The sequence below is a fragment of the Heteronotia binoei genome, chromosome 8, assembly GCF_032191835.1.
Source record: "Heteronotia binoei isolate CCM8104 ecotype False Entrance Well chromosome 8, APGP_CSIRO_Hbin_v1, whole genome shotgun sequence".
Classification (NCBI taxonomy): Eukaryota; Metazoa; Chordata; class Lepidosauria; order Squamata; family Gekkonidae; genus Heteronotia; species Heteronotia binoei.
In genome coordinates, this window is record NC_083230.1 from 85,469,172 (window position 1) to 85,611,929 (window position 142,758).

General features: G+C 45.2%; 3 protein-coding genes across 3 annotated transcripts; all 3 read left to right on the plus strand.

Moving 5' to 3' along the window:
- The first annotated feature begins 13,953 nt into the window (after positions 1 to 13,953).
- Positions 13,954 to 41,381, plus strand: RAC2 (Rac family small GTPase 2). The gene is made up of 7 exons (XM_060245502.1): positions 13,954 to 14,195; positions 21,871 to 21,942; positions 23,610 to 23,727; positions 27,540 to 27,602; positions 30,604 to 30,763; positions 36,779 to 36,910; positions 40,746 to 41,381. Exons 1-6 carry the CDS (start codon positions 14,161 to 14,163, stop codon positions 36,907 to 36,909), a joined length of 579 nt encoding a protein of 192 aa, XP_060101485.1. The 5' UTR covers positions 13,954 to 14,160; the 3' UTR covers position 36,910; positions 40,746 to 41,381.
- An 8,288-nt stretch (positions 41,382 to 49,669) lies between these two features.
- SSTR3 (somatostatin receptor 3) lies at positions 49,670 to 74,770 on the plus strand. Its single transcript, XM_060245503.1, has 2 exons — positions 49,670 to 50,102; positions 73,155 to 74,770. The coding sequence occupies exon 2, from the start codon at positions 73,198 to 73,200 to the stop codon at positions 74,431 to 74,433; it is 1,236 nt and encodes a 411-aa protein (XP_060101486.1). The 5' UTR covers positions 49,670 to 50,102; positions 73,155 to 73,197; the 3' UTR covers positions 74,434 to 74,770.
- Positions 74,771 to 122,039: 47,269 nt separating this feature from the next.
- Positions 122,040 to 128,538, plus strand: C1QTNF6 (C1q and TNF related 6). The gene is made up of 3 exons (XM_060245504.1): positions 122,040 to 122,212; positions 126,048 to 126,297; positions 127,354 to 128,538. The coding sequence occupies exons 2-3, from the start codon at positions 126,054 to 126,056 to the stop codon at positions 127,899 to 127,901; spliced, it is 792 nt and encodes a 263-aa protein (XP_060101487.1). The 5' UTR covers positions 122,040 to 122,212; positions 126,048 to 126,053; the 3' UTR covers positions 127,902 to 128,538.
- Positions 128,539 to 142,758: the final 14,220 nt, after the last annotated feature.

Here is a 142,758-nt window from a genome sequence, read left to right on the forward strand (position 1 = left end):
GTCATATCTTCTTAAGCCCAGAAGGGTATAACTCTTAAGATTGTACTGTAAACCTTATCCTAAAACTAAGATCATGTGAATTTAGGGCAAGCCATTAAACTACCGGTTTTTTAAACACAGTTAAACCTAAGGGAATGTCTCTAAATTATCACTACAGAAAGCATATCACAACAGAAAGCCTGCTCACACACCACTGCTGGCTGGATCCAGGTTGTCCAGTGAGTGTTGCCAAATCTGACTCAGGAAATATCTGGGGATTTGGGGGGTGGACCCAGGAGACTTTGGAGGTGGAGCTAGGAGCAAGGTTGTGACAAGCATGATTGAACTGCAAAGGGAGTTCTGGCAATTTTATTTTAAAAGACCATGTTCCTTTAAAATTGCTTCCCTACATTGGAAATAATGAAGGATAGGGGCACCTTCTTTTGGGGCTCATAGAACTGGACCCCCTGGTCCAATCTTTTTGAAACTGGGGGTGAGGGAGTGAGGAGAAGCACCAGATGCTACGCTGCAAAAAAAAAGCTCCCCAGAACCCTAGATACCCACAAATTGATTCTTCATTATACCCTATGGGAACTGGTCTCCATAGGGTATAATGGAGTGCCCAGCAGACATTTACTTCCCCCCCCCCACTCTCTGATAACCTTGAAGCAGGGGGAGGGCCTCCAACCAGAGGATCCTCTGCCCCCAACTGGTGTTTGGCAACCCTATGTCCAGTGGTGGCAAGGGTCTAGGAGGCAACACCTGGCACCTGCTGTGCTTCTGGTGCCTGCAAATCAGCAGAATCCCTGCAGTGTGTTGGTGTCATTGTGCTGGCCCAAGCAATAGCATGGTCAGATATATGGCCCTGATCCTAGATATATTATTCATGTACTACTGCTTAGGATTGCAACTTTAGCTGTACAGTTTTATTTAGCATGCTGTGGGAGAAAGAATGGAAAGAACTTGGAATTCCAGAGCATCTTCTTGTTGAGGAGGAGAAGGAAGAAGAGGAGGAGGAGAAGAAATTGGATTTATACCCTGCCCTTCACTCTGAATCTCAGAGTCTCAGGGTGGCTCAAAATCTCCTTTACCTTCCTCCCCCACAACAGACACCCTGTGAGGTAGGTGGGGCTGAAAGAGATCTCACAGAAGCTGTCCCCTTCAAGCACAGCTCTGCAAGAGCTATGGCTGACCCAAGGCTATTCTACCAGCTGCAAGTGGAGGAGTGGGGTATTGGTTCTGCCAGATAAGAGTCTGTGCACCTAACCTCTACACCAAACTGGGGCAAGGGAAATATGGAGGGAACTAGCATGTGGAAGTTCCATTACAATGGAAGGAACACTGAAGGCTCTTGCCATCTAGATGCAGCCATAGATCTCTGCTTCTCCATGTGGCCAGTTAAGCAACTTAGGTCTTGTATGAATGACTCCCCTTTGCTTCTGCAATGTGGCAGGAAACAGGAGGAGGGGCTATGGCCAAAGGATGGTGTGGTTCAGACAGATCCCAAGCTTATGCTGTTCTGACTTCTGTATAGGTGACCACAATGCAATTGTGATAGCAATTGTGGTGTGCTGTTGTGTTGTCTGGCTCTCCCATGGTGGCCCAATCTTGGGAAAAGTGTACATCGATCCCTTGTAATATTTGTGCATATCCGTTAATCTTACTTAGGAAAAGGACATATCACACATTTCTCCAACAGCACACACATTTAGATCCATAGTTACCCAAGCAGGGCCAATCCCAGCTCCCTGATGCATATTCCTGAATGGAACATGAGCACGTAAGGAGTGGCTGCTACCAGCTTTGACAGGTTAGTCAGCTGTGTCTTTCCTGGACAGAAAAGAGCTGACCACTGTGGTGCATGCCCTGGTAACATCAAGTGCTCAGGCATTGCCTTTTCCAACACCCCTTCTCAAGGTCTAGTGTACAAAGCCCACAAGCAGGGCTTTTTTTGAGCAGAACTCACAGGAACACAGTTCCGGCTGGCTTGGTGTCAGGGGGTGGGGCCTAATATGCAAATGATTTCCTGCTGGTTTTTTTTTTGCAAAAAAGCTCTATGTGAAACAATGTGATGTCAGGGACTAATATGCCAATGAGTTCCTGCTGGGTTTTTTCTACAAAAAAGCCCTGCCCACAACATTCATCTTCTTACCTAGACATTCGAACTTTTCTCAAGAAAGTGGCTTGATGAGTACATCTGCAATCATTTCATCACCTGTAGAACAGGATTCCAACTCAGGAAGCCCTTCTTCCTGCATGTTTCTTACTAGGTGATAGTTCACATCCATGTGTTAAGTTCTTGAGTTGATTTTCTCCATCTGTGCAAGTCTAATGCACCCTTGGTTGTCTTCAAAGATTTATACTGGCTTGGATAGTTCAAATCCCGGTGGCTGTTCCATGTTTCCCATCCTATATCTGACAACTCTATGTGTCATGGACAACTCTATGTGTCATGGTCGCACAGGATTACCCAAAGGAATGGGGAGGAGGAATTTAGGAATTTGTAGTCTTTTTAAATTTAGGGGCTGCTCATAACCTGGAGTCCCTAAACTGTATCTTACTTAGCATATGCATAGAATAGGGTTGCCAACCTCCACATGAAGACCAGAGTTCTCTAGGAATTACAACTGGATTCCAGGGATCAGTTCCTTTGGAGAAAATGGCTGCTTTGGAGGTTGGAATCTATGGTGTTATACCCCACTGAGGGTCCTCTTATCCCCACAACCCTTCCTCCCCAGGATCTACCCCAAATCTCCACAAATTTCCCAACCCAGAAGTGACAAACCTATGATTAACCGTTGTCTCTTCCCTGTGCCTGATCCATCACTCCATTTCACCAGAGACCTGAAGTGGTTGTTGAAGTATCTCCTCCCATGGATTTAACAAGCTTTGCCCTTCATTCCACATACCTTAGGTTCTGTCCCTTTCTTCCCCCCTTCTAACCCCAATCCACAACTCCCCTCAAAGTTACACACATCATCAATTTTATTTCCTATGAGTCACAAGGTATGTTCAAGAGTCCTAAAGTGGAACCAGCATCTCAAGAATTCTTTTTTTACTTCCTGTTATTATCTTCCACAAATTGCAGAGGAGAGAAATAGGAAATGCTGAAAATCAGCACCAGTCTTTCTGCCATCTCTATGACACAGGATGGTGGAACCAGAGCAACAGCACCCCCAGGATAACCAGTGGTCATTGTACACAATACATATTTCTTTTTGTTGTTCAGTCACACAATCCAACTCTTCACATCCCTTATGAATATAGTGGAAGTGAAGAATATGTTTAAGGAACTAGAGTTGATAGACAGAGTACCTGAAGAACTATGGACAGAGGTTTGTGACATTGTACAGAAGGCAGCAATCAGCACCATCCCAAAGAAAAAGAAATGCAAGAAAGCAAAGTGGCTGTCTGATGAGGCTTTACAAATAGCTGAGGAAAGAAGGAAAGCGAAAGATTCACTCAACTGAATGTAGATTTCCAGAGAACAGCAAGGAGAGATGCCTTCCTGAAGGAACAATGCAAAGCAATAGAGGAAAATAATAGAATGGGAAGGACAAGAGATCTCTTAAAAGAAAACCCTGGAGAAATCAAGGGAATGTTCCGTGCAAAGATGGCCATGATAAAGGACAAAACCGGTAGGGATCTAACAGAAGCAGATGAGATTAGGAAGAGGTGGCAAGAATACAAGGAAGAATTACACAAGGATCTCAATACATATTTCTAGAGCTGCCCATATTCAATTAACTAATCAATTATCAAAATATTTTAATTAACTAAAAAGATGCCCTAATTAATTATCAGGCAGATTATTTTTTTCAAAAAATAATAATAATATGAGTACAATACCGGAAACCTGTAGATGTCATGCAGACAGGCCCCTTGACAGAGGCACAGTCTCGGTGTGTGAGCCAAGACAGAATGCCTCTTTTCAAATGAAACCTGCTGAAAGTACAGGGCTGCCTAGAAGCCTATAGAAAAATGTCCTGTTCCTTTAACAAGGGCTTAATAGGATGTTACTTTACTGGGTGATGTGATTTCCCCGCCATACCATGGGTAGGTGAAACTACCTGCCCATTTTCACAAGCAGGGTATCTATTAAATGTCAGGATATCTATTTTCCTCAGGTCTCCTGGCAATCCAAATAACTTTGTGTATATTGCATTGTTTTCTTAATTTTTGTAACCCTGTTGTTGTGTTGATTATTGTATGTTCCATATTATTTTTCCTGACATGTTTTTTTTCTGACTTTTGTAATCTGCTTTGACTGGCAAGGAGACAGGCAAATAAATTACTAAATTTGTGCATTTAACTAATTAAAGGTTAAAAATTAAGATTTCATTATTTGAGCAGCTAACATTCTAATTTGCACACTTACTGCAAATAAGTATTATGTGAATGAGATAAATATTATACAAATAGGAAAGTTTTTACTAGCTAAGGAGGCTTCATACTGGCTCCTATCATCAGAGCTTTACTGTCTCTCTACCTTTGCATATTTAGTTCCTGATAAGCAGGAACCATCAGGAAGTCTGTACACCCCCAGTTGCATAATACATGACAGACCAAACCTATCCTTCTCTGACATTCTCCTGCGGGTTTATATGAACTTAAGTTAGAGAGAACAAGCTGATTCTGTTAAAAAAAAGATGTCACAAACTCAGATTTTTCTGATCAGTAATATATGTCATATTTTGATACTGGCATATCTAGAGACAGCTGGCTTAGAGGTATAGGGGCAAGGGGGGGGGAAGTGACCCTCCAGAAACACGTGTTGACACCCCTCAAAATTCCTGACTTTTATTTTAAAAAGTAAGTCTCTATCCCTTTTTGTTGTGGGGAATATAAGGGAATACATGCAAACAGCTTTTGTCTGGAGTTCCTCAAAAGGAAAGTACAAAATGACTGAAGTTGAGTCCATTAGCCCCTTCCTAATCCAATTTATTCTTGTCTGCTGTATTCATGTATCTTATCACCCTATCCCCTTTCCTTGTTTTTCACCTTTTATATACTGTGAGAACACTGATATTGTCTGGGGGTTGACTCCTCTGTTTACAAGGGGAAGTTTGGCTCAAGAGTAGGTAGGGCCATGGAAAGGAGGAAGAGCAGAAAAATGTGCAGTTTCATTCAGCCTGATATCTGTTTTTCATCATTAATTGCAACCACCTTGCTGTAGTTTGCCAGCATGAAATAATATGTGCTTCTGAGCATATGCAGAATACTTTTAACTTATCAATCACTGACACATGATCACTGTCAAGCTCTTGTCTTCACCTCCTCCAAAATCTGCCTAAAGAAGAAGAGTTGGTTTTATATCCTGCCCATAACTATCCGAACAAGTCTTTCTCTCCCCATAACAGACACCCTGTTTAGTAGGTGGGGCTGTGAGGGCTGTGAAAGAGCAGTACCGGATCTACATATTTTTGAGGGGCGGCAAAATTAAAAAATGACGCCCCCTATTGGGCCATTTTGTCTTATGGTCCCATAGAATACAATGGATTCCATGTCCAATTTGGTGCCCCCACCCTCCATCAGTGTCCGGGGCAAGCACGCCCCTCTGCCCGCCCCCCTAGATCCGGCTGCATGTGGAGGAGTGGGAAATCAAACCTGGTTCTTCAGATTACAGTCCACCATTCTTAACTACTACAGTGTGCTAACAGACTGAAGAGGCATAACTTCTTCACTGCAGAGGGTCATAATATCCAGGCATCTTGAAGTCCTACTGTTTCTTACTACAGAAAAAAAAGAGACTGGGGAGGATCTAAATAAAGCTGACCCAAGAATAATCCCTCCTCTAAATACCAGTTTGGTGTAGTGGTTAAGTGTGCGGACTCTTATCTGAGTGGTTTTGATTCTCCACTCCTCCACATGCACCTTCTGGAATGACCTTGGGTCAGCTATAGCTCTTGTAGGAGTTGTCTTTGAAAAGGCAGCTGCTGTAAGAGCTCTCTCAGACCCACCTACTTCACAAGGCGCCTGTTGTGGAGGGGGAGGGTAAAAGGAGATTGTGACAGCTCTGAGTCTCTGAGATTCAGGGTACAGGGTGGGATATAAATCCAATATCATCTTCTTCATCTTCTTACTGAATCTGCAGACACTCTGCACACGTGCTTTCTCATATCAACCTACCTGGTATTAATTTCTAGGTGGGGGATTGATTTGCAGGCAGGTATAGCTCAGGAACCTCTGTAATTAACAGTGTCATCCTAAACAGAGTGACACCCATTAAAGTCAATGGGCTTAGAAGGAGGTTACTCTGCTTGAACTATAGGGTGGGGGCTGGGGACCTCCTGCTATTATAATTGATCACCAGATGACAGAGATCACTTCCCCTGGATAAAATGGCTGCTTTGGAGGGTGGACTCCATGGCATTGTACACAACTAGGGCTGACAGACCTCTGTCGGGGGCAGGAGAATCCCCAAATTTTTGCAGGGTTCTCCACACCCAACTGTCCCAAAAGATGATGTGACGACATCATCCCAAAGTGACATTATCATGTTGCTGATGTTGCATGGCAGTGCTCTAGTTTTGGGCCACAATTCTATTGTAAAACTGGTTACAAACCATAGAGTTTTGCCCAAAGACTAGAGTGTCACCCCCCTGACATCAGTGACATGATGATGTCTCTTCCAGGTAACATCATCACATCACCTTCAGGCCAGGTGGGGGGGGCAGCACCTCATAACAGCAGGGGGTCCCCTCACCCCCATCAGGGATCAGAAAAACCCTAGTTGGGTACAGTGCCATGGAGTCTCCCCTCCAAGGCAGCCATTTTCTCCAGGGGAAATGATCTCTTTAGCTTGGAGATGAACTGTAATTCTGGGGGAGCCCCAGGTCCCACCTGGAGGTTGGCATCACTGGGGTCAGTCACAGTTCTGTCAGAACTCTCTCTGTCCCATCTATCTCACAAGGTGACTGTTGTGAGGAGAGGAAGAGAAGGTGGTTGTAAGCTGCTTTGAGACTCCTTAGGGTAAAGAAAAGCGGGGTATAAAAACCAACTCTTCAAAGCATGTAGAAGGAAGGCCTTTGACCCAGACTTCCAGGCAGAACTAAACAGTATTGCACACTGAAGTGATTAGCTTGCATACAGAAATCCTGCTGAATATCTGCTGAGTTTTCTCAGTTAGTTCCCCAACACTATGGTAGCCCAACAAAATGGAATCAGACAGCAAGGCGCCAGAATAAATTATCAAACAGGAAATGTTTAATGGTTAAGCATACAATACAGAATGTTGAATATAATTCAGTTGAGATTTGGAGCATTTATAATATTTATGAAAGAATGATGGAGGGATTAGGGGTGGATCTTATCATCCCTAATTTCCAGTGCAGATCCCTAATTTCCAATTGCAGATCCCTAATACCTGGGGTTGCCAGTGCCATCTCTGGGTGAGTATCGAGCCTCTGAGAGGGGGAATCTAGGGAGAGGAGGGACCTTGTTAGGGTATGATACCTTGAAGTCTACTTTCCAAAGCAACCGTTTTCTCCAGGAGAAGTAGCCTGGAAATAGCTGTAATTCTGGGAGATCTCCAGTCCCTTTCTGGAGAGTGGCAACTGTACTAATGCCCTCTGAGTGACAAGGTAAGGAAAAGTATGGTGTGATCTCACCCTTCTGTAGCAAGAAGGTCAAAAGGGAGGTGGAGTATGACAAAGATAAATAAGCGGAGGCTAGGGTTGCCAAGTCCCCTGCAGCCTCTGGTGGGGGACTTTTTTCACAATGGTACCATAGAGTTTTCCCTCCCCAATTGCTAGAGCATCTGGGGAAACTATAGAGTTTCCCCAGAAACACCTAGAGCGGCCAGCATGCGGTGGCGCTGGTGCAATGACGTCACTTCCGGGTGATGTCATCACACCAGCGACATTGGGGGAGGTCCCCCCCACTGGCCCAATATGGGCTGGCGGGTTGGGAATCTCCAGGGTGGGAGAACCCCCGCCCGGCCTGGGGGCTTGGCAGCCCTAGTGGAGGCTGAGGGGAAACACCTCATGAGGAGAGACTCAGAGAAAAACTGTAGGTGAAGGATTTTGACAGTTCATTGGAAGACGGATCTGTAGTCAAAGAGCAGATAGATATAACAGTGATATGGGTAATTTAGCAATTACCTTTTGTGCAGTGTAATAATAGTGATTACAGTGCCTTCTTCTGAAAGGTTGAGGATACAGTGGAAAGACGTGTCATCCTCAGAGTGTCTACGGACACTCAACGCTCTGCAGGTGTAAAATTATACCTCCACGTGATTCTGTAGCCAACATCTGCTAGACCTGAAACCCCTGTATTATCTCCCATTGTCTGATAATTAGTTGGTATGATAAGAGGCAATTGTGATAATTAATCATGCAATAATTTAATGCTGGTGGAGCTGAGTAATGAGTAACAGAGTAGTTCTTTGGATTATCAGATGATAGCTGCAATTATCACAAGGATAATTCATTCCTTGTTAAACAGATAGACAGATTTGTTTTTAACAGAGAAAAGAAAAGTGGTTGACTTCAGCCTGGGCACATTACTAAGACCTGTTTTTAAAACAGTGCTGGCAAGGCAAGAGAGCTGACCCATGGGACTTTGCACTCACACAATGTCTCGTTTAAACTGGGCTAGGCCACTTCGTCTGCCACATAGTTGCTTAGCATGGGTAGCAGCCCAGTTTAAACAAGATATTGTGTCCCCATAGGTTACGTCTCTTGCCACAGAAGCACTGTATTTTAACCAGGCCTTATTGCCACATTTCTGGGGTTTGGTTTGGGATATATGTGTGTGCCCCATGCAGAGAGAGGAAATCAGAAAGCTGTGCTTGTCACCTGCAAGTCATAGCATGTGTGTACCTGGATGTCATGGTGACCTCTGATGACTGACCCCTACTGGCGGCATGGAGGGTATTAAGAGAGGTGGCTGAATAAAGCCTGCCCCTGCCTCCATTTCTGGTATTCCAAGGAGGTTTCCAATCCAAGTACTTGTCAGAGTCGACTCTGGTTAGCTTCTGAGATATGACAAGATGAGGCTTGCCTGGGCTATCCTGGTCAGGAGGAGATTAATTAATATATTTATACCCCATTTTTCTATATTGCTCTAAGTAGCTTACAAATCTTAATTAAAAACATTACAATTTAAAAGCAATAGACTAACCCCCACCAATAACTTGGGTGGTGACAGCTGTGGAGAAAGACTTGCAGGGATTCTATCATTTCCTCTAGTCCAATTAATCACTATTAATTATCTGGTGTGTTAGGCTGTAAAATCACAGAGTCCTCCTGCCGGCAAATGATAAAGGGAAGAGTTTTGTTGTTTGTCTTAGTTGTAACGGAGGTGTTTTATTATGGAACGTGTTAATTGAAGGCTGCGCAAAAAGAGTGTGATGGTAGGATTTGCGGATTAGGTGGCATGACTCAGTTTTATATAGTATTTTTCCCCCAAATTTACACCCCATTCCCTCTCCCTGAACAGAATTCAGAGCAGCTAACACCACAAATGTTTTAAATTGTATTTTACTGTATTTTATTGTTTTAAACTTCAATTGTATTGTCTGAATTTGCATGTTAGCCGCCCTGAGTCTGCTTGTGGAGAGGGCGGAATAAAAGTTGAAATAAATAAATAAAATACAAAATACACCAACAAAAACAATACAAAGATACAGGGCTTTTTAAAAAAGAAAAAAGCCCAGCAGGGGCTCAATTGCATATTAGGTCACACCCCCTGATGTCACCAGAAGTGTCATCATCCTGTTTTGACAGAACATATTTGCTATGATCCTTGTGCAGGGGCCATGCTAAATATCAAGCCCTCTGTCAATAATCTGATTCAACATTGCCCTCATTTTGTATTTTGTTTTTTCATTTTGTAATCTTGTTCCTATTTTGTGATGTTTTGGAGGTGTTTTTTTTCATTTTTTGTATTTTTTGGGGGGGAGGGTTGTTTAAAAAATTAATAAAAATATTTTAAAAATATTTGCTATAATCATACTGTTACCTCTTCATCCTCATACAGATGGACTTTTCTTTATTAATTTTACCCTGTAAATCTGAGTTTTGCACTCTTATTTGGTCACTTTAATCTTCTATTCCCCCTTTCTGGAAGGAAGGAAGGAAGGAAGGAAGGAAGGAAGGAAGGAAGGAAGGAAGGAAGGAAGGAAGGGAAGCAGCTTGGAGTGGGGGGAAAAGCAGTTCCCTGGTCTCTCCTCATTTCCAGGTCTCACACAACTAAAACAGAAAAAGACACAGAGAGAGAGTAGAAATAGATGGAGAGAGAGGAAGGGGGGAGAAGAAAGCAAATGCCCAGGGAGAGAAGAGTGAAAGAAAGGAAGAAAAAGAGAGGTTCCCCATATAGCAGGGGTGGCCAAGGGTAGCTCTCCAGATGTTTTTTGCCTACAACTCCCATCAGCCATTGGCCATGCTGGCTGGGGCTGATGGGAGTTGTAGGCAAAAAACATCTGAAGAGCTACCCTTGGCCACCTCTGCTATAGCCTCCCCCAGCACCGACTGCAGATGAAAGCGAGCCCAGTGCTGCCAAAGCAACTTGCTCCGTGTGGCACCTCCCCCCCCCCCAATATAAAATGAACCTCCCCAGCCAGCACTATAGCCCAGGCTACAAGGCAAGGCCTTCCCTGCACAGCAGCCATGCTGCCAGGCTGGGCTGCACGCCTCCTCTACCCCAACCCCAAGCAAGCCCTTGAGGCTGATACCTCAGCCCAGGTGGTGAAGCAAGGCCATCTCCTTCCTTGCAGCCACCCCAGCCCTCATGGGCATGCAGCCAGGCTGAGCTGTGTGCCTCCTCCACCCCCTCCAGCAAACCCCCTTCCCACACCTATCGCAGCCCTCTGTCTTACCTTGCATGGATCAGTTGACTGGCGGTTGCAATGGCTGATTGGCACAGGCAGGCTGGCTCCAGCTCTCCCTTTTATAGTGCTCTCCCACAAGTGTCAGGGGAGGGCTGGTGAGCTGGGCTTCAGGAAGCTGCTGCAGCAGCATGGCTTGGCCCTGGGAGCCCAGCTGGCAAGTATTGCCAGCCTGGGAGTGTGTGGCTGCTGGAGACCTTTTTTTGAGCCAGAGCTCTGGCTAAGCCAACTGAAGCAGTGCTCCAGTGTGATCTGGCTCAAAAAAAATCCTGCAAAGATATAACAAATTATCTTTAAAATATAAAACAGTTAAAAATCTTTCCCCATTAAAATCTATCTACTATATGAACATATGAATCTGCCTTCTGCTGAATCAGACCCTTGGTCCATCAAAGTCAGTATTGTCTACTCAGACTGGCAGTGGCTCTCTAGGGTCTCAAGCTGAGGTTTTTCATGCCTATTTGCCTGGACCCTTTTTAGTTGGAGATGCCAGGGATTGAACCTGGGACCTTCTGCTTACCAAGCAGATGCTTTACCACTGAGCCACCATCCCTCCCTATAAAGCAGGGTAGGTTGTGTGAATGGTGAAAACACAGCTGAAGCATACCAGCTGCATGGTAGATCACAATCACCCAAAGGCCATCTGAAAAAGGGTAGTCTTACATGCCGTGCGGAACCTAGGGAGGTCCTGCAAAGCACACACCTCTTTGGATAGCTGGTTCCACAGAACAGGGGCCCCTACTGAGAATGCCTCTGCCCTTGTTGACACAAGGTGGGCAGTTTGTGGACCAGGAAACTTCAATAAATTCTAATAAGAAAATCAAAAAAGACATGGAGGATTATTCTGGGAGAAGCAGTCACATAGGTATAAGGGTCCCAAGTGGTTTACGTCTATAAAGGTAAGTACCAACACTTTGAATTGGCACCAGAAACTAATTGAGACTCTAGGAGCTTCCAGGAAAACTCTATGGTTTTCACAGATGCTCTAGCAATTTGGGAGGAAAACTCTATGATACCAATTTGGGAGGAAAACTCTATGGCTGGAGGCCGTGGGGGACTTGGCAACCCTAGCCATAGCCTTCCTCTACAGAGTCTTCCCTGGTGGTTTCCCATCCAAAAAACTGATCTTGCTGCTCTTCTGAGTTCTGATGAGAGTGAGCTATACTATATCATTCCACTAGGGTTCCCAACCTCCTGCTGGGGGCAGGGTTCCCTCGATTTCAGGGCCTCCAACCTGCTGGCACAAGCTTTCTTGGCGCCTGACATGCCTGGCATGATGTCGGCACCCAGAAGTGATGTAATCATGCCAGGCACAACACACAGGGATGCTCTAGCATTTTGATATGAAACTCTATGGCACCATAGAGGTTTTTTTAACCTAAATGCTAGAGCACCCTCTGCACGACATTCCTGGTGTGATGGTGCCATTTCTGAGTAATGTCATTGCACCAGACATGCTGGACACCAACAGAGATCTTTGGGGGTGGAGCTCCCCCCACTAGCTAATCCTGTGTCATGGAGTTTTATGCTGGAGGGAAGTCCCCCCACCAGCAGCCAGGTGGGACCTGGCAACCCTACATTCCACATCTCATTGAGAGAGGTAAGGGTGTGCAATTATGAGTTTCCCAGATCATTCAAGTGGAAATGGAGATTGTTCTTTTCTTTAAGAACAGGAATATATGCAGGGCTTTTTTTTTTAGCAGGAAAGCACAGGAACACAGTTCAGGCTGGCTTGGTGTCAGGGGGCGTGTCCTAATATGCAAATGAGTTCCTGATAGTCTTTTTCTACAAAAAAGCCATGTGTGAAACAATGATGACACCAGGGGTGTGGCCTAATATGCAAATGAGTTCCTGCTGGGTTTTTTCCTTTAAGAAAAAGCCCTGCTTATATGGCTTACTTCTACTCCTTTTTGGTCTCCTGTTCATGGGAAATCCTTGTTCAGCAGTGGAAGGAAATGCCTTTTTTGTAAATCTTCATGGTGGCATCAGAGAGGGTACAAAGCCTCTTTAATATCGAAAATATATAAATTATTGTTGAAATGGTCTACAGAAGAAGAAGTAGTAAAATCTCAAATGATTAAATGGGCAATTAATATAAACAAGGAAATACAAATGGATACATGGGAATATCTTTGGAAGAACTCGATGAAAATATCAACATGTCAGAGTATTAAAGAGAACTGTTTCAAGATGATGTATAGGTGGTATATGACTCCGAAAAAACTGGCAAAGATGAGTAAAAAGATGTCAGATAGATGTTGGAAATGTAAGAAACATGAAGGTTCTGTTTACCATATGTGGTGGACTTGTGGAAAAGCGAAAAAGTTTTGGCAGATGATACAAGAAATATCTCAAATTTTGGGATATGATTTTAAGAAAGTAGCAGAGACTTTTCTGTTGGGATTACGAATGGAAAAATTTCCAAAAGAAGATAGAACTTTAATTTGGTATTTGCTCTCAGCTGCTAGGACATTATATGGGCAGTTATGGAAACAAGAAAAAATACCAGAGAAATGGGATTGGATTGTGAAAATTTTATCATGGAATGAGATGGATAAACTAACAAGAACTTTAAGAGACTATGATTTGGAAATGTTTAAAAGGGAATGGAAGAAATTTGGAGGATATATAGAAAAAGAGTGGAATTTGAAAGGACATTGGGCAATTTTTTAACAATGAATTTAAGAAAAGGGAGAAATTGAACCTTGATGGGTTAAGGGTACCTTTATAAATGAACTTAAGTATATAACATAGGCGGAAGTCTAGTAAAAGAGGGAGGGGGATTAGAAAAATATCATATGGGTTAGGGATAGTAATGATATAATTAGATATTGTTACCATATGTTATTAATAAATTGTTTTAAAACACAAAGCCAAAGCCATTCTTCTACCAGGTACTCCCCCCCCCCTCCTCAGCTGAAGTACCAGGGAAGAAGTACCTTCCTTCTGTGTGTCCTCCTCCCCTGCATCTGCTCCTCTTCACGGTGCTTCCTGGGTGGAAGCTGCATAGCAACCTCTTTTCCTAACTGCCCAAGCCCTTGGAGTTACAGAATGTGATGAAAGGAAATGCTGAGCCATCTGGGGCATGCAAAGATAGAAATATCTCTCAAACCACACACTTGCATGCCCCTCCCCTCCAGCAAACAGTCAGGGCTGCCTGGTGGTGGGGGAAGGGACTGGGGAACGGGTTGAGAAACATGCTCTCTTCCCTTTCCTCTCAGCCCACAACCTGCTGTTCAATTCAGCTTCAGTTTTGACACAACTGTACAGCATTTTCCATCATCCACTTTTGTGAGCCGTTATCCCCTCCCCTGAGACTTGCTGGACCCCCTCAGCCCTGCCAGGCCGCAGAGATGCAAGCCATCAAATGTGTGGTGGTGGGAGATGGGTATGTACCACTTGTTTGAGGTCGGGGGGAAGAGGGAACTCTTTCTTACAAGAACTTTTTCTAGACTCTGATATCTCATCCATTGCATGCTTGGAGAGGATGGACAAGTGTGAGAAGGAGCTATGGCTTCTGTCAAGGGTGGGAAAGGGTACTTGAGAAGATAGCATGAAATGGAGCAATTTTCAGCAAGAGAAATTCAAGCCCAGATAGGTTGCTATTTCTGTGTTGCATCTTCTGGTATAGCTATTGATAATAGAGTCTGGGACGAAGTGCAGGAAGAGTGTAGAATTGCCACCTGCTGAATGATAGATGGCATCTTTCCTTAAGCCTTCTTGGGCAAGTTGCTATTTCAGAGATGCAGAATGCTGCCCTGATCCAGAACATTTAACAAAATAGATGCAGTCAATGGGGTTGATGGGTGGCAGAACTGTGCAGCCTTTTTTCAAATTTGTCATGAAGATATTTCTATTCTGCTTGTGATCTCGTTTTGGGTCAGGCTTCCTCTGCATTGATTATCTTGAGGAAAGGAATATGTGTGACTGTTTGCAGGCAGAACTTTGTATGAAAAAAGGTAGGAAAATATTTACTTCCAAAGAGGCCTGGATCTTTTGTGCCACGGAGGTCCAAGTTACCTATGATCTCTGGGATGTAAGAAAAATGATCTTTGTAACCTTGAGTAAATGAGGGATCAGCAGCTGGAGGCTAAATGTGGCCATCAGAGCAACAGCACTTAGCCCCACAGTTGCCAGTTCAGAAGAGAAAAGGGGACATGGAGTGATTTTTTTGGACTTGCCAAGAGATTGCCATGCAGGTGGAAAGGAAGATAAGGGTTTTGGCCCACCATTTACATATCATCCAGCTTGGTGCAGTGGTTAGAGTGTTAGACTAGGACCTGGAACACTCAGGCTTGTATCCCCACTGACGCTATAGAAGCTTGCTGGGTGACCTTGAGCTAGTCACACACTCTCAGACTAACCTACCTCACGGTATAAGGATAGAATGGAGTAGAGGAAAATGATGTAAGTCACTTTGGTTACCATTGGGGAGAAAGTGGGGTATAAATAAATAAATATTTTCTCAAAGTGACTGTCCATTTGCTTCCACAGAAAGATGTCACTCTGGTTTGTTGACCAAAACAAGCAGTACAAAATGGGATATGTCTTTTATTGGAATCGTTTGTGTGGTGGTGAGGAGCAGGCAAACTTCTGCAATTCAAAAGCTCTCCTGCACACACACAAAAACCAATCTGCCCCCTCCTTCTTGATGGAGCGCTGGGTGACTCAAAATAGCAGTTATTTTCCACAAATAGAAATTGGCTTTAGAAAAGCATGCACTGGGCAAGAGTTGTGATCCTTTATGTGTGCTTGCTTGGATATAAGAACTATTGAGTTGGAGAGGGCTCACTTCCTAGTGAGCATCGACAGGATTGCAGACAGTTTCAAGACAGGTTCTACGCATGAATCTGTTGAAAGCATCACTGCCACAGCTTGGAGAAGCAGAGAAGAGAGAAGGCTGATTTTGAGCTCAGCAGCCAGGGCTTAAGCTGGTTCTGCAATGAGGTCACATGGTCAGTTGGTGTCTGAAGCTGATGATGAACTGGCACTGGACTCTCTGAACTCTGCTAGTCCCTTCCTCTTGAAAAGGGGCAGGAAGGAAGTTTGTAAGCATGCATGTGTGAGTATGTGCATACATGCACACCCACCCACAATTCAGATAAGAGGAAGCACAAGGGAGTGTTATTTCAGGCAGGTAGAAATGGGGTTGGGGCAGGAAGGGGAAGAAAACAATGCCTACCCAAACCATTTTCTGTCATTTGCTAGAAAAGTACAATATGTATCTGAATGACAATCCACTGTCATGGCTTCCCACTGTAAATCATCCTGACCTAACTGGCTAGATTCAAGTCCAGTAGCAGCTTAGAGACCAATAAGATTTTCAGGGTATGAACTTTCTGGGGTTCAGTCTCCCTTTGTCAGATCTGACTGGCATGTTTACCCAGAAATAAGTCCAAGTGGGTCTTACTTGTTTAGGAGGATGAAAGCCTTAGAAGACATGAACTGAAACTGGGCTACCAACGCATCAAAAAAAAAAAAAACATCCTAGCCAGCTCTTGTACTCTTTGCAAGCATTTAATGTGCAGAAATCATTAGTTGAAGCTTTCTGTCACCTCCTAAGATTTGCACATCAAACTGGCCCCTGCTGAGAAGATGCTGTTCATAATCTAAAATGGCTTGTGCTTGAAATGTATCCTATCTAATATATTTAAATCCCATGCTTCTTCCAAGGAGCTCATATAACATACTTGGTTCTTCCCTTCTTGGTTGTGTCTTCACAACAATCCTGTGATAGAATGACTGACTTCAGATCACTAAGTAAGGATTTGGATCTGGATCTCCCAGCTCCTTTGTGAGACTCATACTCCACACTGGCTCTCTAAAGGAATCTTACCCTTGTCACTGCCATTCAGTGCATTCCTGCCAGTCACATTGAGCTGTTCTGGTTACTGTTTGCTTCATTTCTCATGATAAAAGTGGGGGGACTAGTTGCCTCTTCAGGACTTGATCAAGCCTATCCTGCATGACTCCTCTTCTCCATGCAGCCACCTTGGCTACCTGCATGCAGAACTAAATTGCTCATTAGATACTTGCAAATTGCTACTGCCCACCTTCCAATAACATCAAAATTAAAGGAGACATGAAGTCTTCTGGCCCTGACTTGAATAGCCCAGGCTAGCCTGTTCTCATCGGATCTTGGAAGCTAAGCAGATCTGGCTAGAATTTGGAGGGAAGACCTCCAAGGAAATCCAGAGCCAGGCAATGGCAAGCCACCTTTGAATCTGTTGCCTTGAAAACCTTATGAGATCACCATGAGTTGGCTGTGACTTGATGGCACTTTCTACCACCACATGAAGTCTTCCCTCCACATTTGCCTTAGATGACAGCATTTACTGAAAGTGCTCCGAGGGATTGAGTTTTTAAAATGTTTTGCTATAGTTTCTTGATAACTGCAGTTATCACATGCCTGGATATGCGCTTAGATGCAGTCTTGCTCTTGAATGCCCTGGTCACATCAGTTTTCAATACCCTGGTCACATCAGTTTTCAATACCTAGCCAGCCTCAGTTGCCCTTTAATAGCAATTTTAGATTAGACACACACTGGAGATGCTCTTAAAAGACAGCCTAGAAGCTACAGTTGGTACAGTTGGTTACCAGTGATGGTAGGATTCTGTGATTTGCAAGGAACACACTTGCTAGTTGGCTCCTTGTCTGGGCCCAGTTAAAGCACAACTGTCATTTTTTGGCCAAAAGCAGGGCATTTCCACTGTTGGCACCGAAGCTACCTCCTTAGACAAGTCCCACCAATCCTTCTAATTGCTCAGGTTTTGTAGCACAGTGAATTTTTCTAGGGATGCCAGCCTCCAAGTGGGAGCTGGGGATCCCCTAACATTACAGTTCATCTCCAGACTACAAAGATCAGCTCCCCTGGAGAAAACGGATGTTAGGAGAACTGTCAAACACATTTGTTACAAGCAGGGGGTTTTTTTGTAACAGGAACTCCTTTGCATTTTAGGGCATACACCCCGAATGTAACCAATCCTCCAAGAGCTTACAGTAGGCCCTGTACTAACAGCCTTGTAAGCTCATGGAGGATTGGCTACATCAGGGGTGTGTGGTGTAATATACAAAGGAGTTCCTGCTACAAAAAAAGGGCCGGATCTGACATTAATGTCATTTTGTCAGGCCAAGCAATGTGCCATAAAATGGCAAGTGACGGGCTATCAGGACCACAGAGGAACTATTACTAGCAGGACAGAAAACCTCTCTACGTGCAAAAATTACAAAGCAACTAGACTAGTATATGTCAACACTCTGTATTTAGTATCAGTTTCAAAATTCAATATAAATAATATGTCCATACAAATCATGAGAAACCATACAAAAAATCACCATCCACCACAAACCACTCTTATTCCTACTGACTCTTTGGTGAATAACATCCACAACAAGGACCAGTTTTTATGAGCGTCGGACTTAAGGACTGGTTTTTATGAACGTCGGACCTCAGCTAAGACTATCAATTGTTGTGGATGTTGTTCACGAAAGAGTCAGTAGGAATAAGAGTGTTGACATATACTGGTCTAGTTGCTTTGTAATTTTTGCAAGGAGAGAAGTTTTCTGTTGTGCTAACAAAATGGCAAGTACCAGAGATATAAACTTGGACTCAGGCAAACATGATTTTTTACCCAAAATACAAACATGCTTAAAACATTAACACTCCTACAGTATTCTGTTTATTTAACAGTCTTTAATAACTGACAGTTCTTTACTCTGAATTATTGCATCAAACTCTGGGGGCAATATCTGTGCTTTAGCAATCTTGAATATGCTGTTCAGGTGTGTAAGCAAACTAACTTATGCAGTAAACTACAGCTGTAATTCCAGTAGCTCATGAAGCAGGATTTTTGATTTATTGACATATATTACAGAAAAGAGCTGTTCACAAACATACATTATCCCAAACTAGACAGAATTTTAGAAACAAAAGCCTTAAGTCAGGGGTAGGCTTGCCAATCCCCAGGTCCCAGTGGGGGTTCTTCCGCTTTCCCAGGCTCCTCCACAGCCACCATGTGACTTTCCACCTCCGGAGGCTTCAGTCTCCTACTGAAAGGCTTCCTCTTGGGATGGTGTGTCTGTGTTACTTCGAAGAAGTTGGCAGCAACTTGTGAGTAGAGATGCCAATCCCTCGCTTCAGAGTTGCCAGAAACGGGGGGGGGGGAAATGTCTGCTGGGCAGTGGGCACTTCATTATTCCCTATGTGGCGATCGATTCTCATAGGGTATAATGAGGAATTGATCTGGAGGTATTGAGGGCTCCGTGGGGGCTATGTTTTGAGGTAGAGGCACCAAATTTTCAGTATAGCATCTAGTGCCTCTCCCCATAATACCCCCCCCCAAGTTTTAAAATGATTGGACCAGGGGGTCCAATTCTATGAGCCCCAAAAGAAGGTGCCCCTATCCTTCATTATTTCCTGTGGAAGGAAGGCATTTAAAAAGGTGTGCAGTCCCTTGAAATGCTTAACTCCCTTGGAGTTCAATTATGCTTGTCACACCCTTGCTCCTGGCTCTGTCCCCAATGTCTCCTGGCTCCACCCCCAAAGTCCCCAGATAGTTCTTTTATTGGACTTGGCAATCCTAATCAGGGGCAATGCAAATCCAAAAATTGGTAAAATTTGCTAATGCTAAGTTTATCCTTCAGTACAGCATCACACTGCTTCCTCACCTACCTGTGATTTGTGGAATCCTTTCATTGGTAGGTGGGGAGCAGTGTGAATGGCCCATTTTGTCCACTGTACTGACTCACTATATGTAATATGCCTTGAGCAGGCCTTCCACTTCAGAGAAGCTTTTCCTCTCCATCCCCTCCCCCATCTCCAACACAAGTAACCCCAGGGGTCCTCTTCCCTCTGAACATACGCTTTCCCATGCAACACTAGATCAGCAACTTTTTCCTCTGTGACCCTGGAAATATTTTTGTGTGTGAATCAGGGTTCCTTCACATTTAGAGAGGTCCACTCCAAAATATACATATATAATATAAGCCCTTCAACGAACTGGAGCCACCACCCTCAATACCTGCTCCATCCTCCACAAAAGTCACAAACCCTCCACAGATTCAGCAGCCACCTGCCAATGACTAGAAGTTCTGAATCAGCCCTTTTCTCCCACCACCTCTGTGTGATTCATCTTCTCCAATCCACTCTCTTCCAGATCTCAAGTCTGTTCCCCACTGACTATTCCTTTCCTTGCACTTCAGTCCCACTTAGATACCTGACCTTCCACAATCCCCCCATGGTGCTGATCTTTGAGCATGGGGCTTAAGAACTGGGAGACCCAGGTCCATAAGCCCCACTCTGCCATGGAAGTTCCTGGGTGACTTTGGGCCAGTCATTCTTTCAGTCTATCATACCCTGCACAGTGATTGTGAGAACAAAAACATAGCTGGGATGAATGATACTTGTAAATCACTTTGGGCCCCTATTTGAGGAGAAAAGCAAGGTGCAGATGCTAGAAAATAAAAATGATACAACAAAGTCTCATTAAGTCTTTAAGGTGACTCAAGACCTTAAAGCTTTTATCTTAGCCTCCAACTACACCCCTGCTCTTGCATGTCACCTGCCCCAAACACAAACACTTAGCACCTTCTCTCACCCCAACAGCTCTATTTCTCCTCCTTTCCCATGGCTTTCCAAGCACAGTTCCCACCATGTACCCCAATGCACCCACTTCAACCCTTACCTTCTGTTCCCCTTCCATCAATATACTGGTGACACCCAAGCTCAAAACTCTATGATAGCTGGGTGAAGGGGCACATATAGATGTTAAATAATATAGGGAAGAGAAGTGCTTCCTGAAGGATCCCACATAGTTAGGGGTGTCTAGAGGACACATTATCTCCCAGCGCCACCCTCTCCCAACCTTGGAGAAATGAGGTAAGCAAATGAAGGCCACCCCACAAACTCCTACATCAGCAAGGCAGTGGGTAAAAGGATCATAATCAACCATGTTGAGTGCTGCCATAAGATTTAATAATAATAGCAGCACCAATCTGCCTCAATCCAGCTGTCTGCAGAGATTATCTGTCAAGGTGATCAACACTGTCTCTGTCACATGGCTGGAATGGAAGCCAGACTGGAATGGATCTAATGCTGATGTGTCATGCAGGAAACCCTGGAGCTGTTCAGCTATCACTCTCTCAATTACCTTACCCAGCAATGATAAGTTTGATACTGAGCAGTAATTGGCGGGATCAGAGAGATCCAAGTTTTGTTTCTTTAAGAGTCATATGACCAAGACCTCCTGAAGACCCTCCAGATAGATCCCTATTTCCAGGGATCGGTTGATGATATCCATCAATGGGCTCCATATCCTCTCATTGCTAGCTTTTACTAGCCATAAGGGACATAGATCTAGAAGGCACGTGGTTGGTCTGACAGCACCGAGGGTCCTGTCAACATCAGCAGGAGAGAGCAGGTTGAAGGTGTCAAAAACTGAATCCAAAGGCAGCCAAGGGGCCTCCAGTCCACATACTGTATCAATGTTGGCAGGCAAGTCATGGTGAAGCAACAGGATTTTATCCACAAAAAAGCTTGCAAATGCCTCACAAGTTTGAGTTTGCTTTAGAAGGTGGAATCTTTCTTTAGAAGGTGGCATCTATGGCATTGTACTGCACAGAGTCCCTGTCCTCCCCAGGCTTCATCCCCAGATCTCCAGGAGTTTCCCATTCTAGATCTGGCAACCCTCCCCCCCAATCTAGTGCTAATGGCCAGGGATGATTTGGAAATCCTGCTTCAAGCCTTCCTAGTTGAAGATTATCAACTGAGCTTTTAAATGCATGTTCAGACAGTGTTACTGTTGTCCAATGGTTTTTTAGGACCTTAATTATTTATGATCCTACTGTTGATGTGTATTTTAAGTAATTTAAGCATTGGTATGATGCTTTGAGCATTTTCTTAGGAAAAGATGACTGATAAATACAGTGAGCAGAAATATAAATTATGCCTTTCCTTGCTCTTCTCCTAGCTTTGGGTAAATAGAATGTGCAGGAGATTCAGTCTCTCCTTACTTTCTGCTGTACCTAATCTGTATCATGTCTCCCCCCCACCCCTTGTCTTCAGAGCTGTGGGTAAAACTTGCCTCCTGATCAGCTACACCACCAATGCCTTCCCAGGAGAATACATCCCCACTGTGTGAGTATGATGCAGTGAACAGTAGAGGATTTTGAGAATAACAAGTTGGGTACTAGGTGACTGAGTTGATTTGGCAACCTATTTTTTTCCAGTCCTAATACCTTTGGTACAAAAGGAAATGCCCAGATCTGGATAGCCCAGGCTAGCCTGATCTCATCAGATCTTGGAACCTAAGTAGGTCAGTTATCTGGATGGGTCCAGGGTCACAACACAGAGGCAGGCAATGGCAAACCTCCTCTGAATATCTCTTGCCTTGAAAACCCTAAAGAGTTGCCATATGTCAGCTGTACATTCTTATATGAATACCAATGTTAAATGCATGGCTTAGCAAGCAGTTTCTACCCATGCTGCAGGCTATGTGCATTGCAATGGTACAGTTGAACATACAACTGTGACTGGGAAATTATTTATTGTAAATTAGGTGCAAACCTGTCCCTAATGTCCTGGCTGGCTACATGCAGAGGGCTTATATGTGTAGGAGAAATAAAAGAATATGAACCACACCAACTGCCCTGTAATATATTACAGCTCAGTATCCGACCACCTCAGTCTGAATTCTGAATAAATGTGTACAACAACTGAGAGATATTTGGTATTGAAGCATAGAGATTATATTGCAGATACTGTAAACTGAGAGACTTCCTGTGAGCAAAGGACGGTTACTTCTGTCTATTTTAGCCAGCAGCCAGTATAGAGATATGACTACAGTCAGATTTGTGGAATTGAAATGGATGAAAAAATTATCAAGTCAATCTCCAAGTCAGAAGCAGTGAGAGACTGTGACCCAGGAACAAACTTAGCTGCTGAGCTTAGACAGGGCCACAATGAAGATGATTGCCCAGTATAATCTCCTCTCACACCACTGCCAACTGGGCTTAAGCTGAGAGTCCCCTGGAAGAATGGCAGAGTTTTTGAGAGTTGGCTAGGGTTGCCAGACCCCCGCTGGGGGCAGGGGAACCCCTGCTTTTGTGGTGCACTTTCCCACACCTAACTGGCCCAAAAGGTGATGGTGATGATATCACCTGGAAGTGACATCATCATGTTGCCAACATCATGCGACAGTGCTCTAATTTTTGGGCAAAACTCTATGATAAAATGAGCTACAAACCATAGAGTTTTGCCCCCAAACTAGAGCATCACCCCCCAACATCAGCGACATGGTGACATCACTTCCATGTGACATCATTGCATTTTGCATGTGTAGCAGAATAGGACCCAGGATCTCCACACTGGCTGCAAGGTAAGACCTGGCAACTCTAGAGTTAGTGGAGCTTGTTATTGGCCACTTTTGTTCCACAAGGCACCTTCATAGTAAGTTTAAGGAGTCAGTCCACCCTGGGCAGAAGCCTTTGCATTTTACTTCCTCCCTCCCTGCATACACATCATTAGCTGTATAATCAAGGCCAAGTACTATTCTGGTATACTGCTTGGGTTGTCAGTATCACTGCAAAGATAATATGCTGAGCCTGAAATGGCATTTCCAGCCCCCTAGGCAATAACTGAGTGAATATGCCCCTTAATGAATGGTTATACGCCATTTAAAGGGCCCTGTATTTATCCTTTCTCCTACTGTGTTTGAGGAGAGCAGTGTGTAAACAGAGAGGCTTCCCTGTAACAGAGAGGCTTCATATTCATATTTAAGGAACTGACACTTACTTGTATTACAGATTTGATAATTATTCTGCCAACGTGATGGTGGACAGCAAACCTGTCAACCTTGGACTGTGGGATACAGCTGGCCAGGAGGATTACGACCGCTTAAGGCCCCTCTCCTATCCTCAAACGGTGGGTCACTTTGTTTGAGAAATTTCTCTCATGCCTGTTTGTATGTGTTTCCCTTGGGATCTGGGCTAATGTTTGCATGTTTAGCCAAACTTTGGTGTGATGTGAGAGCTGTTCACTTTATTTATCCATCTCCAATATACCAATTTAATTCACTTCATAAATTAAATTGGAACACCTTTACTTCCTGAGAAGAACTGTTCTCTTGTCAGGCATTCATGGTCCCTGACTGTGGGGCCTAGAAAGTAGCTGGGATTCAGTTTTATGTAACAGTAGAGGACAGAGAGGAAAAACCACAAGAAGAGAGAAGAGACAAGGATTCCATGATGATTCCCTCATCCCTTTGAACAATGATGGCTGGCAACATTTTTGTGCCCGAGGCAAAGCAAAGGGGTCTTGCCATGATGGTAAAAACATAATACAGTATGTGATAGACTGTTTTCTGCCTTTTTAATGGTACCCCAAACTCTGCCCCCTGAGGCAATCTGCTTCACCAGGCCTAATGGTAGGGCCAGGCCTGCCTTTGAAGAGCAGAACTATCAGGCTGTATGGCCCCAAGGAAGATGTTGATTAAAATGCCTTGGGCTTTTCTGAACATTTTTATTCTGCACGAACAATTCTTATCCAAGAACAGCACAAGTCTTGGCTCATGTTTCTCATATTCAGGGGCTGTCACCTTTCTCCCTCCACAGAGGCAAAGGAGGTCAGAGCTTCTCTGCCTTTAACAATGGAGCAGAAGAGACAATTTCTGTGGGTGTAGGGTTTTTCTTTTCTTTTCTGCATGACAAGCTGCACTAGTTAAAAGTTTCGACTGCTAATGACATAGAGAAAAGGCCAGAAGGAACCAGGGGACAGGGGGGAAAAGGAAGCTGACAGTTCTGCAGACCGAGATTTAACGTTCGGGGGTTTTATGCATACTCAGACATACCAAATGGTTACAGTAAGTGGGGAAACAGAGACATCTTCCATTAGTAAAACGAAGTATCGTTTCTTACAGTGAGTTCAAAATTATCAGAATCTGCAGTTTGGAAAGGAGAAGTAGAAAGTGAAAAGTCTGTATGTTTTTTTAAAAAAAAATACAGAATCACATATACTCAGTATAAATATATGTGTAGAAAATAGCTCTGGTTGCAGCCTTTAAGTACATTGATCAAAGGTTGAAGCTGCTCCTACCTGGTCCTGCCTTAAAGCATACATGGAATTCTGTTCACCAATGTAAGGACAGGACAGAAAAAAGGACTAGGGCAGCTATGGAATGGGAGAGACTTCACCACATTCTTGACTGGGGCATTTCTAGCGGCCTGCACCATTGGAGACTTACCTAGATGGCCACAAGCCACCAACCATGAGCTGCAGTTGTCTACCAGGTGGTTGACAAACTCCACCCCACTAAGTATTTGTAGTTCAAGCCAGGCAGCAAAGCTAGGAAGTTTACTGAGACACTGTTGGGCTACCATATATAGCTGAGGGGCAGCACTCAACTTGATAAGTCACATCTAAATGTAACGGACGTGATGCAGTTTGGCCATCCCTAGGAACAGCTGAAAAGGGGAACCGATAAACTGATGCTAACCGTATGAATCATAGAACTTTCTCAGAGACCTAGGCCAGCTAGTTCAACTCCCTGCTCAATGCAGGAAATCTAGACTAGAGCATTCTGACAACCTGTGCTTCTTCAGTGCAGAATACTGTGGCTGAAATCTGCCCTCCTATAATTTAAGCCAGGGATACCCAACTTTTTTGAGCCTGCTGGCGCCTTTGGAATTCTAACACAGTGGTCTGTCACAAAATGGCTGCTGTAGAAGATGGAGCCAGCCATACAAAATGGCTGCCACAATGTATCTTCCATCACACAGCAAAGATCCTTGTGTTGTGGTGGCAGCGGCTGCAGAAACAGCTTTTTTAAAAAAATCTGCACAGACAATCAGATCTCCAAGGTCCAATCAGAAGCCTTGCTGGGCAAAAGCCCCACCTGTTCCCATCCACTTCCTAGTAAAAAACATTTTATGTGTGCCAGGAAAGATGTCATCAGATACCATGGTAGGGTTGCCAATCCCCAGGTGGGGGCAGGGGATCCCCCGGTTTGGAGGCCTCCCCCCGCTTCAGGGTTGTCAGAAAGCGGGGGGGGGGGGATGCCTGCTGCACACTCCATTATTCCCTATGGAGACCAATTCCCATAGAGTATAATAGAGAATTGATCCACGGGTATCTTGGGCTCTGGGGGGTATCTCCTGGCTCCACCCCCAAAGTCCCTAGATATTTCTTAAATTGGACTTGGCAACCCTATACCATGGTGACAATGAGCACCACACTGGGGACTCCTGACTTAAGCCAGTTAAATCCAGCCTTGTCCTGTGGAGCAGTAGGGAACAAGTCCTTATCCTCTTCTATGCAACAGCTCCTCAGGTATCTCCTTATTCTCTTCTATGCAACAGCTCCTCAGGTATCTGAAAAAAGCAATTATGTCCACCCTCAGTCTACTCTTCTATAGGGTACACAGGTCCAGTGAGAACAGAATGATGATATTAGTGAAGGTGGCTTTTAAGTGTCAAAAGAGACTTATGTGGAACAGCTAGTTGGGAGAACTTGACTCTATCATCCAGAGCTTTAGCCCTTTTCCTCCACACTATTGACTGCATCCTTACATTTTTGCAAAGACTCTAATCCCTTCTTAAATTTGAGCACTCTATTCTTTTGTTGTTGTTGTATTGCTCAATCTATTTAGTATTTCTCTGCAGTCTCTTGTGTTTAATGTATTATGTCTAGTGTTTGCCATCACTAAATAACATGAACTAGAGAGTTAAGCCATTTTAAATTGCCTTAATATCAGTAAAGCGGATTATTTACTTTCCCGTTGAAATCAATGGGAGTGAAAAGTGTTTCACTGGATCATGGTCCAAATTTGAAACCCATGGAAGAATTACTGGGGTATTTCAGTGTGCACTTTGCATTGGGTTTAACAGTCACAAGCATGCAGTGTTTATACTTAAGAAAGCGTTTGTGCTTCTATCCCATTATTACTGGCATTAATAATACTGGCTTCATGCGCAGGGATTTTATCAAGAGGACCTCTGAGCCACAAAGTATGAAGTGCTTTAAGACTTGGGCCAAGCTTTGCATAAATACTACCTGTTGGAATGTCATAAATTCCAGTTCACAATTGTGGAACAGCACCGCCCAACTGTCACGAGCTGGGGCCAGGCCAGGCGAAGTCCAGGGGCAGTCCAAGGTCTGTAACCGGTGAGCAAGAGTGTCCAAGGTGCCAAAGCCAAATCGTTGTCCAGGTATCGTAGGTCAGAGGTTCAGAAGCCGTAGTCAGGGGGTCCAGAAGTCAAGCCAAGGTCAGGAGGTCCAAAGTCAAAAGCCAAAGTGGATGCTAGGACGTCAGGTAGATGACTAGTTGCTTCCACAAAGCCTCCTCCCAAAGCCTACAGCTATATAGCCCTCTGCTGGCTGTTGCCCATTTGGGCTAATTGCTGGCTCAGAGAGGCAGCCAGGATCCTGTTGCAACTCAAGCATCCTTGCTCTTAGAAGGGCCAGAATCCTCTCAAAACTCAGGGCTCAGGGAGCGTCTTGCTTGTGAGCGTGCCGCCCTCCTCCGATCCCTGAGGTCCTGACGGAGGTGGTCACGCACACGCGCCACCCGAGAGGGCGAGGCAGGGGGGCTGGGATCTTCTCCAGCAGGAGGCAGGGGCACTGGTGCAGGTGGCAGGGGCACAGTTTCTGCTGCAGGCTCAACTTCCTCTACAGGGTCCCCAGCACCCATGACACCAACGTTGTGACTTCCAAACATGTTTTTTGTCTTATTCTTGCAGGATGTCTTCCTCATCTGCTTCTCTCTTGTCAGCCCTGCATCTTATGAAAATGTTCGTGCCAAGGTGAGATCATAAGAACATAAGAAGAGTCCTGCTGGATCCATCTAGTCCAGCATCCTGTCTCAAACACTGGCCAATCAGTTGCTCTGGAAGGCCAAAAACAGAGCACGTAGGCCAAGACCTCCCCCTGATGTTACTTCCTGGCCATCACTACTTCCTCTAGCAGCCAATTCCACATTTTAATCACTCTCTGAGTAAAGAAATATTTCATTTTGTCTGCCTTGAACCTACCACCCATCATACCCTTGAGTTCTCGTGTTTTGGAAGAAGGAGAAAACATTTTCTTTGTCATTTTTCTCCATCCCATGTATAATTTTATAAACCTTTATCATGTCCTCCCTTAGTAGTCTTTTTTCTCATAGGGAAGGGGTTCCAACCTGCTAAGAGAGCCAGTTTGGTGTAGTGGTTAAGTGTGTGAACTCTAATCTGGGAGAACTGGGTTTCATTCCCCACTCCTCCACTTGAAGCCAGCTGAGTGACCTTGGATCAGCCACAGTTCTCACAGAGCTGTTCTTCCAGAGCAGTTCTCTCAGAGCTCTCTCAGCCCCACCTACCTCACAAGGTGTCTGTCGGGGGAGAGGAAGGGAAGGAGATTGTAAACCTCTCTGAATGAAGGGCAGGGTATAAATCCAATCTCTTCTTCTTTAGGCAGATTCTGGAGGAGGTGAAGACAAGAGTTTCTCTTCCTCCTCCTCCTCCTCCTCCTCCTGGTTGTTCTCTTCTGTAATTTTTCCAGTTCTGCAATATCCCTTTTGAGATATGGTGACCAGAAATGTACACGTATTCCAAATGAGGCCACACCATATATCTCTACAGGAACATTACAAACAATGGCCATTTTATTCTCCATCCCCTTCTTAATAATCCCCAGCATAGATTTTGCCTTTTTCACCAATGCAGCACACTGGGATGACACTTTCATTGAGCTATCCACTATGACCCCAAAATCTTTTTCCCTTTCAGTCTCAGCAAGTTCAGAATCCATTAGCCTAAACTTTTTTTGTCCCCATGTGCATCACCTTATATTTACCAACACTGAACTTCATTTGCTATTGTCATCCACTCATCCAGTTTGTGGAGGTCCTCTTGAATGTCTTTATGGTCAGCCTTGGTTTTCAAGGCCTGAATATTTTTGTGTCATCTGCAGACTTGGCCACTATGCTACTCAGCCCTAGTTCCAGATCATTTATGAATAAATTAAATAGTATTGGCCCCCATACTGATCCTGGTATGAAAGGTGCATCACACTCAGGAGGCCTTGCTTATGGTTACCAGCTTGAGGCATAGGATTGCCTGAGGCTGGCAACCATTGGAAGAAACTTTCCAGGAGGGCTTCTGTGATGAAGTGGTGACATCACTTCCAGGTTACATCAGAATTGATGTCACCGTGTAGGGGCTATGCTACATCACCTCTGGGTTTCACAGGAAGTGATGTCATCACATAACTATTGACTGATGATTTCCCTCCCATTCCCGCCCCCCACTGGCTGACCAGCACCAATTGTTGTAGGGGAACAGGGATGCCAGCAGGAGGTCTTGCAATATGTTATAAAGTCCTCACTTTTCTTTCTTTCTTTTTTTGTGTGGGTGACACAAGGACTTTTTAATCACACATCAAATGGAAAGTTTTAGCCTCCCAGACTGATGCTGGTCCTTTTCTGCCCCAATGTGCATCACCTTATATTTCTGATCACAGCATTCGGAAACAAATAGCTTCAGCCTGCATCCCTCTGAGCTGTTTTCACATTCTCAGAATTGCCCCATGGAGCCACTATTGGCTACATAGCAGAAATTTCATGGAGCTGTGTGAGTAATGTGATGTTCACAATGGAGCCAGTAGGAGCTCAACAGGGAGTATGAGGATATGGAAGCAGTATGGGTAGATTGATGTTATTAAGTGCAGCAGTTAGATTATGATCCAGCAAACCTAGGTTTGAATTCCCACTCTGCCATGGAAGCTTGCTAGGTGACCTTGGGTAAGTCACTTTCTCAGCCTGATCTGGCTGGATAGGCAGATGTCCCTTGTCTCCTTCATTGCTCCATGTGCGTCCCTCCTGAAGCTTCATGTTTGGTGGAAGAGGATGATCCTCCCAGATAGGAGTGTACCATTATTTAGTCAAGGGTAAATGGTAGCTGCATTCCCCTGCTAGAACCTCCAAACAAGCTCAGCCTAGCCCACCTCACAGGATTGTTGTTGTTTCTCTTGGATCCTCACTAAGGATAAAAGCAAAGTATAAATATCTAAATAAATAAATTTAGAAGCGAAGTGTTTATTATTTTTCCCAGAAAGGGCTAGTGGTTTCCTGAAGTATGACAGTACTGTTCTAGCACTTCCATCATTGGGATTGCTCCCCGTATGCAGTTCAATCACCCCATTAAAAAGGGAGGGGGAGGCATTATAATGCTGGAGAAGGACTGTATAGAGTAGTCAGTTAAAATGATCAGGAAGATGAAGCATCTGCCTATGAAGGGACATTTGAGATGTTGGGGCATTTTAGTTAATACAAATGGCTGAGGGGGATATGGAACAGAGGTTTATAAAATGGTAGATGCAGAGAGATAAGGAGATAATATTTTCTGTCTCCTAAAATTTGGATCACCTAATGAAAGTGATTGATGCTAGGTTTAGGGGAAAACAATGTAAATACTTCACACCTCCATTTAGTAATGGAATTCTTTGCCTCAAAAGATGGCTTTGAAAAAAGAAGTAAAGTTAAAGGAAAATCAATGGCTATAATAGATAAAAATGGATCCTCCATATCCAGGGGCAGTGTGTCTCTGATTTCCAGGTACTAGGCACGAAATCTAATTTCTACAATGGCTTGTTTGTGAGCTTCTGATTTCTCATTGTTGGGAGACAGAATTCTGGTCTTGGCTTGACCAAAAGGTAGTTCTTATCCTCCAGAAAGTAGTCTGCATTAACATAAAGGGTAGCCCATTTTCTTGTTCTTTTTACGTAATTTTTTTTTGTCTCACTCTTCCAAAATCTCCAACTTTTCTCTAGTGGTTTCCTGAAGTACGACATCACTGTCCTAGCACTCCCATGATCCTTGTGGGCACTAAACTGGATCTTCGGGATGACAAGGACACCATAGAGAAGCTCAAGGAGAAGAAGCTGGCGCCCATTACTTATCCACAAGGTCTTGCACTGGCCAAGGAGATAGGTATGTGATTATATGTGGGAAGGCGAAAATGCAAAAATTCACCTATTTCAATTACAACTGTGGACACTCATCTCACTTGAACAGAGCAAATGCTGCCAACTTGCCCTATATTGAAGTGACATGAGGTGGTCACTTCAAGTGGCAAGTTTTGGTGGTGGTTGGCAACTCTGGGTTTGGAAATACTTGGGAGATTTTGGGGATGAAGCCTGAATAGGGCAGTGTATGGAGAAGGGACTTTAATGGGGTATAATGCCATAGAGTCCACCCTCCAAAGTGGCAGTTTTTCCAGGTGAACCAATCTCTGTTACTTGCCTTCTCCTAGTTTCAGTTATCAGAAAAGGGACTGTTTACCTTAGAGAATTGTTGGAACTCTCAGTCTGGGGCAGTGATGTCATGTATTCTTGGTGCTTGGAGGGGCACAGTGGGAGGGCTTCTAGTGTCCTGGCCCCACTGGTGGACCTCCTGATGGCACTTGGGTTTTTTTGGCCACTGTGTGACACAGAGTGTTGGACTGGATGGGCCACTGGCCTGATCCAACATGGCTTCTCTTATGTTCTTAACTTTCTTCCTAGTTCTTCAACCTAGCAGATGCAGGAAGTTCATTTTGTTTGGGATTTCTGACTTGGGAATGCTACAGATCCAACACAGTGGTCCTCTTCATTTCCCAAGTGGTCTGCACTTTAGCTTCTAGTTCTAGTACAGGCATTTACTCTGGTGCTTGAGGCAGAAACTTGAGCATTCACATATGAGGCCAGAGACACTACATCGCCACATAGGGAAGTGAATGCACGCAAACTACATGATGGGGTAGAATTGCTGAGGAAGCTGCTACTCAGAAAAAAACAACAGCTCTTTACTTCAGGGGGCAAACAGACCCTGAGAGTCCCACCTGCTGCTGGCTTGTTTACTTTGCTAACATAAGGATCCCATCATTAGTAGCTCTTTCAACTGCTCCTTATTGACTTTTATCTTCTTTAACTGTGAGAACAAAGGGTCCAGTTACCAGATGTCTTTCTCTTTCCCTTCTGCATCCATAATGAGGAGGAAGAACTGGGCCAGCAACATCTATCAGTTGAAACCCATAGCTGCTGCAACCACAGTTTCCTTTTCCTGCCATGTGATCTGAGGCTAGTTAGCCATGAGTGCAGTTTTGCTTTCCAACTCTTTTATTAAGGACCTGTTCTTTCTGTATGGGCACTATGGTTGCCAGCTCTGGGTTGTTGTTGTTATTAATTGTAGTATTTAATCACCCAATCCTGGCTTATGCCAAGTTCTGGGCGATGTATAACATGTTTAAAATACATAAAATTATCCACACACAAATTAACTAGTTATAAAACTCAGATGGCACCCTGTATGCTCTCTTTAAATCCTGGACTACCAGGGCATCCTGTGGGTGGGTGGAGAAAACTTAAAAAAGCATCTGGGAGAGGGGTAGGGAAAAAAGGAGGTGCCAGCTGGATAGTAAACCATTGCTGCCCTCAACCAAATACCTGGAAATACCTGGAGATTTTGGGTCGTAGAGTGTGAGAAGAACGGGATTTGAGGAGGGGAGAGCCTTCAATGCCATAGAAGCTACCTTCCAAGAGCCATTTTCTCCCAGGTAACCTGATCTCTGCCACTTGGAGATCAGTTGTAATAGCATGAGATCTCCAGCTACCATCTGGAGACTGGCAACCCTAATTGGCACGCATTTCACCTGTGCAGAATGGGTCATCCATTCCTTTTCAACACACTTTACTATACTAAGTAGGCTGGAGGACTGTGGGATACACAACCGGAATGAGAGGACAGGCCATGTGTTTTCAGATAACAGTTTGAGGAAAGAACTGAGGACAGCCCTATATTGAAGAAGAAGAAGATATTGAATTTATATCGTGCCCTCCACTCCGAAGAGTCTCAGAGTGGCTCACAATCTCCTTTACCTTCCTCCCCCACAACAGACACCCTGTGCGGTGGGTGGGGCTGAGAGGGCTCTCACAGCAGCTGCCCTTTCAAGGACGACCTCTGCCAGAGCTATGGCTGACCCAAGGCCATGTTAGCAGGTGCAAGTGGAGGAGTGGGGAATCAAACCCGGTTCTCCCAGATAAGAGTCCTGCACACTTAACCACTACACCAAACTGGCTCTCCACACCAAACTGGCTGACATGAGGTGGTCACTTCCAGTGGCAGGTTTTGGTGTGGGGTTGGCAATTCTAGGTTTGGAAATACTTGGAAGATTTTGGGAATGAATCCTGAATAGGGTGGTGTACGGGGGAAGGGACTTTAATGGGGTATAATGCCATAGAGTCCACCTTCCAAAGTGGCAGTTTTTTCCAGGTGAACTGATCTCCGTTACTTGCCTTCTCCTAGTTTAAATTTTCAGAAAAGGGACTGTTTACCTTAGAGAATGCATATTTGATTATGATTGAACTGTACCGCCACATCAAAATCTCCCCTGGGGAGTGAAGCAGTCTTCTTTCTGACTTGCTAGTTTTGTGAATGGAGATAGAAGCATAGATGGGTGTAACCTCAGGCTGACGGTAGGGATGGGCATGGAACGCAAAAATGGTGGTTCATTTTGTTTCATGGTTTGTTGGGTTGCCCAGTTTGGTGGTTCAGTTCATTTCATGTGTTTTTTCTATTTCCCAAATGGATCATGGTTCATTGGTTCACTCAGTTTGGGAAGGCATAGAACAGCCATCGAGTAGGCTAGAGATGCCAGATTTGTGGCAAACTCTACAGCAGACTATCCTATATCTGCGTTCCAAATTTGATGCAAATTGGATTTGGTGCCCCCAATAAACTGCTCTCCTATTTATTTATTTACTTTGTTTATTTTATTTGATTTATATCTCGCCCTCTCCGCCAAAGCAGGCTCAGGGCAGCTCACAACATAAAATCCCACACACAATTAAATTAATGAGTATTAAAATTACACTTTCAGTAATAAAATTGATATACAATGATTAAAACAGTTAAAACAGAAAAAACAGATAATGAGTTGGTGCTATTCTGGTGGCGACAGCCTTTTTCCACTTCTCTTAAATACCGGTGCCGAGTCAATTGGAGGTCAGCCAGAAGAGGACAGTCTTGCAGGCCCTGCAGAACTGGAGTGTGTCAAGCTGGGGAAAGAAAGAGAATCCACCCTGCAGCTTCTGGTCTGTTTCACCCCCATGAATCTTGAAGGGCAGTGAAGTGGACTATAAGCAGCAGTTTTGTTCTCTTCAGCCCCCTGCCTTCTGGTCAGTTTCCAGTGAAACTGACTAGAAGCTTCAGGAGGCTGGGGAAAGCAGAGCTGTGATATCTAGTCAGTTTCACATGAAACTGACCAGAAGTATAGGGAGCTGGAGAATCATGCCAGGAAAAATGAACCAAACAGGAACCAAACCACATGCCAAGAAAAAAGGCTGGTTTGTTTTTGTGTTCGGGTGTGGCGGGATAAGAAAAGTCACTCTGGAACAAACCACGAATCATTCATTTTTAGTGTGAATCATGAATCGTGCCCATCCCTAGTAGCCAGCCTCCAGGTTTCAGATTGGGTTCCAGTGATAAATAAGCCTCCAAACTGAACTTATTTATTTAAAGCATTTCTTTCTCTTCTCCTGGAAAAAATAGCTGCTTTGGAAGGTGGACTGCATGGCATTATACCTTACCAAGGTCCCTCCACCCTCCCACACTCTACCCTCAGATCTCCAGGTATTTCTGAACCTGGGGTTGGCAACCCTAGTGCAACCAGATATATAACCCTCCCATGAGCATTATGACATGGTATAATTGTGTGAGAACTCCTCAGTGTACCTTTGCTTAATTTTTAAATTGATTATTAGGATTTTGTGCAGTAGCTTGCAAGTCAGTGCCTGAATTAAGAGTTGCTCAACTTTGTATGAGATTTTTCTTTTCTTTTTTCCTTTTGATCTGAACAAGCATTGAACTCAGTGATGATTTAAGAGTGTTCTGTTATACCATCTCCTCTTGATTTTGTGCACATCCAATCTGTACAATATTCCGCCCAATGAACAAACAGATCTGCTGCTGTAGTCTTACGGAAAATTAGTATATATATTTGTTTTGAAAATGTAGATGTATAAAAACAAGTCATAAAAGCTTCAGCATAAAAACAAGCCTCAGGCATATAAACATTGTAAAACAACATTCAGCAGCTTAAAATGATATTATTAAAACAGTCTTGGAACAGGTCTTAAAACAGTTTTAAAAGGTAGGATCCTCTCAGTCAAAAGCTTAGGTTAAAAGAAATGTTTCTACCTGGCACCTAAAAGTGACTAAAGGCAAGGACAATCCAGAGATACCACCTGGCCTTGAATTCAGCAGGAGCTCACAGGAGCACAGCTCCTGAACCTTTCTGATGCCTCCCCTTCTTCCCCACCTGCCTACCTTGTCCATTGAATAGTAGGTGCAGCTGCATAACAATCCCTGGATTAGGAGAGTGGGCAGCCAGCCAGCCACCAGGGGCTTTGCCACAGCCCCAGAAGCCCTCATTAACTTCTGGAGAAGCCCACACCACCCTTTCTCCACTTCTTATGTGATTTTGGGTGGTTGGTGGCTTGCTGGCCTTTTGACTGTGGGGGTGTGTGGCCAAGAAGAGCCCCAGGTGAGTGAGGCCTACTTGGGCTGGCTGGATCTCTAGCCAGCCCAAGCAGGCTTCGCTTGTCCAAGGCTCTCCTTTCTTGTGTCAGATTGCTTTTAGCTGGGGGATATGCTTAGGGTTGCCAAGTCCAATTCAAGAAATATCTGGGGACTTTGGGGGTGGAGCCAGGAGACACTGGGGGCGGAGCCAGGAACAAGGGTGTGGCAAGCATAATTGAACTCCAAGAGAGTTCTGGCCATCACATTTAAAAGGACAGCACACCTTTTTAAATGTTTTCCTTCCATAGGAAATAATGAAGGATAGGGGCACCTTCTTTTGGGGCTCATAGAATTGGACCCCCTGGTCCAATCGTTTTGAAACTTGGGGGGTACTTTGGGAAGAGGCACTAGATACTATATTGAAAATTTGGCGCCTCTACCTCAAAAAACAGCTCCCCCAGAGCCCCCGAAACCTCCAGAACAATTCCCCATTATACCCTATGAGAATCGATCACATAGGAAAGAATGAAGACGTTCCCCTCTCTCTCCCCCCCCCTCTTTCTGGCCAGTCTGAAGCAGCGGATCATCCTCTCTACTCACCATTTGCTGCCAGCTTCTTCACAGAAACACACACAGACACACCATCCTAAATGGAAGCCTTTCAAGTCAAGCCCCTGGAGGTGCAAAGGCACATGGTCCTTTGCGGGCGGGGCTCCCTCTCTCCCCCCCTCCCCCACCAGCCAGCTGATTGGGACTGGAAACAGCCTGGGAAAACTGAAGAAAGGCTGCTGTGATCGGGGCTGGGTGGGAAGGGAAGGGCAAGGAAAAGCTGCTGAGATCGGGGCTGGGTGGGAAGGGCCGCCATTCCCCCCCCCCCGCTTTCCAGATTTTTGGCTATCGGGGGAAGAAGGCTCCAAATCGGGGGTCACCAGGCAAGGCGGGGGATTTGGGAAGCCTAGATATGCTAATGAGTTATGCTAATGAGCTCCACCACATATTTTTCTACAAAATGACCCATGGGTACCACCACTGAAATAGCCCTACTTCTGGTTGCAACCACTACTACAGCTCCCAGGTAAAGAGTTCAGCTTTAAGCCAGTTGTTAGAAAGTACTTTCTTTACATTAAAACAACCACAAATGTTCTGTTCATATTTAAAAAACTAGCATATACTTAGGGATGTTACCCAATTGATTGCAAATATAAAAAATAAGTGACCTAAGTCAGACTTTGAGATTGCTGTCTGAGTTGAGTGACAGGGGCTGTGAGTCATGGACTTCTCAGTTACAGGGATATTGCTTCTTTTGGATTGCCAAATGTCTGCAGGTCTGTCGTAGACTCTCAGGATTGACCCACACCAGGTGAGAAACAGTTGTAGCAGGGCCACAAAGGAATTTTCTACAGTCTTTCTGTTCTTCCAAGTAATATGAGGATTTTTTTGTATTTGCAGATGCAGTGAAATACCTTGAATGCTCAGCACTGACACAGCGTGGACTGAAAACAGTGTTTGATGAGGCAATACGAGCAGTTCTTTGTCCACAGCCCACAAAGACAAAGAAAAGGGGATGCAGGATCCTCTAAGGTAAATAGAGTCTGCATTTGAAATTGGTTGATTCTAGTCAAATTCCTTCCCACAGAACCTCAAAACCAGTAGAAGAAGAAGAGAAGAGATTGGATTTATACCCCACCCATCACTACCCAAAGGAGTCTCAGAGTGGCTTACAATCTCCTTTCCCTTCCCCTCCCCACAACAGACACCCTGTGAGGTAGGTGAAGCTGAGAGAGCTCTGACAGAAACTGCTCTTGAGAGGAACAGCTCTGCGAGAACCTGTGACTGAGTCAAGGTCACAGGTGCATTTGTAGGAGTGGGGAATCAAACCTGGTTCTCCCTGAAAAGAGTCCGTGCACTTAACCATTACACCAAACAAGCTCCCTCGGACCTCTTCGGTCACACAGTGCTTGCAGTTTTTTCTTAATGTTGCATTTGCTCCAGCACCTTTTTACCACTGTGTTATTTTTGCAACTCTGTTATGCAAGAGGGTCATGGCATGTGGGCAGACAGTGGCTTGGGAAAGTGGTAGCTGGAAAGTGAGGCTGAGGGTCAGTCCAAGGGTCAAGTGGCAAACAGATTTAGAGGCAGTCTGAAGGTAAAGTCTCATATACCAAGAGTCAGTTATGGGTGATGTGTCACAAATCCGAAGTTTGTAGTCAGAGGTGGCTTAAGAGGTCACAACAGCAGAGCAGGATCTGGATCAGAATTCAAGGTTGGGTCAGGTGGAGTGGTCGCTGGGTCAGAGGTAATTAAACTTGTTGCTTTGCTGATGGCAAGGGGCACCTGACCCAACCCTGCTTCTGAACCTGTTGCAACCTCTCAAACCCTTGGCTGGCAGCTCCTTAGCTTCTAAGGACCAGTTGTCCATGACTGATTGTAAACTGGGACCTGCTTCTACTATTTCCCTGTTTTTTTCATCCCTGACAGAACTGGCTTCTTCAAGCTGATTCATGACAAAGAGTTTCCTTCGCTGCCCTAAAACTGTCCAAGAATAACTGAAATGCTTTCATGATCCAGTTCTAGGGGGATGAAATTTCAAGCCTTCAAACCCTTCACAGATTAAAGTGATGACCAGTTAACAAGTTTTATTCACTTCCATTATGCCCCAATGGTGACTCAAAGGGGTTTACATTGCACTTCTCCATTTTACTATCACAGCAACTCTGTTAAGTAGGTTAGGCTGAGAGTATATGACTAGTCCCAACAAGTCATCATGGCAGAGTGGGGGGTTGAATCTGGATCTCCCAGATCCCTGTCCAACACTCTGATCACCAAGGCTTGTTTTTGTACCAGGAACTCCTTTGCATATTAGGCCACACACCCCGATGTAGCCAATCCTCCTGGAGCTTACAGTAGGCCTTGTACGAAGAGCCCTGTAAGCTTTTGGAGGATTGGCTATATCAGGGGTGTGTGGCCTAATATGCAAAGAAGTTCCTACAACAAAAAAAAGCCCTGTTGACCACCACATCCCACTGAATCATTAAGCAGACATGTGGTGGTCTCACCACACATCTGTTTAGTGACTGAAATTCTACCCACATATTTGCTACATCATTACTGTGAGTGATGAATATATGCGGCTAAAAGCAAAACGAGTATGCCATGGAAAATGTACTATCTCTCTCTCACACACACACACACACACTCCAGATTGCCCAGGTCTACCCATCACATTTGCAGCACTCCATTTAATTTGGTCATATGAACCAGACTTCAGTTAAATGCATATGAGTGATTTTAGGAATTGAGCTTCAGTTCTCTAATAATTGGAATGTAAAACTTTTTTGTTAATTTTAGAAGCTTCATTTGTTTTCATTATATTCATTATTATTCTTATAAAGAAACGGCAAGCAGCCAACCTCCACTTGGCATTTTAAAAGGTTTCTTCACCTGTTTTCTGGGCAAGGAGGAAGTCCATCAGTGGATTTAGAGGCTGACCTCCTAAGAAATGCTAATAGGTCTAACTAGAGACAATGGGATGGCCAAGCCTCCCCCTTTGCCCCCTTCTTCAGGCAGGGAGTAGAGAGTTGGAGGGTGTCAAGTTTTAGAGAGGCTGAGGAAGAAACTTCCTCGACTCTAGGAAAACATGCCTTGACCTGGGCTGACTGGAATCAAGTGGGAGGGGAAAACAGAGGTGGTCCTTGCAACAGGAAATAGCTCTTTCTCTGGGATGCTCATGCAATGAGAGGGCACAGGACTCCATCCTGAGGCAGCCATGTTGACCATGGGCTTGCTTGGGAGACTGGGAGCAAGCTTGAAGGTAACGGTGTCTCTGTAGAGAACTAGAACAGCTAAGCTAAAGAGCCTGGCCTCGATTTTGCCATCAGCTAGGGCATGTATAGAGAAGGGACAGAGGATGTACGTTTTCATGATTTGTTTTGTTTTCCTTGTTCAAACCTGATGCTGTGCTAAAAGTATGCTTGTAAACATTTTCTTTTTAATAAATATTTTAAGCTTTTGACACTGGGAGTGGTTCTCTGTACCACATAGACCTCCACTGCTTTGGACATGCTATTTCAAAAGGGGATTCAGGAAGATTAGTCAGCAGCTATTCTTTCAAGGTCACCCAAACCACTGGGCAGTGGGAGACACAGAGGTAAGGCCTCAGAGCTGAGAAGGGGTGCTAAAGGCCTGATCCTCCCGGTGGGAAATTCCTAAATTGATCAGATGGTAGTAGCAGCTACTGGAAAGTAAAAGAAAAGCCTCTCCAGGGAGTTAGGAACCCCTAGGAGAGCAGGATGGAACCAGGGCCTGCAGGTCAGAACGGGCATGTTCTGCCACAATTTTCTTTTTCTTTTATTTTTTTTTCATTTCTATTGGTTTAAATGGGACATATTTCCAGCTGCAATTCCCCCCTCCTTCAGTGAGTGTACCCCTTACCCACAAGATCCTCTTGTTATGATTTCAGACAGACAGGAAGAAGGGTCGCTATTTCATAGGGAATTAAAGGCAAAACACATTTTCAGCTGCAAATTGTTTTCTATTCAATGTGGATAAAATCCTTAGGTTTTACTATACATCAGCCAAAGAATCTTTCCTGTCAAATTTCAGACAGGCGTATAGATTATGGCAGTTAAAGGCAAAACACATGGAAACTAATGACGTGGTGGTATTTCCATTCCATTCCATTTAATAGCCTGGAAATAAATGTACATTCCTAGTAATAATGGGTCATCATGACTGTTAGGACTGACAGCTAATCAACCTTGGTAGACTGAAAAAACTATGACAGTGTAGGCTTGAAGCCTCACAGGCTTATTGAGATAGACCATTTATGTCTGCGCTATACTTCAAAATGCTAGCAAGGGCTCATGTTGTTGAATGTGCTTCCAGCTAGAAATATTCCCTATGTAGAAAACTAACATCCCAAGGAGAAGTTTAGGCCACAACTGTCACCTTGATAGCTACCTTTCTGTGTGAAGAGAATTTCTTAGCATGGAATAGCAGCTCCCAACTGCAGTCTGGATTGGCATAGTCCAGTCAGTTTTATTACCTCAGTGCAAACCAGGTATAGAGAGGGAGAGGGGCAGAAAACTGAAAGGAACAGTTCTGAAGTTTAAAGCTGGCTTTAAGTGGTTGCTAAGAAGCTTCTAGCTGGCACAAGCAGCTTTTGGGTGTTGCTGTGAGATTAATGCTATGCTGTGGGTTCATTTTGTATCCCCACAATATCTTTTTCCATTGTATATTTGCACATGCATAGCATACAACAAAACACTGTAATGCTTCAGTTTTCTCTTCTCTGGAGGAAATTGGATATTGAAAGGTTTGCCTGGACCTTTTCAGTGCAGGTGCAGGGATGGTCAAGGTTATAGTAACTTGTTGTGAACTTTTCTCAGCAGACTGACTCTCTTTGTTTATCACTCAGATTTCAAAATAGTACCCCCCTCCTCATGAATGAAACCTTCTCTGGGCTTTGCTGATGAGAAAAACACAGAAGGCTTTGGCAGTGACTGGATTCTTCTTCTGTACCGCTGAACACCAGACCAAAGTAGACCAAGATCCTGAAAGATGCATAAACGGATTTCCTGCATAGCTTTTTTCAAAATCATATATATAACAGCCACAAGGAGGGGAAAATATTTAGAGGGAGGGTTAAACCATTTTTCTCCATGTTGATTTTTTTTCCAATCTCAAATGTCCCCCTATGAATTTATATTTGTCCACTGGGGGAATGGTTGTCTTGTATGTTTCCCACAAGTCAGCAAAAAATAGAACTGAAGGGAAGTTTGAGGTCGGGAAAGTGGCTTACAGGGACCTAGCAGGGGGCTGGACTAGATGGTCTGTATGGCCCCTTCCAACTCTGTAATTCTATGACCTGTTGTGAACACAGAATTAGGTATCCCAAAGTTGCTGTTTACTACCCTTTGAGAGATCCATTCACTGATTTCCCAGCATCTCATTTAATTGACCTCTCAGCACTTTGTTCTCCAAAATCTCTCTGCTCTTGCTCCAAATAATTATATAGCACATAAGATTCAATAAAGCCATTCTGTTCCTGCCACTCATGTCTTGTGCTGTTTGTGTGGAACTTTTGACACAGAGAGGGATTTCCAGCTAAAAATATTCCCTATGTAGAAAACTAATATTTCAAGGAGAAGTTTATGCCAGAAGTTTTTCCAGGGCTGGATTGCTAAGGGGCATGACCGCTGCAAAGCCAGAAAGCCAGAGCTGATTATTTCAGGCTTCTTGTACAGTGTGAGGATTTAGGCCCAAAGCAGACCCTGAACCTGGGCCATTGGGTATGTTGAATCTGAATGCTATTGTTGAGCCCTGGCCCAGGGAAGTAATGGTAAGGAAGCCAGCAAAGCTCACAAGAACATTTAACAGGCCAGAACAGGGGCTGTAGCAAGGCCTAGGTCAAGCTTATTTCTGTGGTCTAAGCCTTTAAAAGGAAACAACTCCCTGCCATTTCTGCTTTGAACCTCATCACCTCACCGAATTCTCACTGGTTGGTTGCCAACCTCCAGGTGAGGTCTGGAGATCTCCCAGAACGACAACTGATCTCCAGACTACATAGATCAGTTCCCCTGGAGAAAATGGCTGCTTTGGAGGGTGGACTCTGTAGCATTATATCTCATTCCCTTCTTTCCCCATCTCTCCCCCCCCCAGCTCCACTCCTAAATCTCCTGGAATTTCCCATCCCTATGGGAGGCTGCAGCATCCAACACAGGGTGCAATCAGATGAGGTGTTTGTTCCAATGTCATTGCTTCTCTCTACTCGATTTAACGTGCATGTCCAGGCAGTGACATCTGTCTCCCATTCCCCAGTTGTCGCCTCCCCTCCATACCTCCAACTTTCCCAACACCAGAGAAAGATCCAGTATTTACAGATGAATTGTTCTCACTGCGCTCAAGCCATTTAGAGGTCTGTAGCTTCAGTTCCTTGACTGCCCCAGCAAATAAACGGTTCTGTACATTTGCAAAATAGACTTTTAAAAAAGAAAGAAACTGCCCGCCTCCTCCATGGTGACTGTGCAGCAGTTGTATGATTGGTCGACCACAGGGTGAGATGGAATTAGGTTGGTGTGTCTGATCAAAACTCTCCTGAACAAATAATTATGGAGAAATTAGAGATTTGACCAGACTGCGCCAAGCCTGTCATCTGACCGCAGCCAAAGAATGAATGTAGACATTGTTAAAAGTAAGTTGGACCCATAGGTGCATGAAATTCCTAATGTCATTTTTCTGGGACCTGTTAATCTTGTCCTAATTTGACTGACTGTCAGTATTAAAGCCTCAAGGACTACTGAGATTCTAGACTCCCTGATGTCATTATATAAGGCTCCTTCACCATACATGCATTCTAAGGGAAGGGGAAGGACAAATAGCCTTCAGTCAGAAACATCAGCCAATAGGCTGCCTGACTCCCTAACTCCATCTTGGTGTGTGACAATGTCATGAGGCACATTGTTACACCTCAAATAACCTTTTTTTGGGGAATATTAATATTTCTTAGCTCAAAATGGTAGGCCTACGAGAGGTGAGGTGAACAGGATCTCTGTCTATGTCTACGGAGATAGACCACTGAAAATCCTTTGGTTAATAATGGATTTAATTATAGGAATAGGGGTTCAAATAGTTACATCCCAATCAAACAATTTCAAGCATACAAGAGGAATACAAGAGGTTAGCTGAACAAGAATGGATGGGGGAAGGTGATACAATACCTAGATCTTGCAGGGTAGGCTCAGTCAGAGGAAATGCAAGGCCTCTGGAGGGAGATTTCTCTTGAGAAGAAGGGGGGTGAGGGTAGGAAGGGGTGGAGGGAAAGGAGGAATCCCTCTTCTTTTCTTTTCTTTTCTTTTCTTCTGTTGCTCCTCTCTTTTTTTCCTTCTTCTCCCTGCTTCCAACCTGACAGGTGGGGTGGCCTGTTTTCTAGGGTAAATTACGTCACATCAAGCGATTCAATTACCCAATGAGGGGGCATAGTATCACACCAATGGAAAATCAGAGTGTCATATGTGGAATATCCAATCAGAGATCATTCCTATCACAGATCCATACCCCAACATAGGAATTTTAATTACACTGGCCACATGACTTTTATGGCCCTGTTTTCCCAAAACTGATTTCTTTGAAGCTCCTCAAAAGTGATAGATTTCTCCCTTAGTGTCATACATGGATAGGCATCCATCAGGTATTCAGGAGACTGGTTGACTTTGATGGCCTTAGCAGTTAATTAAAGAAAAACAGAAACTTTGTTAAAAGTCAAAATTGTGAGATCAGTTTGCAGTTATACCAGACATTCACAACAAGATGAGCACTTAACCCTTAACCTTTGTGTTTCTGCTGTCTTGCCCTGAAGAATATCAGAACATATATATGCAAGCCATTTATTTGTGTTGGAGTTCCTGGGTTAACTTATTTCTTTATGCTTTGATAACAGGACTTTAAAGGTTGCCAAAAGAGTGAAGGAATTTTTACAGCTCTGCCCACATTTGTACACCTCACTGGGCCTGGAACTCTTCATTCCCAGGAGCAGAAAGATGGATGCTTCTTAACCTTTCAGCTAGCCACCATGTTTGTCTGGCTTGTGAACCAGAATCACACTACAGCCTGCCTTGGGCTAAGAAGGAATTGGATTTTTCTCCCTTATGTGCAAGAGAGACCATTCCAATTCAAATGGGCATTGCTATGTCATATTAATATTCTAGGGTTACATTGCAATATCTCATTCCAGGGGTGCATGGCTTGGGAATAAGTTCCTGGATATCACATTAGTGATTAGAACTTGTCACTTACTGCCTGATGCTTTCTGGAAGCATTTCTGTGCAGAGCTGATGCAACTCTGTTCTACAAGGCTCTGGGAAAGGGATGGCCTCAAACCCCTTCTTGTGGGTTCTAAGTAAGTACCAGCTGTGATGTTTCCTTGGTCTCAGGAGCTACAGCGTGTTTTGCTGACAAAATAGAGGTCCCTGTGAGAAATGAACATTCAGGGAACATCTACATTATTTATTCAAACTTTTTAAAAACTTCCCTTGGCTCTTCTCCCCTCCCACAAAAAACAAACACACTGGGAACCCTAGTGACTACAGATTTATGGCAGTGTTGAAAATTCACCATTAGTCACTCTCCCACTGGAGGTAACAATTCCTTGTGGACCTGTATGTAGTCTGACCTGTCACTTTGTCCTGTGGCATCTAATTATGTGTATGTGAGAGAGACTGGGATGGTACTTTTTAGGGCTGCCAACCTCCAGATAGGACCTCGAGTTCTTCCAGAATTACAACTGACCTCCAAATAACAGAGAGCAACTCCCCTAAAGAAAATGACTGCTTTGGAGGGTGGACTCTATGGCATTGTACCCTGCTGAGATCCCTTCCGCTGCCATTTCCAGCCTCCATCTATAAACCTCCAGGAATTTGCCAGCCTGGAGTTGGCAATCCTGTCTGCAAAGCTGCTTTCCACTAGAGCTGAAGGGCATAAATTGACAGATGACACATAAGCTCAGGTCAGTGGCTCAGCCATCAACAGTGTGGTTAGTGTGGCCTGCATGACTGACAGGCTTAGAGACTGGAGCACTTTAAAGTATAAGGTATAAATCTGCAGTCTTAAAGAAGAAAGTCTGCTTGCTGCTGCTGCTTGTTGCCAGTCTCCTCTAGGATACACATGAGGAATTGTGCACATCTCCAATCATATTCCAGTCTCATACACACAGAGAGACACTAATTCGCATATGAGGAACAGGAGATAGGAATGGAACGCTGCTAAGAGCAAGAAGGGAGCGAGAATGAGTCACCAGTCAAGACTAATAGCCTATGGGTTGCTAAAATAAAACTGATGAGAGCTGTCCCTGTGGCGCAACAGAACTGGCAGCTTCTGATACCAGTGTTACTGACTCATTACAAGGGCTCCCACAGCAGTGGATGCTGCTATGGAGCAAGAGGGCGGAGTGGTGTTAGATGATGTTTGGCTGGGTGTCATGATTGGCATCACCATTCCCTTTGAGGGCACTGTTCCTGGGGGGGGGGGTGTCTTGCTTGTTTTACTGCCCAGTTGCTAGGCTGATACAAGGTTTGCTGGCCAACAGAAATAAAAACCAAGAGAGAGAAAGGGAAAGTGGTGAGGAAAAGGAGATGTCTGCAAGAGAAGCAACTCCTGGCCAATATGGCAGCATGGCTAGCTTAGAGTCCACGCTGTGTCCCCTGAGGGGGGAAAAATGATGCCGTCAATAAAACTGTGTCATTTTTGTAGTAATCTAAAGTGAGTCTGCAAAATAACAGCATGTTATCTGTAGCAGCTGCTGAACTGTTTGCATGGAGGACTGGGCTCCTATCTGTCAGATCAAATCTTTAGGTGGGTCAGTGGCAGAGCTGACCCAGCTTTATGGTATAATTTTTGTCAGGCTATACTGATGGGTCCTGGGTTCCAACTCCCCCAAACTTTAACGAAGATCTGCTCTGTTACTGGATTAAATAGTTAGCCATTGCAACTCCCTTCCTTGAACCTTGGCTTACTGGAAATGGAAAAGAAACAGAAAAGGAAAGAGGACTATAACCACTTGTCCATAATATTTGAAGCATTTAATGCAGCATTTGTGGACTAGTATGCCATTAGTATGCTGTTCATCCCCTAACATTAGTTTGCTATTCATCCCCTAACACGGTGGTTCATCTGTTCTTAATGAGATGCAAGTGGTAGGCAGTTATTAGAGCCATCGTTATGGCTAGTGAAATGCCAGACTCCCTGGATCATACATTCCGGGCAGATCAAATGCTAAGGGGCTGGGTTTGAGCTGTTTCTTGATTCAAATCTGAATTCATGCCTTAATTCAGTCCCGGACTCCCCTCTCTCAGCTTCAGTTTTCCATCTGCCAGATGGAAATCAGCAATCTGCTTCATAGGATTAGTGTGCGATGGGTGTGATAAGGAGCGCTATTCATGACGCCAAGGAGAGGGTGGGTTTTATACTGACTCAGGCATGTACAACCACCACCAGTCACAGAAATGGTTTGAGCCTCTGAATACAACTACAGTATCACAGACAGCTGATGACAGCCACTCACTGGTCTTGGACATCTGAACCAAAAACTCTGGCACACTGTGGAGGTGGCTCTCTGCCATCCATGCCCCCCCCCGATGCTCAGATGGTCCTTTGGACTCAGCATATGGAGCTTAATTCTGACCAGCTTATCCTCTGCACTTGGTTTGGCACTTAACTGGCAAAGAGAAAGCCCTGCTGCTCTCACTGCTTTTTTTCTGGTGCCAGGCTGACCAAAGAACACTGCTTGTGCCTTTGTGCAAGTAATGAGGTCTTTAAGTGCAACCCAGTATGTCCTGGTACTGTAACACTGTGGTAAGCACACAGCATAACACTTGGGGGCTGTATCTAAATTGGTACACATTTTTGTGGGGCAGAGGTTAGTCCTGACTGCTTGCCAGTGCTCAATAGACTCAACTAAGCTATCTGATGCTGTACGTTGGTTTCATATCAGTTGTACGCCAGGGCTCAACCAAGGCATGGGCTGGCTCCACAGTGGACAGTGGGTTAAATTACAGCAGCTCTTGATGTTTGTGCTGGAATGCAAAGCTTTGATCCAGCCAAGCAGGTCACCCAACAGCACACTCTCCCAAGTTTATTTCTTGAGACCCTTCCACTTGGAACAGCAGTTGTGGAAGGTGCAGGCAATACTCGAACGACTGAAGTATGAGCATGGCAATTTGTGGGCATTAAGGCTTTCTCTCTTTTTTGAGAGCCAGTTTGGTGTAGTGGTTAAGTGTGAGGCCTCTTATTTAGGAGAACCGGGTTTCATTCCCCACTCCTCCACTTGCAGCTGCTGGAATGGCCTTGGGTCAGCCATAGCTCTTACAGAGGCTGTCCTTGAAAGGGTAGCTGCTGTAAGAACTCTCTCAGTTCCACCCACCTCACAGGGTGTCTGTATTGGGGGGGGGGGGATGTAAAGGAGATCGTGACTACTCTAAGACTCTGAGATTCAGATATAGAGCCAGATATAAATCCAATATCTTCTTCTTTTGTTTTCTCAACTCTAAACAGGAAGGCAGCTGGGGTGGGGTAGGGGTTAGAATTACAAAATCTCAAGTGCCTGGGCTACTCTGGTGGTCCAGGTAAACAGCCGAGATGCCAGTGGAGGATAGTAGCACCATCCCTAGTTTCTAAATTGGGTATCTTGTGCTTCTGAATGTAAAAGAGGGCCAGATGAGGTGGGAAGTGGGCCCAGGAGGAATCTTGGACTGGGGGTTCACCAAGATTCTCTGGAACCCTGGAAAAAGAGACAACATAGCCTCAGATGTATTTTAATAAAGCAGGAGTTGAGTGGCCCCTTAAAGACTGACCTTTATGCCAGCAAGTCAGAGTTCACTTCATCAGTTGCATACACACATTCTATGTATCTGGTAAAATGAGCTCTGAATCACAAAATCTGGTGCTGGAATAAATTTTGTTAGTCTCTAAGATGCCACTGGACTCCTGTTCTATTTTGCAGAAATGATCCAGCTTATTAAGAAAGTGAAGTAAGCTGGGTTTTACCTTTCTGACAGAACGCTGATGCAAAGTTAGTGGGGATCAGATTTAGACAGGTGCACAGAAGTCAGGAGCATCCCTGCTCAAGTGGGATTGTATCCACGGCCAGCAAAATGAACTTGACCCCTGAAATTTCACTTAGGAGGGAGGGAAGTTGTGGACTTGGCAGGTCCTCAGCTGCTGAGTGACAGGGATATGTGAATTGTGAGCACAGTGAGCAAAAACAGTGGAGTGAAAGACAGCAGAGAAGGGAGCAGAAGGTGAAGGCCAAATTCAGAGTGGGAGGAAGAACAAACAGATGCTGAAAGAAGAGACGGTGGGCGCGTTTGCTCACTAGGTAAATGCCAAGGGCACAGCAAGAAAGCGCTCCAAGAAGAACACAAAGCAGGCTGAGAAACAGAAGGATCTCACTGACTTGGTGCCTTCCTCGGATATGTTTAGAGGCAGTGCGGAGTAGCGATGGCTTTGTGTTTCAGAGGTTAGCCATGTTGGACTGCACGAGAACAGCTAGATTAAAATCCAGCAGCATTTTACAGACCAAAAAGATTTTGGGTTATAAACTTTAGAGAAGCAAAGCTTCCTGCATCAACCTTATGGTAATGGAGGCTCCTGAGATTCAGACATACAATTCAGTCTGATAGGCTTCTTCCTAGAAGGCTGGGTCCCTCACTGAACCAATATGGATTAGTGACTCAAAGACCTGCCTAGACAGTAAATGTCTTGGAGGTGCATGATAGCAGGGCTTAGCTAGATGGCAGTGACAACTTGGGCGAGATTCTGTCATCTTACAGTTAACTGTGATCAGTACTTGTGCCAACAATGGTGTGGATCCAACAGGCAAGTTTGTCACAGGAAGAGAAGGGGTTAAGACCAGCCCCGGGCATGATTCAGACAACAGGCTGTGGGCTACATGCACTTGAAAAACTGACCCTAGTAATAAGTACATTCTGTTTACATGTATCCCATGGAGCTGACTTGGGAGAGACTTCTAAACAGAATGCTAGACCAGACAGAACTTGGTCTGCTCCAACAAGACCAATGCAGGGGCTTATTAAAAATCCAGAGTCCCTTCATTTGAACCATCCTATTTATTCCTCTTCCTAATGCCAACAATGCAAAGCATTTGCATTTAGACATCTCTTGGGAAAACACAGCCCCGAGGCACAGAAATACATAAACCAGTTATGCAACATCCAATTAACAAAGGCCAAGTCAAATTTTGTGAATTAAAGAATGCTGAACTGCGGTTTACGGAGGCAGAAATGAGGAAGCAGAGAAGCATCTCTCCACCTGTTCAGAATGCAAAGTCTGAAAACAACTTCAAAGGAGCCAGATTCAGAGGTTTGGGATCCAGCATGTGTGGGGGAAGTCCACCTCTACACACACACACACACACACACACACCTCGACACCTTTCTTTACTTCCTACAGCACACTAGTCTGCACTCTGCACATTGCTCCCTTCCCTTTTCCTCTGCATCCATCTCTTCCCTTTTCCCTTTCCTGCTCACCATCTGTCACCACTGCGCTTCAACACCCCCTCATTTCCCCCTTTTCTCCCTCTTCCTCCCCCTCATTTTCTCCCTCCCTCCCTCCCTCTTTCCTTCCTTCCTCTCTCTCTCTCTCTCTCTCTCTCTCTCTCTCTCTCGCTTTCTCTCCATCAGAAGCACTATGTCACTCCCCCTCATTCCTTTCCCCCCCTTTCCCTCTCTGTGAATTGCTCATTCTCTCTTTTCCTCTCTCTCTCTCTCCCTCCTTCCCTCCCTCTCTCTCAGGCTCTCCCCACATCTCCTCCCCCCCTGTTCCCCTCCAAGTCTTGGATTGGCTGGCGGTGGGACCATTCCCAGGAGTCACTGACATACAGCTTAATCCACCTAACCCTGTGAGACGAGCCCCTCACTTCAGCAGCAGGAGAGCTAGAGGGGGCAGTCCGGGCTCCACTCAGCAAGACAGGCAGGCAGCTTTCTTACCTGCAGCAGGAGAGCAGGTGGGAGAGGGCCAGCAGCAGCCAGATGTGTGGGCACAGGGGGTCTGAGGAGGGAGGCCACCTCTGGAGCAGCTGGAGGAGGAGAGGGACTCCAGGATCTCAGAGGAAAAAAATGGGCAAGAAGGCATTTCAGAGCCCTGCCAAAGACTCTGGATTCAAGCTGCCCAAGGACATGTTTCTGTTTTTAAAGAGGAAGAAATAAGAATATGAAACATTTTCCCAGAGAGTGAAGGAAAATATCTGTTCCTTGGATAGGTAAGTATTGGGCAAACACGCCTCCTCTTCTTGGGTGCTCCCACACATTCTACTGCATGCAAAAGTTTACTTTGGCATCCTATAAAGCTCTTTGCTGTATCTCCTTTGCAGGATCCCTTCTAGCCTCCAAGAGATCTGTAGGTTTTTTAAAAACAGGTATGGGGGGGGGGGAATAAATCTTGAATTAAGATAGGGAGGGGAGACAAGTAACCAGATGGAATGGCCTGAATGAGACTGGAGTCTCTTTTGGAGAACCTGAAGTGCCTTGCCATTGGTTTGTGTTCTTTAGATCTGTTTGTTACACCCACCTGTTGTTTTCCATGGCAGACACTGGGGTGCAATCTGCAACTCTTTCCTTTGGAAAAGTTCCACTGTCTTCAGTAGGGTTGTTGTGGAATAGCTGATTTGCTGGTTGCAGTTATGGATTGTAAGCTACTTAGGGCAGAGTCAGTAACCTTGGTTTGTAGCATGGCAGCACAGTGGTCTGGAAATGCAGTTTCCTAGCATTGTTGCAACTAACAAAAGAGAATGATGCCTGTTTATACTGGCACAAGGAACTATGGGAACTGCAGAAGAGATAACATGCTCATTTGGGAGATGAACTTCAGGTAATTAGAGTGGTGTAGTGGTTAGATCATCAAATTAGCATCTGGGAGACCCAAATTCAGATCCCCACCCTGCCATGAAGTTCATTGGGTGACCTTGGGCCAAATGCGCAGTTTCAGTTTAACCTTACAGGGTTGTTGTTGAAAGGATAAAATGGTGGAGGGGAGAACAATAGTGCAAGGCACTTTGGCCTCCCATAGGAGAGAAAAAAATTAATGATTAGATGATAATCCTTCACTACTGTCCATATGAGTCTTACTGAAATATCTGGAGTTCTTGGATTCTGACCGGAGGGTTTTGGGGTTTTTTTAATCCAATGCTGGTTTTCAATTTAATACTGAGTGATTACTGGGACAGTGGAGATCTTTGTGAATTTTGCAGTCTAAATAAATGTATGCATATCTGTACTGGCTGACAGCATATGGCATTCTTACTGCCGGGATTCTGTCTTTTCCTCTCTTGCCCCTAGCTGTGCTGGTAAAATGGTTAGAGCCAGGTTTAATTTCCAAAAAGGCTCTTGACTTATTCTGAACTGCTGTACAAAATGGAGTCTAATAACTGGAGGTTCCAAAGTGTGGCTATATCTTGAGTACTTATAGCCATCATCAGACAGTGAGGTTACACTGGGCAAGATGCTGCACATGCATAATTCATGCCCCAAGGAGCCTACAGAGCGAGGGTGTGCCTGCGCTAGCCCTCCTGGAAGCACCCATCAAGCACACCTGCTCTGTTTTGTTTCAGACTTTTCCCACAGACTAATTTTATTTATCTGCATGTGAGAAATGCAATTGTTGCTAATTATCCACATGGCATCCAAATGTTTTCCCTCAAGGCTGTATTTCTGTATTACTCTTGCAGGGATATTATATATATATATATATTCCCCCTAGCACTCAAACAACAATGTTTTGTCCCTGGGAAAATGCAATCCTTCCTCAGTTAAATCAATACATTGCAATTAGAAGTGCTCCCTGGAATATGGATGTGCGTATCACAGAGCAGTAATGGAGGAAGCCTGTAACATCACCAGTGGCAAGAGCATGCCATATCTCACCTTTGCCATCCACATTTTGCTAAATTTAACAGCATCATAACATTTTGACTGAGGGGAGATTTTAATACATGTTTTTAGTGACTATGGGCTGTCTTTGTCTGAAGTCCACTGCTGGAACACTTGTCCAGGGCTTGACTTAAAAAGTCACACACACACACACACAAAATTGAATGTAAAGCCCACCAACCAACCAACCCACCCACCAACCAATGGCTAGTTCCTTCCTGCCATGGTGTGGTGTTTCCCAAAACTTTGAGAATAAATGTTGCTGCTAAACGTGCAAAGCCCACACTGATATTTGCATAGACCAAAAGCGACAGAGAGATTAAAGGCCAGTGAAATGCCAAGAGTTGGGTATCTCAGTGGAGTGAGGGGAAAGATCTCCAGGTCTTTCCACTTGCATTACTCTTCTTCCACCCCCTTGATTTGGCCCAGTGTTTCCCAAACTGTGGGTCCCAACTAGGTTCGCCAACTCTGGCATGGGAAATTCCTGGAGATTTGTGGGTGGGAGGTGCATGTGCACCTGGAGATGGTAGAGTTTAGAGAGGGAGTTCTGCAGGGAATCCAGGGTGCAGCAATATCATTAAGTTTACTCTACGAAGCTGCCATTTCCTCCAGGGGAATTGTCATTTGCCTGAATCAATAAAACTAAAAAACCCTACATCCTCAGCCATTTTTAAATGGGTCATTATGCCAAGTAAATTTGGACTTGTGGGTCAGCACACCAAAAAGGTTGGACAACACTGATTTAGTCGTCGGTCCTGTTTCCCACAGCAGACCCTTCCCCTAGTTGCACTTTCCGTGCCTTATCTGGGAGCCCCGAAGTTCCCTTTATGAATCAGTCTCCAAATCTGAAAGGTCAGAACAAGAACCCATGACTAAAGTTCGATGTCCGGTTCCGGCACGCCCAGCTTAAGGACGGCGGCGACTTCGTCTCTGATTAAAAAGCTAAGCTTTCAAAGTTTTAAAACTTTCTACTGATATTTTAAATTCATCTACTGCTGCTTCAACTTTGTTCTTCCTTTGTTCTTCCTTCTTGGCAAGGGTGGACAAGTTCTATCTTATCTTGTTTCACTAACGAGGAGACAATTACCAGCCGCCCATTTACTGCCGGGAGTGGATGTTTAAGAAATTCCGGCCATAGGATTTTATGTCTTTCCTTCAAGTCTGGATTTGGAAGGTTATTCTTGGGCAGAGGAACCTCTCCAAGTTGTGAATTTTGAGAGATTATTTAGCTCCTCCTTTGAGAAAAGACTGTTTGAAGTTTTAGAGTCATTATTATCTCCACCTGCACTATTCCAAGCATATTCCTTCTACCTCTGGATTGTATTTTAAGTTTTCTGCTCCAACATAGTTTTTTGTGGTTTGTGCTGTTGCTGTTTGCTAACAATGGGATTGAAAAGGACATATCCTTTTGAAGATGAGGTCTTCCAACCGTCACTCAAACAATCCAAATTGAATCATTTCTTTTTTGCAATACCTTTGCAAAACAGGTTTGAGTGTTTGGAGGCTGTTGCTGAGTAGGGTGAATCCCCCACCCATCAAATCACCCCAGAGACTGAGCAAGGTATGCCTGGATTCTTATCTCCTAAAGATAGACAAGCTACCAGACCATGGGAGGGGTTGGAGCTGGAGCTGCTAGCTCAACAAACAGTTTAAGTTGCTGAATCCTTAAACAAAATATTCCAAGCCCAAGAGAGGATGTTGACCCTGCTTCATGAACTGAATAACACCATGTCTGTCAATAAGGCTAGCAGCCCACCAACCATTAAAGGGAACCCAAGTGTGCGATCCCAGCCTGACAATCATGATGGTTACCAGAAGGCTAATGTAAAAGCCTCCTCTACACTAGTCTTTAATCCTTATGCTGTAGTTGTTAATGTGTTCCCATGAAGAGGGAGACACATTGATTGGAGTCAGAGAAACAGAGCAATAGGCCATCTGGCTGATATTTTTAAGCTCCACCATAAAGGTATTGATCTTATTCGGATTGAGAGACTAAGCAGCCAATCAGGTTTGAACGTTTTATTTTGTATTTCCGTTCTAAGACAATACCATCTCGTCTGTTTGCCCAATCTACCAAATTAACTGCTCTGGGCATTCGGGTACAGAGACATTTCAAAACCACCTCTATCCAGGAGCTAGCTCCTGAATTTGCTACAATAAAATTAGAAAAAACCATTCAAGTCTTAAATGCAAGGGCACCAGGGACCCACAATTCACTTATCAGTCCTCGGGATCCGCTGATGATCGTAGACCTGCCTATTCCCTCAAACTTACAACAGCCATTGAGGGTGTCAGGACAGGAGCCCCCCATTGATATCTCTGTCCCCAAGATCCCAGAAACTTTAAATTCAAGGAGTCAGATCCCCGTGGAGACTGTGGATCCCCCAGGTGCAGAGGATGCGATAGAGGCAAGGCTTCTCACCTCCTTTATGACACTACTATCTCAAGAACAAGACTGTATACTTTGTCATATAGAGCACTTGGTATCCACCCTGAAGGGCTTAAGACAGCCCCTGGCAGAAAATAAGAACCTAATGGAACCCCCCCCCCCCTGCCTCAGACAGTTCTCTAGTGCCCTCGCCATCAAGTAGCATTCCATTGGAACCAATTATAACAATTAAGAAAAGGGGCAATAATATCAATCTGATTATCCCTCCAGATAAACCAATTTTGTACACGATCTTAGATGAAACTACTGGTGCTGAAGGAATCACTGACCCTGTTTCCCTGGCTGAAGCTTCAAAAGGATGATGGCCAATCCAGCATAAAACAGGGAAGCCAAACCATCTTAAAGTAATCTCCTGCATAGCTGGCTGGGCCCGCCTAAGAAGCCTAGATAATTCCCCACTTTTTAAGACATATGATATTTTACTTCTCCAAGAGACCTGGACAGCTGGGGAGCTTCTATTGGATGGCTACTATGGTTTCACTAATAAGGCTATCCATGGTGAAGGCACTGGAAGGCTCAAAGGGGGATTGGTTATTCTAATTTCCTCAACAATTAAGGGTAAATGCATACAACTAAATAATGTAAACCCATGGACATTGGCAGTTCTCCATTTTAACACAGAGACTATTTTACTAATCAATGTCTACCTACCTCCTCATCAAAGACAATCAGACACTCTAGCAATCTGGAATGATTTTGAATCCCATTTAGAGGATCTTCTGAATGATACCACAGCTGATATGTTTCTAATGGGAGGGGGCTTTAACGCTCGACTAGGCCCTCATGATGAGATCCTTATTGGAAAGTTTGGATTTCCTACCTTCATCAATGAGGCAAGTCGCCATTCCACTCTCCTCCAACGTCTTTCAAAAGACCCAAGGGTAAACTTTGTAGGGGCTTGCTTAGCAAGGATGGCTAGAAGGTTTGACCTCTCCATACTGAATGGCTCCATAGTAGGTGATTATCCTGGGGAAATCACTTTTCTAGGCAGTACTAGATGCAGCACCATCGATTATTTCCTTGCCAGCCCAAGATTACTTTCGAAGGTTCTTCATCTACAAGTTCTACTCGAATTAGAAAGTGATCACCTCCCATTATTACTTACTCTAGCTCCTTTAGCTCCTGTGACTTTTCACAGTATTACGATGGGCCCACATCTGGTTCCAGCTCAACAAATGAGATGTCGTGCCAAGTGGTCTGACCAGTTGGCACAAACGGTGAGGAGAGTCTTTGAGAAGGAGGATGCTTGCTCCAAAAGAAAACTAATTTTGGATACTCCCCATGGCTTGAACCCTTTGATCCCCTTCGATCATCTCCTCCAACTCATAAAATCATTATTGGTCCAAGATGCTTCTGTTCAACATTGTAGATTCAAAAACGTCTCTAAGTCCTGGTTCGATAAAGAATGCAAGCAAGCAAGAAGAGATCTAAAAATAGCGTATCATGCATATAAGAATTCCGTGGGCCTTGATACTTTGTGTATACAACATCATCTCCCACGTTCTACATTTTATAAAGAACTGATTGCCACAAAGAAGCATGAGGCCATGAAAGTGCTGTGGAATAGCATTATACAGTCATCCAAGAAGATCTCAACAGGGTTTTGGAAATTGATCTCGAGTCACTCCTACAAAGATATCTCCCCCATTGACTCTTTTGTTACCCCCAAGAATTGGGAATCATTTTTTCAAGAGCTGTATTCTGATCCCCACCATTCTGCAGTTCCCCTGATTCATGAGGCCCCTTCAGACCTGCCACCTTGGCCTCTGGTGATGGTTGAAGAAGTCAGATCTCTGATCAGCAAACTCAAAAGAGGAAAAGCTCCAGGCCCGGATTTCATACCCCCAGATCTATTGAAAGATAATATTGACTGGTGGGCCTCTCTCTTGGCCCCATTGTTCACGTATATTGATTCAACAGGGAATATTCCTGACGCCTGGAGAGAGGCTATCATCATTCCTTTTTTCAAGTCCGGGCAGAAGTATGATCCAGCCAATTATAGACCAATTAGCCTCCTGAGTATTTTGGGCAAATTATACGCTAGTCATCTCTTAGAGAAATTGCAGTGCTGGCTGATTCAGCAAATGTATTTGGTAAATGAGCAGGCTGGGTTTAGGGAATGACGATCTACGTTGGGACATATTTTGATCCTATCCCATTTGATTGACAAACATGCAACCAGTAGAATGGTCTCTCTTTATGCAGCCTTTATTGACCTAAAAACTGTTTTTGACTCCATTCCCAGAGGGAAATTATGGGAGAAGTTAAGTGCCACCTCAATTGACAGGAGACTTTTATTCCTGATCCAGGCATTATATACCAACACGTCTATCAGGGTCAGATGTAATAAGCAAGGTCTCCTTACTGACCCTATCCCATCACAGAAAGGAGTCAAGCAAGGATGCGTCCTGGCCCCTTCCCTTTTTGCCATCTTTATTAACGATATGATCAGCAACCTCCATCTAGTCGATACTCATTCCCCCTCCTTGGCCGATAGGCAAATGGTAGCCCTACTCTATGCAGATGATACAATCTTGTTGTCTAGAACTCCAGTAGGTTTTAGAAGGGCATTAGTACAATTTGGTTGTTATTGTGACCATAACCTTCTAGAGATTAATTATCAGAAAACGAAAGTAATGGCGTTCGGCCCAAAACCCAGGCTAAGGAGATGGAGTATAAATGGCCATAGTTTACAACAGGTAGCAATTTACAAATATCTGGGGGTCATGATTCAGTCCTCAGGGTCAAAGAAGGCTCATCACGAATATGCTGCCAATTCTGGTCATAAATCGACCCAGGCCATTATTAGATTTTTTCTTACTAAAGGGGGGCATTTTATACCTGTTGCATTAAAACTGTACTTGGCCAAAACAATACCTCAACTCACTTATGGAACCATGTCGGGTCCAACCTTATCAAGCTTTGACCCTCTTGAGAAAATTCAGTCCAAATTCTTGAGAGCCATTTTCCAACCTGTGTTTCCAATGCAGTACTACGCTTGGAAACCGGCTTGCTAAGGATAGAGGCTAGGGTGAGCCTACTTTCAATCACCACTTGGCTCAGTCTCAGCCATTGCCCCACGAATATCACATCACTAATTTTAAAGGATAGATATTGTTCCTCTTGGGTTAGAGCCATTCATCAGAAATTGTCTATGCTTGGCTTTTCACCTGAATCTCTCCAGATAATGGCCCTGGACCAAGCCAGGGACATAGTCAAACAGAGATTACAAGACATTGAGAGACAGAAGGATATTGCCAAGGTCTCAGATTATTTAGCTCCCCACCAAAGGAGATATGTGCTAGCTCCAGCCTCCTATCTCTCAAATCTAACAATACCATCCCACAGAAGGGCCTTTTCCATGGCCCGTTGCAATATCTTTCCTTCAGCAGTCATCGAGGGCCACTTTAAAAAGGTTCCTATGGCTGAGCGAGTCTGCCCTTGTGGGTGCAGATAAAGTGGAAACGATTGACCATGTGTTGCTTGGGTGTGGCCTTTACCTAGGCATACGCACCAGGTACATATTCTTTGTTTGAGGGATGCCTGGGGTTCTCTGATTATAAAATCAGAAATATGCTGTTATCAGATTCTAACCCCCAATTTACATCTAATTGTGCCAAATTCTTGGCAGCTAGGAGAATTTGTGAGGATTATGTAACGAAGGGGTCTTAAAACTGTCTGTTTTTAAATTATTTTTGAATATACCCAAACTTGTATTTTACTTTACCTTAATCCCTGAGTTCTCTGTATACTACCATAAATGCTATTGAAACTGAAACAAATGTTAATCAGTGTATTTTAGTTAATATTTTACTGGAGCAGTATAATCTTTTAATTTTTTATCTGTATTTTTATATCATATGTTGTACCTTTTTAGGTCCCTCTAGATTTTTACAATTTTTTTTGGGGGGGGGGTGTTGTTGGTCTGCATTGTACTGTGTATTTGGTCATGGATGGTAATAAAACAAATTGAATTGGACTAAAGTTCTCACTAGTTATCTCTGAATTTCAATGGCATCCTTACTCATGCCTTTCTTGAACTGCTCTTACTATCAGGAATGTATTTTAAAGAGAAAGCGACCTCCAACTTGCATGTTGGGGGGGAGAGTTGTTTTGCACTCAGCAAGAGAATAGTAAACTTTCTGCTCTAGCCTCCTGCCAGGCAACAAGGCCAGCATGTGAAAATCCTGCCATCGAGATTATTATCCTTCATTCCTTTGGTTCCAGAGATGAGGTCTGCATTTCCCCCCAGCTCTCTTTTTATTCCACTCATTAGAAAAAATATCAGGGGATTTGGGATGCCCTGACCTGGATAGCCCAGGTGAGGCTGATTTTGTCAGATATCAGAAGCTAAGCAGGATTGGGCCTGGTTACTATTTGGATGGGATACTACCAAGGAAGTCCAGGATTGCTAAGCAGAGGCAAGCAATGGCAAGCCCCCTCTGAACATCTCTTGACTTGAAAACCCTACTGGGTTGCCGTAAGTTGGCTGTGACTTCACAGCACTTTCCATTACTAGCACTAGAGTTCAAAACCAAATAAATTGCACAGGCAACAGGGTGACCATTACCAGGACCGCAGGATCATTGAATTATCTACATTCAGCCCCCCACTAGGTCTTCATGATGAGAAATACACGTTGGTTCAATCCCTGTTGGATTGTTACATGTAAGCAATTCTCTAGTCTAGTGTGTGGAATGTCTCATAGGCTATAACTCCGAGAGAAATCAGTAATCATTCTCCCATATAGCTAGAAAGCCACTCTAACATGGGTAGAGTGTTGGGCAAGGAGAGACTCACGCTCAGATCCCCCCCCCCTCTGTCTTGGATAGGGCGAACTTGGCCCAATCACTCTCTTTTTCTGCCAGCCTAACCTACCCCACAAGTTTGTTGTTGTATGGTGCTTTGGGGTCTCCAAAGGAGAGCAAATCGGGGTATAAATCCCTTAGTAAACAGAGACAGACAAACTTCTCCGCAATAACTTGGTCTCTCCAGTCACAGGATTTCCTTTAAAAAGCACATGAAAGAACAGACATCTCAACACAGCCTGCTAAAGGTAATGCAAATGAGTGAATCAACACTGTGAATCAACAAGGAACGCTGAGTAACTTCCAAAGGCTGCTGTATGGACGCAGCAGCACTTGATATGAGAGCTCCAGAATGCTGTTTTCCACTCAGGAACAGGTGTGTTGGTTTCCTCACTGCTGCTGAAGCTGCTTCCGCATGGCAAAGTTCTCCTGCATTTTCCTTTATCCATCCCTTGAAGTAGCCATTCCCGCTGCAACTGGAGGGCTTTTTTAAGGAAAGAAAATTTGGCAATTGGCATATTGCTATAACATTATAAGAGTATATCTGCCATGTTTTCTTAATTCCATGCTTCCATTGCAGTGACAGGGGTTAGAGGCTTTAAAAAAAATGAAAGCTGTGAATTCAGAGAATATGTTAGATGGATTGTTGTAATATTGCAATGATATGTCAATTCCTTTTTTAAAAAGCCATCTGGGGTGGGCAGGGAAATGGCTGTTGTAGAGTAGATTGGGGCACAGAAAATGGTGTTGGGGTGCGGTCACACTCACCATTAAATCCATCTGCAACGCGCCTCTATTATAATCCGCACAACCAATTTTCCGATCAGACAACAGGCAGGCTCCCGTTCTATCCCATGTGGGTCTCGCGCTGGTCGATCAGAGTGCTCCACCGGACCTCGTTTCATGAGACATCAATCTGCATTAGCGCAGGCGCAGTGATGCCCGCTATCTGCATTATTGAGGAGATCCAGCGTCTCCTCCCTTCTCCACGAGAGACCTTGCACACCCACCATAACCTCGTTCTCGAGGGCGGGGATGCGCGTCGCTTTTAAATGGGTCGGATCACTAACAGTTTTGCTAGTCCATTGGCACTACTTTTCCAGCACGCGTGTGTCATGGGTGCTGGGGACCCTGTAGAGGAAGTTGAGCCTGCAGCAGAAACTGTGCCCCTGCCACCTGCACCAGTGCCCCTGCCTCCTGCTGGAGAAGATCCCAGCCCCCCTGCCTCGCCCTCTCGGGTGGCGCGTGTGCGTGACCGTCTCCGTCAGGACCTCAGGGATCGGAGGAGGGCGGCACGCTCACAAGCAAGACGCTCCCTGAGCCCTGAGTTTTGAGAGGATTCTGGCCCTTCTAAGAGCAAGGATGCTTGAGTTGCAACAGGATCCTGGCTGCCTCTCTGAGCCAGCAATTAGCCCAAATGGGCAACAGCCAGCAGAGGGCTATATAGCTGTAGGCTTTGGGAGGAGGCTTTGTGGAAGCAACTAGTCATCTACCTGACGTCCTAGCATCCACTTTGGCTTTTGACTTTGGACCTCCTGACCTTGGCTTGACTTCTGGACCCCCTGACTACGGCTTCTGAACCTCTGACCTACGATACCTGGACAACGATTTGGCTTTGGCACCTTGGACACTCTTGCTCACCGGTTACAGACCTTGGACTGCCCCTGGACTTCGCCTGGCCTGGCCCCAGCTCGTGACAGATTGCTTCCACCCACACAAACACCCATTCCACAGGATGGATGCTGAAGCAAGTGGAACCGCAGGACTACTGGCTGCCCTCCAAGCCCAGGTACAGCAGCTGACACAGGCAGTAGTGCACTTGCAGCAACAGCCTGCAGCCAGTACTCCAGCCAAGTGCCCAGTTCCCCCACCTGACAGATTTGGGGGTGCTGTGGAAGAATTTCCTGCGTTCCTGGCACAGTGTCAGCTGTACTTTGAACTAAGAGCACGGGACTTCCCCAATGACAAGACGAAGGTGTGTTTTATCATTAGTCTGTTAAAGGGGCAGGCGGCCAAGTGGGCCACACCCCTACTGGTTGGGTCCTCTCCCCTACTGACTGATTACCAGGGGTTTGAGGCCCACCTGTCTGCTGCCTTCTCCAACCCAGTCCAAGCAGCCACAGCCAACCGGAAAATCAGGGCCCTGAAACAAGGCCAGTCCTCGGTGGCTCAGTATGCCACCGAATTCAAGCTCCTGGCCCAAGACTTGGCATGGAATGAGGCTGCTCAGATGGACCAGTTTACCGAGGGGTTGGCAGAGGAAGTCCTGGACGAACTGGCCAGGGTGGAGCGGCCCCCCACGCTCCAGGAACTTATCACCCTCTGCCTCTGCATCGATGGCCACCTGGAAAGTCGCCGCCAAGCCAAGACCCGAGGGCGCCAGCTCCCTGCGCCATGCCACTTGGCTCCTCTCCCATCCCCAGCTAGTACCAGAGACGAGGGTGAGCCTATGCAGCTTGGAGCTGCTTGACCCCGCCTGACTCCAGAAGAAAAGGCCAGACGCCGCACGCAGAACCTGTGCCTCTACTGCGGCACGGCAGGCCACTATGCCTCTGGCTGCCCTGCTAAACATCGAATACCCAGACCTACATTGCCACCGCCGCCAAAAGGCCAGCCCCAGGCGTAAGTGGACCCTCCAGCCTGGGGCGACTAGCTGGGTCCTCCGAACAACAGGCTGATACCCCGGGCCCGTTCCTGCTACCAGTCAAACTCCATCTGCCCGATGGACGCTGGCTGTTCGTGTATGCCATGCTGGACTCGGGAGCGGCCCACTGTTTCGTAGATGCCACCTTTGTAAAGCAGCACCAGATCCCAGTGCAGCCAAAAGAGATTCCGACGCTGGTGGAGGCTATTGACGGGCGCCTCCTCCGTTCTGGCCCCGTCACCCAGGAGACCTGTCCCATCACCTTCCACGTCCAGCAGCACCAAGAACAGCTGCAGTTTGATGTCGCCCGCATGCCTCGCTTCCCGCTGATTCTAGGCCTTTCCTGGCTGAAGCTGCACAACCCCATCGTGGACTGGGCTCAGCAAGAACTACGCTTCCGAGACCCATGCCCCCATCTGACTCCTCCCACCACTCTAGCAGCCGGCATCCCGAGTGGTGGTCCTCAGCTCCCTCAGAAGTATGCAGATTTTGCCGATGTCTTTGAAGAGACAGGAGCAGATCAGCTTCCCCCTCACCGACCCTATGACTGTGCCATTGATTTGGTACCTGGGGCACCACTCCCGGTGGGGCGTCTGTACCCAATGTCGGAGCCTGAGTTGGCAGCTTTGCGAGACTACCTGGACAAGAACCTGAAGCGCGGATTCATCCGACCCTCAACTTCTCCCCTGTCTGCTCCAGTCCTCTTCGTGAAGAAGAAAAGCGGGGAGCTCCGGCTGTGCAATGACTACCGGGCCCTGAACAAGATCACCATCCGCGACCGGTACCCTCTACCACTGATCCCTGAACTCTTGGATCGTTTAAAGGGGGCCCAAATCTACACCAAGCTGGACCTCTGCGGAGCGTACAATTTGGTGCGCATACGGCCCGGAGACGAATGGAAGACCGCGTTTGGGACCCGATACGGGCAGTACGAGCACCTGGTGATGCCCTTCGGATTGACCAACGCCCCCGCTGTCTTCCAGAGGTTCATGAATGATGTATTCCGGGACCTGCTCGACCGCTTCGCGATCATATACCTGGATGACATTCTAATTTACTCCCGCAATCCTGCCCAGCATGCCGAGCACGTCCGCCAGGTCCTACAGCGCCTACGAGCCCATGGCCTCTACGCCAAGCTGGAGAAGTGCGACTTTGACCTGCGCTCCGTCGAGTTCCTTGGTCACATTGTGTCACCACAGGGAATCCTCATGGACCCGAAAAAGGTGGAAGCGGTCCTGACCTGGCAGGCCCCTCAGAATCGCAAAGACCTGCAGCGGTTCCTTGGTTTTGCCAACTACTATCGGCAATTCATCCCAGCCTATGCATCTCTGACAACACCCCTGACTCAACTACTCCGCCCCAAAGAACCTTTCCACTGGTCCCCAGAGGCCGATAACGCTTTCTCCACCCTGAAGACCCGCTTCGCCACCGGGCCACTCCTGAGATACCCCGACCCCCAGCTTCCCTTTACGGTGGAAGCTGATGCCTCCAACGTGGCCCTGGGAGCAGTGCTGTCCCAGCGCGAGGAGCCGTCCCAGCCACTCCAGCCCTGCGCCTATTACTCACGCCAGCTCACTGCGGCAGAGAGGAACTACACCATCTGGGAGAGGGAGTTGCTCGCGATCAAGGTGGCTTTTGAGGTTTGGAGACATTACCTTGAAGGGGCTCGCCACCCTGTCGAAGTGCTCACCGACCACCGGAACTTGGAGCATCTCCAGACCACCTGCCGTCTCAACCAGCGCCAGATCCGGTGGTCCCTATTCTTCTCCCGCTTTGACTTCAAGATCACCTACATCCCCCATATCCAGAACCGGAAAGCCGATGCGCTCTCGCGGAAACCGGAATACGCTCCTGCTTCGACTGAGACCGTGCCTGCTGCTCCCATCCTGCCACCCTCAGTGTTTGCAGCCACCTCCACTTCACCAGCACTCGTGGAGGACATTCGTGCTAGCCAGGCCAATGATCCCTGGGTCCAGCAACACCTCCAGGCACTCCAAGATGGCTCAACAGGCGAGTTCACGACTCGAGGCGGCCTCTTGCTACACCACGAATGCCTCTATGTGCCGCCCGGGCCCTTGCGGGCAGAAGTACTACGCATGACCCACGACGCGTTACCCGCTGGGCACTTTGGACAACATAAGACCACCCACTTGCTGACACGGGAATTCTGGTGGCCACGAGTTCGCTCTGATGTTGCCCGTTATGTCAGCTCCTGTGACGTCTGCCGACGGGCCAAAGACGTCCCAGCCAAACCCTCGGGGTTGTTACAGCCCTTGCCCACACCCTCAGGACCCTGGGATACCATCTCGATGGACTTCATCACGGAACTTCCACGATCCAAGGGTCAGACGTGCATCTTGGTGGTCGTCGACCTATTTACCAAGATGGCCCACTTCATTCCGTGCCCGAAACTTCCCACAGCTCAGGAGACAGCCCAGCTCTACCTGCAACACATCTTTCGTCTGCACGGACTCCCAGCCCACCTGATCTCAGACCGGGGGCCCCAGTTCTCCTCTCGGTTCTGGCAAGCCCTCCATTCCAGCCTGGGGACTCGAGTGCACCTGTCCTCAGCTTACCACCCACAGACAGATGGTCAGACAGAGCGCACCAATGCCACGCTAGAGCAATATCTCCGCTGTTACACCTGCTACCAGCAGGACGACTGGACCACTCTGTTGCCTCTAGCGGAATTTGCATACAACAACGCGGTCCATTCCTCCACCCAAATGACCCCGTTTGCTGCAACCTACGGGTACCACCCTCGGTTCTTCCCGGCGATCCTGCCACCCACGAATGTCCCCGCCGTTGAGGCCTACCTGCAAGAACTCCGCGCCAGCCAAGACTTGCTCCGAGAGCAGCTACAGCGGGCCAAGGAAGCCTATAAACTAGCTGCGGACCGGAAGAGGCAGGAAGGCCCCCCAATCCAGCCGGGGGATCAGGTGTGGCTCTCAACTCGCTACCTGCGCCGGCCTGGTCGGTCTCACAAGCTGGATGCGCGGTTCATTGGACCCTACCCTGTCTTAGAACAAATAAACCCCGTCGCCTTCAGGCTCCAGTTGCCACCCCACCTCCGCATTCACCCCGTGTTCCATCGCTCCCTCCTTGTTCCAGCTGCACGCCCTGACCCAGCTCGGCCTCCTTCTCCACCGCCACCACCACCAGTGTTGGTGGATGATGAAGAAGAATACGAGGTGCGCCAGATCCTGGACTCCCGGTACCATCGTGGAGGCCTCCAGTACCTTGTGGACTGGGAGGGATACGGCCCAGAAGACCGGTCTTGGGAGCCCGTGGACAATCTTCATGCCCCAGACTTGGTGCACCGGTTCCACAACGACCACCCCGACCTCCCAGGCCCCTCGACGGAGGGGGGCCCTGGGGGGGGGGGATAGTGTCATGGGTGCTGGGGACCCTGTAGAGGAAGTTGAGCCTGCAGCAGAAACTGTGCCCCTGCCACCTGCACCAGTGCCCCTGCCTCCTGCTGGAGAAGATCCCAGCCCCCCTGCCTCGCCCTCTCGGGTGGCGCGTGTGCGTGACCGCCTCCGTCAGGACCTCAGGGATCGGAGGAGGGCGGCACGCTCACAAGCAAGACGCTCCCTGAGCCCTGAGTTTTGAGAGGATTCTGGCCCTTCTAAGAGCAAGGATGCTTGAGTTGCAACAGGATCCTGGCTGCCTCTCTGAGCCAGCAATTAGCCCAAATGGGCAACAGCCAGCAGAGGGCTATATAGCTGTAGGCTTTGGGAGGAGGCTTTGTGGAAGCAACTAGTCATCTACCTGACGTCCTAGCATCCACTTCGGCTTTTGACTTTGGACCTCCTGACCTTGGCTTGACTTCTGGACCCCCTGACTACGGCTTCTGAACCTCTGACCTACGATACCTGGACAACGATTTGGCTTTGGCACCTTGGACACTCTTGCTCACCGGTTACAGACCTTGGACTGCCCCTGGACTTCGCCTGGCCTGGCCCCAGCTCGTGACAGCGTGCAGAAAAAACCCCAAGAATTCAAATCAGTTCACATCTAGTTTCAAAAGTGAGTTTTGTTTCTGGACATAAGGGCGGGTAAACGATTTATCGAGCCAACATTCGCTCGCTCATTCACTGGTGCAGTCATATCACTTGCAGGGGGCTTTGGGAGGGAAGCGGTGGTGCGCTTCCGACGAGTCGCCAACAATGGAGCGTTCAAACAGAAAAATTCCGCTCAGAAGAATTTTGTTCCGGATTTAAAGCAGTATCAAATTAGTCTGCGCCCCAGTCGTCTCAACACGGGACTCGAACGAGCTAACCACCATTCGCAGATGCTGACGTTTGGACAACCACTTAAAATCCAACATGCTTCAGGACTCCACTCATGCCCGTAGCGGGATTTTCTGAACGTCTGACCTCACCCTTGATGTGGTTGGGACTGGGAAGTTCCAGATATCTCAACCACATGGGGGACAGCCTGGTTTTGCATCAGTTTTTTCCAAAACATCACAGTAAAGCAGGTTTGGAAAAGATGGGGAAAGACTTGGTAATGCAAAGAATCACCACATATCTGAGAAGTGCGGGGGGGGGGGGGATGACCCAACTTTTGAGTAGGACCCAAACCAGGGCAAAGAACCATTTAGAAGTGGCCAGTGACAGGTCTCATTGCAATCCCAAGCCTTAGTGCAGAGACAGAATCCACTGTTTCAGTGCTCAAGTCCTGCAACTTCGTCAGTGTATAGCCAGGGCTTTTTTGATAGAAAAAGCCCAGCAGAAACTCATGTGTATATTAGGCCACACCCCCGGTGCCAAGCCAGCCAGAACTGCGTCCCTGTGCATTCCTGCTTTTTAAAAAAGTTTTGTATATAGCAATCATAATGGTCATCCAAATGGCCTCCAGGTGTTCATCTCTTCTCACAGTCCCATATTTGACAGTAAGCCATATTACTGGAAAATGAGGGTATTGACTTCTTTCCACTTGTCAGGGATAGTTTACCTTGGCACAAATAATAATGTAGGAATAGGCATGAACCACATTTGTGCAGTTTGGTTCATAGTTTGTGGCCGAACCACAAATCAAACCATGAAAAGGGAGGTTGGTTCACAAACTGAGCCAGTTTGTAGCTGTTTGTGTGACCCATTTAACCTCCTGCTTTCTGCTCCCGGCTGCTTTTTGTGGGGAGCATAAATCAAGAGTTTCCCTGTGAAAAGCAGTGGGGAGCAGAAAGTAGGGGTTCTCCCCATGAAAAGTGCAGGGGGGCAGAAAGCTCAGAGCCATTTAACCCCCTGCTCTCTGCTCCTTCCTGCTTTTTGCAGAGATCAGAAAGCAGGTGTTTCCTTGCAAAATCAGTGGGGAACAGAAAGCAGGGGGTTAGATGGCTCAGAGTAGGAGTTTAAATCTGCTCACAGTGAAACATTTGTCTGGGTCAAAAAGCATCCTGAAGCTTTATTAGGCAAGCTTGGGGTTTGCACAGCTTTTCTGACACCAGCACTCAGAAATGTTTAGGAGGTTGATGTTTTCAGTGCGGGAGGTGGGCAGAATTAGCCTTGCTTAGGGTGCCAGACAGTCTAGGGCCAGCCCTAGACACAGTTCCTGTACTCCTAACAATCTGCTGTAACACAGCTTTGTTTGTTTTGGACAAAAATGCAACACCAGATGAAATTTCAAGGGGCAGTTCTATCTTGTTCCTATCCTATCTTGTTCCTGGATATGTGTTTGTTTTGGAAATTGATGGCATGGATTAAGTTTCCAAGTGGCTCTGTGGCTGCTGCTGGGAAATACAGTTCTGAAGGGGCAATATAATAAGGCATTGACACTTGGATTGCCAGCTTCCAGGGGGACATGGAGTTCTCCTGGAATTACAACTGACTGATATCCAGATAGATCCAGGTGGGTTGGTCTGAAGCAATGTGACAAAGTTAGAGTCCAATAGCACCTTTAAGACCAACAAAGTTTGATATCCAGATGATAGAGATCTGTTCCACTAGAGAAAATAGCTTCAGAGGGTGGGCTCTAGCATCACATCCCTGATGAATTCCCTCCACTTCCCAAGAGACAGTTTGGTGTAGAGGTTAAGTGCACGGACTCTAAACGGGGAGAGCCAGGTTTGATTCTCCACTCCACATGTAACTACTGGCATGATCTTAGGTCAGTCATAACTCTGTCACAGCTGTTCCTCTCAAGAGCAGTTCTGGGAGAGCTCTCTCAGCCCCACCTACCTCACAGGGCTGGCAGCGGGCAGGAGCCTGTGAAATTGGGAGATCCCCTGCTCCCACCTGAGGACTGCCAACCTTAAATTCTCCAGGATTGTACTGTCTACCTATAGTATGGTCAGGAAGAAGAGAAATAAATTCTGACCACTGTGGCCTCTTCTTTCATCTGCAGCTCCTGTAAGAAAAAGAAACCAGATTTTCCCTCCACCACCATCTGCCATTTAAGGATCCCAGGAAAGACTGGAAAAACTCAGGCCTCAAGCTAAATTATGCTTGCCGGGGTCAGCTGCTTAAGAATTTTCATTGTATATAGAATATACAGTTGTTGGTAGAGTTAGTTTTACATCCAATAGTAAGAAATCCAACTCATGTTTTTAAAATAAAACACAGCCCAAATCTATTTTTTTTAATGCACCCCTAACTTAGGTTCTTTTTTCCCCAAAAAATGGGGACAATAGCAATTTTCATTGTATATTTCATTGTATATAGAATATACGGTTGTTGGTAGAGTTAGTTTTACATCCAATATTAAGAAATCCAACTCATGTTTTTAAAATGAAACACAGTCCAAATCTATTTTTTTTAAATGCACCCCTAAATTAGGTTCTTTCCCCCCCCCCCAAAATGGGGACAATAGCAAATGTAGTAAAGGGGTAACAAAAACCATGATTCCTTTGCCGGAAGGTTTTACCTCTGACTTCCCTGGAAGGACCACAACAACTGTGTCACCTTGCACTCTCTGGTACCAGCCATGCCCTGAAAATAAGCAATTACACACTCTTGTTGTGGATAAAACTGTCAAATATTCATAACAAAAGGAATTAGAAGAAGCTAATTAGCCATCCCTTTCCTTTACCAGAACAAGACAATGAGTTCTGGGCTTTGCTTAATCTAGTATCAGGAGACCCCAATGATGGAATTTCATCAGAAGATTAGTGGTTTTGCTGTGTTGCAATCATTCATTTAAATGACTTGGGAAATATAATCAGACAACTGGAAGAAGAAGAAAAAAAAAAACAGAAGTGCTCCTAATACTGGTATATAGTGCCATAGCACTATTTGAAAATCACGTTGTGGATTCAAGTAATAAGGGGTTTTGAATAGCAAAGGTTTGGATAATGAAGGGTTTCTTGTACTAGGAAACTATTTCCTGAGTTTCAGTTCAATTTCCCATGATTCAGTTTCTTCCCACATTGTTTCCCAAAAACAATTCAGTTCTAACACCTATAGCAACTCCATCCTGGTAATCTAATTATATGATCTTTAAAAACTAAATATTAAAGGTAGAAATGCCAGCAAAAATGATACTGTGTGGGGATGGCAATGGTATAAACCGATTAAAAAACAAACAAAGCAAGCAAACTTGCATAACAAAACATTTATTGCTAGAAATGGGATCCTAGTTTTGTGGTAGAAGGGAAGGGCTACATCAGAAGAGAAATTAAGTGGCACTTTAAAGACTAACCAAAATTATTCCAGCATAAATCTTCAGATCTGAAAAAGTGAGTTCTGATTCATGAAAATGTATGCTGGAATAAACTTTGTTAGTTAAAGGGCTCCTTTATTTCTGTTTCACTTTGCTGCAACAGATTTACAAAGCTATACCTTTGAAATTATTACTTTATCATAGGGTTGCCAACTTCCAGGTGGTAAAAAATAAACCATGCAATCACAGTTTGTAGTATAGACAAATTATACAAAAAACGCTGTGTTGATGGCTAATTACAATTAACTGAAATCTAAATAATTATTTCTGAGTTTTATAGATTATATCATGAAATTATGTCTTTAAATAAAAAGGCCACTCTTTAAAAATATTAACATCTTCCATATAATAATGCAAATAAGCAATTATTGAATGAAACAAAGTGAACAAAATCAGTGTACAACAAAATCGCAATTGCAAATTATTATATATGTGAAAGACCTTCAACAACAACAAACAGTTCCAACTGAACAAATTCATCAAATCCATAAAGAAACAGTAGAAACTTTGACTGAGGAGCACCTAGGTATCTATCTGCCTGTTTCAATAATTGTCAAGATCCTTTTTGCCAACGTTGCTGAAGGCAGGGCTGACCCTAGACTATTTGACATCCTAGGCAAGACTAACTTCCGGTGCCCCCACACCCCCCCACCACAGCAGCGGCCCAATCCCTCCATTCTATCCAGTGGGCCCATAGGATAGAATGGAGGGGTTGGGCTGCCACTGCAGTGCAACACTACAGAAGGAGTTTTAAACTTTAAACCCATTCTCTGGGGTCACGCTGCAGCGGTGGCCTGATCCCTCGATTCTATCCTATGGGCCCATAGGCTAAAAAGGAACAATTAGACCACAGTGACCCCTGAGAAGAGGTTGTCCCATCACCCGTACCTCTTGGAGGTCTCTGAGAGGTCCGTGGGGGGGGGGGGGGAAGATCCTTTGTCTGCTTTTGCACCCACTGCACACACCTCTCAGGATCTCTGAGAGGCACAGGCCGGGGCAAAGATCCTTCCCCTGCTTTTTTACTCCAGGTGTGCAAAAGCAAGGAGAAAGCTCCACTGCCCACACCTCTCAGAGACTCTAAGTGGCCAACGCAGGGGGAACTTGGAGAGGCGACCAGGCTGGATGGTGGTGTGACGTTATTGAGTCACGTAGGTGCACCCATTTCAGGACCCCCTAGTTTGCTTAGTGGCAGGACCAGCCTTGGCTGAAGGCAGAAGATTTTGTTGCCCTTTAATATTAAAGATTAGCTGCTCTGAACCATACCAGGAGTTTGGTTCTAGACTGAGAATGACGTACAATCTCTTTTGAAGCTGGTTTGACTTTGAGGAAGACGATCATGGAGCTATGAGGCTCTTCTCTCCAAAGACTTGCTTTAAAAGATGGCACTAAAAATCTCCAAGGTATTTGTGGACAGAAGGTTGGATGCAGCATCTATGAGCAAAATTCCACACTGTCTGTGTTGAATTTCATGCCTTCTTACCCAAACCCAGGAAAACGGCAAGAGGATGGATGTTACATCTCTGTCCCCTGGCTGACAGCTATGCCCCAGCTGAAAGGCTGCTGTATTTTCAAGGCTTGCTCGGAGTCTATGAGTGCCACTTTGATGCAAAGGCCTGATCTGGCAATCAGTCCATTAACTCATGCAAAAGTGGTCCAGTGGTCAAATGGAGAGAGAGAGCTACTTTTCTCTTTTCCTGTTAATCCAGTCCTGTAAACATTCCTTCAATTTTGTCAATGATGACTGCAAAAGTTTCCCTCAACTGTAATGTGATGGCTGCTTCCCTATTACTTGATACAGCAATAGCTATCATATTCTGAATCTAACATGCTTATAATGCCAACTAAAGAGAGCAGGATAATAATCCCTTTCTACATATTAACATGTTTTAGAGAATTAAACCATAATAAAAACCTAAGATTAGAAGGGGCTCTACATCTATGGCATAATGAGCATAATGATTAATCCAGCTTGGGTCTGGGGTGTCATAGTAACTAGCTAAAGGCTACAGGGTAAATGACCTAGCAACAATGCGTTCAGTGAGAATACAGTAACAACCAATCCATGTTCAGCTGAATGGGTTTAGAGGCACTGCCCTAAGCTCTCCTGCTGAAGGCATTTGGGAGGAATATATTCCCAAAACTTGGTTTTGATTAAGTATCATGGATACCGATGAATGGGGTAAAATGGGCTAATGATAAATTTGAATTGGATTCTATTGTTGAGGACTGGATACAGGATTCATATCACTCTGTGCCAAAGATCTGCACTGGTTGTTCATCAGTTTCCAGCCACTGTTCAAAGTGCTGGTTGTTAATATACTTTTTTAAAAAAATGCTAGTTCTTACCTTTAAACAGCTTGAAGCCAGGATACCTGAAGGATTGCTTCTCCTGTACTGTCCAGCTTGCCAGTTAAGATCTGCTTCCTAAGCCATGTTCTCTGTGTTTGCAGTTGCAGAGATGCAGTAAGTGGCAGCTAGAGACAGGGCTTTTTCAGGTGTGGCCCTCACTTTTAGCATGCCCTCCCCCCTTGAGATATATCTCTTTTTTAGCTGTTTTATGGTCTGCTTCCAGAGTGGGAAATGTCTTATCATTTTTTTAGGCTGCACAATGGTTGTTTCTGTGCCCCTCTTTTGGTTTTAATGGCTTGTTGGTAATTTATGCTGTTGTTTTTTATGGCATTGTTTTTACTTAGAGCTGCTTTAAGCAGGGATGGTTACCAACTCCAAACTGGAAAATTGCTGGAGATTTGTGAGGTGAAGCCTGAGGAGGGTGGGGTTTGGGCAGTGGAGGGACCTCTGTGGGGTATAATGCCAAAGCGTCTACCCTCTAAAGCAGCTGTTTTCTTTGGGGGAACTAATCTCTGTAGTCTGGAGATCAATTGTATTTTCCAGAGATCTCTATACTGCACCTGGAGGTTGGCAAACCTGTAAGTAGGTCAGTGGCGAGGTGGCATATAACAGGGCTTTTTTTGTAGCAGGAACTCCTTTGCACATTAGGCCATGCCGCCCTGATGTAGCCAATCATCCAAGATCTTACAGGGCTCTTAGTGCACATTAGGCCATGCTGCCCTGATGTAGCCAATCATCCAAGATCTTACAGGGCTCTTAGTGCAGGGCCTACTGTAAGCTCCGGGAGGCTTGGCTACATCAGGGGTGTGTGGCCTAATATGCAAAGGAGTTCCTGCTACAAAAAGAGCCCTGCATATAAATTAACCAAATAAATAAATCTAGTGTTCCTGCAGCACCATTTTATATGCAGTACTAAGACCAGTGAGGGTGTTACAGTTCATCAGATTTACCCCCATTTTCCTTAGCACAGGCTAATGGTCCAATCGGATTACTCATGACTACCTTTACCCTTGTGAAACAGCAAAGAACATAGATTGACCAACCAGTGTGTACCACCTTACCAGTCTTTCTGGCTTCTGTTTCCATTTCCTGTTTTCCTTCTAGCTTCTCGAAAGGTTTAGTTGCAGTTTCCAACTCACAGCTATGCCAAGCCTGAAGAAATAGACAGGCAGCCTTTGGGCTAAAATCCAGGTTTTCAGGGGATGCCATCTGGTCCCCCAAATTTTCAGAGGCAGGCAATAACAAGGGTGTGAATGAACATAATCTGCAGCAATGAGATTTGACAGCTTGCTGATTGGGGCCTTCAACCTTCACTGACCACTGTTGTGTCAAAGAAAGTCTCTAGTGAAATTGACAGGTGGACCTGAAGTCTGATATCTCCACTCATGTCTCCACCTCATTTTTTCTCTGGTTATACCTTCAGCTGTGAATGATGAAATATTAATGTCTCTTTTTATGTTTTTCCCAACTATAGACACCCAACCAATCCAGTGGGATAATTGCCCCACTATTCTGCCATGGACAGTTTCAACTTCTCAACCACACTGGCTTCTTGGGAGGAGAATTCAACAGCCACCAGCACCATCTTCATTTCTGGGAACCTGTCTTTAGCTGCCAGTCTTGGCATGGATGTCAGTGGTGTCCTCATCCCTCTGATTTACCTCATAGTCTGTGTGGTAGGGCTAGCTGGAAATTCCTTGGTTATCTATGTGGTTTTGTGTCATTCAGTGAGTGAATCGGTGACTAATGTCTACATCCTCAACTTGGCATTGGCAGATGAACTCTTCATGCTTGGTTTACCCTTCCTGGCTGCCCAAAATGCATTGTCCTATTGGCCTTTTGGTTCATTCATGTGCCGGCTAGTCATGGCTGTGGATGCCATAAACCAGTTCACTAGTATTTTCTGCCTGACTGTGATGAGTGTTGACCGTTACTTGGCAGTGGTGCATCCTGGGAAGTCATCAAAATGGAGGACAGCACGCGTGGCCAAGGTGGTTAGTGCCACAGTGTGGGTGCTCTCTTCTGTAGTAGTGCTGCCAGTGGTGGTGTTCTCAGATGTTCCTTTAGGCATGAGCACATGCCACATCCAGTGGCCAGAGCCGGCTTCTGTATGGAAAACTGGCTTCATTGTCTACACAGCTGCACTTGGCTTCTTTGGGCCACTGCTGGTAATCTGTCTCTGTTACTTACTCATTGTTGTCAAGGTTCGATCCTCAGGCAGAAAAGTACGAGCACTGACAGCCAAGCGCAAGCGCTCTGAACGAAGAGTCACACGCATGGTGGTTGCTGTGGTGGCTGTCTTTGTATTATGCTGGCTGCCGTTCTATGTGCTCAACATCGTCAATGTCATATGGTCTCTGCCTGAGGAACCATCGCTTTTCGGCATCTACTTCCTGGTTGTGGTGCTGCCCTATGCAAACAGCTGTGCCAATCCCATCATCTACGGTTTCCTCTCCTACCGCTTCAAGCAGGGCTTCCGCAGGGCCCTCCTGAGACCCTCCCGTCGAGTGCAGAGCCAAGAAGTTGCAGCTGCAGCCACCACACCAGATAAAATGGATGAAGAGGAAGAGGAGGAGGAAGAGGGAGAAGAAATGGAAGCAGGAGTGACTGAGGTCAGCAAGATCACCCAGAATGGCAATGGCAGGCTGGAATGTGTCCCAAGCAGTGGGACAGGAGGCAGCGAGCAAAAACAACTTCCTGAGGATCCTGTTAGTTGTGAGAAACCCAGCTTTGTAAACACCAGCTACTTGTAGTGACTAGAAAGAGGCTTCTCTTTCTCAGAACTTCTCTAAGTTTGACTCACGAGGAGCAGTCAACAGTGGAGTCATTCCTGATTCAAGGCTTTCCTCAAAGATGGCAAAGAAGCCGGAAAGGCATGAAGAAAAATAAACTGTGGCTTCCAAATACAGAAGCAAGGCCTAATACACTCATTTCCAGTGACCATTCTGCAGCCATGATTGCTGGTTAGAGCAAAGGCTTCTGGGATAGGGTTTAGGAGAAGGGTTCCTGTTCAGCTAACATCATGCAAATGAAACTTCCTTCGTTACTCTATAGCTTTTAGCATACCTTCCAACATTGCACAGACGAAAATAGAGATTTATGTATTTAGTCTCCCAACCAAGGATCACCATTCAGCACCCCCTCCACAAATACACATTCCTGAAAGCTGTCCTCGACAAAATATTGCATTCTGTATCCATTTATCCTGCAGCAGCCCAGCCTGTACTGACAGCTGAAGAAAGATGTGTTAATAATGTGACCGTACCCAGTTCAGTTTTTTTAAAAGCCTTAATAGAATTTTAATCTCACGGTGAGAATAAGCTGCAACTCAAACACATTCAGTGACCTTTACTATCTGGGTAGATAATTGTGGGAAGAGGGAAGGAAAAGGACGAACACAAGTTCACAGTTGCCCTTGCTAAAAAAGAATAAAGATAAAACTTGCCCCAAAGGAAGGACAGGAACAAAACAATGACTAAGGACAAGAGCCAGAAAATAGGGAGTGTGCCTCATAAGTGGAGGTTGTTGAATCCTATATGGGGTATGGGGGCCCTAGGGTTGCCAGCCTCCAGGTGGGGCCTAGAGGACCCCCCCACCCAACATTCCTTTTACAACTGATCTCCAGCTGACAGAGATCTGCTTTCTGATGCAAATGGCTGCTTTGGAGGATGGACTCTATGGCATTATAGCATGCTGAGATCCCTCCCCAAACCCCTTCATCTCCAGGCTCCTCCCCCAAAATCTCCAGGTATTTTCCAACCCAGAGCTGGCAACCGTATGCGCCTGTCAGCATTTCAAGAGTGAGTGTTAATGACATGGCTAGAAAATACAAACCAGGAATTTCTCAGATAAAATCTCATTTCTGTCATGAACTCACTAGTGTAGCAGTTAGAGGCTGAACAAGGACCATGGAAACCCAGAATGAAATCACCTCTGAGCCAGGAGGCTCCCCAGGTTACCTTGTGCCAATTACTGTTTCTCAGCCTAACCTACCTCACAAGGTTGTTGTAAGGATGAAGTGGAGGACAGGAAAATGAATTTAAAGAAGCCAGCTGACCTGGAAAAAAATACTCTGTGGCTTTAATAGAGACTAAATGTGTGGGAAATGGGCAGCTGACGCTTTTCACAGCATAGAGGTAACAAACATCTCCTAGTAAATAACATCCCATTAATTCCCTATTAAAGGGATAGCACATTTTTGCCCAGAACCATGTACATTGCCCTGAGTTCATTGGAGGATGAAACTGTGATAGATGGCACTTTCATCCCCATATGGCACACTGGGGTGCTGAGCCTGAGAGAAGGGCTTGCCTATTATTTTGTAAGCCTCTGTCCCACCACAGAGAGGTAAAACTGCTAACCTAGCCTGCTGGATTGCCATGAGGACTACTGGCTGAGGTAGTATATGTGCAGTGCTTTGAATGTTCTGAAGTAGTATGTAGTTATAAAAGTGTTGCTGGTATCCTCACTGCCATTTTACCTCAGTTTTTCCACATACAGACTATATCAGGGCCAGGTTATTTCAATAAAGCATTCATTTAAATGTAAGGGTTTGTGTTTGTAATGCACCCTTGTGGTAAGCGGTGAAGGAGGAAGCAAGAAGAGCTTGTTTTATGTAGCATCCTTCCCCACCCCTCCCTCACACACACTGACAAGTAACCACTTCCTCAGGAAGCAGGTAAATTTTTTTTTCCTTTAGAGGTGTCAAACCACTTGTATTACTGTGTTTGATGAGCGTATCCAAGAAAATATAATTCTTTGGAATCTTCCCCAGTGCTTGCGTCCAGCTTCTGGCTGGGTGAGGGTGTGATATATGATTGAAGACTCATTCACAAAACACAAAATCCCTGGAATGAATTTAAAAGCACAGAAAAACCCTGCCTTGTCTCCTATATTTATATAATAGTAGCACCCAAATAAATTTGGGATAAAATGTCACAGAAATTAAAGAGCACAGGCCTATATAGAGATATTGCTAGGAAGGCATTTGCTGGTGGCACCTAGTACCCTTCTTTGCTTATGAAGAACTGGGACTTGATTAAAAATTTTGAAGATTGTACTCTAATGTGAAGATGCTACTCTGATTAGATTGGATGTGAGGGTGCAGACGCTGGTGGAAGGGACACAGACACAGATTTTGGGGTGCTTGCTTGAACCATGGCTCATTTTGGCTCCCTGACTACTTCAACATATTCTGCAGTACCTGTACAGGACTGCATCTCTGCTACAGGATTAAACAGGTCTGACGACCTTAGCCCAAGAATCAAGAGCACATTCCATGCAGTACCTTTTATTAGGATCAACCTAATGACACGTAACAGTGGGTGAGCTTTCGAGTTCACTAGAAGTCTTCAGGCTAGAAACCTGAAATTGTAGATCTTCGGTGAGGGCACTAGGAATCTCCCACTCAGTACCTCATAAAACTAAGGCTCCAACTGCACATTGTTCCATATTGCTCTATTATTATGCTCCAGCAATTTACAACTAGGGTTGCCAGCGTCAGGTTGGAAAATTCCTAGAGATGTTGGGGCGGAGCTTAGGGAAGGTGGGGCTTGAGGAAGAGAGGGAGTTTTGCAAAGTATAATGCCCTGGAATCCATATGCCAAAGAAGCCATTTTCTCCAGGGGAGCTGATCTCTGTCCTCTGGTGATGATCAGTTGGAATTCTGGAAGATCTCCAGTTTGCAACTGGATTGTTTTACTCAGTCAGGACAATCCAGTTGCAAATAATTCTATAGTGCAATATCCAGTGGTTTTTTAATGCAGTTTATAAACTGGGGTGAGGAGATTCCAGGGTTGGGATCACAATTAAATTAGGCCAGTGGGCATAAAATGATGGTCTGCATGTCTCTAGCCTCTTAAATCCTAAAACTCTCATGGGATTAGATCCAGCCAGTTTTTTCAGTCTTGCTCAATTCCCTTTCTTGCTACAGCCACCGTCCCATGTGGCTTTTGTCCAAACAAATCCCATGACCTCCAGCATAGCCTTTTTGTGTAGCCAGTTTGGTGTTGTGGTTAAGTGCATGGACTTGGGAGATCAGGGTTTGATTCCCCACTTCTCCACATGTAAATACTGATGTGACCTTGAGTCAGTCACAAGTTCTCACAGAGCTGTTCATCACAAGAGCAGTTTTTTGTTAGAGATCTCTCCACTCCACCTATCTCACAGGGTGTCTGTTGTGGGGAGGGGAAAGGAAAGGAGATTGTAAGCTGCTCTGAGACTCCTTCAGGTAGCTAAGTGTGGGATACAGGGCTTTTTTTTGTAGCAGGAACTTCTTTGCATATTAAGCCACACACCTCTGATGTAGCCAATCCTCCAAGAGCTTACAGTGTGCCCTAAAATAAGAGCCCAGTAAACTCTTGGAGGATTGGCTACATCAGGGGTATGTGGCCTAATATACAAAGGAGTTCCTGCTACAACCCCCCCCCCCTCGGCAGAATATAAATCTTCTCTTCTTCAAAGCCAACCCTTTCCTCTCTGTTTCAGCAGTGAAAAAGCTGGCTGAATTTACCCCATAGGGTGGGGGTTAGTGGTCCCATGAACCAGGGCCTAGTGATGCCACAGTGAATAATAGCAATAAGGCAGTATCTCTGCACATCACTAGGCACTGCAAAATACGGTAGCTGCAAATGTCCACAGTCATCATCATGTGGCTTTGACTATTCACCAGGAAAAGATATTTTTGTAAAAAAATAATAATAACATGGAAATTAACTATCCACTAAATGAGAAGTGTAGTTGAGCTATTAATGCCACATTATTGATTCCCTTCTCCAGGGTACACATGCAGGATTCACAACAGGCAGGCATGCAGAGAAGAAAGCCCTGAAGTGTGGGGCTAGCTGATAGCCACCCCGAGGAGGAGTCCCCAAATGATGCTAAATCTGGGACCTGGCAACCCTAGCTGCTGGCGAGCTATGTTCAGATCCTCAGACATGTAACTGAATTGCAAAAGACAACTGCAGAAGCAGAGGCTATGTGGATTAGGGGCACGGTGCTAGGGAAGGGAGGGGGGGGTAACATTCTCCACCAATGTTGTTCCTCATATCAGAAATATCTCCTCCATCAGTGGCTTTAAGTCCTGAGAATGAAAAATGATAGGAGCCAATATTGTCTTTTCAGAGAGGGGAGATTCTAATTGGGAAAACAGTTGAAGGAGTAGGGTTAACTCCCTTCCTTCACTAGTATTGCAGACCTGATTGGTATTTTCCTCTCTGTCTGTCTGTCTGTCTGTCTGTCTCTCTCTCACACACACACACTTACTCACATCCTACCTCATGTTGCAGCTCAGTTGTGTATCTGAGGATCTGAACACAGATCCCCAGTGTCACATGTGGTTTGGCCTGTACATGAAATATAAATATCATGCAACCTCTGTGCCTTTAATAGTTACATGACAGCGAAAGCCTCAACAGATTGAGAGATATGCGAAGACACACGTAGAGAGAAAACTGGTTCTTTTGCTACTATCATTAGTCTTTCTTAACTCACTTTGAAATCCCTACATCTGTTATGCCCCCTTCCAATTAGTATTGAGCTTTGCTGCCAGCAAAAATTTCTTCCATTGCTGCATCTCTACCTGTCATGCTGCTAATTAAAGGCAGCAGCTTTAGGTACGTCTATTGCTTTGGTACAAGCATGTTAATATGGGGCAAGGAGTGCGAGTGAGTGGCTGTGTATAAGTACATTGTTTTCATCCGCTTATCTCAGTTCTGCAAGTGCTCATATGTGTTTTTCCTGCATCCCCTTGGACATTTCTGAACTTGCCATTGCTAAGATACCAACCAGTCCAGAGTTTGTGTGTGATTCTGGGCACCTTTCTCTAGAGACAGGTTTAAGAAACAGGAAGGGGGCAATTCAAGTGGAGAAGATACTAACGTACATAGAGACCAGGAAGAAAGCAAGTTTGAAGTATTAAGGGTTTTAGGGGAAAATGCACAGAGGGATATTGTTCCTGAAAACAATTTCAAATGTTGTTTCTGCTCCCTTCCTCTGCCTCTGTGCCATGACTAGCCTCTGTGTAACTCTTAGAATGGATACCACTGGTCACTTTCAACAACTTTTAAAATAAATATATGTACACAAACATATTTATTTCATTTAAACCCTACCTTTTCCTCCAGTGGCGGCCCAAATTGTTCTTCTCTCCTCAGTTTTGTCCTCACAACAACCGTGTCAGGTAGGTTAGGCTGAAATCATGAAACTGACATAGCAGAATAGGGATTCAGACTCTAGTCCAACACTCTCACTACAGCACATTTAATACATTTTTGTCACTTGATACTTTATACTGCTTTGCCTGACAGACTTTTTTAAAAAAATACAGTAAAAGGGTAGACTGGCCTCATCCTTTAACTGCCCATCTACTGATAGGGTAAGGTCAGGATTCTACCTGTAATAAGTGACCCTCTGGGTATCATTGGTTTGTAACAGAAAAGCTGAGCAATGCAGAATTAGATAATTGCCAGATGCAACTAACACATAGTTCTAAATCACATGGTTGATCTCCCTTACCCCCAAATGGCTTTTACTTATGCATGTCCTATTCAAACAGTACATCAATACATGGATATCCATCCATTTGGGACTAGGCAGACATATGTGGCAGATGAGGTATAAGGCTATCCATAGTAAGGGAGTGGTCAGCAGTGCAGAATGAAAAGAGAGGCAGGTGGGGGAGCAGATAATACTACTGACAAACCTGTAGGATTCCTAATTTGGACTTCTACAATGCCTGTCTAGGGCTGCTAGGTGAGCGGGGGGTGGGGGGAGAGGAAAAGCATTGTGTGTGTCATGATGTCATTAAAACTCGGAAGTGAAGACAGGTAGCCCCTAGAAAACACAGTTATGGTTATACCACAGAGCTTCTGGCAATTTCTAGAGCTACCTGCTGTCATTTTTGGGTCTTCTGCCACTTCGAGCAGAAGCAGGCAATACAGGTTACTAAAGGGGAGGCCTCCCATCAGCAACTGGTCTTTCAGGCAGTGGGAGAAGAAAATAATTGTCATTGTTCCATGTGACATGATGTCACTCTATCAACCAGAGGATCAATTAAAAACAGCCTGAGGATGGCATTTACATGGGACAGCTGGGGGCGAGATGGATTAAACCCCATTCCTGCCAACCCATTCTCTTCTGCCAGTACTACTCCCAAGCTATGAAATAAAGCTATAAAAGAGGAATACACCAGCTCCTTCATAACATCTAGTTAGTTTCCTAGAAGTGCTTCCCGCTTCAGCCCAATGTCTACCTAGTTCATCATTCTTTGCAAATATCCCAGCAACCAACAGATGTCAGGTGACCCATTAGTAGTCTGTGGTCTTCTACCTGACATAAGACATCAGAATATTTTGAAAACCCATTTCTCTTATGGTCTTTCTTAGTGATGACATGAATGGGAGATGGGAGACAGAGAGGTACCGTTATGGTTTGGATCACATGACATAATGATAGGAGGTAACAGAAAGAGAAAGAAATAAACTGCCTCAGTACAACCAGAGCAATTTGAAACATCCAAAGAGAAAGCAATCCACCTGACCGCTCTCACACTATTTGCTGCTGATCAGGAGACATGTGAAAGCTGCCCTGTGACAGAAAATACCACACCACAAGTCCTACTCCCACTCTTGTTTCAGAGCCATTAGTTGGGATGGCAACATGGCCAGGGGTGGGGCCAGATTCCTATTCTAGCCCCTTTGCACACTGGGTGGGTGGGGAATAGTAACATTATGACCAGGGAGGACAGGGATGCACACCTACACAACCTCTTTCCTTTTGCATTGCTCACAGTCATTAGCTGCTAAAGGGATATTGTTTGTTTGCCCCAAAATATCCCTAGTCTAAAAAGAAGCTCCCATTCTTAAAAGGAGTATGTCAAGTCACACATTAAAAGGCTGCTGTTGTTTCTAAGTCACGGAAGGCCAAAACAGCACTCCAGATAGGTTGATTTATCCATTGGCCTGATTCAGTCTACTCTGGCTACACCGGTGGAATCCAAGATATGAGACCTTCAGGAACAGAATCCAACCCTGAAACAGCAGTGTAATGGGATGGGCCTTCTTTCCAGGTAATCCAGGCAGATGGAAATCATCTCTCACTATTCTGTGAACCTGAATCCAGATGGCAGCAACTGAGGACCAGAACACACATTACATTTTTTTTTTACAATTTGGGTCTGGGTTCCTGTCCTCCTCCTATACCATCATCCTCAGCTAGGATTGCCAGCTCCAGGTTGGGAAATACCTGGAGATTTTGGGGTAGAGCCTGAGGAAGGCAGGGTTTGGGGAATGGAGGGATTTCAATGGGGTATATGCCATAGAGTCCACCTCCCAAAGTGGCCATTTTCTCCAAGTGAACTGGTTTGTGTCTCCTGGAGATCAGCTGTAATAGCAGGAGATCTCTAGCCACCACCTGGAGGTTAAGGGAAAAACAATCCATGAAATAAATAATGGAACACTCCAAAATATATCACAATAATAATCTATTCATATATAACATAAACAAACTCCTCATAGAAAATGGTGAAACATCAAGGTGGGAATTAATCGTGTGAAAAGTTCATGAAATGTCCAAAGAAAGTAAGGGTGCACTGTAGTAGAGTCACAGTAGAAGTCTCCTTCCAAGTGCTCTTCATAGAAATCCTGGTTGAAGCTCCAGCATTGGGCAAGCTGGTATTTTAAAAGAACCTCATTTCACATAAAGCTTTGCCCAGTTGGAACTGGAACTGGTATATGAACAACTGGAACTGGGATATGAAAAACTTTCTTCAGCAATACAGCAATACATTCTGATGCTCAAAGATAGTCACAAACAGTGGAGGGCGGGATATAAATCTGATAAAATAAATAAATAAATAAATTATAAAACAACAACAGTTATAGAACAACAACAGATACTCTGTGAGGTGGGTGGGACTGAGAGAGCTTTCACAGAAGCTACCCTTTCAAGGACAACTTCTACAAGAGCGATAGCTGCCCCAAGGCCATTCCAGCAGCTACAAGTGGAGAAGCGGGGAATCAAACCCGGTTCTCCCAAATAAGAATCTGCACACTTCACCACTACACCAAACTGGAGAGAGAGAGACTTGCCTCGGGCCTTCCAATCTTGGATTCCCAATCCCCTGGTTTGGAGGCCTTCCCCACCCCACCCCACTTCAGAGTTATCACTAAGTGGGAGGGGGGACATCTGCTGGCACTCCATTATACCCTGGCTCCTATAGGGTATAATGGAGACTCAATCTCTGAGTATCTGGGGCTCCGGGAGGGAGCTGTTTTTTGAGGTAGAGGCATCAATTTTTTAGCACAGCATCTAGTGCCTCTCCTCAACTTCCCCCCACCCTAATTTTTCAAAAAGATTGGGCAAGGGGGTTCAATTCTATGATCTCCAAAAGAAGCTCTATCCTCCATTATTTCCAATGGAAGGAAGACATTTAAAAGGAACACGGCCCCTTTAAATGTGATGGCCAGAACTCCCTTTGGGGTTCAATTGTGTTTGTCATAACTTTGCTCCTGACTCCACCCCAAAGTCTTCTGGCTCCACCCCCAAAGTCCCCAGATATTTCCTGAGTTAAGCCTGGCAACCCTACTTCCAATGAATTCATGACTGAGCCAAGTTTTGGATCGGGGCCCTGTGGCTCAAAACCTTTGAGATCTTAATCACTGTTTTATACCAGCTCAAGCACATGCTGTGGTCATATTTACGCCTTTTAGCTAGCACAGACACATAAAAGCAGGAAGGTATTCTAGTCAAGTGGTACCTTAGAGGTTAACAACATTGATTCCTGTGCAACTTTTCATGCATCAGAACTCACTTCATCAAAAGCATATTCTTTTATTTTTCTGGAAACACCCATTTTCCCATGTAGGGGGGAAAACGGCAGGCACACCAATTTTGCTGACCAGCTAGAACAACTAGGTGAGAGATGGAGTCGAGTTCAAATGGCAGTTAGTGAGTAGCTGAGCTTGCTTGTGTTTGCACCCTTAGAGTTCCTGAACTCAGGGTATATCTACAAGCAAGTGTTGGACACAAATGAATACAGAGTCCAATTAAACTATTAAATGAATACAAGTTATGCAAATGAAGCTCTGCCCCCTCTCATGGACCTGAGGTGTGAAATGGTCATGTGTCTCTGTATCTTTTAAAAGAGACAAGAAGGATGCTGCATGTGCTTTCCTGGCCTACTTGTAGCTCTGGACCTGAGACACAGAGGGCAAAGAGGGCACTATGTAGTAGAGGGCACTATGTGTCTCTGTATCTTTTAAAAGAGACAAGAAGGGTGGTGCATGTGCTGTCCTGGCCTACTTGTAGCTCTGGACCTGAGACACAGAGGGCAAAGACGGCACTATGTGTTAGTGGAGAACGGGCATCACACTCTGCAACTAAAAGGGATAGAGATTTTCATTTAACAAAAATGAAAGCTGAGAATTCAGAGAACCTGATAGATCATTAAGTCATTATAATGATACAATGTTATATCAATTGCCAATTTTTAAAAAGCCCTCTAGTGGTAGGGGAAGTGGCCAGTGCAGGGGAATGAGGCATGGAACATGGTGCTCATGTAGGCTAGGTTTGGAAGATCAAGACCATCCCCCTCAACATGAGTGCCACTCTGGCTTATTCTACCATCTTGCCCAAAACACTGTGGCAAAGAAGGTTTGAGAAAGATCACAGGAGAGATGAGATCAGGTGGGAAACTGTGTTAGATAGTCTGCAGTACCAGAACAAAATTTGAATCCAGTAGCAGTTTAAGAGTCCAACATTTTCCAGGGAATAGGCAGTTGGGAAAAAGGGAAAATCTGTGAAATGCACAGTAGGACCATGATGCTGTGGGGATGCTAGGGTGAGGAAAATGTCTCTCAAAAGCATCCAAGCCAGGGCAAACAACCTATACAGGGCTAGGGTATTTCTCTTTAGGTGTTTATTGACATGGTCAGCTTGTTATGCATATTCACCCCAAGGGACCACTACAGTAAGTCTGTCACTAGTTCCTTATTTCAAGCAACAGTTCCTTATTTAGTTGTAATAGCAATGCTTAAGATGAAAGAAGAGGTGGCCTGTAACTGCAAAATCACCTTTAAGATATCACAGCAACAATGGCATATTTTAGTAAAGAACTGTTGATGTTCTGATACATGGGTCATGCCATTTTCCCAAGGTCTCATAAATTATTTGTTTTTAAGGTACCACAAAACTTGGCTGTTTTTGCTGTGGCAGACTAAAATTTCTATTCCTCTAGACATGAATATGCATATATTGTAATGTTACTGCTACTGTCCTCTGCATCTCTCTTGGGCCTTTCCTCCTTAGTCATTGTTATTCTTCCCCTGCCCTGCCTAATCCTTATCGGACCCATTTATCTTGTTTCTTTTTTGTGTATGCATTGCTTTCCAGCTTCCCTCAGGAAGAAACAGAATGTCAATTGTGTGTGGGGGGGGAGTGGGGGAGGTGTTCTTAATTTGCAAGTCTTGATTGGTATTACAGCTACAAACAGTCAAGGTTCTGTGTGCTCAAGACGCCACAAACTAAAAGAGGGGGGAGGGTGGAACAACAAAGCTCTCACTGGGACCAGTTCTGGAGAGGTGGTTGTATTACTCTGCTGCAGCCCAAATCACAAGAAATCCTTGAGGCACTTTAATGATAGACACATGATGACCCTGACCTGGATAGCCCAGGTTACCAGATCTCATCAGATCTTATAAGCTAAGCAGGGTCAGTCCTGGTTAGTATGTGGATGGGAGTCCACCAAGGAAGTCCAGGGCTACGATCTCTCGGCTTGGCTTCGCGAACGAAGATTTAAGAAGGGTGCAGTAGTCCACGTCTGCTGCAGGCTCGCTGGTGGCTGACAAGACCAATGCAGGACAGGCAGGTCCGGCCACAGTGGCTGCAGGGAAAAGTCTGATTTAGGGTTGGTGCTGTAGCAGTGCGATTCTTCCTCAATCTCCTTTTGTCCTCAAGACCAGCTATGCGTGCGTTCTCAAAGGAAGAGACAGCCTGGTGGATGGTGTGCCTCCATGCTTGAGGCTAGGTCAGACCACTGGTGATGGTTGATGCGACAGGTGCCAAGGGATTTCTTCAAGGAGTCCTTGTACCTCTTCTTTGGTGCCCCTCTATTTCGATGGCCAGTGGAGAGTTCGCCATACAGGGCAATCTTGGGAAGGCGGTGGTTTTCCATCCTAGAAATATGCCCTGCCCAGCGCAGCTGCGTCTTCAACAGCAGTGCCTCGATGCTGGTAACCTCCGCCCGCTTGAGGACTTCAGTGTTGGTCACAAAGTCACTCCAGTGGATGTTGAGGATGGTGCGAAGGCAGCGCTGATGAAAGCACTCAAGGAGTCGTAGGTGATGACGGTATAAAACCCACGATTCGGAGCCGTAGATGAGGGTTGTCATCACAACCGCTTTGTAAACATTGATCTTTGTGCCTTTTTTCAGATGCTTGTTGCTCCACACTCTTTTGTGCAGTCGGCCAAAGGCACGGTTTGCCTTTGCCAGCCTGTTGTCGATCTCCTTGTCGATCTTAGCATCTGAGGAGATGATGCACCCCAGGTAGCTGAACTGCTGGACTGTCTTCAGAACTGATTCACCCACAGTGATGCAGGGAGGGTGATAATCTTCCTGGGGTGCAGGCTGGTGGAGAACTTCTGTCTTCTTCAGACTAACTTCTAGGCCGAATAGCTTGGCAGCCTCTGCAAAGCAGGACAAGGTTCTGTGTGCTCAAGACGCCACAAACTAAAAGAGGGGGGAGGGTGGAACAACAATACAAGGGCTACGATACAGAGGAAGGAAATGGCAAACCACTTCCATTAGTCTCTTGCCTTGAAAGCCTTATGGAGTTGCCATGAGTTAATGGCATCTTGATGGCACTTTTAACACACAAGTTGTCATGAGCCAGAACCCATGTTGCTAGATGCATGCCCTCAGGGGCAATTTGCATGATGGAAAGTCCTTGTGTCCCCCATGGTTCAGTTTGTCATATATGCCTGGGAGTTTCATGTCTGGAACAAGTCCTAGGCATACATGTGGCCAATTTGGATTAGGACCAAGGTGTACAGGGACAGGAGCTTTAAGCATCCCCCCTCCTCATTCTACTGGGTATCAGCTCCATGAAGCTATTTGCCTGCCAGAGAAACTTACCTGTAGTACAGCAGTATATACAAGTTTTTCCAGCATGGCCAACAGTGACTCCTTGAGGTTACTTTAGGATGGGAAAACAGTGCCGGACAGAGATGTTCCTAAGGCCCCTCTCCATGTGGTCCCAATCCAAACAGGGCTTGCATACTCTTGGCAACTGAGTTCCAAGCACACAGCTGCCAGAACACATCCAGTCAACAGGACTGGAGTGGACATATATGGGATACACAAGGACTTCATAGAGTGTGAACTGGCCATCTGTCAGCAGAGGGATTTATGCACAAGCATGCAAATAGCAAAAAGGCAGTGAGAAATTTATTATAAAGAAAGGCCAGAAGAGCTGGTTTGCCACGGCAAGGATGAGACTGGAAGCAGAAAGCTTCAGGTTCAATTCCCAGCACCTCCAGTTGAAAAGATCAGATGTATTTGTCTTTAAGGTGTCACAAACCTCCTTTGTGACTGAGTCTTTCACTAAATTTCTATGGAACTGGGAAGATGTAGCATTCACAGGAAAGTGGGCAAGGCAGGGGTGGGTGGGAAATGGTGCAAGAAGACATTAAAAATTAGATGAGCACACGTAATGAAGTTTCTGGTACATGTAGTCTGTTGAAAATCTAGTGAGTACAGATTAAAGGTATAATTTCATGAAGAAGACTTATAGGTAATTAAATGTAGCCCTAGTGTTCACCTATAAAGTACCATACTCTTTGGGAAACATTTACAGAGGACAACATTTGACTAAAACAAAAGTTCTTTTCAAAAAGACTGGTTTCGTTACCAAGCTCTTGTTGAAATCTGTGGGACTTGATTGTGCCAACTGTGGCGGGATTGTGTCCTGGGTTTCAGTTAACACCACCCACTTTTGTGTGTATTTTTTTGAAAAAGATAAAAGGAATGAAAGGAAGAAAACAAGAACTAGCACATCAAATACAGCATTTTTATCTGAAAAAGTTTATTCAGAGAAACAAAAACATGTCTAGCAAAGATTTCAGGTTTTCACGGCTGGTAACATCATTAGGGTTTGTAGAATCTTTCGGGCTCAAGTGTCGTGTTCTACTGGAGAAACACGACACTTGAGTGCTTTGTTTGTAGAATCTTTCGGGCTCAAGTGTCGTGTTCTACTGGAGAAAAACTTTCTCCAGTAGAACACGGCACTTGAGCCCGAAAGATTCTACAAACCCTAAAAACATGTCTGTTTCAATCATTTCTGTCCAACCATCTTACCTTAAAGGAAGAGGAAGTATAGATGGGGATATTCCATTCCCCTCCAACAATGCTGTGAAATGGTTTGGACCAGGTGTATCAAACATATGGCCCACAGGACAGATCTGACCTGCACATCCATCCCACCCACCCCAAAGCAGTTTCCTTCTTTTGCTTCCTTTTCCAGGGCTGCTGCTGCAGCTGTACCATAGCTTGCTTTTCCCCACCTCCCTCAGTGGCTCTTTGCTTCCTGCCTCTTGCCTCCCTTCCCCTTCCCTGTCTCTCCCTCTCAGACACACACAGACAGAGAGTGCTCCATGGCTGTTTTCTGCAGGAGAGATTTCTCTCTCTCATGCCCACACACACACACAAAGCTTCTGCTACTTTCCTTGGGGCTGCTCCTCCACCTTTGGGAAGGAAAGAGAGAGAGAGAAATCAAAGTTGGAGTCAAGAGGCAGTTTTAAGATCAACAATGTTTTATTCCAGGTATAAGCTTTTGTGTGCAAGCACACTTTTTGGGTGGGTGGGAGGGAGGGATGGATGGATGGAGGGACGGAGGGAGGATGGATAAATAGATGGGTGGATGGATTCTTCTGACAAGCACAATGTACATTGAAGAAATTATTCTGGTTTATTCTGAATTTTTTCAAAAAAATATTGTATTTCTTGGTTCCTGTCTGGATTTTACTTTCAAAAAGATCCTGATAGGAATTAGAACACACACATTGGTCCTTATATCTTGGAAAGTGGAGTGATTTCAGATGCCAAATGATAATAGCACACAGTGGTAATGAGACAGGAAAACTAGATCTCAGTTCAATCCAGGAGGATGCGTTGCCGGTTGCCTTGAGCTTCATTATCATTTGCTATTCAGCAGTCTCTCTTTCTAATCTCCCTTTGAAAATCCTTTGTAAGAGCACTGCTACTCTTAGATCAGCAACTGAATGTTGTGGTTTGTAATGTCAGACTTATGTCCATTTATTCTTTGCATCCTCCTGGATGAGACTGAGATCTAGGTTTCCTGTCTCATTACCGGTGCTAGTATCTCCATATCTACTATCCCTCTGCATATCACACCTAATCCAATCAAGCCTGCTATTGTCATAATGAGACCACTAGTGGGGAGGGCGGAATATAAAAAGCAAATATAAATAAAATAAGTAAAATTTACCTCCTCTTGCCACTCAGCATCTGAAACCATCTTTATAAAGTTTATATCTCTGGTACCTCATGTAACATTTTATGGCACACATGGTCTGGCCCAACAAAGTGACATTTATGTCAGATCCAGTCCTCATAACAAATGAGTTCAACACTCCTGGTTTAGTCTAAGAGTGACTGCTCCAAGTCACGGAAATTCATAGGTGAACAGTGATATGAACCCAGAATTCCTTCCAAGTCCAACACACTATCCTCTATGTGTGTAAAGTGCTGTTAAGTTGCAGCCAACTTGGGGGCAACCCCAGGAAGGGGCTTTATTATTTATTTATTTATCTAAACTATACCCCACTGTACCCCCAAAAGGGGCTCAGAGCAGCTTACAAGGCAAGTGAGAAGTCAAGATGGTTTGCCACTGCCTTCCTCTGCAGATACTTCTTTAGTGGTCTCCCATTCAACTACCAACCCTGCTTAGCTTCCAAGATCTGATGAAATAGGGCTATACCATGCTGCCTTCCTTCCCTGCTATAACATAACAATGATGATGATGACAACAATGACAATTGTGGCCCATCAAGTTGCACTGACCATGGCAACCCCAACCACAGGGTTTTTAAGACAAGAGGCGAACAGAGGTGGTTTCCCATAGCCTTTCTCTGTATAATGACCACTGTCTTCTTTGGCTGTCTCCCACCCAAGTAGTAGCCATGGCAGACCCTGTTTTGCAGCCAAGGCAGCTCTACTGGACCATAGGGCTAGTCAGGGCTACTAGGCCACACAGGCTACTTTCTCTGAGAAGGGGCAGAAAACACTGGCTGAATGGATAACCTCTTCTTGATCCTAGAGACAATTCTCAGCTATAGTTTGCTCCTCATCTGGCTTGTATTTATTTATTTCTTCACATCATTGAGATCCCAGCTTTCTCTTCAATGGGCACCCAAAGTAGCTGACATCATTATCCTAGGCTTGCCAATCCCCAGGCCCCAGCAGGGGTTCTCCCGCTTTCCCAGGCTCCTTCCCGCCCCCAGTCAGCTGGCCGACGGAGGGAAGCCCCACCCCCACAGCTACCATGTGCCTTTCCACCTCCGGAGGCTTCAGTCTCTGCTTGAGAAAGCCTTCCTCTTTGGATGGTGTGTCTGCGTCTTTAAGGCTGAAGGGGAGGGGGGAGGAGGCAGAACAACATGGCTGTGAAAGGAGCCCAGACCCTCCATTTGTTGCACAATCCTTGCAGAGGTCATTTGCATAATGTGAAGGTAAACTTGAACCTTTGGTTGCCCTGTGTTACTGTGAAAAACTTGAAAGTTCAGCAACTTGTGAGTAGAAGTGCTAATCCCCAGGTGGGGGCAGGGGAGCCCCAGGTTGGAGGCCCTCCGAAGCTTCAGGGTCATCAAAAACGGGGAGTGAGGGAAATGTCTGCTGGACCATAGGGTATAATGGAGAATTAATCCCGGGGTATCCAGGGCTCTGGAGGGGTGGTTTTTTGAGGTAGAGATACCAAATTTCCAGCATAGCATCTGATGAGCCTCCTCAAAATGCTCTCCAAGTTTCAAAAAGATTGGACCAGGGGGTCCAATTCTGTGAGCCCCCAAAGAAGGTGCCCCTATCCTTCATTATTTCTAATGTAGGGAAGGCATTAGAAAGGTATGTGGTGCCCTTAAATGTGATGGCCAGAACTTCCTTTGGAGTTCAATTATGCTTGTCACAACTTTGCTTGTGGCTCCACCCCCAATGTCTCCCGGCTCCACCCCCAAAGTCCCCAGATATTTCTTGAATTGGACTTGGCAACCCTACATATCCTCTCCTCCATTTTATCTTCACCTGAACCTTGGGTGTGTGACTGACTCCATTTTATCTTCACCTGAACTAAGAATGTGTGACTGACTGGCCCAAGATCACCCAGCAAGCTTCCACGGCAGAGTGAGGATTCAAACTTAGATCTCCCAGATCCTAGCTCAGCCCTCTGACAACTTCATCACACTGGCTCTCACATGGCTTATTTCATGCACAATAGGAAAAGTCTTGGGAATGATGGCAGAGAACAGCCATACACACACAGCTGCATTTCAGACAGTTGCATTGTGGATGTGTCCTAGTGCATCTGGTCCAGTTCAATTTGGAAACGACTTTAGAAAGAAAATTCCAGATTCATAGAAAGGGAGATAAGGCGTCAGGCCCTTTAGAATGCAAAGGGTTTAATTCTTATCACTTAACACCCAAGGCTCACTGTGACCACAGCAGCCCCTGCAGTGCCTCTTCCCACCCTTTGTTTGATCACAATCTGGTTGCGTGGAAACAAGTAGGCCCCCATTCTAGCGGCAAGAGTGAGTTTGCTTGCCTCCCTGCCTGCCTGCCTGCTGCTGCTGCTGAAGAGAGAAGGATCTCTTCTGTGACCATCTAGCTAGGCATGCAGAGGGCCCACCGCTGCTGCCACCCACACAAACGGCACAATCACGCAGCACTCCCCTGCAAACAAGGTTCACCCACACTGCACACACACATCACGTACCACACTCCACTGTATGTACCCACCAAAGATGCTCATCACGTCTCTGCCTCCCACGCTGCCTTTTTGAGACCCTCGAGCCACTGCTGGCAGTGTCTTTGAAAGAAGGACCTCTGCAGGGATGAAAGAGGCTTCAAGAGAAAAGGGGGCAGCGGGGGTCAACTCGTCATAATGCAGAATGCTTGTGACAAGGAGATGCATCTTACTCACTCACAGGGGCTGCACTTGCCATCTCTGTCAGCTCTTGTCGGGAGGACCCAGACCAGACAATCGCTGCAGAGAAAAGCAAGTTGGATGTGAGGAATGGCAAGCTGTGCAGCGCATCCCGCAGCCTGAAGAAGTGTGTGGCTCCAGCATGGTGGGGAGGAAGGGAGAGGGGAGTGGCACAGGGGAGGAGAGTCCAGCTCTTCTGGGGATGCTGCATGGCACTGAAACCCTTCATCTGCTTAAACAAGTGGAAAATATGCAAATATTTGCTCACCAAAAAAAAAAAAATCCCTTGTCATTCTATGCCTTCTCAAGCATAACATAAGAGCATCACACAGAGCATCCAGCCCTCACACAGCACAAATGCAGGCCAGGCACAGATCTATCACATTGCCAAATTACATGTCTAATGTGCCATATGCAGGCACTCATACACACGCCCACTCTCTCGTTAGCACTGCGTGACCCATGGATGACAGCTGTGTATCATTGGACAGTGTTGATTTGCTGTGCCTGCCTGCTGGGTTGCTTTTTTATTTTTATTTTGGCAAGCCTCCTGAGCTTTTAATAGCTGTCTGCTGGGCCGAGATTAGAGTTGCCAGGTCTCCCCTGGCCACCAGTGGGGGATGAGGAGGTAGGGTTGCCAGATCCAGATTAGGAAACTCCTGGAAATTTTTTTTTGGGGGGGAACTTAGGGGGAACAGGTGTGTCAGTGGGGTACAATGCCATAGAGCACACCCTACAAAGCATCCCTTTTCTCCAAAGGACTGATATATGTAGTTTGGAGATGAGCATTCTGAATAAAACTTTGTTGGTCTTAAACGTGCTACTGGACTCCGACTTTGTTCTCTTGCTTTCCGATCCATTTCTGTCAACATCCCTTGCCCAACGAATCTCAAATGAAGGTGGCATCTCCTCCTCTATTGGCCTTACTAATAGTGTATTGTGCCTCCTATCAAGATTTAAAGTGTGTTCATATAAGCAAGAATTCAGAAGTTGTTTTGAAAACTGTGATCTCAGTGTCTGTATCTCTGGCCTGGTGCTGGTGGAAAGTCCCATCAAGTCACACTGACTTTTGGCAACCTCTGTAGGATTTTCAAGGCAAGGGACCTCGAGGTGGTTTGCCATTGCCTGACTCCGCATCATGCCCCTGGTACTCCTTGCAGGGCTCCCATCCAAATATAGTTCTGCTTGACTTCTGAAATCTAATGAGGTCAGTCTAGTTACACAGGTAGAACAACTAAGACGTGTTTCATTTTCTTCCCAACTATCCTGGATTATTCCACTTACATAGAAATCTGCACCCATCCACCACTCACACCGTATTCATAATAGAAAAGCCCTATTTATCCATAACGAGCCCCGTGGCGCAGAGTGGTAAAGCTGCAGTACTGCAGTCCAAACTCTCTGCTCACGACCTGAGTTCAATCCCGGCGGAAGCTGGGTTTTCAGGTAGCCAGCTTGAGGTTGACTCAGCCTTCCATCCTTCCGAGGTCGGTAAAATGAGTACCCAGCTTGCTGGGGGGGGAGTATAGATGACTGGGGAAGGCAGTGGCAAACCACCCCATAAAACGTCTGCCGTGGAAACGTTGTGATGCAACATCACCCCAGAGTCGAAAACAACTGGTGCTTGCACAGGGGACTACCTTTACCTTTATTTATCCATAAGCGTGACTGAATGGCTCCTGCAACTGAATCTCTATGATCTATTGGAGCATATTAATGTATTAGATTCACTCGGTCACTGAAGGCAGGCACAACATGCAGTGAGGTTAGCAGCAGAAATGCCAGCTCTATGGCATTGAACCCCACTGAGGCCCTTGTCCTCCCTAAGCTCCATTACCCCTAATATCCAAGGGTTTCCTAACCTGGATCTGGCAACCTTACTTCACCATCCCCAGTCAGTGGCCAGGGTAGACCTGGCAATCCTAAACTTATGTAAGTGTGGAGGTGGATTCAGGTGGCACAAACAGCTCCTGAACTCCCATCAGGCACAAACACAGCTTGCTGCCTGCTACCCTGACCCCTCTTTCCACCCCCTGCCCCTCCCACGCAGAGTCAAACTTTCCTCTTCAACCAAGTTCCAGTTTGCCACCATGCAGACATCTTAGGGAGGAACTCAATCTAACAGGGAGGTTTTGCACCCAGCTCTGTTTGGTGTAGTGGTTAAGTGCGTGGACTCTTATCTGGGAGAACCGGGTTTGATTCCCCACTCCTCCACTTGCACCTGCTGGAATGGCCTTGGGTTAGCCATAGCTCTGGCAGAGGTTGTCCTTAAAAGGGCAGCTGCTGTGAAAGCCCTCTCAGTCCCACCTACCTCACAGGGTGTCTGTTGTGGGGGGAGAAGATATAGGAGATAATAAGCTGCTCTGAGTCTCTGATTCAGAGAGAAGGGCGGGGTATAAATCTGCAATTCTTCTTCTCTGTGTATGGAGGGGGAGGGAGTGAGAATATCATGTGTGAACACAGCAACAAAATGTGTTCAAATTGGACTATAGTTTAACTGTGTGCAGACAGACAGACAGACAGACAGACAGACAGACAGACAGACAGACAGACAGACAGACAGACAGACAGACAGACAGACAGATAGATAGATAGATAGATAGATAGATAGATAGATAGATAGATAGATAGATAGATAGATAGATAGATAGATAGATAGATAGATAGAGTTCCATTAAGTCACAACTGACTTCAGGCAACCCCATAGGGTTTTCAAAGCAAGGAACTAACAGAGGTGGTTTGCCATTGCCTGCCTCCATGTAGTGGCCCTGGCATTCCTTGGTAGTCTCCCATCCATATGCTAGGAAGGTTGACTTTGCTTAGCTTCTGAGACCTTGCAAGATCAGGCTGGCCTGGGCCATGCAGATCAGGGCAGAGTTGCACTACTACTTGCCATAACTGAGTGCTGCCTCAGTGTGACATTCCTGGTTGCTCCTGTAGGCGGAGATAGAGGTCCCTAAATACCCACATGTAACATACCCTTCAGCGTTTTAGCAAGGTATGGATATCAAAGAAAAGCCTGGGTGTAATCCAGAGTGTAGGATGTGCTGGGTTAAAACTGGTTTAACATTCATTCCCTCTCTGCAGGAAACCCTGGGATCTGCAGTTTTCTAAAAGGAATGAGAATATCTAACCACAGAAGTCTCAGCATACACATAAAATTACAATTCTGAGAGTTCTGTGGGGAAAGCCAGGTCAGTAATGGGCTTAGGGTGAATGCTTTAGTTCAGGGGTGGCCATAGTTCAGGGGTGGCCAACAGTAGCTCTCCAGATGTTTTTTGCCTACAACTCCCATCAGCCCCAGCCATTGGCCATACTGGCTGGGGCTGATGGGAGTTGTAGGCAAAAAACATCTGGAGAGCTACCGTTGGCCACCCCTGCTTTAGTTGGTTCTGGGGCATTGAAAGTATCACAGAAGAAAAGGACACACAAGTCCTTAGGATGAGGTGCCAAAGGCATCTCCTACTGACTTGGTTACAACCAGCGTGAAGCAGCTTTGAAGTTCAGGGGCAGGGTTTGGATGCTGAACATAGAGATGACATAGAGTCAGCAGTTTGGGAAATCCTTCAGTCTCTGCCTGGTGAAACATGCTATAAACCTGGTAGTGCAAGTGCTGTTAAAGTTACACAATGTGTTTGTTAATTCATATATAAAACAAATACATGTAGAGTAGATATACCCTTACACAGAGGTGTCACTGTGTCTGTTTTTGAACACAGTGATTCCCCACTATGATGCCCACCACTGTTTTTTCTGGTGGCCATTCGCTTCTTCCCCAGAGCATTTCTGTCACAAAGCAAAGAGCCAAACCTGCCTTTTCTCCACCTCATTGGAGCAGCAGGGGCTCAGAAAAGCCCCAGAGCATTTGTGCTTGCAGGAAGCACCATTTGGAAGCAGCCCCCTCCATCAGAGAAGGGGGCTTGGCATGGAGTCTCCCTGCATTTTATGACTGGCTTCAGGCCTTGGGGCAGTCCTATTGTGATCACAGTCCTCATGACAAGTATTTTCTGATGGCACTTCCCTCTAGGGTTGCCAAGTACAATTCGAGAAATATCTGGGGACTTTTGGGATGGAGCCAGGAGACTTTGGGGGTGGAACCAGAAACAAGGTTGTGACAAGCATATTTGAACTCCAAAGGGAGTTCTGACCATCACATTTAAAGGGGCAGCACATCTTTTAAATGCCTTCACTCCATTGGAAATAATAAAGGATAAGGACATCTTCTTTGGGGGCTCATAGTATTGGACCCCCTGGTCCAATATTTTTGAAACTTGGAGAGTGTTTTGATGAGAGTCATCGGATGCTATGCTGCAAATATGGTGCCTCTGGCTCAAAAAATAGTCCCCCCCCCCAGAGCCCCAGATACCTGTGGATCAATTCTCCATTATACCCTATGGGAATCGGTCTTTATAGGGAATAATGGAGTGACCAGCAGATGACCCTGAAGCGGGGGGAAGGCCTCCAAATCGGGGGATCCCCTGCCCCCACCTGGGGACTGGCAACCCTAGTTCCCTCAATGTTGTCAAAATTCCATAAACTGCCAACAGACTCAACAAAGTTAGGGATCCCTGGTATAAGGACATATTCCCAATACAAATGCACAAATCAGTTGTGTACTGACTCTGCAGTACTGAGTAAATGATTTTTATTTATTTATTTTATTTAAAACATTTTAATGCTGCCTTTCCATCTAGATCAGAGATCTCAAAGAGGCAAACAATCAAAAACATTAAAACAAGCTTTTTAAAATACATAGACTAAAAGCAACTAAAACAATAAACAAACAACACACACACACGGTTAAACCCATACAGAGGAAGAAAGGTCAGTGAAGGAATGTAATACAAAACAGGTAAGACAATAATAGAGGGGGATGACAGATGTTCCTGGGGAGATAATTCTATAATTTTGGTGCCACAACCACCAAAAAATTTCCTACCATCAGCTTTCAGCACACCATGCAATGTAAAGTAGATGTGCCAGGTAATCCCTGGCAAGTAGCAGGAGAGTTGGGGGAGCATAGCATTGTGGGAGCATTTTTAAAAAAATACAGCCTCATGTACTTGATATAGGAAGTAACAAAGATAGCTCTAGAAATCACCAGAAACTCTGTGGTAAAACCATAGAGTTTTGACAATTCTCAGAGTTACCATTTGTTACTTCCTATATGAACTTCTTGTAAGTATATGAAGCTGCTTTTTCCCCTTTATTTTTTGTCTGCTGCCATTCAGAGTGAAGGCAGACTATGGGATCTTGGGTGGGGGCTTAGTAGCTCTATTATATCAATATACCATTTTAACAATAGTGTAATGTACTCAGTGATGAGACGTGCAGAAGGCAACCTACTTTTTTAGAAGGTACATCGCAGAACAGGAAACGCGGGCCGGGACCCGCTTTATATACATTAGACCCGGAACAGCCCTCTAGCTGGCCAGTCCAATCCTGGCCAGTCAAACTTCCCGCCACTGATCTTGATAGGCGGAGTCTTTCCCGCGTTGCGCAGGGTGACCAAGGGACTTCCCCTGGTTGCCCTTTGCTGCATGGTCGCGCGGTGCTTTAATCAAGCACAAGACACTACAAATAGGTAACAGGTTTTCTGACTTCTCAGCTTTCATTTAAAAAAAAAGTGTCTAACCTTTTCTCTTCCAAAGATATAAGAAAAAGGCATACCTTCCCAAGGGAAAAGGCTAAAGACTTGTTTTTAAATGAAAGACGGGAATTCAGAAAACCCGCAGCACCTATACCTAGAGTGGAATATTGATATAACAGTATTCTAGACTAGAGCTGATTTACGTAAAAAAATTTGTAAAACACTGTGGCTACTTCTTGGGGCATGGAAACTGTGGGGAAATCTGCCATAGGGAAGCCCTGTTGCTGCTGTGCTTTATCTGCAGTAGGTTTGCCAGTCCCCAGGTCCCAGTGGGGGATTCCCCAGTTTTGCAGGCTCCTCCCCACCACCAGCCAGCTGGCTAGCGGGGGAAGCCTCACCCCAACAGCCACCATGTCCCTTTAAATCTTGGCAGGCTTAGAAGAAACTTGCAAAGCACTGTTTGTGTTTTGGAAGATGTGTGTGCCTTTAAATCTTAGCAGGACAAAGCTGCAGAGGGGCGGGGTGAGAAGGCAGAGCTGTTTGCCTCTTCCCAGTCAATGTGTGAGAGAGGAAGCTCTCTCTGTCTGTTTGGCATTTGTTTCAGAAGTCATTTGTATGAATAATAAAGAATTAACCAGTACCTGATTATATATATTGATAAGAAAATTAACCAGAACCTAGACTGCTGTGTTCAGTGCTTTTGTTTTCCTGTGTAAGTCTAAAAAAGTTGATTGAAATACAGCAGACTCCAATATCCAGCAACTCTTGTGAGTAAATTGCCCCAGTGAGATCATAAAAGTGTGGGGTTGCATACAAACTGTTCATTTTGGCTACTTTGTGTGTGTGTGTGTGTGTGTGTGTGTGCGCGCGCGCTCACTTTAATTTAGTGAAAGTGCAGCTGCTTGGGGAACCTTTTGAAGGCAGAAAATAAGAGGAAATGAAGACTGTATTCAAGGGAATCACACTGCTGTATTATTTGTTTGTTTGTTTTAGGGACTAGGAAAGTCTCCAGGCTCTACCCCAAAGTCTCCTGGCTCCACCCCCCAAAGTCCCCAGGTATTTCCCGAGTTGGACCTGGCAACCCTAATCTACAGCCACTTCAGCAATGCATAAATTCCATCTCTATGGGGAAGCCACCCAAGTCTGGGGCACCAGTCAGCAGATGCATACCCAGATGCAGGTTCTAGGTAGAGATGGATGAATTCTGCCCAGCTCAGTTCCACCTTTATCCTTCTACTTCCTTCTCCAGTGTATTCTGGAAACTGTAGTTCCCAGAACATTTTTCATTGATAATAAGACAGCTGCCTAAAACCATTGAACCCAGTGGCTACCTAATTGTATTGCAGTTTACTAGCTAATGGTGTTAAAAACACAGTCTGAGAAATGTTCACCTGTTTTTTGTTTGTTTGCTTTTCTGAACTTACAGAATACCCCAGACTCATAAAGAGACATTGTCTCTAGGTCAGGAGATGATAATCCAAAATTCAATGTCTGTTTAGCACAAGAGAAATAATTCCACTTTACACCAGGGCTTTGTAGTTACCTCAAAGGAGCTAAACGGATGAATGGAGGAGAGCAGCCAAACACCCAGTCTGGCAAATAAACCAGTCATTATGCTGAAAGCCTCTGAGACAGATTCTAGTGGTGTTCTGTTAGAGTCACCACTCTAAGTAGCTGCACAGAAGAAATCTCTCATCACCAAGAGGAAATTGAGTCAGCTGGCCTCATAAAATGGTTAAAATAATGCTTCTTGACTGGGAATGCCTTCTGTCAAGGTGAATCACAAACAGAGTCAATGTGAGAAATTAGCATCTTGGTTTTGTAAGCATTATGAAATAGGACTCAGATGATGAGACATTCCTTTCCCAGCCACAGAGTTCCAGTTCCAAGCAACTTGAATCAAGATCTAAATAAGAATGGAGGGCCAGTCTAGAAATAGTGCACCAGGATGGGGGGCTCTGAGTTTGTATATCTGCTCCATGCACAGCATGCATCCTGTGATGCATGCTCCATGCACAGCATGCTTATACTTCTACCAAAGAAATGTACCAAATGGAGTCTCCAAGTTGATTTGGAGGGAGACCTACATAGAATGCATTACAGTAGTCTTGTCTTAGCATTACAGTAGCATGACGCAGGTGGCCAGATCAGCTGAGTCAAGGCAGGGGGCCATTTTCTGGGCTAAACTAAGATGGGAAAAGCACTGTTTGTGGCTGAATGAACTTGTTTCTCCAGTAATAATGCTAAGTCCAGTATAGCCCCTAGGCTCTTAACTAAGTCAGCAAAGGTCAGTTGAACTTCAAAAGCACAATACCATTTAAGGCCTCAGGTTTTCCAAACAGCATCATTTCCATTTTGCCTGGGTTCAGTTTCAGTTTGTTCGCTTCTCAGCTATTTAACCACAGCAGTCAGGCATTGGCTCAAGACCTCTACTACATGATCTCCAGGTAGATTTGCCAACCTCCAGGGGGTAGCTGGAGATCTTCTGGAATTACAACTATCTCCAGATGATGGAGATCAGTTCACCTGGAGAAAATGGCCACCTTGGGGACTTCCGAGGGAGGAAAATGTCGAGTTGAGCTGCTTCTCATAACGGGAGCAGGCTGGAACTTCTGTTCGGGGTAGTGGAAGGCAATTTAATGCCTACTGCCTACTTTTCTCAGTCAGAGATTAGTTCAAGATATGCACAGGAAACTTTGAGGAGATTTACCTTGGCTAAAAGGGAGTCCCGAGGGGGGCTCCTTTGAGGCTTTGAGGGGTCTCCGGAAAGAGTTGCATTTTCATCATCTGCAGAAGTTTTCAAAGTCATTTATTTGACATAAGCTCGACAGGATCCTAACCTTCTTGGACATTGCTAAACATCTAAAGCTTTGCAAGACGGATGGAAACTTGGATAATTGGAAGAGAAGGTACAAATTACTATCTTTCATTCCTGAACTATTTATAGCTTAATGGAATAAATTTAAAAGGTGGGAAAGGAAAATCTAGAAAGTCTGGAAGAAGAGGGGTGGAAGAGGTGAAATTTGGACTTTATAAATATAAAAGACAGTGTTAAAAAGTGCTAAAAAGTGAAAAGGAATTTATTGTTTAGTCTACTTGCGGTTTTGAAAAAAGAGCACCATCGTCACAGACCTGCAGCACATTCAAGCAGGACAGGAAGTACGTCAAGTATCGTGAGATCTCCTTACCAGTGTGAATGAGACTTCATGGCAACAAAAGCAGGAAGTAGTGGAAGGAAAACCTACTCTAGGAATTTACTACAATTGAGAAACATTGGCAGCCATTGCTGGGAGGTCAAAATAAAAATGATGTTTTTAAAGAATTCGGGACATTAAAAATTATTGGAGTTAACTGAGAAGAGGGTAAGAAGTTAAATACTATTAGTGATATTATTGGTGTGGACCTCGGATGTTTTTAAAAGGGGAAAAAAATTGTACGGAGCAGTAAAAAGTTGCGACTGCCATTTTGGAAGATTTAAAAACTTTAAAAATAAATATCTTGACTTTGGGAGCTCCGAGGATGGCGAAATTGGGCTTGTTATAAAGGGCAAGTCCTACTCTTTTGAATCTGATAGTCGAATTGGAAATTGGTGAGGTCCAAATTTTCGTTGTTTTTTAAATGTCTGAACACAAGCAGCCCCATACAAGGGCTCCTTCATTGGAAAAAATGCAGGACCAATTGGAGGCAATGGAGGCCAGAATGATGAAAGGGGTGAGAGAGATGATAAATGAATTGGGGGGGGGGGGAATTATTGCAGAGATTAAAAAAGATATGGAAGATCTCAGAAAGGAAACTGAGGAAACATCTAAGAAAGTGCAGGAGGTAGAAGGCAGAATGAAAGTATATGATTCCACCTTGTTGAAAATGCAAGAAAAAGTGACAATCCATGACTGCAAATTGATGGAGACTCAGATACGTCTGAGAGGAGTACCTGAGAAGGAGGATGGTGATTTAAAAGAATATATAATAAAAATAATTGCAGAATTTTTAGAGGAAGACCCTGAAGAGACTAAAAACATGTATGACTATATGTATAGAGTGAACTCACTTTATGCCAATAAAAACAACTTACTAAGAGATGTTCTCATAAGATATATGACAAAGGAAATTGTGGGAAGGATCATGAGTAAAAACTTTGAAAAGACATTGATAGTGGGAGGCAGTAGAGTGAGAATCATGAAGGAGCTGCCAAGGCAAGTGATAAATGATAGAAGAACATATAAAAAGTTGACAGAAAAATTGAGAGACAATGGAATGAGGTTTAGATGGATAATACCTGAAGGCTTGAGCTTTGAACTCCAGGGGAAAGGAATCACAATTACAAATGCACATGATATGCGTAGATTTTTTGAAGAAAATAAAGAATTTGCACCATGATGGATTACAAATTATTGTCTTGGAATGTAAATGGACTAAATTCACCAGAAAAAAGAAGGGCAACATTTCATTGGATTAAGAAACAAAATTGTAATATAATTTGTTTGCAAGAAGTGCATATCAAACAAAAGGATTATAAATTTTTATGGAACGAACAATTAGGAGTGGAATTTTTTTCATTGGCTGAACAGAAGAAAAGGGGAGTGGTTTTTTATATTAAACAAGAATTGGAGCCAAAATTAGTATTTAAAGATAAAGATGGAAGATTTGTAGTAGTAGAGACAATATTAGATGGGGAAAAAACGTTATTGGGACTTTATGCTCTTAATGGTGCAAAGGATGTTTTTTTAAAAGACATTATACAACAGCTTGATGAATTGACCTATGACCAAGTTTTGAGAATGGGAGATTTTAATGGAACAGTTAAGAACTCATTGGACAGGTCGGGAGGGGAAAAAAAACAATAGTAAAGAAGGAAAATTGCCAAAGTCTTTTTTTGAATTGGTTAAACAAGAAAATTTGGAAGATATATGGAGGAAATTTAACCCTGAAGTTCAGGACTATACTTTCTTTTCTGCAAGACATAAAACTTTTTCGAGAATTGACATGTTGTGGGGAACTAAAGATTTAGGTCTTATAACAAGGAAAATAGAGATTTTACCTAAAATTGGTGCTGAATATAACCCAATAATGTGGATTACAAAATTGTCCAAGAAGGTGAGAAGATGGAAATTGAATGAAGATTTGCTACAGAATAAAGAAACAGTGACATACATAGAAAATGAAATTAAAGCTTTTTTCCAAGTGAAGGGCAAAGAGGATAGTGACTTTCAGATGGTCTGGGATGCCTATAAAGCAGTATGAGAGGAATGTTGATTACTTTGAATAATAAAGATAAGAGAGTAAAAGAAAAATAGTTGTTGGACATTCAAAATGAAATAAAGAAAAAGGAAGGGGAGTTGAGAAAAAGGCCAGGGAAAAAGAAAATTTTAAGGGAAATTACAGTATTACAAACTCAGTTGAGACATTTGTTAAATAAAGAAGTGGAATGGAGTTTGAAAAGACTTCAGCAGAAATCCTTTGAGGGAGCAAATAAACCAGGAAAGTATTTGGCTTGGCAATTTAAGAAAAAGAGAGAAAATAGAATTATTAACAGAATTGTGGTAGATGGAAGAGAAGTGGTTACTCAAGAGGGAATAAAAAGAGAATTTTTTTAAGTACTATGCCAAATTGTTTAAAGGTATTAAAATAAAGAAAGAGAAGATGGATGAGTATTTACAAAAGATAAAAATAGAGCCCTTAACTGAAAATATGCAAAAAGTTTTGAATGACCCAATTGAAAAAATAGAAATTGAAGCATCAATTAATGCAATGAAGAATGAAAAAGCACCTGGGCCTGATGGATATACAGCTAAATATTTTAAAACTTTTAAAGATGAGTTAATACCAAAATTGCAGAAGCTGATGGATACGATAAGAATAAAAGGGAAAGTACCAAACACATGGAAAGAAGCTGTTATTTCGTTGATACCTAAGGAAGATAGAGATGTCACGAACTTAAAAAATTACAGACCAATTTCGCTATTAAATAATGACTATAAAATATTTACAAGAATCTTGGCAGAATGGCTTAAACAACATTTGATAAACTTTATAAAGGAAGATCAAGCAGGGTTTCTTCCCAAAAGACATATAAGAGACAATATTAGAACTGTTGTAAATATTGTAGAATATTATGAAAGACATCCAGAAAAAGAAGTAGCATTATTCGTTGCAGATGCAGAGAAAGCATCTGATAATTTAAATTGGGACTTTATGTTTGCAGTAATGGAAAAAATGGAGCTGGGTGAAAACTTTATAAGAATGATAAAATCAATATATTCTGAACAAAGCGCAAGGTTGTGTATAAACACAGATCTTACAGAAGATATGAAAATTAGCAAAGGTACTAGACAAGGCTGTCCGCTTTCACCGTTGTTGTTTATAATGACTCTTGAAATATTATTGATGCAGATCCAAGAAGAAAGAGAAATAGAAGGATTAAGAATAAAAGGATTTACTTACAAATATAGAGCTTTTGCTGATGATATAATGTTTATAAATGAAAACCCCATACAAGTTACACCTTTGCTGCTAGCTAAAATACAAGAGTATGGGGAGTTGGCGGGACTTTGCATTAATAGAGAAAAATCAAAAATTCTGTGTAAAAATATGCGGATGAACAAGCAACAAGAATTACAGAGACTAACGGGTTGTGAAGTCACCTCTAAGGTAAAATACCTAGGGGTGGAGATAACAATGAAGAATATTGATCTATTTAAAAATAATTATGAGAAGTTATGGCATAAAATGGATGAAGACATGTTAAAATGGAATAAGCTTAATTTGTCATTGTTGGGTAGAATAGCTGCAATAAAAATGAATATCTTACCAAGAATAATGTATTTGTTTCAAACTATTCCTATTGTGAAGGATGGCAAACAATTTGATAAATGGCATAGGAAAATCTCAGAATTTGTGTGGGCTGGGAAGAAACCAAGGATTAAAATCAAAATTTTGACAGATGCAAAAGAAAGAGGTGGGTTTCAACTGCCGAATTTAAAATTATATCAGGAAGCAGTTTGTTTAGTGTGGATGAAAGAATGGATAATGTTGTTAAACAAAAAACTTTTAGTGTTGGAAGGTCACGGAAATAAATTTGGCTGGCACGCGTATTTGTATTATGGAAAAAAGAAGATGGATGGTTTTTTCTCTCACCATTATATAAGAAATAATTTGCTAGATACATGGATTAAATACAAGAAAAATGGAGATGAGAGAAGACCGTTATGGATAGTGCCAGCTGAAGTAATAAAAATAACGGCTGAGATAGGTGAAGAAAAGTGGTTGTCATATAATCAATTATTAAAAATACAAAGTGGCAAAATAGAACTGAAAACTGCTGAAGAGTTGAATCATAAATATGATTGGTTTCAAATGCAACAAATAAAGAGCTTGGTGGAGAATGATATTAAAACTGAAAGAATAAGGAAAGAGCAAACAAAATTGGAAAAAGTTCTGCTTGGAGACTGATAAATTAATTTCAAAAGTATATAAATTACTTCTACAATGGTCTACAGAAGATGAAGTAGTGAAATCGCAAATGATTAAATGGGCAATTAATGTAAATAAAGAAATACAGATGGAAACTTGGGAATATTTGTGGAAGAACTCTATGAAACTTTCAACATGTCAAAGTACTAAAGAAAACTGTTTTAAGATGATGTATAGATGGTATATACCATATTTTTCGCACCATAAGACGCACTCCCCCCCCCAAAAAAGTGGGGGGGAAGTGTGTGCATCTTATGGAGCGAAGGTACCAGTACCTACCTTCCTGGGGGGGGGGCAATCCGCTGCCTCCACCTCTGATCCTGGCGCTTCCCCCGCGCCTGCCTGGCTCCAGCTCTGACACTTACAGCAAGCGCCAGGATTGCTCCCTCTGCCCTCCGATCCCGGCGCTTGCTGTAAGCGTCAGAGCTGAAGCCAGGCAGAAAGGCACGGAGGAAGCACCCGCCCCCTCCGCAAACCCAGCGCTTTGTGAGCGCCGGCTGTGCAGAGGGCAGCGTGCTTCCTCCGTGCCTGCCTGCCTGGCTTCAGCTCTGACGCTTACAGCAAGCGCCAGGATCGCTCCCTCTGCCCTCCGATCCCGGCGCTTGCCGTAAGCATCAGAGCTGAAGCCAGGCAGAAAGGCACAGAGGAAGCACGCTGCCCCCTCCACAGCCGGCGCTCGCAAAGCGCTGGGTTTGTGGAGAGGGCTGGTGCTTCCTTCGTGCCTTTCTGCCTGGCTTCAGCTCTGATGCATACAGCAAGCGCCGGGATCGGAGGGCAGAGGGAGCGATCCTGGCACTTGCTGTAAGCGTCAGAGCTGGAGCCAGGCAGGCAGGCACGGAGGAAACGCCAGGATCGGAGGCAGCAGATCGCCCCCCAGGAGGAAGGTGCGTCCTATCGTCCGGACCACCTTATGGTGCGAAAAATACGGGTAACTCCTAAAAAATTGGCAAAGATGAATAATAAGATGCCAGACAGATGTTGGAAATGTAAAAAGCATGAAGGTTCTTTCTACCATATGTGGTGGACTTGTGAAAGAGCTAAAATGCTTTGGCAGATGATTCAGCGAGAGATTTCTAAGATCTTGGGATATGAGTTTAACAAAGTTGCAGAGACTTTTCTGTTGGGACTACAAATGGAAAAATTTCCCAAAGAAGATAGAACTTTAATCTGGTACTTGCTCTCAGCTGCTAAGACATTGTATGCGCAGTTGTGGAAGTAAGAAAAAATACCAGAGAAATGGGATTGGATTATAAAAGTTATGACATGGAGTGAAATGGACAAATTAACAAGAATATTGAGAGACTATGATTTGGAAGTTTTTAAGACGGAATGGAAAAAGTTTAGAAGATATGTAGAAAAAGAGTGGAAAATAAAAGGACATTGGACAATCTTTGATAATGATTAAGTTTTAAAGAGAAGAGGAATATAAATTTTTGTTTTAATAGTTAAGGGTACCTTTAAATATTTGCATTTTAAGTAAATAACACCGGCGGGGGTCAAATAATGGGGGGAGGGGTGGGTAGAAAGTAATATATGGGGTAGATAAAAGAAGTTTTTTAAAAAGATGTACGATATAGATTTATTACTATATGTAACCAATAAAATTGTTTTAAATGAGAAAATGGCCACCTTGGAAAGTGGACTGTATGGCATTATACCCCATTGAAGTCCCTCCCCTCCCCAAATCCCTCCCTCCTCAGGCTCTGCCTGCAAAATCTCCAGGTATTTCCCAACTCAGAGCTGGCAATGCTATTGGACAGAGAGATACAGAGGTGGGTATCATCAGTATATTGATGACAACCACCTACAAAACTATGGATGATTTTTCCTAAAGACTTTACATACAGCTTGAATAACACAGGGATAAATTTGCAACCTGTGGAACCCCACAAGACAGTTTCCACGCTGAAGATAGCTGGTCTCCAATGGCAACCCTTTAAGGATTTGTGAGGAAATATTTAAACCAGCCTGATACCTAGCACTTCTGCCTCCAGATGTCTCAGCAGGATGCCATGATCTATTTTATCAAAGGCTGATGATAAATCCAGTATGAAGATAAGATAAATGTATTTACATTCAAATGGAGGCTATCAACTGAAGCCACCATTTCTGTCTTACAGCTTGGCCCAAAACCAGAATGAAAAGGTTATCTAAGAAGACCTGGCTTTGGTCCACTATTGCTCTCTCAATCACTTTGTCCAGAAAGGAGCTGAGAAGATAGAAAAGAAGTCTTTTAAGGCTCTAAAATACCCTATTTTCTTATTATTGACTCAGCAATAAAACAACTGCAAACATCAAAACTAGTTAGGGTTGCCAAGTCCAATTCAAGAAATAACTGGGGGCTTTGGGGGTGGAGCCAGGAGACTTTGGGGGTGGAGCCAGGAGACATTAGGGGTGGAGCCAAGATCAAGGCTGTGACATAACTGAACTCCAAAGGGAGTTCGGGCCATCACATTTAAAGGGACGGCACACCTTTTCAATTCCTTCCTTCCATAGGAAATAAGGAAGGATAGGGGCACCTTCTTTTGGGGGCTCATAGAATTGGACCCCCTGGTCCAATCTTTTTGAAACTTGGGGGGTATTTTGGGGAGAGGCACTAGATGCTATATTAGGGTTGCCAAGTCCAACCCCAGAAATATCTGGGGACTTTGGGGGTGGAGCCAGGAGACACTGGGGTGGAGCTAGGGGGAGGGGGGAAACGGCGCCGGGGAGCGTGGCGGGCCGCCCTGCAGCTGCTGCCTCTTCTCCGCTCGCCGTGGCTGCTCCTCTGAGATGGGCTCAGCCTCAGCCCGTCTCGGAGGAGCAGCCATGGCGAGCGGAGAAGAGGCGGCAGTGGCGCGGCGGCCTCGCCCGCTCCGCCTCTGGGTGGAAGCGGAGGGGGGGTGGAGGCGGGCCGGGGGCGTGGCGAGCCGCAAGTCCGGGTCCTAGAAGGGCTCGGATTCACGGCTCGCCATGCTCCTGGCCTGTCTCGCCCTCCCCTGAGCTGCTGCCGCCTCTTGGCTCCTCTTCCGAGATGGGCTCAGCCTGGGCCCATCTCGGAGGAGCAACTGCAGTGGGCGGGGAGGGGGCAGCAGCGGTGTGGTGCGGCGGCCTTGCCCGATCCAGGATCGGGCGGCTCGCCATGCTCCCCTGTGCCGTTTCCCCCCTCTCCCCCCGCTTCCATTTTTTTGGGGAGCGGGGGAAGAGGGTGGAAAACCTGGGGTCCCCCGCCAGGGCGGGAGGATTGGGAAGCCTATGCTATACAGAAAATTTGGTGCCTCTACCCCTAAAAACAGCCCCCCCCCAGAGCCCCAGATACCCACAGATCAATTCTCCATGATTTTCTATGGGAATAGATCTCCATAGGGAATAATAGAGTTCCCAGCAGACATTTCCCTCCCCTCCCCCTGCTTTCTGACAGCCCTGAAGCGGGGGGAGGGCCTCCAAACCAGGGGATCCCCTGCCCCCACCTGGGGATTGGCAACCCTAAAACTAGTGTTGGAGCATTTCTCTGCTATCTTTCCATCTTCCCAGGAAAACCTGTAGATGTGGGAGGGAAGAGAAGAAGGCTACAGCAACAGGATTCTCAGCCCTTCACCAGACTACAATTCCCAGGATTCTTTGAGGGGAACCATTACTGTGAAACTGGGATCAAACTGACATATTTCTAAGAAATGACTAGGAACTAGCTGAATGAGGGTTTCTGATATCAGCCAATCAGTCTGACTAGGAAGAATCTTCCCTTCTTTCTTCCATCTAGGATATCACTTGTTTTTTCTCCAAATTTTCCTCTTTCATTTTGCTTTGCTTAGTTCAGGGAAATTCTGCCATCTTTGTATGACTCTGCCTAATTTTTAAGCTTCAGAAGCTTCATAGAGAATTTAGCAGTGCTCTCTCTGTATACTCTCATTTGTGGTCCACGGTTCCATCCATCCTGAGATTTTGCTATGCTGTTCTGAGTATGCAGAAAGTTTCTCAATTCCTTCCTCAAGAGAAGGAATAATCTCTCATATTTTATTTCCAAGTTTAACTCTGAGTACATCCAGATGTTGGAGGAGGTATGGGTCAGATTGTGCTTTATTCTACTTTGAACCTAAGAAATGGCTTTATCCTCTCAATAGAATGCATGGTCTGATACATAATTTTTGCCTGGGATGGTTTTCACGACAGGCTTCTCGTATTTCTTCCCAGTCCCAAAGCACTTAACAGAGCAAGAAGACAACACTGCTAGAACATGCCACAAAGTACTTTAAAACAAAAAGTGTAACCATTGTATTGATATTTGCACATTCAAAATTAGTTGGCATTTATTCACTACTTTAAGGAATGATTTCAAATATATATGCATGTGCTGTTCACATGACTGAAATCCAGTTAAGACACTGTGCTTAAACTTTAAAAAGTCATATAGGTTTACTGGCCTCCAGGTGGGACCTGGGGATCCACTGGAAGTACAGGTCATCTCCAGACTACAGAGATCAGTTTTCCTGAAGAAAATAGATGCATTGGAGGATGGGCTTTTACAACCGATCTCCAGATGACAGAGATCAGTTCCCCTGGAGAAAATGGCTGCTTCAGAGGGTGGACTCTATGGCACTATACCCTGCTGATGTCCCTTTCCTTCCCAAACACCACCTTCCCCAGGCTCCACTCACCAAATCTGCAAGTATTTCTACACACACAGCTGGCAACCTTAACTCTATGACGTTGTACCCCTGTAAGGTCCCCATCATCCCCAGGCTCCACCCCCAAATCTCCAGGAGTTTCTCTATCTGGATCTGGCAACCTTACCCCTCCCCTCCCATCCCCTGCCAGTGACCAGGGGGACCTGGCAGCCCTACTTGATAGACATTGATGAGAAGATCAGAGATATTTGAGACTAACAGTGCAATTCTAAGCACTGTTCTAAGCCCCTTGGTTTCAATGGAGTTGGGGTTCCCCTGACCTGACTCTCATTCTCAGGGCAGGGGGCATTATTCACTCCATTGGGGAACTGCATATGCAGGGCAAGTAATTGTAAGGTTTTGCCAGTTACCAACCCAAGGAACTCAAGCACATATGAAAATGGTCAAGAGTTTAATGAGATTCAGGCATAGAGCAATGACCTTCTTGCTGAAGAGCCATTGCTGAGAATAATTTGCATACAGACAGGGCCAATAATATAGGAAACAAAAAAGGTGTGCAAAGTTAAGCTCCCCTCAGAGTCTGTTATAGTTCCCAGGCTTTGATGTGAACACAAGACTTCTTCCCTGGGTACTCAAGGTTACTCTGCAAATTCAAGCCGTTCCCATAACTACCAGATAACCAGCTTCTTGCAATAGCCACCCTCCTGCACAACTTGAGAAAAATGTTACAAGCAAGCAGACAGTACAATAAAGGATGAACATGTAAACACGTAGCAAGACGGTACAGCAAATATATGAGCAATGGGGTGAATGCAATAACTGACCAGCATAGTGAGTATATGACAATACAATGCAAGCAGGACCAACAAACCAACTGTCAGGGAACCCGACAGTAACACCTTGGAGGAGTGTTTTCAATCAGGAAAATGGCAAAGATTGAAGGTATAGAATTGGGCTTCTTCTGGGCTTGGGAATTTAGTTCTTTATGGCTGAGGGGAGTGAGAGTTCCCTGACCATCAACTCGTTAAAAAAAAAGTCATGTCAAATTTGGCCCTATGTTGCAATTTTTCTTAGAATTATCCTGTAAAAGCCAGAAGTTACAAATTCCAATATCTTCCCCAAGGATTTTTGCATACTGTTCTAGTTTGCAAGCTGACAAGATTTAAGCCAGGAAGTACACTCATTTTAAAGCTGTGAAATGGATCCTAGGCATTAGAGTAGCCCTATGTTGCAGTTATTAGTCTCAGACTCTTTGTCTATAGCCCCTTCTCTATCCCTTGCTTGCTCATATATAGGAATATATTTTGAAGCACCAATAAAAATGTAATTTTTTTTGTTATGCACATGCCCACATGAAGACATAGATGTAAAATGGCTGCAGAGTATCTGAGAGTGTCATGGCTGTGCACAAAATAACAAAATGTCTTGCAACACCTTAAAGATGTGTTGTGTCATGAGCTTTCATGAATTAAGGTTAAGCCTTTTTCAGTTATCACAGTATTGGCACTCTTTTACCTTGCTATGTATGATCCTCTCAAAATGCACGTTCCCTATTTTGTGCAAATGCATATATTTGCCAGCTTCAGTATGTGCAAAAATGTTCCCTTGAAGACTTTAATTTTCAAGCCTGTGAACTGAAGCAAGTAAAAAATGCCAATATTGTGTGATGACTGAAAAAGGTTTAACCTTAAGCAGTACAATCCTGTGTACTGAAGATATTACACACACTGTCCTGTTCACACAAAATGGGGAATGCACATATGGATAGGATTTTGCACACCGATACCATGCTTTTCTGGTACAACAGGCACCGAAATCATAATGGCTGAAAGGGAGTCTAGAACTACTTCATCAGATACAAATGGGCTTGGGCTGACAAAAGTTTATGCCTCAACTGTCATTCTTGAAGGTGCAGCAAAACTCTAAATGATTTTTTTGCTGCAGCAGACTAACAGTTCAATCCCAGGAAATGTTACTCCAATTTTGGTCCACTAAAGTCAACAGAGTGACTCTGCATTGGATTGCACTGAAACACACTAATTTACATGTAGGGGTACAAAATCCATATTTTTTAAAAAAAGAGAGAGAGGTGCTTAAGTAAAAACTAATAAAAACAGTAAGGAAGCAGTAAAACCAAAAGGAAACAGGCAAAGTGTAACCCAACAGCCATTAGCAGAGCTGTAGAACAGCTTGGACTCAGAGAGGGGCCATGGTTCAGGGGTAGAGTATTTGTGTTGCATCCAGGTCCCAGATTCAATCCCTGAGTCCACCATGATCCTCCAGCCTGTGTGGTGTAGTGATTAAAAGCAGCAGACTCCAACCTGGGTGGACAAGGTGTGATTCCCCAGTCCTCCTCCACATGAAGCCTGCTGGGTGACTTTGGGCCAGTCACAGTTTTCTCAGAACACTCTCAACTCCACCTACCTCACAGGGTGTCTGTTGTGGGAAAAGGAAGGGAAGGTGATTGTAAGTTGCTTTGAGACTCCATAAGGTAAAGAAAAGCAGGGTATAAAAAAACCAACTCTTCTTCCATCTAAAAGGATCAGACAGTTGGTGATGTGAAAGACTAGAGATCCTGGACAACCGCTGCCAATCAGAATAGATAATACTGACTTTGACAGATGCATGGTCTGATTCAGTGTACAGCAGCTTCGTGCAGTCTTCTGTATTTCTTCACGAGAGTCAAAAGTTTACTGGATAATGAAGTCATTTAGCTGACCACCACTGCAGATGCTGCTTGTCAAGTCACCAAGTCAAGTGAACATTAAATGATTTTGTTCTAGACCAGGAAAGGCTATGACTGTGACCAAAGTGTGATTTGTGGTTAGCCCAAGGAGAATTGCACAAGGCTTAAAAGTGCCAAGGTCAACATTTTTAATATCCAAGCAAGCACCAGTTTGTGTCTCTCTGTGTGGAGGAGCAAGGGCAATTATCATCCATTACTGGAGACACCATCGGACAGGTTGTCTCTAACCGCTGCCAGCTACAGAAACTTGAGAAGCAGTGTTCTCTCTGAGCATGTCTACTTCATCCCCCTCATTCTTTAGAAGCTCAGCACCTGATTATCCACTGATACCATCATCCTGTGGGTGTCATTTTTGGGGATAAGGTAGATGTCAACCCAACAGAAAGGCGTTGTTTTGGTGACAAAGTTCATCCTGCTCTTTGGGGGGGGTGTCATTTTCTGCCTTTATTGATTAATAGGGCCATGTCAAACATGTGGCTTTTATTTCATGAGCTGCATGATCACGTTCAATTATTCAGTGCCCTCTACATTGTGGGAAACTCGCTGTTCTTTTTCAGCCGGCTTTGGCTTTTGTTTTGACAGGTTTATCTTCTACCCTTCGGTTTGCTGAGATTCTGGATGGGTTTTGTTTTTTGTTGTGTCTGGTGTTCATCCCGGAAAGTATAGCACAGTGCACCTGTGGGCGATGCCTGGAAGGGACGAACGCAGCCCGCCTATGATGATCAGTGGTGGGAAGTTTAGCTGGCCAGGATTGGACCTGACCAGGAAGAAGCTTGTTCTGGGAAATGTATATAACAGGGGACCCGGCCTCGCCATGTTGTCTTTGTGATGTACTCACTAATAAAGCATGTTGCCATCTGAACATCTCTGACTTCAGTACATTACACTGTTGATGAGGATGGAATAGCGATGAGCAGGGAGCAGCCTCCAGCCACCCACCAGCCCTGCGATCCGAGTTCTAGTGCTTCTGCGGCCGAGGTCATGGCTACTGCTACCAGACAAACCATACCAGCATTTGACGTCACCCGGCCCAACTTATGGGAATTATGGGTGGACCAGATCAACTACTACATAGAGCTGCACAAAATGGAGGCAGCGGCAGAGAAGAAGGTACTTCTCCTGAGTTCATGCAGGGTGGAGACCATCCAGCTGATAAAGCGACTCATTGCACCAACCACCCTCACAAGGGCCACCTACAACCAGCTGGTCAAGGCGATGACTAACCACATGGTGCCACAGCCATCCCGTCTCACACACAGGCACACGTTCTACACGAGACAGCAGAGACAAGCTGAGTTTGCCACTGAGTATCTTGCAGAGCTCTGTGGATTAGCCCTGAGATGTGATTTCACGGGGGACCTGGAAGAGATCCTGCTGGACCGTTTTGCAGTTGGCATCCGGGAGGAGAAAATGTGCCGAAAGTTGCTAGCATACGAGGACAAAGACATCGACTTCGTGAAAGCGCTCTGACAGGCAACCGCCTTTGAACAGACGCACACCAGGCCTTCTGCGAGCCAGGCCGCCACTGCCTCGATCTCGGATGGCTCCGACAAAGAAGAGGCACATCAGCTTCGACGCCAGCCATGTAGCAGGCTAAAAACACCAAACCGATCACGGGCAGCGGAGAAGCCAAGCACCAAGTGCGCCAGCTGTGGGGACCCACACGAGCGCCGAGACTGCCCCTACTGTAACGCAGACTGCAGAAGCTGAGGAAAAGTGGGCCACATTGCCCGAGCTTACAGGGCCAGACCCAACAGGAGGCCCCAGTCTGCACACTACGACTCGACAGACGCACACACGATGGCCGCAGACAGCATCCAGGTAATGAACTTGCCCCAGGACACCCCCAACAAGGTAAAAGGTCAGGTCTTGATCGAGGGGGGTCCGTGACTGATGGAATTGGACACGGGATCGTCCATCTCCATTATTTCGGAGGAGGCCCTTAGTAAACTCTGCCCCCACAACCAAACGGCCCTGCGGCCCACAGAGTTCATATTGCGGGACTTTCAAAATAATTCAGTGCAGATCATGGGGTGGGCCAGAATTAGGGTGGAGTTCAAAAATTTTAAAGGGGCCCTGGACATACTTGTGGTGAAGTGCTGGCTCACCACCCTGTTGGGATTGGCTTGGTTTAAGTCCCTGGGTATCAAAATTGTAGGGGCGGACCACATACAGGCCCACAATTTCAACCAAGTGTTCCTGGAAGTATTCGATGGGGCTCTGGGAACGTACAAGGGGCCACCTATTGCATTGCAGCTGGACCCCACGGTTAGGCCCTTAAGGCTGAAGGCTCGACAGGTTCTGTTTTTGCACTTTAGCCAAAAATCGAAGTCAAACTGGACCGCCTCGTGGCCCAGGGGGTGCTAGAGCCTGTCTCCCACGCCACTTGGGAAACCCCTATAGTCACCCCAGTCAAACCGAATGGGAATGTGTGCATCTGTGCAGACTACAAATGCCCAATAAATAAAGCACTACAGGACCACCCATACCCCGCCCCAGTGGTCAGCCATGTCCTCACCTCCCTGGCTGGTTCCAAGATTTTCGGGAAGTTGGATTTGGCCCAAGCATACCAACAACTTCCGGTGAATGAGCAAACGGCTGAGGCTCAGATCGTCATTACGCACTGGGGTGCTTTCAAGGTGCGGAGGCTACAATTTGGGGTCAGCATGGCTCCGGGAATTTTCCAAAGCTTAATGGACTCTCTCCTTAAAGAGATTCCCAGAGTACAACCCTTTTTGATGACGTTTTGATAGCAGCACCCGACGAGTTCTGCCGCCGCCTTCGAGAGGTTCTCCACAGTTTCAAGAATGAGGGTCTCAAGGTGAAGTGGGAGAAGTGCTCACTTGGGGTGCCAAGTGTGGAGTTCCTGGGGTTTGCGGTGGATGCCACAGGAATTCGCCCAACGGCCGACAAGACCAGGGCAATAGTAGAAGAAGAGGAAGAAGATATTGGATTTATATCCCGCCCTCCACTCCGAAGAGTCTCAGAGTGGCTCACAATCTCCTTTACCTTCCTCTCCCACAACAGACACCCTGTGAGGTGGGCAGGGCTGGAGAGGGCTCTCACAGCAGCTGCCCTTTCAAGGACAACCTCTGCCAGAGCTATGGCTGACCCAAGGCCATGCTAGCAGGTGCAAGTGGAGGAGTGGGGAATCAAACCCGGTTCTCCCAGATAAGAGTCCGCACACTTAACCACTACACCAAACTGGCTCTCCAGTTAGTACAGGCCCCAGCCCCCACTTGCAGGGTGGAGCTACAAAGTTTTTGGGGGCTCCTGAACGTTTACCACTCATTCTTGCCCCACAAAGCAGCCCTGGCCGAACCCCTACACAGACTCCTAGATAAGGGCACCCCATGGGTCTGGGGAAAAGATCGCGGCCTTTCAGGCAGTCAAGGACATCTTGGTTTCAAATGAGGTACTCCACCATTTTGATGAGTTCCTCCCCATGATTTTAGCATGCGATGCTTCCCCTTACAGAGTGGGCACTGTCCTGGGCCACCAACTCCCAGACAGGAGAGAGGTCCCCGTGGCCTATTACTCTCGCTGGGAATCCAATCGGGTGCCGTGGTCCTGGCTACACTTAGACTTTGCGGGGCCATATCAGAGGCAAATATTCTTTATCTTGGTGGATGCTTACACGAAGTGGCTGGAGGTCATCCCAGTTGCTTCCACCTCCACCGCAACCACAGTCAGAGCCTTATGGAGGGTTTTTTGCACCCACGGAATCCCTGACACCGTAGTGAAGGACAATGGCACCGCATTTACCTCCCGGGAGTTCCAGGAATTCCTGAATAGGTACCTCATCCCCCACATATGGTCCACTCCCTTTCACCTGGCCACTAACGGCCAAGCGGAGCGCATGGTTCGCACAACCAAGGAGGCCCTGGGACGCATAGTCCAAGGGGATTGGGACCACTGACTGTCCGCCTTCCTGTTTGGGAACAGGATCAACCCCAACCCGGCTACAGGCATAAGCCCTGCCGAGTTACTCATGGGCTGGCGGTTAACCACCCAGCTAGATAGGTTACACCCCAACCGAGCCCCAGACCTCCGCAGCTCCCCCGAGCCAGGGAGGCCACTAGGGGGTTCTTTCCAGAGAATCGGGTCTATGCCAAGAACTTTGTGAGCGGACCTGAGTGGATACCAGTTCCAGTGCTGCGGATCACTGGGTCCCGCTGATATGACGTCTCGTTGGAAGGGGGGCAGCTCCTCAGCAGACACATAGACCAACTCCGCTGCCACAACCTGCCGGAGGAACCAGCAGGGCCAGGGGGAGTGGAGAACAGGGAGAGCACGGGGCCGCCGCAAGAAGCAACCCTGCCGAGCTCGCTGGGGAGATACCTCCGCAGGATCGAGACAATGCTCTGCCAACCGCAGTCCAAAGCGAGGAACCAGTGGTTACAGAACCCCAGGCAGCAGCCCCAGCTCCCCAGATCGAACCTCGGTGGTCGCTCAGACAACAACAGCCACCTGCTCATTTGAAAGACTATGACCGTTTTCACACACAGCTCACCTCGCAGTCACAATCCTGTTCCCTCCGCAGCATCTGGTCAGATTTCCCACCATCTGCGCCGAAGTTACAGGAAGTGCCGCAGCTTTTGCATAGCAAACGTAACCTGCTAAAACCCAGTTTACGTTTGCTACGCAAACGCCGCGGCACTTCCTGTAACTCCGGCGCAGATGGTGGGAAATCCGGCAGATGCTGCGGAGGGGACAGTATTGTGACTGTGAGGTAAGCTGTGTGTGAAAAAGGTTTATGTATCTTGAACTAGTGGGGGAGGAGTATTGTGTCTGGCATTTGTCCCGGAAAGTACAGCACAGCGCACCTGTGGGCAGTGCCTGGAAGGGATGAACGCAGCCCGCCTATGACGATCAGTGGCAGGAAATTTAACTGGCCAGGATTGGACCTGACCAGGAAGAAGATTGTTCCGGGAAATGTATATAACAGGGGACCCGGACCCGCCATCTGGTCTTTGTGATGTACTTGCTAATAAAGCATGTTGCCATCTGAACGTCTCTGACTTCAGTACATTACATTTTTACTTCTGACAGTTTCATTTTTATTGACTTTCTGTAAACTTTGCTGAATCCTGTGTCAGGCAGAAGACAGCACAGAGATCGCTTAAGGACATTTACATAAAAGCATGAATGGGGAGGAGGGGCTGCGGCTCAGCAGAACAGACTCTGCTTGGCACACAGAGGGTTCCAACTTCAGTCTTCGATGTCTCCAGTTAAAAGGATCTGTTAAGAGGTGATTTAGAAGGTCTCTGCCTGAGACCCTGGAGAGCCTCTGCCAGTCTGAACTGGCAATGCTGACCTTGACAGACCAAATGGTCTGATTAAGGCCGCTTCATGTTTTCAGTACACACAAGTGGGTGATCTGTGCAACTGAAAATAGGATGTGGGAATCAAGTGCTTTCCATGGAATATTCAAGCATGCTCATTTGTAGGCTTCCCAAACGTCCCGCTCTGGTGGGAGACTTCTGGGTTCGCAGCCTCATCTCCCGCTCTTCAAAACTCTGGAAGCGGGGGTGGGGGGTGGAGGGGGGGAAACATACCTTTAGGCTTCATGTTGTAGAGCTCCTGAGCTGTTTGGAAGATGTCTGCCCCTTTAAGGCTGGGCAGGAAGCAGGAAGCAGAAAGGGCTTTTGAGAACGGCCCCTCCCTTTCTTTTGCTTTCATTTTCTCAGGAAGTAGAGTTGTCCGGAGGAAGATCTGGTAAGTGTGTGTGTGTGAGAGGGAGGGGGCAGGGGATTCCCTAGTTTGGAGGCCCTCCCCCCCTTTAGAAAGCGGGGGGGGGAGGCAAATGTCTACTAGGCACTCTATTATTCCCTATGGAGAACGATTCCCATAGGGAATAATAGGAAATTGATCCGTGGGTATTGGGGGCTCTGGGGGGGCTATTTTTTTAGGTAGAGGCACCAAATTTTTAGTATAGCATCTAGTGCCTCTCCCCAAAATACCCCCCAAGTTTCAAAACGATTGGACCAGAGGGTCCAATTCTATGAGCCCCAAAATATGGTGCCCCTATCCTTAATTATTTCCTATGGAAGAAAGGCATTTTAAAAGGTGTGCTGTCTCTTTAAATGTGATGGCAAGAACTCCCTTGGAGTTCAATTATGCTTGTCACATCCTTGTTCTTGGCTCCACCCCCAATGTCTCCTGGCTCCACCCCCAAAGTCCCCAGATTTTTCTTTAATTGGACTTGGCAACCCTACTCATTTGCCATAACATACCCAAACTACAGAATTTCATTTACCTCCATCCCAAGTCCAGCTATAAACACGAACCTACTACGTTATTGCTGGATGTTTTAATGCTATTTTTTCTGAGATCAAAAGTGGAGGCACATGTGCATGCGAGGGAGCCCCCCCCCCCACCAACAGCAGCCAGGTAGGACCTGGCAACCCTATCTCAAGGTGACAGAAATTAGTTCACTGGGAGAAAATGGATATTTTGGAAGGGGGACTCAATGGCATGATTCCTCATTGAAATCTCTCCCTCAACCCCACCCTCCTCAGGCTCCACCCCAAAAATCTCCAGATATTTCCCAACCTGGAGCTGCTACTGACACTCATGAAGAAACCTAGCAGCAAAGCTTTAGATCTGGTTGTATGCATGTGAAGGGAATCCTCTTTGAATGCAACAAGCAGCCAGACAGGAAGAGGGATTATTACCCCCCACGGCCCCCAAGAAGCACTGAGGGATCCCTTACAGAGCATTTTCAGCATCACAGACATGAAGCATTCTTCCTGAATTGCAAGAAGACTGGTAGCAAATCTGGGATTACTCTTGAGAACGTCTTGGTTTTGTTTTCAGTTTCACATTTCACTGCCTTCAGGGATGCAAGGGAAATTCACTCCATGTCTTCATCCACTGTTGGCTTTCAAGAGAGCATTAAAATCAACACCACTGCTTTCTTTTCTCTCCTCCCTTCCACATTTCCGTAGCTTATTTCCCCAGACATTCCGTTTGCTTCTCTGCGCTCCGCTTGCCTGCCAAGCTGTGGGAAGTAAACCAGTGTTTGGCACTGGTCACCCCTCACTCCCCAATCTAAACAAATGGAAACAGTTTGTCCGCTCCAGAATCTCGTGTTAGGCCTTCTCTAGCTTTTTCTCAAATAACAGAAGAGATACAGTAAACTTGCTGATGCTGCTGTTCTGTCCTCAGCATGAGGCATAATTGATTCATATTAGCCCTGCACTTCCCTGTGTCTTAGCCAGGAGTGAGAGGGTAAGAGAAGAAACCAGGGAAGTCTTCAACTACTGTTTCTAACCAGCCAGAATTTCACCCACTGTTGAATTGAAAGGTGCAAAGCCAGAAAAACGAATGCATGCAAGCTTTGCAGACATGTACTTCAAGCGTGACACTGGTATGTGTGACTTTATTTCCACCCTAATATGAGCACACATGCTGTACATGAGAATGCTGTTAAGCTCTTTAACAGGAAATGCAAAGAGGTGACTGGCACCATATTGTAGAATGTGTCTGGGAGACCATGTGTGTGTATCTTGGTCACCACTGAAGGTAAGCTCAGAAGAAAAGCTGGACAACATGAGTGTTTTGTACTTTTTATTCATTGTGAGAAGGAGGGGAGGATGTACAAACTACAAAGCTGAAGTTGGTTTGCAGATCCCTACTTGAATTTCCTAGTTCCTTATTTGTGAATGCAACCAGAAATACTGAAGACAATTTTAAAAGTTTTCCGCAAGATCTGTACCCCAAAATAAGGTTTGGACCACCCACTATCATGCATCCCCACATTCAGGGGATCCTGCACTCCAAGATGTATGCTGCTTCTTGATCCAAAGTCCAGGTCTAGTGCTAACTGCTCCAAAGTGGGGTAAAGTTAAAGGTAGTCCCCTATGCAAGCACCAGTCATTTTCATCTCTGGGGTGATGTTGCTTTCACAATGTTTTTATGGCAGACTTTTTATGAGGTGGTTTGCCATTGCCTTCCCCAGTCATCTACACTCCCCCCCGCCCCCAGCAAGCTGGGTGCTCATTTTACCAAACTCGGAAGGATGGAAGGCTGAGTCAACCTGGAGCCAGCTATTTGAACCAGCTGGGATTGAACTCAGGTCGTGAGCAGAGGGCTCCGACTGCAGTACTGCAGCTTTACCACTCTGCGTCACAGGGCTCTTCAAAGAGGGGTACCCCAAGACAAATGTACATGCACAAATTGGAAAGGAAGCTGTACCCCAAAACAGTCTCAGATAGTGTTGCCAGGTGCCTTTGATATCACGGCAGGGGGGATTTGGGGGTGTTCCAAGGATGGGTGGACATCCCCAATGCAATGATGTCACTTGGAAGTGATGTCATCATGTTGGGGACATCTCACAGCAACGTCCCTATTGGGGGGTGGGGTTTCCCCCACCAGCCAGCTGGGTGTGGCGAATTGAAGCCCCCAAAAGCAGGGGAACCCCTGTTGAGATCTGGGGGTTTGCAACCCCGTCTCTGGACCACCCTAAATCACACATCCCCACACTCTGGAGACTTTCCTCTTTAAAAAGTCATGCACTGGTGCCCAGTCCAAACATTGGTTCTGGCACCAAGGGCTTCCATGTGGGTTGTCAGCAAGTCTGTGGCGTCTGCTGATATATGACTCAGAGTGGTCCAAAGATTGTTTTGGGGTACAGCTTCCACCAGTGCCTGCATTTGCCTTTGTCCTGGGGACATCCCACTTTGGAATAGCCAGGAGACCTGGGCTTTAGACAGTAGACAGCAGAGGCCCACTTGGAAGGCAGAGTCCCCTGAATGTAGGGGAGCATGACATCATGTAGTGGTTCAAACCTTATTTTGAGGTGCAGTGCTTTTAAAGGACTGGATTCACAAAGGAGCTTGTTGTTCAGTTGCACAGTCGAGTCTGACTCTTCGCTAGGAACTAGGAAATGGAAAAGAACTGGGAGCCACCTTCAGCCTCCTGTACAAAATGCTTGTGCACCTGAAACAGGCATTCAAAAGTGTTTATAGAAAACACTTCCAGGCCACCTCATTCTCTTGTGAATGTGTGAACAAGATCGCGCGCTTGCACAGGATTGGGGCTGGCGAGGGAGAGGTGGGGCCTTGAAAGTGTTTATAGAAAACACTTTCCCTACTATAGTGGAGATGTATTCCTAGGCATGGCACGAAATTGGCCCTCTGGTTACTGATTCGGGATCTAGGCCTCCACACAACGCTCTCCACAGTGGAAATGGCTTTCAAGACAGAGGACCTGAAGGCCACACCTTATAGCTTGGAAATCTTGGATCGCACAAGCAGGAGCATAAGGTGGGGGACACAGCGGCAGAAACCTGATGCTAGAGTGCAAGTACCCGATTCCAGATTTTACTGTTCCTTCGCATAAAAGAATGCCACGCATACCAAATATTTGCAGTTAGAGGAAACATTCCATCCTCCTTTCTTTGTTTGGTGTGCTGGTTTTCTGTGTGCAGGGAGTTTTGCGCATGCATCCCTCCACTTGCAACTTAAGCGGTGCGGTCTATACCACCGCTGCACGAGCCTGGGCCACCTCATTCTCCTGCACGTGTGAACAAGACCGCGCGCTTGCACGGGATCGGGGCGGGCGAGGGAGAGGTGGGGCCTTGAACGAGGCAAAGGGATTCGGAATCGCGGGCCTTTGAAATCCAGGCAGAGTTTTCCATTGCGGAGGAAAGAGTTAACGCGGGAGAAACCCTACACTCCCTGCAGATCCCAAACACAGAAAGGGGACGGGAGGAAGGAAAACGAGGGAGGGGAGAGGCTCGGCACCAAAGCCGGCGGTTTGAGGCGTCTTTGCCAACAGCAAGCTATTAACGCAATGGGACTTCAGGCTGGCTTGGCTAGCAGAGGTTATCCAGTGTGCCGAAGGGCTTGACCAGCCAGCAGAAGAGCTGCAAAAGATCCTGAAAGGGCTGGAAAGAGGCGCATCTCCTCTCGGGTGAGCCCGACGGGCCGCATGGCTCAGGGGGTGGGGAGGGGACCGAGGGGCCTCGGCCTGAGTGGCCCCCCTCACCGCTTCTGTTGCAGCCCCCACTGGAGCGCCTTGCGTCGTGAAGCCTCCAAGCTCCAGCCAAGGCGTCATTAATCAAACGCACATGGCCTTCCCGGCTCCTTTCTCCTCCTCCACTTTCTGCAAAGTTTGCAGATTTTGCTTTCAAAGCCCTCTGCAGACTTCCAAGGGGGGGGGGGGGTTGGGGGGGGAGATACATTGCAGGGGATTTTGCTGTCAGACGGAAGGTTGCCGCTTCACCCCAGGGCAGCAGTTAGCCGCCGTTAGAGAACTCGCAGAAGGTGCCCGGAGGTAGGTACGTGTGCTGATTGCTAAAAGATGGTCCCCTTCCCCATTCAGAATGGGGGGAGGGGGAGACCCTGCAACGTGGAGTTTAATGATTTGATCGCTCAAACAATGAGACTTTTCCTGTGAATGATGGGTTTGGTCATGTAAGATTTTTTCCCCCCTTCCGATGATTATTGTCCCATTATACTGAACATAAAACAAGCATCTGGTTTTGGGGCTGTGCCTTCAAGCCACATGGCTTGGATTGCTAAATTTCACTTCTTTGGAATAAAAATGTTGGATATTAACAGTGCAATCCTAAACAGAAGCACAGCTCTCCAAAAACAGGGGAGTTGATGGGTTTAGAAGGATGTAACTGTTTAGGATTCTGCTGTCAGCCTACACAGTGGAAGTTCTGTTCAGCATTCTTATTTCAGAGATTTAACTGCTAATGGTTGAATGTTAGTGAAGGACCAGTGCTTCCTCAAAAGTGCATTTATTTGAACATTGGAGCTGGCAGTCTAATACTGGTGCAGGTTTCTTCCAAAAAGGTCTATAGGTTTTTCTGAAAGTAGCCATTTCAAAAGTGTCTTGAAGGTATATGCCCTGATGCTATTTACTCAGTTGGGTCATCCACTGTGACTATCTGCTGAATGAATTTAGAGCCTAACTGGACAAGGCAGTGGAGTTTTCCAGAGCATTTTTAAAAGACAGGCCTCCCCCCGCCCCCACATAGAGATTAGGGCAGATTATCATTTTCAATTGGCAAAATTGTATAGAAGTGAATGGATTATGGCTCCTTTCTCCTCATACAGTGGCTGCTCTTCAACTTGACATACACTGGAGTGGATTTCATCACAGATCTCCTAGTATCATCCAGCTAGGCCTTAACCCTCTACACATCATGGTGTTCCCTGGTGGTTGTCTGGGCTCCCCAGTCTTACTTACATCAGCTGTGATTTCCCTACAGGAAACTGATTTCCAAGCTCACGAATACCCTGATTCAGATTGGGACCACAGCATGCACCCTTCCCATGTACCATTTTCCCAACTCAAAATGTTCAGGGGGCTAATGCTCATTGCTAGAGTTGCCAGGTTCCCCCTGGCCTCTGGCAGGGGACAAAAGGGTAGGATTGCCAGATCCAGGTTGGGAAGCCCCTGGAGAACTGGGGATGGATCCTGGGGGGGACAGAGACCTCCGTGGGGTACAGAGCCATAGTCCACTATCCAAAAGCATCCATTTTCTCCGGGGGTACTGATCTCTGTAATTAATTCTGTAATCCAACCATTGCTGAGTTCCATGTGTGCTGATGAACTATGCATGCCCCCCCCCCCCATATCCATGTAAATAGTTGAGGGTATCAGTAATAACCTTCCAAAAGCAGGGATGAATTCAGTCTCACATATACCTCATTTTATAGGCAGAAGTTACTATAACTACTGGAGAGCCGGTTTGGTGTAGTGGTTAAGTGTGCGGACTCTTATTTGGGAGAACCGGGTTTGATTCCCCACTCCTCCACTTGCACCTGCTAGCATGGCCTTGGGTCAGCCATAGCTCTGGCAGAGGTTGTCCTTGAAAGGGCAGCTGCTGTGAGAGCCCTCTCCAGCCCCACCCACCTCACAGGGTGACTGTTGTGGGGGAGGAAGGTAAAGGAGATTGTGAGCCGCTCTGAGACTCTTCGGAGTGGAGGGCGGGATATAAATCCAATATCTTCTTCTATACCTGTTTCCTACAAGTGGGTGGGGAAGAAATAAGTGATTTTATATCTGTCACTCTGTTTACCTGGCACACACCCAAGGAAGAGGATCTTACAGAATGCTTATCTTGAGCTGTTTGCGACCAGAGGACAGTCCCCTAATGAATGAGGCCACCTTCTTACATGATGGATTTTTGTCATCACTGTAGACTGAGGGAGATGATCTCTGTAGGACCACAATCCTCTGGAAATCTTTCCACTCATGATTTCTTCAAGTTAATCAGAGCAGCTCCTTTGTGCAGCTCCCATTATTTTTAATGGGATTGATATAGAACTTGCTGCTGGATTGGGCCCAGTATCTACTTGGTATTGGAGGAGGGTGTCATTTGGATTTTCAGAAATCAAAATATCTTGGGCTGTCCCTTAATACCACCTGCTCTGCAGTGATATTTTGAGGAGGAAAAAGAGAAGGAGGGAGGAGAAAGAGTATATACAAAGAGATTAGACTGGCAGACCAGTTTGGCCAGGAATCCTGGAGGTTTTTTGCCATCTTCTGGGCATGGAACGGGTCACTGGGGATGGGGTGGGGAGGTATTTGTGAATTTCCTGCACTGTGCAGGGGGTTGGACTAGATGACCCTGGATGGCCCTTCTAGCTCTATGATTCAGATGTAAATGAAATATATGAATATATAAGGTACAGAAGTCAGAAACAAGATCCCTGTTGCAGGTTGTGGCAAAAGGTTGGTCTCGGTTCTGTAAAAAGTAATAGATCGTAACTATTCCCCAACAATCATAGGACTAATATTAATAATATGCCACTGCTATCTTTGGAAATAGAAGTCCATATTCTATGGGCATTTTACTTGCACTCAGAAAATCCCAACAGAGTTGCTCTTTATAATTAAAGGCATTTTGAAGCATGAACTTGCCATTGGAGCCATCTCCGTAGAGAGAATTCTGTCTCACTTTTTTCTGCCCATATTTAACTCTCTTGGTTTCTAAGGTTTCTTCCACACAAACACTCAGACCATTCCTGCCCCCCCCCCCCCGAGTGTGTTGTGTTCTTTGGCGCATCCATACCATTGTGGAATTATCCTCCTTCCAGGTTTCTCTTCCCCTTTTTGTGTTTTTTGCCAAACCTGCTTTGATACAATTTTTCTAGAAAGATCATAGTCAAAGTAGGTTTGTCCACAACACCAGGGCTGTTTTCCCTCAGTATCCCTTGCCCTGACATGGATAGCCCAGGCTAGCCTGATCTTATCTCCAAAGTTTAGCAGAGTTGGCCTTGTTTACTGTTTGGATGGGAGACCACCAAGCAGTACCAGGGCTGCAACACAGGGGCAGGCAAAGGCAAACCACCTCTGAATGTCTCTTACCTTGAAAACTGTGTGGGGGTCATATAAGTCAGCTGCACTTGACAGCAAAAACAAAACAATCCCCTCATACCCACCATTCCCACCACACACACACTGCCCCAGCCAGTCCTTTTAAAGAAGTACTTTCGATATTGTCATAACACTACAAGTAATAGCTACAGTCATTTTTTTTAAGCTGGCAAAAAGCCCTTTGGGGGCAGGGGATGGCAGGCAGAAGAGGATACTGACGGAAGCACAGAGAATATCCTTGTGCTTTCTGCTGTAAATGCCTCCATATTCACAGCAGCAATGAATGCACAGAGAGGAATCATCGCTATGTGGATGCAGCCTAAGATAGCCACAGACCTTCATGGCCCAGCATCCAACCTTTTCTCCTCACCTCCATCACTGATGCCTTTATTCTTCTTTTCCTCTCTTCCAGGTCACTATGGAAACCATGCAAAGGCAAATCCATTTGGCTTTCCTTGTGTTCCCACTGATGGTGTTTGGGGCTCCCAGGGATGAGGCTAGCCCCCCACAGTTTACAACCACCCTGAGTGGCTGCCGCCGTTGCTGCGACTCCCTGGATGCCCCAGGCTCCTCGGAGACCAATTCTGGTACAAACAGCCCTAGCTCAGTTCCCTATATAGTGCCAGAGGTCCGTCCGTATATCAACCTCACCATTCTGAAAGGTAAGTGCACATATAGAAGAAGAGATTGGATTTATAAACCACCCTTCACTACCCGAAGGAGTCTCAGAGCAGTTTACAACCTCTTTTCCCTTCCCCTTCCCACAACAGACACCCTGTGAGGTAGGTGGGTCTGAGAGAGTGCTCTTGAGTGGAACAGCTCTGAGAGAATTATGACTGATCCAAGGTCAGTCCAGCAGCTACAGGTGGAGGAGTGGGGAATCAAACCCGGTTCTCCCAGATTAGTCCACACACTTAACCACTACACCAAACTGGCTCTCAGTTATACCATTTATCCTTGCCTGCCCGTCTCCACACCATACCCCAGTGTGGGGGTAGATATGCATAAGGAGAGAAACATGGCCTGTCATGGGGGGAGAGAGAAAAGGTGCCTAGCGATGTAAGAGCTACCAAGCTTGTGGGCCTATTGACGAATAACTTGTTGCACAAAAGCCACAATTGGACCACTCTTGTTACACTTTCATTGGGTGCTGCTTCCTCTCTTTGTGGTTTTCTCCTTCCTTGTGCTTTCTCTGTTCTGTTTGTGCTTCTCCTTCTCAATGATTCAAGTATTTAATCTGGGCTAAAGTCGCTGTGGCTGCTGCCTCTTGCCCCTGGCTTGGATCCAGTGGGACTCTTTCTTTAGATGAAAGGTTTCTGCTCCAGAGAGTGGGACTTTCTTGCCTCTCCTCTTCTGCTGCAACACAAAGTATTCCCCGGAATGCTGTTCCTTGAGGTCCCCAGTGCCCCCAGGAGCAGCATTTGGGGGAGTCTTTTGAGAGACAACAGTAATGCGGGAGGCAAGAAAGGCATGTTCCGTGGGCAGAAATCCTTCAGTCTGGAAACACTGCATCCAAAGCCCTGCCTTGCCTTTTGCTCCCCCCTCCCAACACACTGCTGGTGGCTGCAGCTGCCTTTTATCATGGCTGCCAAGCAAGCTGCTTATGCAAGGAAGCACACTGGGGGGCAGGGGTTCCAAGCCACCCACAAGCTGTTGTTATCTCGAGATTCTGCCCACAGTCCCTTGTTTTTCCTCTCTCTCTCTCTCTCTTTTCATAGGAGACAAAGGAGATCAAGGAGAGCCTGGGATTCCTGGGAAATGGGGCAAAGAAGGACCCCCTGGTGAACGGGGAGCTCAGGGCCCGAAGGGGAACAAGGGACAGATGGGTGCCCCAGGGGATCCTTGTAAGCACCAGTATGCCGCTTTCTCTGTCGGCCGTAAGAAGGCCCTCCACAGCAGCGAGGGGTACCAGGCCTTGATCTTTGACACCGTCTTTGTGAATCTCTATAGCCACTTTGACATGTTTAAGGGCAAATTCTACTGCTACGTGGCTGGCCTCTACTTTTTCAGCCTCAATGTCCACACTTGGAATTTCAAGGAGACCTACATGCATGTCATGAGGAACGACCAAGAAGAGGTCATCCTCTATGCCCAGCCCAGCGACCGCAGCATCATGCAGAGCCAGAGCCTGATGCTGGAGCTGCGGGAGAATGACGAGGTCTGGGTGCGCCTCTACAAGCGAGAGCGTGACAATGCCATCTACAGCGACAACGTGGACATCTACATCACCTTTAGTGGCTACCTGATCAAGCCCAGCCTTGAGTAACTTCTTTCCTTCTAAGCACTTCTTCTGCTTCCTGTGCATTCTGTTCACTGCCTGCAACTGCTGCGAAGCACACACAGAAGAACTGGAAGGATCTGAGCATTTGGGGGACATTTTTTAGAGAATGCAGTGCTGAGAAAAGAGCAGATGCTGCCTTTCTGGGCAGGAAGGTGTAATTAGTTCAAGAAAAATTTCCTGCGGACCTCTGTAACCCTGCTCACTTTGGAGGAGACTCTGAAGTTGACAGTGGGAGTTTCCAAGTTAACCAAATCCTTCTCAACTGCTATATCTCAGGCTTTGCCTTTGCTTGAGTGTTAATACACAGGTGTTCTGGTGGTGATTTCCTAATCGGTGGCACTCTTGTTGGCACGAAGGGGGAAAAGTTTTACTTGTTGAGTTGGACTGTCTAAGGCAAGTTAAATATTTATAAAATTTTGAAGCCACATAATAGCTCAACAGCCTGCAAGGTGCTTGACAATAATCTGTTTTCGCAGCAAAAGCCACTTTATTCAGACCCTGCTGGGCTGCCATACATGGCAGGTCACAAGTCGTGCAGGCCTCATCTTGTCCAATCCAATAAAAGTTGAGTTCGCCAACCTCTGTGTAGGTAGAGGCCCATCCTCCATGAACTAATAACAATTTAAAGTTCTGCAAACTTGTCATTATCAGAATTTGCTTTCTTTAGCATAGCAAATGCTTTTTAAAATCCATCTGCCCAACTTGCATTATCACAGGAATAAAAAGGAGCCAGAAGGGACCTAAACTTCATCCTGTTTAGCTGCTAAACCAGCTTCATGCTCTGTTGTAATTGGCTAGATTGAAATTTAGAACGGTTCTGAAAACTGTTGACTTTAAGGCTGGAATCCAACATGCACACTGTGCATGGAATCTTTGGTACACCATCTTGTGTCACTGGGAGCTGGATTGCAACCTGTGTTTGAGGAACTTGGTAGCTGATTAGTTCTAATTTCAGTTCAAAATTTGTGCCAGAAATACAGGGAAGTGTAAGCAAAGGAGTGATACAATCATGTGGATCAGCCTCTGCTCAGCATGGGAATATGGGATCATTTGCACATGTGGAGACAGGCCATGGCTCTGTACTGATCTAGCTTTGATTTGGTCTTGGCCTCCCAAAAAGAAACAGGTCACATTCCAGGAATGTGCCGAACAGTGCAAACCCTTCCCATCCAGCCATTCTATTTAGCACCAAACTAGACAAGAGAGCAGATGATCTGTTACTGGATCTCTGGTGTGTATGATTTTTCAAAAGCAGCCTCCCCTGGAGAGGCGGATCTGTTTAGCATTACAGTGCTGGAAAAGGGAGGGCTTAACCCTTTTCTCCATACCATTTTGAAAATCTAAAGCCTAGTCTTGATATACACACCACAAAGCTCAACCGGGAGAAACCATGAACAAAAAAAAATCTAGCCACAGTTTTCCCATGACCTCACTTCATTTTTGTCTTGAGGTGGGGTTAAATCCTAGACTAAATTTTCCAGTAGTCAAATGGAACTTTTTAGTTCCATTCGACTATTGGAAATTGTCAGTTTTGTCTTGATCAAACACATGGAATAAATTAATATGGGGGGAGGGATGATAGCAGGGTTCTTGTATTCATTCCCAGGATGCAAAGGACATTCAAGTACATACTGTGTAGCTCCTTAGAATCCAGACAGGAAATAGGGATGAAGCGGGTAGATGACATATCTATCTAGCCATCTAGTGCAATGCCACCAAAACGCTATTCTTGTCCACACAGTAATGAGCCAGGGTCCTTTCCTTGTCCAAACAGCACAGTGAGCCAAAGTCACTTCAGAGGGTATGAAGGTAACATACTACTGGTGAGTCTTACCCGTGGCCTCCCCCTGCCCCATCTACAAAATGGGGGTAATAATGCTGACCTACCTCAGAGGGTTGTCAGGATTACTGAGAGAGTTTTTGTAAAGATTCTTAAATGTGCTACATGGATCCTGAGAATTGGTTTGTTAATGGCACTCTGTTTAAAAGCAACTCCTGTGCATGAGTGGCAAACATCCTCTCTCATGGGGAAAACAGTCCAATCCTGAACAGTTACATTCTTTGCAAGTCCATTGTGGGCAATAGCCTAACTAAGCTTAGGATTGCACTGCAAATCTCTTAAGACAACAGGCAGAAAAAGATCCACCACCATTACTTTGCCGTAGCCGAAGCTGTCCCTGGATAAGTTTTGGAGGCAACACAGCACAGGCATTTTAACTGGAGCAGCTCAGGAGCCCTGCAGAGCAAGGCTACGTAGAGGGGGAGCCCCAAAAAAGCCTTTTGCTGATTCAGACAGCAAAGTTTGGGACTGACTGAATTCTTCCTGCAAGGCACAGGCTGGAAAACCAGATGTTGTATATTTACAATGTGTGGCGTCCCTGTGTCTCTCTAGGGAACAACAGGAATTTCTAGCACTGAATAACTTCCAGACCTGAGCTCTGAACTCTTTGAGCCTTTGCCTGCTTTCCTGTTTCGGCAAAGCTCTCAAATGCTTCTGCTGAGAAACACCTTCTTAGCAAGGGATATCAAGAAAGCACCAGGAAGTGTGTGTGTGTTTTTGGTTGGGTTATTGGCTTGTTTTTTGGTGCTAAATGAGGCTTCTGATACTTGGTGCTGCCGAAGCTCCTTTGGGGCTAAGCCAGGTTACTGGGGAATAATTGGTGCTTATGGGGGGTGGGATTACATAAGGACACAATTGATTGTGGGATTTATGGTGCTTTACAGAAAAACAAAACTAGCTAATGAGAACTTATGTATATATATATATATTCATATTTTCTAAATATTAAAACTTCTTAATTGCACTTTGAAATGGGTTTTCTTCCTTTATTACTTTCCTTCCTACCACTTTGTTATAACAGTGATATGTCACATGGTGACTACTTATCCAGTGCAGAATTTGACTCTTTAAGAACTGTATCTTTCATCTATGCAAAAGGAGAAGGGAAGCACTGGCTGAAGTGCTTGATGTCAGTGGAGAAAGCCTGGGGTTCTAATACTCACATGGATGTGGAGTTCAGTGGCTCATGTAGCAGATTCCAAGTTCAAAGCCTGATATTTCCAATTAAAGCATCTCCAGGGGCAGGCGTTAAGAGAAATTTTTCTCTGCCTGAAGCCTTGGATTGTAGTTGCCATTCAGTACTGACCTATCCCAGATCAGCTATCCCAGCTTTGTATGTTCAATCCCTCGCAGTGTTGTTGTAAAGCCAAAGTGCTTTTCCTTGGAGGAAGGACAAAGTAGAGATCAATAATACAGACAGTCGCATGGAATAAACACCTTTCTCCTCTTTCCTGAGTAAACATACATAAGATCAGGCTGTAAGCATCAAGATGCTGGAAGTCCAGAAGCTAGACATGCACTTGATAGAATTTCCAGAGGTCAGGAGATAGAGGGAATTGCCATAAACCTCTCCTCCTGAGAACTTGTAGAGTTCCTGATTAAATGCTTCAGTATTAAATTGGAAGTATGGAGTTGGGTTTTTCTGTTCTAGATTTTAATTAATAACTTCAAATGTTTTGTGTTGTGTTTTATTTGGTAGGCTGCCTTGGGCAGGCTTCCTGAATAGCTGGCAAAAGATTTTCTAAATCAATATATATGAGAAGAGTCAAGATCTCCTTTCCCCCAACTTGGATATAGAATGGCTAGTTGCATGGACTATGGAGCCGGTACAAACCTCTTCCTCTGGGACAGGTTGCCAAGGAAGGCCAGAAAAGGGATCAGGTTGATAGTACCAGCATCCTTATCTATGTGCTGTGAGGTTCACAAGTGCCTCTCATACCCTTCTGAACCCCGTCAAAAGTCCCAGTGTGTGGCACAATGGGCTAGCTATCCCAGGGCTGTCAATCCCAACTCATAGCTTTGCAGGGTCAAAAGCAGAGAACAAGAATTCTGCAAGCAGAGGTTTGCTCAGCTTGAGATACCCATAGTTAGAAACACCAGGAGGGAAGTTAGGGCTGTCACCACCTGAAGCTTCTGCACCCTGAACAGTGCTCATTCTCTTTGGAGACAATGATACCTTGGTCATTTCTTCCACATCATAATTTTAAACGGGTCACTGTAGAAAAATAGGTGGTGGAGCTCTTCCAGGAATAGTTATGCAGCTGCACCTACTATTCAATGGACAAGGTGGGGAGGAGGAGGGGGAACCCTCAGAAAGGTTCAGAAGCTGCGCTCCTGTGAACTCCTGCTGAATCCGAGGCCTGATTTTAAAAGACCAACTGCAAAAGTAGATACATGTATGTCAAATCAATTGCATGCCATTTGACATACATGTATGTCAAATCAATCGAGTTCTGGGTTGAATCTGGGTTTCCTTGATACAGAATTTGGATTTGTATTGTTGTGGTGGGGACTATTTGCCTCTGAACTCGCCCCCCCCCCGGTTTTGCTGTTATTGGAGGTCAAACTACACATGACTGAAATTGCCCTTGTTCAATCTCGTCCTCCAACCAGCCATGGGGGAAAGACAATCTGGATTAGGGTTGATAAAAGGGGGTTAATTTTCCAATGGATGGCTGTTTCCCCTATTGGAAATGCCAAGTTTTTTGGACATTATATGCGCAGATGTGGAAGCAAGACAAAATACCAGAACAGTGGGACTGGATTGTAAAAGTTATGCATTGAAATGGACAAGTTTACAAGAATCTTAAAAGAAGATGATTTAGAGAAGTTTAAAAATGAGTGAGGAAAATTTCAAAAATATGTTGAAAAACAATGGAAAGTTAAAGGATATCTGACAATTTTTGACAATAGTTGAACGTAAGGGGAATCACAAATGGATTACAGTTAAAAAATGAGACTATGTGAATTTATCTTTTTTCAACTTATTTTGATAAGGATTATAGTTAAAAAATGAGACTATGGGAATATATTATCTCTTCAATTTTATTTTTATGATAAGGACTAAAGGATCATACTGAAGATGGATTATAATTATAGTATATGTTTTTTTTCCTTATTTTTATTATATTTTGGATATAAGACTTTATGAAGATTCTTAATTTGATAAAATTACCTTTTATTTTTTAATTAAAATGCACCATTGGAGGTTACGAAAAGGTGGGGAGGGAGGAGAAAAATGTAATGTATTGGTACTAATTTTTTAATAATAGATGAGTATTATTACAATATATTGCAGAATAATACAAATTGTTTTTGTTTTGTTTTTTAAAAAAAGGAAATGCCAAGTTTTTAAGACTTGGAAGGGGTGGGAAAAGATGCACTAGAGTTTCAGTCATCAGACTGAATCGAGTTTCAGTCATCAAACTCTAGCATCCCTTGTAGCCGACCCTAACATTATGCCAAATCTCTTCTGTATGACCATCCTTCTTCCTGCAGGGGTCACTAGATAGGCACTGGAAAGATGGAGTACCAGCAACTTGACCAACAGCTGGGTTCTGTAGTTAAAGTTTATTAGGCTGCAAATCTCTAGTGGAAGATATAGTATATTTTCCCTTTCAGGGCCTTTCTTATTATTCCTGACTAGCCAGGAGTTGTAGTATTTTTCAGTGTTGTGTTTAAGTGTCCAGCTGGGTCAAGAGTTGGAAAAAGCAGATCATTAGAAAAAAAACCAAGCAGGTTTTTTTTTTTTACAAATTGTGCTAATGGGATGTGAGAAAGCAAAGTTTTAAAGACAGTTGGTAGGAAATGTGGAGGAAGACTTGTGACCAGCTCACAAAACACCAAAAAGCTGGAAGTCAAAAAGGAATTGGTTTTCCAGGATTTAAATATTCAGCGAATTTCTGACCTGGTCTGAGTTTACCTTCTAAATGGAGACAAGTGTTTCTGATGCCACCCAAACGAATGGTAACAACAGTAGAAGGATGATGGAGATTTCATCCCAGATTCTGTCAGGCACATGTCCCATAGAGGGAAAAATCACCTCTGGGCGGGACCACACATGAGTGAGAGCCAGTTTGATGTAGTGGTTAAGTGTGCAGATTCTTTTCTGGGAGAACCAGGTTTGATTCCCCACTCATCCACTGGCAGCTGCTGGAATGGCCTTTGGGTCAACCATAGCTCTGGCAGAGGTTGTCCTTGAAAGGGCAGCTGAAAAGAGCCCTCTCAGCCCCACCCACCTCACAGGGTGTCTGTTGTGGGGGAGGAAGATAAAGGAGATTGTGAGCCACTGAGATTCAGAGTGGAGGGCGGGATAGAAATCAAATATCATCTTCTGTAAACACACATAAATTCCCAACACATAGACTCTTGGGTGTCAGCAGAGATGTTGCAGACTTGGACCCAAAGGTGTTCACTTGATCAACTTACAGAGACTGAACTCATTTCTGCACAAATCCATATCAGATTGTCTCAATGCTGCTGTTCAGTGGTAGGTTCAAATGCCATCCCAAACAGCTTTGTGCCTGCCCAATAGTGAGTTGTATTCCAAGGCTTTGGCCCAGTCTTCCTTAGTAAATGTTACATTTGTGACATCTCAGTTGCAGCTCATAGCTGCTTTTTCACTTGTGTAGACTACTGGCTAGCCTGATCTTGTCAGATCTCAAAGCTAAGCAGGGTCAATCCTTGCTAGTATCTGGATGGGAGACCTCCAAGAAATACATGGAAAAATGTAAGGGCGTGCAAGAATACACATGCAAACTGATATTGATCCTGACAGCTCGACAGCCATTGACCACAACCAAGTGATGCTGCTATAATGCACAGAGGGATACATAAATAGTTTCAGATCAAAACGTCATTTTTTTCTTTTAATAAATGGAGGCAGGGTCAGCAGAAATATACTAGGAGAAGAGAAGACAGAAGTGCCAAGGCAGGATTCACACACATGCAGTCATTGTTTTCAATAGCACATCGACAGATCCAGGTGGGCAGCTGTGTTGGTCTGAAGCTGTGTTGCTCTGAAGAGCACTTTAAAGACGCCATCAAGGTTTGTAATTTTTTGCTGTAATTGATTTTATATATATATATGTGTTTTTTACTGTTGTACATTGCCCTGAGCCTGGCGCTAGCTGGGATAGGATGACTCATTAAATGTAATAAATAATAATAGAACAGATTTTGCGTCCAGTGGCACTTTTAAGACCAAGTGTCTAAAGAAGTGTGCATACACATGAAAGCTCATATCTTGAACAAACTTTCGTTGGCCTTAAAACTGGACTCAACTGGACTCAAAATCTGTTTAACGCATCTGAGTTATTCAGAGCTGAACAGGGTACTGAACATTCTGCTCTGTTGATCTATACCTCTGGGCAGGACGTGAACTGAACTCCTAAATGTCTGAGCATCCCTCGATGTCAGGGAGAGTGATTCTAACTTATCCTTCTTCATTGACGTTCTGTGAAAGAAACTCCTTTAAAGTGGAGATGTACATTAAGATACTAATTAATCCAAACCCACACCCAAAATTAATAATTAATATAGCCATAACCACTCCAAACTGAACAGTCAACTCTGGCAAAACTGGAACAAGTCTGGTGTAGAGGTCAAGCAGGTCAGGTCGAGAGGGAAGGAGATATGCAACCAATAAGGAAGTTTTTCATCAGTAGAGATCTCTCCACCAAAGAGAATTCTGCTGATGGATCTACCCTTCTAAAGTATGGTTTAAACCAGCTAAGCAGTGGCTCTTATCTGCTTGCTATTCTGATTTATCTGATGCCACGTAAGGTAGCTATGGAACAAATATTTTGTTTGTGCATGCTGGCATACAGGCAGGTAACATATATAAAGGAAAGGGATATGGTAAATGCTAAACTTCCCGAGATGTTGGATATTGTCTGCTATGCTGTATTAATGCTGAAGAAAATGGTGGTGGGGTAGTCTCTTTTTAAAAAGATGCCACTGGACTCAAACTCTGGGTGCATTCACACACACTAAATAATGTGCTTTGCAACTGGATTTTTACTGGGTAAGAATAGCAAAATCCACTTGCAAATAGTCACCAAGCGAAAGCACCATTTATTTTACAAAACAAACAGATGAAACAGGGAACTAAACCCAGTCCTTTGGCACTTCCCTTCACTGTGCTCTAGCACTTGAAGCATTTTTCTCTATTTGTCCCCATTGCTTGCTTTCTCAGGCTGCCAAACCCTGTGACTGCTCTGCAAGGAAGAAGTCTAAAAACTGGGAATCCTTTCTTCAATCTGCCTGAAATCTGGCAGGCAAAATTCCTCTGGAGAAGGATACACTCCCAGATAAATTCATCATAATTAAATGAAAGCATGGAAAGGCTACAGGGGGGAATGAGTTTTCCACAGACACCAAAAGAAAAGAAAATCCAATATAACATAACAAACATGAGTAATAATTAAAATAGCAATTTTGTAAAATATGAACCAAAAACCAGCATGAAAAACAATGTGTGCATATCCTCTACTCAGTATGTGCATATCCCCTACTCAAAATCTAGGATATTTTAAGACAACTGACTTTGGGGGTCAGTTCTAAATCTGGAGTTCCTCTCTAGCTACATGTGTGTTTTTGGCCAAACTAAATATGAAAGCAGCAGCCACATTTGTTCCTCACATATCTTCCTCCCACTCACCTATTTCTCTCAATCCGACCCCTGTATTATATTGCCTTCCCTCCCCACCCTACCCCATGGGCTCTGATAACAGAACTAACTAGATCTTGAAGAAAGGGCTCAGGAGACTTTGAAGAGATGGGGAGGGGTTCAGCTTCCCTTATCTGTGCACCACGTTTACTGATCAAACCAGACCTTTCACACACCTTCACCTCCCACGGTATATCTAAACGAGGCAGGTACATGAACAAATGCTGATGTCTAATCTGGCCTTCCGATTACTGCCCCCAGTGACTAGTCTGTGGTTTCTTCATTTCTAAAAAGCTGAAGGCCTGATAACATCTATGCACATAGGTCTCCTGGAAGCAAACCACTCATATCTCGTTACAGAGCAGGTTGTTTTGTTTTGCTTTGAGTGTTTTGCTTCATATAAGAGCAGTGTTAAAAGTGAGCATCTGTCCTCTCCCATAGATGAGAGCATTCCTTCCCACTTATATCCAACATCCTTTTTTACAGGATCCCAAGAGCAAGTGACAGACAAAATGGTGGTTCTGTCTTGTTTTTATCTCACTCATCCTCTGAGAACCCAGGCTGGTATACATGGTCTTCCTCCCACTTAATCCTTTCTTTGAGGTAAATTAAGCTGCCCTGAGCCTTCCTTGGCAAAGAGGGTGGGATATAAATCAAATAAATAAATAAATTAGTATGAGAGAGAAAAGCATTAGGGTTGCCAGCTCTGGACTGGGAAATACCTGGAGATCTGGGGGGTGGAGCCTGGAGAAGGTGGAGTTTGGGGAGGGGAGAGACATTAATAGGGTATAATACCATAGAGTCCACCATTGAAAGCAGCCATATTGTCCAGGGGAAGTGATTTTGGCTGTCTGGAGATCAATTGTAACAGCAGGAGATTTCCAGGTGCTACCTGTAGGTTGGCAACCCTAGAAAGCACAATTAAATTGAAGTCATTCAGTGAGTTTATTGGCAGAGCAGGGATATGAACCTGCATCTATCCTGTCCCAGTACAATTCTCTAACCACTGACACCACACTGTTTGTTAAATGCCTCAGAAACTTGTCCACCCAAGGCTGTTCCTTTTCTTCTGATGGAATTCTGGTGCCTTTAACAGCCATCTATTCCATAGGAATTTACAAATAAAGGCAATATTGTTTCATTTCATCTCCAAGTCAAGAAAAACTCTTCCTGCTAATCCCAACTGTACCCCCTCCCCCCAAAAAATCCATCACAGGAATCCTGTCAGGAGGGGGGAAATGCAATACCTCTTTTCAGACTGCATATAGAATCAAATGATTCTATCATTTTAGACACAAGGGAATGGGGGCTGTTAGAACATGTTGAAATATAGTACAGTGATCAGAGGACATTTCCATTTGTGCTTTCTCTCCCCCTGCCCCTCCCGTGCAGCCCATCATCCCATCCATCCACTGTGTGGGGGCTGTCACGATAGAAACTGAGCTTGTATACACAACATCCCTACTTCCAACTTACTAAAATAAAGGACCTGATGAATATCACATAAATGAGGTACATGTTAAGCACGTCCTGTTTGCACATTCAAGGTCTGCACAAGCTTCTGTGGCCCACAGACCACTATTTTAAATATTTCTCAGTATTCACCCTTGCAGCACTTCTTGGGGCTGAGGGGGTTGAATCCAGTGCTCTGAACCACCCTGGGTGGCATTAATGAGTCATGCAAATTGTTTTCTTGTTCATTCCAAAGTTAGGTGTGACTCTGCTGTGCTGAGAATAAATTGGACAGATTAAGCCCATTTTGCATGCATTTACTTTGCTTAATTTGTCCCGCTTCTGTGATATAGTTCTTAGAAGAGGCTGACATTATTTGACCATGTAAAGAGTGGCAGAGAGCTGGAGGGAAGCCTGAAGAGAGAAAGAGAAGCCACAGACTGGAGTGCAGATGCAGGATAGAGAGCAAAGTGCCTTCCTTTTCCTGCTGAGAAACACAACATATTTCAGAAATTTAGCCTCAGAACATGCCTATTCCATTCTATTTATTTAAAACTTTTCTACCCTGCCCTTCCATTCTGCACAGCAGGATCCCCAAGGTGGCTCACATCAGAAATTGAAACAACATCCCATGATTGTCTTTTCCAGAGCTGCTAGTGCAGTTGTGGCAGCTCATGCATGCTACAATAAACTTGCCATCTCACAATTTGGAAACCAGACTTTAAACTTCCCAGTGCAGTGGGAGACAAGGCAGCCAGGGATTTTCCTTTCCATCAATCAGAACATATAAAGGAGGCAGATGTGGGCAGGACTGAAGGAGCCACGGCTATCAAGGAATTAGAAGATGTGAAATAACATATTGGCTGAGATCACACATGCTAAATAATGCAGTTTCAATCCACTTTCAATGCACTTTCCAATTGGATTTTACTGTGTGAACTGGCAAAATCCATTTTTAAAGTGGAATGAAAGTGCATTATTTAGAACGTATGAGCCATTGAGTATCTAGCCACCCTACCCCACCATCATTTATGGTGAAACATGGGGGGTTAGGTGGTATCTGGAGATTTCCTGGGATTTCAACTATATCCAGGTGACACATATCAGTTCCCCTGGAGAAAATGCCTGATATCGAAGGTGGACTCTATGGCATTATACCCCATTAAAGTCCTTCCCAAACCCCACCCTCTTCAGGCTCCACCCCCCAAATTTCCTGGTATTTCCCAACCTGGAGCTGGCAACCCTAGTTTTGCAATGCTTCAAAACTTGAACATTTTAACTAAAGATGATGGTGAGGCAAATGAAATGAAATTATGTACACCACCAAAAAACACTGACTTGGATCTTACACTGCCTTTTTGCTCACCCACTTTGACTGCCTGCCACGTTCATGGGAGTCCACTGACCCAAAGGGGAACAATGTCAGGGAGTGTAAATGACTGTCTTAGAAGCAGGGAGACAGGGATTTAGCTATTCATACTGTCCAAGCTGCTACTTCTGCCATATGACTTTCAGCTGTTTTTGTGTGTCCCCTAGAAAACCATGTTGAGACCTAGCACTACTGTTGGTGCCTTCTTCCAAAACAAATTAACCTCTAATAGGAATCTTATTGGAAGATCAAGAATTCTGCAAGACACTGTCTTGGTCTCCTGATCACTTGGGTCCTTCCTGTGCAACTTTCTTATCCTTCACCTGGTACTTCCTTTCATTTCCCCTTGCATATGAAACTTATGAAGTTATTCTTGATTAGTCCAAAGCAAACATATGGAGGAACATCCCACCCCCCGCAAACAGACACACAATAGATCTATTTATGCAGATTTTGATTTGGAATTTTACCTTGGACTCGCTGCTAAAATAAAACTAACAAGGAACTTTTACCAGACCCTGAAGGCAAAATCTGGGGTAAGAATGTTTTGGAAATGATCTGGTCCAGTATATGAACTGGGTCAGCTCATCATGCTCAGGCTGTATGTATTACAATTCAAGAGATATTTTCCTGCAGAAGTTCTCCATCTCATAATGCAAAATGGGATTCTGCACATGTCTGTTCAATGTTCAGCAAACAAGGCACCCAAAGCCAGCTGCTTTGTCAGCACATGGCCAGGAGCCCTTTCATGTTAAAACAAAGCCAGCTGCTTCATGGGAACATGGGCAGAAATGATTTAATGTTAACTCTTCGCTCTCAGAGACTACACGATCAAACCAGTCAACCAAGCAGCATTTCACTTGCTGTTGTTACTAGTTGGGTCACTTCTCTTGATTACTCTTTGGAAACAAACCTCTAATTCATAGGTGAGTTCTTTTTGTGGGGGTGGGATGAGGCTGATGCTGTGGCTGGGTGCAGGTAGGGTTCCCAGTTCCATGTCGGAAAATACCTGGAGATTTTGGGGAGTGGAGCCTGAGGGGCGAGGAGGAGCAGAGACATCAATGGGGCATAACGCAATAGAGTCCACCTTCTGAGGTGGCCATTTGCTCCAGGTGAAATGATCTCTGTTGCCTGGAGATCAGTTGTAATCCCAGGAGATCTCCAGCCACCACCTGTAAGTTGGCAACCCTAGGTGCAAGGGATGTGATGCCAAACTACAGTTACTCAAGAATAGTACAGTAATGCATGTGCTTATGGCATCCTTGATATGCAGGTACCAATCAAATTCATATGCTGGAAGAGGAGGATAATTCTTGGAAAGCTGTTTCAGAACATGTGCCAAGAAAGGCAATAGTAACCTGTCGCCATTTTGTTTCCAAGTTCAGCTGCATCCTCACTGGAGCATGAAAATGCACTCCTGCCACCCCAGCAGCACCTGCTGCTAGATCTAGGGCTCTTTTCAGAGGTTCCTCCATTTAAACGAATAGTATTCCAGAAGCTGCTATGAGGGCTTCCACTTTGTTGAGAACTAGCAGCTGGGTAAGAAGGAATTATTCAGCAGGGCTTTTGACCCTGCCACCTAATTTTTAATTACCTATGTTTAATAGTTTTTAAATGGATTTTTAAAATTTTGTGTTTTTATTATTGTTGTAACCTGTTCTGATTTTGATTTTGGAGGAAGGTGGGCTGAAAATGCTCTAAACAAATAACAAAAGTTTGTAAATGCCCAGCCAATTCCAAATTGTATTTGAGGGGAGTTCACTCATTACTCTTCAGGAAAAGTCTCCCATTGTAGTTGTTAATGCCACTAAATAGAACTAGCCATTTTCAATGCCTTTATGATTTCTCTTTTGGCAGGCTAAATGCTTCCCCTCTTACATTCTCAAAGGCATTTCACCCAAGACAGATACCACATACATAGAGCAAATCTAGTCCTTTTACATGGGATGTCACTATTGTGCAATTGCTTCTGAATCAAAATTTACAGAACCACTCTGCAAAAGCCAAAATGCCATAAAAGCAAGCTTTTGAACGCTAAGCCATAACAGAATACTCTGTCCTTTATCATTCATTCCCAGCTTCTGCATCTGCTGTAAACAGACAACAGACATCAGAAGAGAGTATCCAGCCCTGTCTAACCTTTAGAGCAACCTAAGTTCTATTTAAATCTTCAAAGGCTGTTCGGTTTCAGGATCATTCTAACAGGATTCTTTGCCTTGCTTTTATGGGGATTTGTGGCATTTTGCAGAAGTTACAAAATGGGCAAACAAGAAAGGCACCAGGGAAGTAAATGGCATTTGCAGCAGGATGAATGATGGCAAGCCACACACTCCAGGGCAGCCCAGCTGCAGAGAAGCTGTGGCTCCCCTCCTTCAGCAACACATCCACATTGCCACGTGTTATAAGAGAAAGAAAGAAAAGCAAATGTTCAGAAACTCCCAGGAGAAGGAACAGAGAGGGGAGGGTTCAGAATCTCAAAGCCAGAAAAGGAAAGGGGGAACATCTGCAAAAAGACAGACCTTCAAAATCCCAGCTGCAGGACACCAGCCAGGGAGAGAGAAGAGACAGGGGCAAACGCAGTGGAGGGGTGAGGCTGGAGCCTGGAGCCCCCGCACAGCCAGAGCCTGCTGAGGGTGGGGCCACAATACAGAACAGCAGGCTGAGGTGAAAAGTTGGGAAGGGAAGCCATAAATCATTCCCTTGTCTGTCCGGTGATTCTTTTAACAGAGACACAGCCATGGAATTCCTACTTTCACTGTTCTCCCAAGAATCTGACAAATCATTTTACATGCAGTGTTATGTTTCAGAGCAGCTGTTGGGATCTGGCTGATTTAGGGTTTGCCACCTGGCAGCTGTTCTGTTGGTGCAACCAGAATTTTATTTGCTTTCTGGGGCTCTCTCTCTCACACCTCTGCTCAAGTCACCATGCTAGTCAGTGGCCATTGGAAAGGTAACATTTAAGAAAAATAAACTAACATATACAAAAGAACTGTGAGAGGGACATTTCCCAATCTGTCTTCGAATATGTGTGACCCTGCACAAAGTGAATCAGGCACCTAGTCTCTGTAATCAGAGGATTTATAGTAGGGATGTCAAACACGCGGCCTGGGGGCTGAATAAGGCTCCCAGAGGGCTACTATCAGGCCCCCGAGCAACTGGCTGTCATCTGCTTCCTTCTCCCTCTCTCTTGCTTTCTTCTGCATAACAGCTTTGCAAGGCTTGCTCAATTGCACAGGAGCTATTTTCTCCATTGGCCAAGGTTCTTCCCTTCAGGATGAAGGGGAGGGGAGGGAGAGCTTGCTTTGCCAGGCTCTCTCAATAGCACAGCATAGCTACTGAACCAAGCTTCGCTTCCTTCTATTGGCTGAGGCTCCTCCCCCTTCTGGTCCCCTAGAAAAGGAAGGAAAGAACCAGAGCTTCGTTTGCCCAGTTCCCTGGACCCCATGGGAGAGATACAAAGAAAGCATCTTAAAGACAAATGAGTGCTAATGTTTGGAAAATAAAATGTTTT

Bases quoted from the DNA above. Each gene is read 5' to 3' on its own strand.
- RAC2 (XM_060245502.1), top strand. From the start codon at position 14,161: ATGCAAGCCATCAAATGTGTGGTGGTGGGAGATGG. The intron at 14,196-21,870 runs GTATGTACCACT...CCTTGTCTTCAG, and splicing joins TGTGTGGTGGTGGGAGATGG to AGCTGTGGGTAAAACTTGCC. The intron at 23,728-27,539 runs GTGGGTCACTTT...TTATTCTTGCAG, and splicing joins CCCTCTCCTATCCTCAAACG to GATGTCTTCCTCATCTGCTT.
- SSTR3 (XM_060245503.1), top strand. From the start codon at position 73,198: ATGGACAGTTTCAACTTCTCAACCACACTGGCTTCTTGGGAGGAGAAT.
- C1QTNF6 (XM_060245504.1), top strand. From the start codon at position 126,054: ATGGAAACCATGCAAAGGCAAATCCATTTGGCTTTCCTTGTGTTCCCA. The intron at 126,298-127,353 runs GTAAGTGCACAT...CTCTTTTCATAG, and splicing joins CAACCTCACCATTCTGAAAG to GAGACAAAGGAGATCAAGGA.